At 56.1% G+C, this 125,035-nt stretch overlaps 8 protein-coding genes across 22 annotated transcripts; 4 read left to right on the top strand and 4 right to left on the bottom strand.

Moving 5' to 3' along the window:
• The first annotated feature begins 3,817 nt into the window (after positions 1-3,817).
• RGS14 (regulator of G protein signaling 14) lies at positions 3,818-17,572 on the top strand. The gene is given in 16 exon segments (XM_044228659.1): positions 3,818-4,092; positions 11,022-11,043; positions 11,219-11,397; positions 11,755-11,847; positions 11,931-12,074; positions 12,435-12,578; positions 12,696-12,807; positions 13,123-13,235; positions 13,685-13,888; positions 15,603-15,679; positions 15,926-16,052; positions 16,135-16,216; positions 16,323-16,369; positions 16,449-16,563; positions 16,845-16,957; positions 16,960-17,572. Coding segments are annotated over 16 exon segments (1,794 nt in total). The 5' UTR covers positions 3,818-4,047; the 3' UTR covers positions 17,137-17,572.
• Positions 17,573-28,023: 10,451 nt separating this feature from the next.
• Positions 28,024-40,928, top strand: SLC34A1 (solute carrier family 34 member 1). Of its 6 annotated transcripts, none has more exons than XM_044228603.1 (13): positions 28,026-28,122; positions 29,331-29,451; positions 29,574-29,723; positions 29,813-29,941; positions 30,013-30,156; positions 31,039-31,150; positions 31,274-31,469; positions 31,551-31,646; positions 37,170-37,239; positions 37,519-37,686; positions 38,907-39,023; positions 39,128-39,252; positions 39,905-40,928. In XM_044228603.1, exons 2-13 carry the CDS (start codon positions 29,343-29,345, stop codon positions 40,406-40,408), a joined length of 1,920 nt encoding a protein of 639 aa, XP_044084538.1. In that variant the 5' UTR covers positions 28,026-28,122; positions 29,331-29,342; the 3' UTR covers positions 40,409-40,928. The 6 variants fall into 6 exon arrangements, with proteins under 6 accessions (XP_044084582.1, XP_044084564.1, XP_044084574.1 ...); XM_044228612.1 differs by having other exon boundaries at positions 28,076-28,122; positions 29,286-29,451; XM_044228629.1 differs by lacking the exons at positions 39,128-39,252; positions 39,905-40,928 and having other exon boundaries at positions 28,025-28,122; positions 38,842-38,927.
• A 1,118-nt stretch (positions 40,929-42,046) lies between these two features.
• Positions 42,047-42,460, bottom strand: PFN3 (profilin 3). Its single transcript, XM_044240894.1, has one exon. The coding sequence runs from the start codon at positions 42,458-42,460 to the stop codon at positions 42,047-42,049; it is 414 nt and encodes a 137-aa protein (XP_044096829.1).
• Positions 42,461-43,466: 1,006 nt separating this feature from the next.
• Positions 43,467-51,411, bottom strand: F12 (coagulation factor XII). Its single transcript, XM_044240882.1, has 14 exons — positions 51,295-51,411; positions 50,873-50,930; positions 47,220-47,319; positions 47,010-47,080; positions 46,601-46,711; positions 46,332-46,463; positions 46,078-46,182; positions 45,753-45,918; positions 45,457-45,659; positions 45,138-45,360; positions 44,798-44,934; positions 44,551-44,700; positions 43,877-44,025; positions 43,467-43,780 (listed from the first exon to the last, which is right to left on the bottom strand). Exons 1-14 carry the CDS (start codon positions 51,349-51,351, stop codon positions 43,613-43,615), a joined length of 1,830 nt encoding a protein of 609 aa, XP_044096817.1. The 5' UTR covers positions 51,352-51,411; the 3' UTR covers positions 43,467-43,612.
• Positions 51,412-57,781: 6,370 nt separating this feature from the next.
• Positions 57,782-85,148, top strand: GRK6 (G protein-coupled receptor kinase 6). Of its 3 annotated transcripts, none has more exons than XM_044228568.1 (16): positions 57,782-57,891; positions 61,535-61,630; positions 62,814-62,926; positions 63,046-63,123; positions 63,418-63,518; positions 63,816-63,908; positions 64,014-64,077; positions 64,217-64,357; positions 64,642-64,832; positions 65,553-65,590; positions 65,699-65,788; positions 66,653-66,861; positions 66,958-67,095; positions 70,912-71,049; positions 71,131-71,265; positions 85,073-85,148. In XM_044228568.1, exons 1-16 carry the CDS (start codon positions 57,840-57,842, stop codon positions 85,091-85,093), a joined length of 1,698 nt encoding a protein of 565 aa, XP_044084503.1. In that variant the 5' UTR covers positions 57,782-57,839; the 3' UTR covers positions 85,094-85,148. The 3 variants fall into 3 exon arrangements, with proteins under 3 accessions (XP_044084503.1, XP_044084493.1, XP_044084513.1); XM_044228558.1 differs by lacking the exon at positions 85,073-85,148 and adding an exon at positions 71,937-73,071; XM_044228578.1 differs by lacking the exon at positions 85,073-85,148 and adding an exon at positions 71,458-72,016.
• A 163-nt stretch (positions 85,149-85,311) lies between these two features.
• Positions 85,312-86,470, top strand: PRR7 (proline rich 7, synaptic). Its single transcript, XM_044228592.1, has 2 exons — positions 85,312-85,725; positions 85,930-86,470. Exons 1-2 carry the CDS (start codon positions 85,314-85,316, stop codon positions 86,325-86,327), a joined length of 810 nt encoding a protein of 269 aa, XP_044084527.1. The 5' UTR covers positions 85,312-85,313; the 3' UTR covers positions 86,328-86,470.
• A 305-nt stretch (positions 86,471-86,775) lies between these two features.
• DBN1 (drebrin 1) lies at positions 86,776-101,744 on the bottom strand. 3 transcript variants are annotated; one of them, XM_044228545.1, is made up of 15 exons: positions 101,526-101,743; positions 96,884-96,939; positions 96,161-96,273; positions 95,905-95,979; positions 95,642-95,788; positions 95,419-95,496; positions 95,008-95,159; positions 94,860-94,923; positions 90,933-90,992; positions 90,727-90,850; positions 89,856-89,993; positions 89,352-89,516; positions 88,233-88,909; positions 87,863-87,965; positions 86,776-87,663 (listed from the first exon to the last, which is right to left on the bottom strand). In XM_044228545.1, exons 1-15 carry the CDS (start codon positions 101,609-101,611, stop codon positions 87,593-87,595), a joined length of 2,109 nt encoding a protein of 702 aa, XP_044084480.1. In that variant the 5' UTR covers positions 101,612-101,743; the 3' UTR covers positions 86,776-87,592. The 3 variants fall into 3 exon arrangements, with proteins under 3 accessions (XP_044084480.1, XP_044084485.1, XP_044084487.1); XM_044228550.1 differs by lacking the exon at positions 101,526-101,743 and adding an exon at positions 100,706-100,725; XM_044228552.1 differs by lacking the exon at positions 89,856-89,993 and having other exon boundaries at positions 101,526-101,744.
• A 7,143-nt stretch (positions 101,745-108,887) lies between these two features.
• Positions 108,888-125,026, bottom strand: PDLIM7 (PDZ and LIM domain 7). Of its 6 annotated transcripts, none has more exons than XM_044228505.1 (13): positions 124,960-125,026; positions 123,897-124,003; positions 120,138-120,289; positions 120,027-120,057; positions 119,431-119,549; positions 118,655-118,791; positions 118,457-118,493; positions 117,423-117,493; positions 117,031-117,277; positions 115,878-116,058; positions 109,641-109,761; positions 109,426-109,541; positions 108,888-109,254 (listed from the first exon to the last, which is right to left on the bottom strand). In XM_044228505.1, exons 2-13 carry the CDS (start codon positions 123,990-123,992, stop codon positions 109,168-109,170), a joined length of 1,395 nt encoding a protein of 464 aa, XP_044084440.1. In that variant the 5' UTR covers positions 123,993-124,003; positions 124,960-125,026; the 3' UTR covers positions 108,888-109,167. The 6 variants fall into 6 exon arrangements, with proteins under 6 accessions (XP_044084440.1, XP_044084447.1, XP_044084456.1 ...); XM_044228512.1 differs by having other exon boundaries at positions 117,423-117,484; XM_044228521.1 differs by lacking the exon at positions 119,431-119,549 and adding an exon at positions 119,036-119,052.
• Between the last annotated feature and the right edge of the window lie 9 nt (positions 125,027-125,035).

The following is a 125,035-nucleotide window of genomic DNA, read 5'->3' as shown; positions in this document are numbered from 1 at the left end:
GTGAGCCAATGAGGAACGGAGGGATAGTAGGACTCGGGGCAGCACGAGGGGCGTGTGCTAAGCGAGGCATACTGGAACTTGTAGTTTGGGGGGGTTCGCGCGGGCTGGGCCCAGGAAGAACGAGCTTGGCCACCAACCGGTGATCGCATCTCTGGAGTAACATTTCCCAGTCCTGGGGGGAAAGAACTCAGAATGGAAGGAGGAAGCCTGAATTCCAGCTCCCTCGCCCCCTCGTACTCACTGGGTGGCTCTGGCTACCCAGTCTTAAAGGTTTCTGGCCCCACGTCTCTCCTAGCACCAGGCCTTTGAAGACGTAGAATTCCCAGTTGCGGGCGTCTACTACTTCCGACTCGGGTGGCCCAGTAGGGTTTAAGCCAGAGGAGTGGACCCGGATCCTATCCCGGACTCCTGAGACGGTTGCTACCCACCCGGATCCAAATCATTTTAGTGCCTGCCCGCTGCTGCTGGAAGGGGCCATGAATGGTCCAGAAAAGCCACCTGTGGACCAGAGGTCAAAAACTGCTGGCACACAGCTGGGTAGAGCTCTGTTTTACCTGTTCATGCTGTTTCAATGATTTAAATATCGATTTTATTTTATTTATTTATTTTTAAAATTTTTATTTATTTACCTGACAGACAGAGATCACAAGTAGGCAGAGAGCCAGGGAGAGAGAAAGGAGAAAGCAGGCTCCTTGTGGAGCAGAGAACCTGACGAGGGGCTCCATCCCAGGACCCTGGGATCATGACCCAAGCCGAAGGCAGAGGCTTTAAACCACTGAGCCACCCAGGCACCCATCGGTATTTCTAAATCAACAGACTTAACATCAGAAATCCAAATTTCCGGCTTTTCAGGAAAATCTGGAGATCCAACCACACTACGCCCATGTGGCCTTACAAAGCCCTTCCTCTTCGGAGCTAGCCTTCCCACTGGCCACTAATTTATAACACCTGCCCGGCCCCTCCAGCTATTTGAATTAATAACCCCTGCAATAGCTCACAGGGTCGGGGGTGGAATCATTGGTTGGTTGCTCCTTTATTTTATTTCAAGAATCTGCCCTTTTGAATGAGTGAACTTATTCAAGATTAGTGCTGAGACATCTTTCTGGATCACATACTTTTGATTAGCTTATTAAAGTAATACGCTCATCTATGTAGTACAGACATATAATACAGCAAAAGTCCCCTGCCATTCCCTTCCAGAAATGTATATCTATATCTTCCACTAGACCTCTAAGACAGCTGGGATTTTTGCCCGTTATGCCCGGTATCTAAAACCACAGTTGGCACAAAGGACGTGATTAATAAGTAATTAGTAAAAATGTGAATATTTGTTCTAGAACCTGGAATTGGGCCATGAAGAATGAGTAGGAAAGGCATTCTCAGCAGAGGGAACAGGAGATGCAAAAGCCCAGAGGGATGCCAGAGAGCATAGGGATGAAAGCAGGTCAGAGTGGCTGAGGAGAGGTGGCTGAGAGTATAGCTGAGGCCAGAGCTTGAAGGGCCTTCTATTTCCAGCTAAGGAACATGGCCTTTTTCCAGAAAGCAATGGGATGGTTTTAAGCGTGGGTGTGGCCAACATGGGTTTCTCTGGCTATGGGGAGGAGAAGAAACTAGCGGGGAGCTACTTTCCCCAGGTGGGGAAACAGAATAGAAGGTCATTATGACCAGATGAGAGATAGCAAGGCCTGATCCAGGGAAGTCTACAGAAGGAAGGGGGATTGGATCTCCCACACAAAGACTAGAAATCAGTAATTGATCCCCTGTGGGAGCCAGGGAGAGAAAGAGAAGTTGAAAACAGAGTTCTGAGAGCTGCAGGGAAGAAAACTTGATAAGAACTAAGAGATGGGAAGTCCTAGGGTTGGCTGGGATCCCTGGGGTAAAGATGTGGTCAGAGCTGAAATTGGCATCTGTAGTGGAGAAGTGAGAAGAGGAGAGGATGACCTTGGCAGGGGCCAGAGCCTGTAATGGGGCCTTTTTGGGAAGAAAGATGAACTGTTGACACCTGGCCTAGTAGCAGCCCAGGTGCAGCTCCCAGCATCCAAGCACACATATTCACAACTTAGCAGTATCTAACTTGATCTGCGACCTTGGGCAACTCACTGCTCTCTGAGTCTCAGCTTCCCAATCCGTAAAATGGAAATAATGAGCGCCACTCACAAAAAGTGTATAAGGATCAAATGAAGTCATATGGGGAGAAGACCCTGTAAATGGTAATGCCCTCCATGAAACCGAGGCCCAGAATCAGGACACAGCAGATAGATGGGCAGTTCCCACTGACATCACACACCACATAAACCACCCCAAGCACATTGCCATTGTCGTGCACCTTATTAAGACAATGCTCCAGGCCCAGAAGCAGCCCCCAATACACATACCAAGTCTGACTGAATCCCTCTATCTGGGAACCCTGGAGCAAGGTGTCTGGGAAGGGATAAGTCAGGCCAGGTGAAGAAGGGAACACTAGCTGCTATCACAAACAGACTCGAATGTGTATAACAGCTCAAAGATTATTCCTCACTCATGTAACAGTGCAAAACTAGTGTTCCTGGTTGATGGGTGGGTTCCCTTTGTGCCCTAATACAAAGACGCTGTCTCCTTCCTCCTATGGCCCCACAATCCCTTAATCTCCTTCATCCAACCAGCTAAAGATGAACGAGACCATTGCGGAGGGCACATATTACATAAAAATCTTGGTCCAGAAATAGCACCCATTGTTTCATTCACATTTACTTGGTGGGACTAGTCACAAGACCACACCTGACTGCAAGTGAGCTTGGGAAATTAAAGTTTAACCATGTACCCAGAGGAAGAGGACATGAACTTGTAGTGAAGAGTCAGCCAGTTATACCACCGAAAGGTTCAAGTCACAGCCCTAGAAGGGAAGAGTAGGATAGAGAGTAAAAAACTGAAGAGGGGCCCAGACCAGAGTGGTGGGTGACTTGAGGGTGCTAAGCCCATACACAAGGTAAAATGCAAGCTCTTTTGGTGGGTGCATGTCTGTGTAAACAGAGACCAACTAAGGACTCTGGCTAAGGGCCCAGAGTTCAGCTCGCCTTGGGCAGGGGCTGGGAGGGCAGGGTGTCACTCTTCAGCTGATAGTGCTACACCAAGGTGGGATTTTTGTATGAGTGAGAATGAACACATAGGCATCACACATGGAAGCCACTGACACACGTGTCACCGGGAGGGCTGAGGACTTTTACGTCTATGGGCAGTTGTACCTGTCACATGCCCCTGTCTAGGGGACTAGATGTACATATACAGGGGTTTCTTTTTTTTTTAATACAGGGTTTTTTTTTTATGAAGGGCGAGCCTCTGTGTTTATGACACACATGCCTGAATGGTCTGTGTGTACATGACCGTGCACACAAGGTGTCCATCTGTCTGTACACTTGGGCACATACCTGGGTGGTGCCTGGGGGTAGTCACTCCGCATGAGCACAAGTGCCTGGGGGGACACTGGGTGTGCCCATGCACAGCACACACACAGCAGGTGGGAGCTAAGCGTGTGTTGAGTAAGGTACATGTGTGCATACTCAGTGCGCATGTTCACATGGTGACGTGAGTCCCCGCCAGGGTGCAAAAAGGTCACTAAGAGTGTGAGCACACACTTCTGTGTGCCCAGACATGAACTTGGAGCTCCCTGGACTGGGCCAGACCAGGCCGAGCTCCTTCCTGGGCGCACAGAGGTCTCTGTGATGTGCTGGTAATAGTGTGGGGCACTGCCAAGGGTGCACTGGTGGCATGTGTGTGTGCCTGTGAACGTGTGTGTGCGTGCGTACGTGTGTGTGTGTGTGTGTGTGTGTGTGTAGGAAGAGGCATTCGCTCTCTTAGACCTTGCTTCTTTCTGTGGTTCGGTTTCTATAGAGACACTTCCTGTGGCAGAGAAAAGAGGTAGTGAGCTGGTGTTTCAGGATGTGAGGGCCCGCAGGAGCGGAGCCGGGCTTTCTCTGTTGCCTGCCTGCCACCGTGCAAGCTCTGGCCGGGGCTGCCCACAGTCCCCATGGTGGGCTCTCCTCACAGCAGGGACCCGTGAATAGCGGCGGCATGCCAGGGAAGCCCAAGCACCTGGGTGTCCCCAACGGGCGCATGGTGAGTGTGGGCTCCAGGCCAGGGGGAAGGGGTGGGCACACCCAGGGTGGAGCCCAGGAGGCACGCCAGGCAGGACTGGGCAAGAGCCTGCATGCTGCTCACGGGCGGGAGAAGTTGGGTAAAAACAGGAGCAGGCAATGGGACCTGGGAATCTCATCCTAGGACCTTCTAGAGGGCCCTGCTGGGGATCTGGGGCAACCTTGGAGAGGAGAGCAGAGTACAGTGGGTATAGGCTTCTGATCCCCACTGCTTCCTCTCCGGCCACTTTGGCCCCATCCGGGGCAGGGAGACCTGGCATGTCCTTTGACCCCTGCCTACCCCCATAAGGGCCCAGACCCCCACATCTGACTTAGCCTCATGTCCTGTCCCCTCACCCCATGTCCTAATGTCCAAGGTCAGGTAAGGGGAACCCTCAATGGGTCACTGCCCTTCAGCTGGACCTGCTCCAGAGGCTTCCTGCCAGAACAAGTAGTCTTCGGGCAGCCTGGGATGGCTCAGCCAGCTCGGGCCAGCTTGGTGCAGCTTGTCTTTTCTATCCTGGGCTACCAGGAAGGGTGGGAGTAGCTGGGTGCTCGGATGCCCTGGCTACTGCTGCTGCCCCACCCCCTAAACCCTCTCCCTGGCTGCTTCACCTGTAAATCATAGCTGTGCTCAGACAGTCCAGCTTCTTTATACATTCAGCCGATGGGGCAGACTGTGCTGGGCCTTTCTTCTCTCCCTAGGATACCAGCCCACTTGGCAGAGCCCAGCCCCTCCTCGCAACCCCAGGAAGGTCAGCCAGTGTCTTAACCTCCAACCTAACCCCAGCTTAGGACTATGGAACAAAAGCAATGGGTCTAGAAAGAACCGGGTTCCAGTCTTGGCTCCCTCGTCCCTTACTAGGGGTCCTCTTTGACCCTCAGTTTCTTCACCTGTAAAACAAGGAAATTGGAGCAGTTCTCAAAGGCTTGTTGAGATGATTAAGTGGAATGATGAATATGAGGCCCTTGACCCACTGCGGGGGCTCCATAAATGTCAGCCCAATGCTTTCTTTCACGCTCAGCCCCTCTTCAAGGATCCCCTCCTTCATTCAGAAACTGAGGTTGTACTCACACTCCTACCTCCTAATTACCAAGACCCTACTCCACCTCTCCTTCTTCCAGGGTCTATCGCCCAGCCCCAGGCTAGTTGGGTGGGAAAGAAGCAAACCCCACCAAGCTGGCCCAGTGCCCCACCTCACTGTTTTTACTATCAACCTAACTTTGAAAGTTCAAGAACCTAAGGTCCTTGCACTCCAGCCCCAGAAGCATGATACTCAGGTGTGCTGGCCAAGGAAGATCATGTCCACTCTCACGCCCACCCCAGAGGGCAGCTGGGTTGGTGCTTCTGAGCAGTGGCCAGAACTGGGAGGCGACTGAGGGTAACTGGAGACAGACCCAGCCTCTGCCTCTCCCATGTCAGGCCATGCTTTCTCTACCCCAAAGTCATTCAGAGAAGGGAGGGCGCTCATGTTCTGCTCCCAGCCTTGGCAAGCTCACAGATGCCCTGGTTCCCAGAAGCAAACTTCACACACAGGTTATCTTAGCTCTTCCTGGATCTGTTCTGAACTCTCCATGTCACCTCTTGAAACCCTGAGGGTCACAGCTCAGCTGCTTGTGGGTCATCGGTCAGCTTTCTGAAACCATGCTCAGCTGAGTGGTGAGGGGCGGACAGGCAGGGGTGCACACAGGGGCAGCACACAGAGGCACCCCTGGAGCCGGTGGCGGGATCCTTCTATGGGTTACCCCCAGAGGGAGGCTTAGAGGAGCAAGTGACATGCTGAAGGCAGCCAGCAAGTAGAAGGTCCTGTATCTGAGCTCAGCCTCTCTGACTTAATGCCATTGCTCCCCCACCTCCCAGAACTGCCTGGCTCCGTCCTCCCCCACCTCCCCTTGCCACCACCCCCACCCACGGCTGCCATCATTCCCTGCTGAGGCAGCTTCATTTGTCACCCTCGTCTTTCTGCCATTCAGCTTGTCAGGCAGTTGCAATGAAACCTGTCACTTAGAGAGGCTCCCAGCCCCCTCTCAGGGACATCTCCACCCAAACCCTGCTGCCACTTCATTTGTTCATGCAGTCATTCAGTCAACAGCTCCTCTGTGGGTCTGCTCTGTCCTGGCCCTGTCCCAGGCACTGGAGACCCAAACCCATTGCCCCGGCCCCTCTCCTCAAGCAGCTTCCAGTCTGGCAAGGCACAAAAGGCACGGGGACAAATATCAGAATACTATTCAGATTTGGGTAAGAGCCACGAGCCCAGGGTAGAGAAAGCTTGAGGGGGATCTGGGAAGGGAGACCTGACTTGTCGGAACATTTTGTGCGTTTTGTGCATTTTGTGGGATGAAGTTCTTGAAAGGCTACACTATATGGAAGAGAGGATGGCATGGGGAAGGGTCTGGATGTGGGGAGACACAGGGTGTGTGTGGACGGACGTGGCCTGAGGGGAAGCTGAGCCTCAAGCCTGGAGAGAGGTGGTTATCATATCCTGCCACTCTCAGGAGCCCCCCCTTAGTCTTCCCACCTGGAGAGACCCAGAACTCTGCCTGCTTTCTTGGCATCCAGCTTGGGGCTAGGGGTCAGCTCCTCAGGGTTGGCTCAGGCTGAAGGGGTTCTCTGCGCATATACCCAGAGAGGATCTGGGGACCTCAGTTTCCCCAAACTAGGGTGAAATGAGATAATGGTACAGAGTGTCCAGCACAGAAGATGCTAAGTCAATTGGCCCTCCCTTTGAGGCCTGACCTCTCCAGAGGGCAGAGTTCAAGAGGACCCTGCCGGCCCTTTAGCTCTCATTGACTTTGCTCACCTGTGTCCGAAGAGCTGAGGCTCTGGGCCTCCCAGCTCCCCTTGTACATCTCCTGTCGGCCCAGGGAGGCAGCTTAGTGGAGGGAAAGACCTCAGGCTCCAGCTGAGCACACCTGGCTTTCAACTTCAGCTCAGCCACTTCCCTACTGTGTGACTTCTTTGGGTCTAAGTTTTCTCATCTGTAAAATGGGGCTAATAACACCTGCCGCACAGGATAAAGATCTGAGGAGAGAGCAAGAACAAGGGTGTGTACTGTCAGAGAGAGCCTGTCACTCACCCGGAGCTCAACAGTGCTGGGCCACCCCACTCTAGCCTTGGTATCCTTGGACACCAGTGGCCCTTCAGGGCCTAAGAAAAAAGTATGGCACACTGAGGCCTGACCATGGTCAGGGGAGTCACCTTCCACCACACCCTTCCTCATCCTTTCTTCCCCTTTTCTCCCATTCACTCACCACTTCTCCTCAAGCAAGCCCGGGTGGCGCAAGGCCGGTCCTGCTCAGCACAACTTCCCCAGGCCTGGGAGACTAGGCAGGCGGGAGCCCTGGGCAGAGGCATCAGCATGAGGTCAGCTGTGACGGCATGAGGTCAGCGGAGCCCCTGACGGCTGCGTGCTTGCTGCATGCCCACTCACTCTTCCTCAGAGTCGCAAGAAATTGGGGATGCTGAGCCCTGTTCTACCCAGGGGGGAAACTGAGGCCCAGGGGAGGAAGTTACTTGCCCTCGAATGGTGGAACTGAAATTGGACTCCATCCTTACTCCCTCCCACCTCCGGATCTCTGTCCCTACCCCACCTCAGCCCCAACTCTATGGATCAACTATCAGGGCGGCCAGAGGGACAGGCTGAGGTGAACTGCAGGCCACAGAGATGGGGTGTTCAGAGGAGACGAATCCCTGGGAAGAAGGGTGCCAGGACCTCATGGGAGGGCAGAGGAGGACTGCTGGGACTCTGATGGCTGCTCATTAGCACCAGAGCCAGGAGAGTGCTTCATGGGAGGGAGGGCAGGTTGGGTCCCGGTACAAACCAGGGTTACGCTCTGGGAGCTACCAAACTAGAAGGACAGAAAGGCCTAGACACGGGTGGGCACAAGTATGGTGGGCAGGAGGGTTCAGGGCAACTGGTCTTTGGAGGGGACTAATGTCAATGAGTAGAGATTGGAGAGCAGTAAGTTCAGTGAGGGGAGTGGGAGCAGATACCCCACAAGAAAAATCAGCAAAAGCAGGAAACAGGAGTGTGAAGGGGTGTGGGGAACCTAGAAAAGTTTGATAAAATGTAGGGTGGAGTAAGGGGGAGGGAAATGGGGGAGGATGATGGGGTTCATTAGTCAGGCCCAGGCTGAGCTTCAGCTGTGACCCAGCAACAGCTCCACCCCCCCAGGGCAGGGAGCTTGGCCGCCCCCATGACCTGGGAGCCAGCCTAAAGACACGGACAGTCAAGTCAACATAATGTCAAGAATGAAAGAAAACAGGAGTGTGGGCTGGCTTGGGCCGCAAGCTTCTGTGCCCTGCCAGTGGCTCCAGGCCCGCCCCAGCAGCCATGGGGACTCTGAGCTAAGGAGAGGCTGAGGGCAGGGATACAGGGCAGGTGGGAGAGAGGCCAGTATGGGGTGGGGGGCAGAGGACCAGGACAGAGGCCACCACGGAGGGGGAGGCAGGATGGTTCCCAGAGCCTGGGGCAGAGGATGGTGTCAGCAGCCCTAAGGTTAGCAAAGATGCAGAGCAGGCAAGATAGGCAGGTGTGGCAGGAGCAGAGCTGCCAGGAACAGAAGGAGCAGGCTGGAAGGGACCCTGAGCTTCAATTCTCGTGCATCCCAGGAGTTGGGACTTTCTCTGGCAGCCAGCCACTGGAGCAGACTCGGAAGAAGGAAAGAAGCCATCAGATGGGGGGTGCAGAGGCAGGGGGGCGAGGGTGCCAGTGGTGGGAGTGGGGCACCTGTGGGTGGGCTCCACACCCAGCCACATTCTGTGCAAACTTTCTTTCCTCTTCAACAAACTCTTACCTCCACACTCCCAGTGGGAGACGAGGCTCAAGGAAGAGCCAGAGGTTGTGAAATGGAAAAGGGCAGAGCTGGGATTTGTCTCTGGCTCTGGCAGTCCCCAACACCTGTGTTCTTTCCTCTACAACAGAGCTAGCAAACTCGAAAGTGGAGCAGGGTCAGACCCCAATACTAATGCAGCAACAGCAATGAGAGTGACCTTCATGCCGGATCATGCGGATCATGTTCTGGGTTCCTTATCTATATATTTAACTTATTTAACTTATTTAGTCACAGCAGTCCTTTGAAGTCAGGGGAAGCATTTGCCCTATTTCTATAGAGAAAGAAATTGAGGCACAGAGAGGTATAGTGCCTTGTCCAAGATCACACAGCACAAATGGGGACTCAAGCAGTCTGGGACAGCACATGTTTCCATAAGTAACATAAATGCATCAAACTGGCCCCAGAGACCTCTGAAGAGAACGTGAGCCCCTTCCAGGGAAGCTAGTTGCTGCTCAGGGCCAGCCAAGGTTGTCATGCTGGGAAGAAGCTCCAGCTAGCTGAGGCATCACAGGAGTTTACGTGAAAATCCTGGTTTTTAAATGCGGGAAACATCTTTAAACTTACAATGAAAAAAAAAAAAAGTCTTGGTCCTCTTGGGTGGCTCAGTCAGGTAAGTCCACTTAAAAAAAAATGAGGCCCAAGATATTAATAATGTCCTACATATTTCCAGGCCAGCTCTGACCCACAGATGTGGGACCTCAGGTTCCTAGGGGAGTGTGGGGAGCAAGGAGGGAGATTCTAGCTAGGAGGGCTGGGAGACATGTTTGCAGACCACTTTCCAGCAGGGATGTAACAAAGGGACAGATGGGAGCAATCACCGTGACAGGCTTAGTGAGAATATAGGATTCGAGAGAGGGGAAGGAATTGGGGATGACTGAACCCAGGTAGCGGGAAGAAAGACAGGAAGGATATAAGGAAACTGTTCCATGTCCTGCTTTGGTGGTGGCAGCAGTGGCTCCCTTTGGGACTGGCTGAGTTGGAAGGGCCTGTGGGACATCTGGGCAGAGATGGTAGCAGGAAGTTGGCTATGTGGACTTGGAATTGGAGAGATGTGGGAGGAGGAAAGGGCCCAGGACAGAGTCAGGGAGGGGTAGAGGCCACCTTGCGTGGGTAGGAGATGAAGAGGAAGCTGGAGGAGCTGCTAGGAAGGTAGGAAGACCAAGGGAAACCACTGCAAGAGTCATTTTGAAAAGAGGGTTTTTTTTTTTTTTTTCTATTTCACTAATGGTTGGGATTCCCAGAGAAGCCTGAGCTGTGCGTGGGGGATGGGGAGGATGGAGTTGGTCTCTACAGCAATGCTATTCACAGTGGTCTACGGACTAGCACATCAGCATTGCCTGAGAGCCTGTTAGAGATGGAGAGTTTCCGGACCCATCTGGACCTATTGAATCTGAATCTCTGGACCTGGGCTCCTACAACTCATTTCAATGCACACGAGAGTCTGAGAATGACTGTTCTCAACTATAAAATAGCATCCTGGCACCAGCCTAAGGTGGGGGGGTGGGGCAGGGTCTCTCAGTCTCTCCCTCTCCAAGAGGACATAGTTGCAACAAAGAGATCACTGGCTATAGAGACACCAGCAAACACTGATACAGCACTTACCACATGCTGGCCACTGTTTCAGCTGCTGGAAATGTCTTAAACTGATCTGATCCTCACAATAGTCCTAGGAAGTAAGTTACTATTATTATCATCATCCCCTATTTGCAGAGGAAGACGAACAAATAACGAGTCACACAGCTAGTAAATGGCAGAGACAAGATTCAGAGTCTCTCCTGATAGCACCATGCTGCACACCTGGGCTTAGCCAGCAGGTGCTTCGGGAGGAGGGAACCAGGGGCAAATGGAAAGTAAGCTGGAATACTTCCCAGCCCACAGTGGTCGGCACATGATGGAAGGGGAGCCAGGAAGAGCCTGAGCAAAGTGCAGAGTAAGCAGTGACCAGGCTAGGAATGCCCAGCATGGTCCTCCAGGGAAAGGAGAACACAGCTCTAGTCCTGAGGCCTGAACCCAAAACTGTCCCTTGAGAGTCCACCCTGAGCTGTGTTCTGACTGCCTACCTTGGGTCTCTTGTAGGTTCTGGCTGTCTCAGATGGAGGTAAGTGACAGAGGGTATAGAGGAGGCTTGCCTGGGGTGGGGGAGGGTATGTGGAAACAGGGTGGGGACACCCCTGTCACTTGCTATCTTTCCAGGGAAAATATCTGCAGATGGGGTTGGGTCAGGGGCTGGAAAAGGCCACAGGGTTCACCACCACTTGTCCATCCACCTACAGAGCTGAGCAGCACGGCGGGGCCTCAGGGCCAGGGCGAGGGCCGAGGAAGCTCCCTCAGTATCCACAGCCTCCCTAGTGGCCCCAGCAGCCCCTTCCCCACCGAGGAGCAGCCTGTGGCCAGCTGGGGCCTGTCCTTCGAGCGGCTGCTGCAGGACCCGCTGGGGCTGGCTTATTTCACTGTAAGCCTTGGGTGGGATTGGGAGGGCAGATGGCAGTGGTCACTATAGTGTGTGTGTGGGAGGGGGTTGGGCATGGGAGAGGACAGGGATGGAGCTTCAGACTGGCCAGAGTGGGATTCCTCTGTCAGCTGCCTCCTTGAGCCTTTCTTTGGCACCTTCTTCCTGTTCTCTCAGCAGGGAACTTTCCTTGTCTCTGCCTCTCATTTTCTTTCTGTGCTTTCCAGTCTGGCCTCATCTGTCTGTCTGGCCCTATCTTCCTGACTTGGTCTCTTGGCCCTACCTCTATCCCAGGCTCTTTGACTGCACCCCCTGGCCGGGTCTCTGTGTCCCTAACTTCCTTCTCCTTCTCTGGGCTAGGAGTTCCTGAAAAAGGAGTTCAGCGCTGAGAATGTAACTTTCTGGAAGGCCTGCGAGCGCTTCCAGCAGATCCCAGCCAGCGACACCCAGCAGGTGGGGGAAAGGGGGGCTGGGACAGAGTGGTGGGACCAGAGCCTGGGCCATGTGCCTGAACTTCTCTGTCCCTCCTGCAACAGCTTGCTCAGGAAGCCCGCCATATCTACCAGGAATTCCTGTCCAGCCAGGCGCTGAGCCCAGTGAACATAGACCGGCAGGCCTGGCTAGGCGAGGAGGTGCTGGCAGAACCCCGACCGGACATGTTCCGAGCGCAGCAGCTCCAGGTGAGCTGTTCCATGGGTCTCTTGGGATTAGGGGGCGTGGCCTTGGAAGAAAGTGCAAGAGGCGGAGCCAGATCCAGGGGCGGGGGCCGATTGTAGCGGGTGGGATGTGGGTGGAGTGGGGTACGAAAAAGGGCAAATTTAGATGCCAGCGCCAAAATAAAATGCAGTGTCAGGTCGTGGGTCAGAGGGCGATACCAGAGGCTGCAGCGAACAGGGGCTAGAGGCGGAGCCTAGCTGAGGTCGAGGCGGAGCCAAGGGGGCGGGGCTGGACCAAGGAGTTGGGTGGGAGGGGCTAGGGTCTTGCCAGCCAGGTCCGGGAGCCGCCCTCTCCCGCTCACCGCCCCGGCGCGGGTCCCGCAGATCTTCAACCTGATGAAGTTCGACAGTTACGCGCGCTTCGTCAAGTCTCCGCTATACCGCGAGTGTCTCCTGGCGGAGGCCGAGGGACGCCCCCTGCGGGAACCTGGCTCCTCCAGCCCGGGCAGCCCTGACTCCACGAGGAAGGTGCGGACGGGAGGCTGTGGGCAGCAGGGGGCCGGGTGCCGCTCTGTAGAGGTGTGCCCCTGGTCTGCACGCGGGCTGGAACCCAGCCCGGTGCCAGCGCCTTTCCTGTACCCGCAGAAGCCGAAGCTGAAGCCCGGGAAGTCGCTGCCCCTGGGCGTGGAGGAGTTGGGGCACCTGCCGGCTACTGAGGGCTCTGGGGGTCGCCCCCTCCGCAAGTCTTTCCGCAGGGGTGAGGGTTGGAGGCCCCAGAGAAAAGTCGGGGTGGGAGTTTGGGCAAGCTTTGAGAACCCCCACTTCCTCCTACTTGTCTTCTAGTCTGTAAATCTGTGAAAACCGAAAGAGAGGTCCCGGTGACCACCACGTTTCCCCGCTGATTTGGTTTCTAGATTAGAGCAGAAGTTTGGGAAGCCCCCTCAGTAGCAACACTTCCATGGTCCCAAGACGCGTTAGACCCCGCAGGAGGTCTCCAGCGGGGTCCCCCTGGTTGTGGAGAAGGGGGTGTAGGGAGCAGGGGCTGTTTTGCTCACTGCTCCCTCTCCCCTAGAACTGGCAGGCGGAGCCCCAAACTCAGCCTTACGCAGAGAGTCCCAGGGCTCCCTCAACTCCTCCGCCAGTCTGGACCTTGGTTTCCTTGCCTTTGTCAACAGCAAATCTGAGGTGAGCGGACTTCTGGGGGAGATAAGGCCTGGGCTAAAACCGCTATCATGCACCTTTGGGGGGCCGCCATCACTCATAGTCACAGTCCTTGTCCCCAATTCCATCTCCTGTTGCCAACCCCTCATACTCCTTACTTTCTTCCTGTTCTCACCGCCTTGGACCCCTGTGTGCCATGGGTGTACATTCTCCTCGTGTGTGTGCACGTGTGGGTGCCCAGGTGTCCCCAGCAGGTGTATGTGGGTCAGCGGGAGGACCTGTCTCTAGGCGCCACTACATCTGGGTGAGCATATCTATGTTGTTGTAGGAGGAGTGCCTTTGCCTACCTAGAAGTATGCCCTTAGGCGTGTGCAGGTGTGTGTGTGCCCCAGTGACCTTACCTGTCTGTGTACCTCCCTGCATGTCCCTGAATGTGTATACATGACCTTCCCTCTGCTCCTGCCCGGAAGCAGAGCCACCGGAAGAGCCTTGGGAGCACAGAAGGTGAGAGTGAGAGTCGGCCAGGGAAGTACTGCTGCGTCTACCTGCCTGATGGCACAGCATCCTTGGCCCTGGCACGACCTGGCCTCACCATCCGTGCCATGCTGGCGGGCATCTGTGAGAAACGAGGCCTCTCTCTACCTGACATCAAGGTCTATCTAGTCGGCAATGAGCAGGTGTGAATCTGGTCTGGTCCCCACCTCTCATTCTCTTCCTGATCCTGACCCCAACCCCATTCCTCTCTGTTCAGCTAGGACCTCCACCCCAGTTCTGTTCCTATCCTCACCCCCTTCCTAATACCAGTCCCCAAAACAACCCTGTCCCTCCCCCTATGCCCAACTCCAAAGCAGCCTAGCAGCAACTCCTCAAACTCAGGCCTCCACCCCCATCCTATGAGAGTCCCATCCTTACTCCCCTTCCAGCTTCCAGCTTCACCCATCATCTTCACTGGGGGGAGAAGCATGGCCAGAACTGGGTTTCCCCCCATAACTCCCAGAGTTCCTACTGGCCATCCTTGAAATGGCCATCAGGGGCACCCAAATGCACTGAGCCCATGAAAAACTTTTCTTGAGCTGCAAATGAGCGTTAAGTTTTAAAGAGGAGTCTAAGGAAAAACTCACTTTGGACTAAGCCATCCCATAAGGGGGATCTAAAGAAAGAATGCTGCCTTCCAGAGAGACCCTGCAGGATTTCCTTCACTCAGGCAGGACCTAAGGCACTACCAGGTGGGTAGGCAGAGGGACCCGGGCCTAAGTTCTGTCCTCCAGGTCCACAGGATGGAGGTGAGCCTGGCAGGATGTGATCAGGGAAGAGAAGCTGAAGCTTCAGAAAATTTCTGGGGAAAGGTAGGCTTTTCTGGGTGCTACCAGGAAGCCTTCATGGAAGAGGCAGCTGTTGATGAGGGGAGAATGAGGACGGGGAGGAGTTTGCCTGGTGGAGCTGTCAGGAGAGGATATTCTAGGCAGATGGAGCAGCGCAAGTGAAGTCCTGGATGTGGGTAAGAAGTGCAGGGCAAGTTCCAGGGCCTGGAGAGTGGGACTGGGGCAGCCGTGGGAGGAGCTCTGCCCACTCAGGCCACCCGTGCAGCCTCTGAAGCCCAGATGGGTATTCACGAATGCCAAATATAACTCCCCACCCACACTCCACCTGTCCCTGCAGCATAGCAAGGACCTATCCCTGAAAGAGGCTCCCTCCCTGCCCTGGGCTAGTGCAGACAGTGGGGACTAGAGGGGCAGTAGTCACTACACCTACTGTTTATGTACCTACTGTGTGCCCGGCACTATGCAGACACTATGTCCTTCTGGCCTCACCGCAGTCTTGGGGGAAGAGAGCTTGTTGCAGTGAGGAGACAGGAAGTGTCTTTGGTAGGTGGGGATGGAGAGAAGTAGACAAGTGTCAAAGAGGGGACAAGGCCTGGGTAGCTGATCAGAGGTAGGTGGTGAGGAAGGAAATGCATCCAGCTGGTCTGGCTGGGTTTCACATGCCTGAGAGACAAGGGGGCAGCTCTCCAGGAGGCAGGGCCTGGCCTGGCCTGGCCTGGGAAGAGGCAGCCCCATGATCCAGGACCTAGGCCTGCTCCTTATCCAAGCAGCCTCATTGCCATTCTGTGCTTACCCCACTCCCATGATTCCTGTAACTCCACTTCGTTTCCGAAGCTGTCCAACCTTCTTGTCCCCTTCTCCCTGGCCTTGGCCGTATTAGGCTCCCAATCTGGCCAGGTGGCTTACTCCATCTACATCTCTACACCTCACCAGCCCATTGGCCCTTGCCTCTGACCCTCAGGGGACCCCAGTGGGCGCCATCAGAGGAAGTGAGGTGGTTCCCTCGGACCCTGGGGATGGTTGGGGCTGGGGAGAGAGGGACGCTGAGACCTCCCTCTGGCATCTGCAGAAGGCCCTGATCCTGGACCAGGATTGCTCGGTGCTGGCGGACCAGGAAGTGCGGCTGGAGAACAGGATCACCTTCGAGTGAGTGCCCCTCCCCCCAGGCTTGGGGCCTGGGTCCCAACCCTTGTTTGGGTCCCAATTCAGGTTCTTCCTCTCCTGTCCCAGCCTCGGACTAACTGTGTCTCCCGAACTAAGAGCCCACTCCCAACTTACCCCAACCCCCAGTTCAGGCTCCACCCCCTCTTAGACCGGTTCCTGGTGGGTTGGGGGAGAGGCGGGGCCGCTCTCCGCCCTGCCGCCCTGCCGCAGCGCGAGGGTCCCGTGCAGGGTCGAGTTGGTGGCTCTGGAGCGCGTGGTGCGGATCTCCGCCAAGCCCACCAAGCGGCTGCAGGAGGCGCTGCAGCCCATTCTGGCGAAGCACGGTCTGAGCCCGCAACAGGTGGTGCTGTGCCTGGTGAGCCACGGGACAGCCGGGCGGGTCAGGGGCGGCCGGGAGCGGGCTGCCTGGCTCGAGGGCTGCTGACCTGTCCCCACAGCCAGGCGAGAAGCAGCCGCTGGATCTGGGGAAGCTAGTGAGCTCGGTGGCGGCCCAGAGACTGGTTTTGGACACTCACCCAGGTAGAGAAGCAAGGCTCTGGGGCTTGGTCCCTGGAGATGGCTTGGGCGCAGAAGGAAAGGGGGTCAGGTGGGAGGCAAACACTAACAGTGGTGCTCTCCATCATAGGTGTGAAGATTTCCGGAGCTGGAGACGTAGCCCAGTACTGCAGTCTGGTGAGAGAGGGAAAGGGCTCCCTGCTCTACCCACCGTGCCTCCCCTCCCAGTTGTGGCTCTGACTCCAGGTTCTTACAGGGTGGCCAGCCTAGAGCCCAGAACAAGGCCACCCATCCCCCTCCACTCTCCCTCAACTCGCTGGCCGAGGGGCCCAGTAGTATCCCTGGGAAGCGGCAGACCTGTGACATTGAAGGTACTTTGGGGATGGTGGGAGCTAGGGACTAGAAGCACTGGGACCATCGAAGGTGGGTGGTATCCAAGAGGCTTAAACTGAGGCAGGGACCTGCATGTCTTTAGGACTGGAAGAGTGTCCACTGGGGCTAGGGGAACAGAGTGGCTGAAGGATGGGAGGGGTTTGGGGAGGCTGTGGTCATAGGAAGGGCAGCGGGATGGTGGTGGGCTAGCATAGGCAGGTCTGCAACAATGGGCCTCTTGACTCTATGCGCCACCGCCCCCCAACCCCCACCTGCCCAGGCTTGGTGGAGCTGCTGAATCGAGTGCAGAGCAGTGGGGCCCATGACCAGAGGGGCCTTCTGCGCAAAGAGGACCTGGTGCTTCCAGAATTTCTGCAGCTGCCAACCCAAGGGCCCCATTCCCAGGAGGCCCCACCACAGACTGTATCAGAGGTCCAGCCCAAGGGGGACCCCTCGGACTCCACGGCCCACCCGGCCCTCTGACAGCCGCCCAGCAGTCCAGGCCAGCTGCACGGCACCTGGCGGGCCAAGCATGCTGTGGGCCCGCTCTGCATGCTCTGTCTGTGCCATGAGTGTCCTTGGCCCCTTCCTGCCACGGGCAGGCCCGCAGGAAGAGCTGGAAGGCAGTGGAGAGCGGGCTCAGAGGAGCCACACCCCACAGCTGCCACCACTCGGTCCCTCATCGGTTCACTCCCCCAACCCTTGCTGCCAGGCCACTGAGGGGAGGTGGGGCTAGCCTCCCCAGTACAGGCAGGCCCAGCACAGAGGGGCAGCATTGGAGTGCGAGCCTCCCCACCCTGGGCAGAGCCTCAGCAGGGAGCAGGACGAGGGGCTGGCCCCTCGGCAGGGAGCTGGTATGAATAAGTCCTGGGGGTGCGGGTGGGCAGCCCCTCACTACTCACACAGGCGCTGCTGGACATATGGATTTTGAAGTTGGCCTGGGGCAGCTGGGTTTGTCCTGGATGTATGATATTGTTATTATAATAGTAATTATTATTCTCCCATGAAGTGTGTTCCTTGTGTGCCTGTCTACCCTGGGTACCCCCCCCCCGAAACTGTACTGCCTCCGTCACCAAGGTTAATACCAGGAAGCCCTTGGGGACCTCAGGATGTGCCCCCTGACTTCCTGTTGTCAGAACTTCTCTTCCTGACTGCACAGAGTATTGAGGTGTGAATATGAGAGATAAGACAGAGACAGGAGGGACGGAGGAAAGGGAAGGAGGGGAAGACCCTTCGGGGGAGCCATGCCTGTGTCCCCTGTCACCATGCTGTTCCTCAGTCTCTGGATCTGAGCAGAATACAGCATCTGGATGTCGTCCTCTGCTTCTAGTGGGGCTCAAGTGTCTGCAGACATGGCTGTGGGCTCCTTTGGATGCAGTAAGGGCCTTTTGGAAATACTGGTTGTTGCACTGGGGGCAGGTTTTGTCTCCTGTCTGCTTTGGCTGGGTGGTCATCCCTGTCTTTAGGCAGCCCACACATTGAGGGGGAGCAGGGAGGACCTCCCAGAAGGAGGGCCCAGTGTATGTGCAGAGAAGCCAGACTCTGGCCCGGTGCTGCTGAGCTAGAGGAAACCAGGGGACATGAGGACCTCGAGGGGACACCTGAGGAGTGAGGGGCCCTCCTGACCCTGAGGTGGTCAAGCTCTCTTCCCCATTCCAGTTCTTTGTGCTTGTTGTCCCCTCTGCCAGGAATTGGTGCCCCCCCCCCCATCATGGCACCTCTTCCTTGAAATTCCTGAGACGGATCAGTTGGGTTTGCTGGCCCATCAGGCCTTTCTCCAGAAGTTGAACCCAAGCTTTTCTTGGGGGCTCTCAGCCTTTTGCTCCCTCTACCCATTTTGCTTGGCTGGGTTGACCAGAACCCTTAGCTGCTGGGGGTGGGGGTGGGCTCATAACGCAGGCCTGGCCAATCAGAGTTTGGTGCAGGGACAATTCTCTGACCTCAGTTGTGGTCATCTACCATATCCTGGGGCTTTGAGCAGATTATGCAGGGAGAGAACCTGCATGTCAGTGAAGTCAACACAGGAGAGCTGGACTGAGAGATAGGAGATTCCTGACCAAAGCTACCTGAACACCTAAATTCACCCAGGCTTGAAGTCACCCACCCCTAGACATCCTCATTTAGGCAAGGCAATACATTCTTTCTGCGTGCATGTGCCCGTGGCTCTGAGTAGGTTTTCTCAGACCAGCAACCACAAAAGTCCTACTTCATCTTTCAGCTTGAACACCTCAGCAGAGCCTTCCCCGGTCACAGATGATGTGGTCTAAATACTTGTGTCCACCAACACCCCCCAAATTCACATGTTGAAATCCTAGTCCCAAGGTGATGGTATTAGGAGATGGAGCCTTTGGGATGTGCTTGGTCATGAGGGTGGAGCCCCCGTGAGCGAGGTTAGTGCCCTTATAAAATAGAATCTCTACCCCTTATACCCTGTGAGGACAGAGCAAAAAGTTGGCTGTCTACAACCTGGAAAAGGGCTGTCACAGACAACAGATGTGCTGACACCCTGATCTTGGACTTCCAGCATCTAGAACTGTGAGAAATAAATTTTTGTTGTTTATACATCTCCCGGTCTCTGGTATTTTTGTTATAGCAGTCCAAATGGACAGATACCAGATATGACATTCTCCATAACTTTGTTCTCTACCATGCTGTCTGGTTTCCTTCCTTCACAGTGCTCATCCCACTCTGTAGTGACCTTGTTTACTTTACACTTGTTTGCTGACAACACGATAAACATGCCCTGATGGCAGTGACTTTGTCCATCGTAGTCAGTGCTGTATCCCTTTGGCCTAGTGGGAAATGATTCTTCAGCCTCAGATAGACGCAGTGAAGGACACAGGGACTGCAGGGCAGCGGGGGTCCTGGGTAGGGGACTGCATAGCACCAGGATCATAGTCTGTGGCCAGAAGAGGGTAGAGAGACAAACCCCTGTCCTTTCCCCAATCAGCTGCAGAACCTCCTTATACTTCCTGGGCCCTGGGGGTTCTCCCTTGGGGGCAGAGACACTTTCCACGTGCGAAGATAAAGAGGTGGGGACACCAGGTGAAAGATGGAATCTTCCCAAAGTTGGCAGATCCTGAGGCAAGCGCACCCTTCACCCACCAGTAATAGCAGTGATGCCTACTACTCTAAAGGACCAACAGATGCGACTGCCCCATAACAGAGGAGGTCATGGGTCAGATAAAAGGGCCTCTAGAGATGTGAGCTTCTGCAGGGGGAGGAAAATTCACATCAGCTCAGGCCCCCAAGTTAGGCATGTCCCATCCTTTATCTCATCTTTGTCCTCAAGACAAAATAGCCTGATGGGGATGAAACCAAGGCTACAGGAGGGGAAGTGACGAGTCCAGGATCCTGCAAGGAATTTGTTGCTGGACACAATCAGACAACACATAGGCTGTCTGACTCAGAAGCACACAACAGGGAGCAGGGAGGAAACCCTGATGGGAAGCCAGCACCCTCTCGGATGAGGATACATTGATATGGTTGCTCTGGGGAGCAGCTTGGGAGTTTCTGCTGAAAATTAAAAACACATAGCATGTGATCCCAGAAGTACCACCAGAGAATCACTCACTCCCAGGCACAGGGAGCCCCATCCCTGCTGGGCTGTGTATGACCCAAAAACCGGCAAACAGACAAATGTGGGTGGGGGTGCGGGGTGGGGGAGTGGGATAACAAAAAGGTGGTGGTGTGTCTATGCCCTGCAATACCACACAACAGATGAAGAATTAGGTAGAACATGTTCTGCTGTGGAAAGTTCTCCAAGATGTATTACTGTTCAGTAAAAGAAAGTAGAGCAATGTGCATGACATGATACCTTTATATAAACCACAAACACAGAGACACACTTAAAAGGATACAGAAAGAACAGAGAATGTTCTAGAAGGATACATATCAAACAGACAGGAAAATAGAGAGGGGACCAGGACTGGGGGTAGTAGTCAAAGGACACTTTCACTTTAGCTTTAATGCTTTTTAAATGATGCAATTAAAATAATTATAATAACAAAGAACTTCTCAAGGCCACTTCTTTGTCACTCTGACCCACCATCCCTTTCTCGAGAAGGATAATAAACTCTTCCTTTATGGGGCTTCAGCCCACCGCCCACCTTGGCCCGCTTTGGCTGGCTGCTGTGTCCCTTGTCCTCAATTCCCCAACATGTCCCCTGAAGCTGTCCCAGGCTGAGGGAGACCTAGTTCCCTCCTCCCAGCTCTGCACACTCAGAATCCCTCAAGGTCCAGGACCCTCACTGCAGCGATGGGGGTCCAGGCCCACAGACAGAAGGCACCAGCTGGCCAACCCCCAGGCCCTTTTCAAAGCCACTGCATTGCACAGAGCTGGACTCCTGCGTGGTTGGGAAAAGTCATGAAAGCTGCTTCCCCTCACCCCACCAGATGGGAAGCCTGGAGGGGAGTCAGCCTATCCACCAAGCACCCGGTGTGAAGGAGGGGAGAGGACACATATTTGCTGACAGCTCTGCAGTCCCCAGCAGCCCCATCTTGCGGAGGACACAGGCGGAGAGAGTGGGTGGGACTGCCATGAGGACGGCCATAGGACCCAAGCCTCTGAGAAAGAAACCTGCTGCCTATCTCTGCTCCCCTCACCCCTCTTGACAGTCATGGTGACAGTCAAGCAGATGGCATGGGGTGGCCACAGGGCAAGTGCAGAGCACACAGTGACCTTGGCTCTGGCGACCCCTCCAGGGTGGGGACAGGCAGAGCCCCCAGCTGCTACCTGCCTGACAGGAAGTGCTGACACAGCCATGGACAGATGCTCCCTGGGGCAGCCATCCCTACCCCCAGGAGCGAGCACAAGGTGCACCCTGCAGGGGGCCTGGCCTGGTGGTCAGGTGACTCCAGTGTCTGGGGGATCAGTCGCTGGCACTCAGCTTTCGCAGGGAAAGAATAGCCGGATGGGGGAAACACACATAGTTGGTTATGTTGACTCAGATGCCACCTAGGCCCATTCACAAAAAGCAGGGGGCACCATTCCTGTCCCTGGTGGTCCTGGCAGGTCCAAGAAAAGCTGAAACATGAATACATGTGTGTGTCCTGGGACTCCTGCCTCGACTAGGCAAGGGGTACTCTGTGACCATCTTAGCTCCTCTTTCCAGGAACTGGTCTGGGGGTTGAACAGAGTCAGAAAGCCAAGGAGAAGCACCAAAGAAGCAGCATCCCACTTCCAGGCCAGCCCAGCCCAGGATGCTGGTGGCCAGAATGAAGTCTCAGCCAGCTAAGAGGGGTGGGCACCAATAACCCCACTAGCCAAGTAGGCCAACATCTTCCAGCCTTATTGTTGAGGGGCTGGAGGAACCCAGAAGCCAGACCTAAAACCTGGAGCGTACAGTATGCCGCTGGAACTTAGAGCCTGGAACCCAGACCAGAACCCAGACCAGAACCAAAACTGGACTCTGGGGGTGTCTGGGTGGCTTGGTTTTTAAGCATCGGCATTTGGCTCAGGTCATGATCCCAGGGATCATGGGATCATGGGATCCCTGGGATCGAGCCCTGCATCAGGCTCCCTGCTCAGCAGGGAGCCAGCTTCTCCCTCTCCCACTCCCCCTGTTTGTGTTCCCTCTCCCACTGTGTCTCTATCAAATAAATTAATTAAATCTTTAAAAAAATAAATAATAAAAATAAAAACTGGACTCTGGAGGGGCACCTTTCTGGCTCAGCTGGTAAAGGATGAGACTCTTGATCTCGGGGTTGTAAGTTTGAGCCCCACATGGAGTCTGGGATCTGGGATTAGAGGTTGCAGCCCAGAATCTAGAGCCCAATGCCTAGAAGCAGAGCCCTTACTCGGCTGGACATCAGAAGACTGAAATTGGAACCAGGGACTGGAGCTCAGATCCTGGAGCCCGGAACCCAGGGCTTGCCCCTGAGAATTTACGTATGGGGCCTAGAGCTCCAGGCCCAGAACATGGAGCTCAGGACCTGAAGCCTACAGCCAGAGCTCAGAGCTTCTGGTCTGGAACCTGGAGCATGGGACTGCCATGCTCACCCTTAGGTCTGGTCCCCGAGGCCGGCATGAAGGCAGAGAGCTGGAACCACACTAGGAAGGGAGCTGCAGAGGAAGAGATGATTTCTGAGAAAAGCCCAAAGCAAGCTCAGCTCTTTTGGCCACAGACTTTGGCCTCCTCCATCAATGAGTGACCGATGCCTGGGCTGTCAGGATTAAACATTACTCAGGGCACTTATCCCCCAAACAAGGATGGGGCATCCTCAGGTCAGCAGCCCCTGCCCTGGATCCATGGATCTAACATAGCCTGCAGCACCCAATCTGGAAAACAGGGCTCGGAGGGGAGAACACCATAGACCCAGCCTGCTCTGTGCCAGGCCGCTCAGATGGAAGTCCAGATTGTCCAGGAGAGGACAAAGTCAAGGGGGCCAGGGGAGGAACTGCTCTGGTCCCTAAGGGGAGGTGGGAGGCGGCCCCTGTTATGTCACCCAGCCCATTGTTGAGAATGGCTGCTTCGGCCACAGATAAAGGACGCCCCCATGCGTGTACAATGCACACCCACGTTGCGTCTGTGTACTGGGGTGGAATGGTCACGGCTGTGTCCACCACATGCTGACTCACGGTGGGGCTTATTTGTTGGTTGGAGAAATAAACACATTGTTTCAAGGAGACAGGAGAAGCCCTGTCGTGGGATGACACTGGTCATTAGTCAGTTCTCCCCCCAAAAAATCCAGTTCATGGAGGGACTGTCTGGCATGTTAGTTTTTCTTCCCCTGATGGTCCTCCAACTTTAGGTCCTGCAGAAAACGTACAGGCAGCAAACTGTGTGTATTTAAAGGAGCCGCTGGATCTCAGCCGAGGATTACAGAAACAGCTGGTTGTGCCAGCTTCCCCAGCTCGCTCTGTTCCTGGCCCAAGCTCTCGTTCTCGGGATCGTTCTCTACTCAGCTCAGCAGTCCTGCTGCTCCCGCGGAAACTGTTTTCATTGGCGTGACCAGATTCCCGATCTGTCAGTCTGTCACACTCGCGTTGGCCATGCTGTCTCGGCTCCCACCTCCTGCTCCTTCCCAACAAGCCCTCACAAGCTGCCCCCACCCCCAGGACCGCCCCAGGACAGCTTGCCTGGATCACTAAATCTGCTCTGTCCTCACATTCCCCGACAGCTCTGTGGCATCTGACCTTGCTGATCAGGCTGTCTCTCTCAAGACAGGGGTGAACTTGGCTTCTGCGACATCTGTTTTTCTGCTCTTCCCAATCCTGTCATACCTGTCGGCTTCCTCTCAGGAGTCCCTCTTTTTTTTTTTTCTTTTTTCTTTTTTGCCCTCCCCCAAACATGGGTGCTCCTCCAGGCTCAGCCCCGGGCCTTCTCTCTATTCAATGTGCACATTCTCCCTTGGGAGAGGGGGAGGCATCTTCACAGGCCACACCTGAGGCCTTGAGGCAGGAGGGATGCCAAGTCACTCTGGGCACCAAGGCTGGGACAGGATGCTGGTCTTTCTACTGGCAGGGCCAGGTTTGAAAAGAGAGGGGTGACAGAGTCAGAATTACATTTTGAAAAGCTGGCCGGCTGCTAGTTTGGAGACTGGATCGGGAGGCACAAGGCCAGAAGCAGGGAGAGCCTTCAGTGAGAGATGGTGGACCAGACCCGGGAGGTGGCGAAAGGCTGAGGGAGCTCCCGCTGATGGGAAACGGGGAGGGCTGGGTGACGGAGGAGAGATAAGGAGGTGGGGGAGAAGGACAGTCCAAGGAGTCTGCTCTGTTTCTGGCTCAGATCAGAGGACCACGCACTGCTCCCTGAGGCTGGAAACGTGCGGGAAGCCCCGTCTGGGGTGAGGAGCCCGTAGTGTGCTTCAGACCCACAGAGCCAACTGCTCACACCAGAGGCCCCTCAGACACAGTCTGTCCAGACGGATCTTGGCATCTTCCCTCCCACACTGCTCCTCCTCCCGCGTGTCATTTCTCAGGTGAGATACCGCCAACCCCCAGGCTCCAGGCTGAGAGGTCTAGGGGAAGCTGTGGCCAGAGTGCTGGTGAGCAGACAGGGCAGGAGTCAGTATTCAGGGGACACGCAGAGACTGTCACGGGCTGGGAGGAGGCAGCACGTGAGTGGAAGGAGTTCCGGTGAACCAAGGGGCAGAGATGTGGTCGCCTTCTCCATGCTTGCGGGAGTCCGGAAAACAGCTCCGGTCAGCTCCCTGGGGCTCCAGTGGCCACCCTCCCAAATTCCTTTGGTAGTGGTCACTGCCTGTAGCATTTTATAATGATGTCTCTTGCAGGACCTATGATGGAGAACTGTGTCCTTCCTTAAACCCCGAGCTCCGTGAAACCAGGGAAGGTAGACGGCAAAATTATCAAAGATCCTAACCTTATTAAAAAGAAGCACCCCAGGGGCACCTGGGTGGCTCAGTGGGTTAAAGCCTCTGCCTCCGGTTCAGTTCATGACCCCAGGGTCCTGGGATCGAGCCCCGCCTTGGGCTTTCTGCTCATCGGGGAGCCTGCTTCCCTCTCTCTCTCTCTCTGCCTGCCTCTCTGCCTATTCGTGATCTTTGTCTGTCAAATAAATAAAATCTTAAAAAAAAAAAAAAAAAGAAAGAAGAAGAAGAAGAAGCACCCCAGGGTGCCTGGGTGGCTCAGTGGGTTAAGCCTCTGCCTTCAGCTCGGGTCATGATCTCAGGGTCCTGGGATCGAGTTCCACATCCAGCTCTCTGCTTGGCACGGAGCCTGCTTCCCACTCTCTCCCTGCCTTCCTCTCTGCCTACTTGTGATCTTTCTCTCTTCCTCTCTGTCAAATAAATACATAAACTCTTAAAAAAAAAAAAAAAAAGAAGCACCCCTAAGTTCATAAAGAGCACCTTGGATACAGTGGCTCCTGCTCCGGGTCTGACCAGAGCAGGGCAGGAGAGAGGAACATGGCCTGTGGTCAAGGTCCCTGGACCCAATGGGGATGGGGGTGCCAGGCACCCCTAGATAGCCTCTGAGCCCAATGTGACTTCACCAGCACTTGTGAGCCTGAGGACGATTCTGACACGAGAACTCAGCAATGACTACCTGCCCCTGGCTCAGCAACACCCTTCCCACCCATGCACCCCAATCTTTGCCAAATCACTCTGTCCAGTCTGGAGAGTTTCCGGGACACCCGAGGGATCGCTACATAATTGAGTTTCAGAACAGAACATGATGCAACCATTAAAAACAACATTGGCCCTGAGTGTAAATACACAGGGAAGGTAATATGCAACGGTAGGTGGAAAAGAGCAAGACGCAGTCTTTCATAAACAAAAAAATCCAAATAGGTGAGAGAGGTCCAGAGAAAAGGCTGAGAGGCGGTGTTCTGTGACAACAATGGGTTGAAGAAGCAGGATTGTTTTAATTTTCTTTTTTCTGTGAATGGAGACCTTTCTAGGATGCCCCACGTGGCTGGTTGCCTGCCTCAGTTCTTCAGAATCTTCCAGAACAGGTCATAAGGCTCTATGGCTGATTTTCCAAACCAGGGCATTTTTTAAGTGAAAGGGAACTGTGGGCCAACAGTCATCAGCCAGGACTTAGCCAGGCAAACCAGGACTTATGGTCACTCTACCCAAAACCGATCCAGTTGCCCCTCTGCCCACCCCTCCCTGGTCCCCTGGGGCTTCTGTGGCCTAAACTGACACAGCCACAATGTGGAGGGGCCGGGATCCAAACCCAGGCTGGCCTTGTTGTCTGCTCTTAGCCACTCCGACAGAAACTCCATTATGAGCACTAGCCAGCGGACAACCCCACAGTGTCCTGCAAATTAAGTACAAACTAGTTGACTTTTGTCACGTTAGAGGGGAGCTGTGCAGAAACGTCCATCCACCTTGATGAGAAAGGCTGGATTTGTGTCACCCCAATATATGTGCGATATAACAGGCTGCAGCTCAGGGGGACCCTGAGCAATCAAAGGGCAACCGGTGAGCCCAGGCAAGTTGTTGACCTGAAATAGGGCTGCGAATCTAGAGGAAGTGGAGCCGTTCCCTTGGGGGGGACACTGCAGCCATCCCCGGGACAGTAAGAGGGGCACACAAGCGTGAAGAGAACGCACATGCTGAGGGACTCTTCTAGTCACTGAGATGGGTCAGCTAGCTCATTGAATTCAACCACTGCCAAAGAACTGCTGATTGCCATTTTATTTATTTATTTTTTTAAGATCTATTCATTTGAGAGAGAGAGAATGAATGAGCAGGAGGTGCTGAGGGAAAGAGAATCCCAAGCAGATTCCCCACTAAGTGTAGAACCCGATGTGAGGCTCGATCTCACATCTCACAACCCTGAGATCATGACCTGAGCTGAAATCAAGAGTGAGACACTTAACCAACTGAGCCACCCAGGTGACCCTCTGATTGCCATCTTGTACTCGAAGTGACTTGCCTCAGCACCCCAGGCTAACCCAGGGATTAGACAGGAGAGAGCTGACCTAGCCAATCTTGGCTCAGCACAGAGTAGGACCTCAACTATTGTTCTTGGGAATGGAGGGACAGACACATGACTGGCTGGCTAGGTAGCTGGGGGTGGTGGTGGTGGATGGATGGATGGGTGGTTGGACAGGTTACTCAGGCAGTTGTCCAAGCTAGATTTTGAGTGGAACCCACCCCTGCTGGATCTGTTGAATCTTTCTCCCTCAGAAGGGAATATATCTTCTCATCTCTCTTGTACAGCTGGGCTTCCCAAAGCCTCCCTAAGAGTCCTCTCTGGGTTTCGGGAGTTTTGCAACAGACCCCATACCACCATCATCAGCATCTCAATCCAGAAACCCAACTGTCATATAATTCATCTGTCTGCCATGCTCCCCCTCCCCCGTTCCACTACCCAGGTATCCCTGGGATGGATCTTCTCCTCATCCTTCCTGTTCCACTTGATTCAGACCCCATCATCTCTTCCCTAGACCATCTCATCAGCCTCTTAGCTGGTCCCTATGCGTTCAGACTTGCCCCTTTGGCGGACAACCTCCCGCTAAAGAGACCATTCTAAAATGCAGACCAGGTCCTTCCTGATCTGACCAGGGGTTTCACATTCTCTCAGATGAATCCTGGATCTGTGGTTGCAGGCTAGAGACTCTCCCCGACTCAGCACTATGCAGCCTTTCCGGGTTTCTCTCCTGTTACTTCTTCCATCGCATGCTCCCTCTCCTCTAAATGCCCCCAAGACCCACAGACAGACCCACAGAACAGATGCATGGCGAGGCTATTCCACGGGGAGTCGTGTTAGTCCAAGAATGAGGGGAAGGGGCTGGAGCCGTGAAATTTCCTTGATGACTATGGGAATAAGGTGCCTAAGTAGCATCAGGATCTCTGCTTGGGGGCAGAAGAGGTACCCTAGCTGGGTTTGGGTCTCTGTCAGGCTGAGTTTCTGTGTGGGGAAAGGGAAAGTTTGATCATGGACTCCCCCAGCAGAGCTGACGATTAGTAATTAACTGGGAGGAATCTCAAGGGGGGGAGGTTAATCGGGGAACAGAGGGAGGGCAGCTAGGGTTTTAGGACTTTGCCCTTGACCCAAGGGTATAAAGAAGAGGGTCCCAGCCCTTCCTCAGGCCCCTGGGGCTTCCTTAAGCAGCTGAGCAGGAGCTGAAACACAGAACCCCAAGGTAAGCCCAGGGCTCCCCTCTTCCAAACCCATCCCCAAGTCTTAGTAGGCAAAAGCCTATTGCCCCTGCTTCCTCTCCTCTGCCCTAATTCTGCTTCCCCTTCCTGCTCGGGCCCAGTCTAGTCTGGCTTACCCCCCACCCCAAAGGAAAGAGGACTCATGCTCTTCCAACACTTGGAATTTAGCTCAGCCCCCCCACTCCTCCAAACAGCCAAGGGCCCCTGGGACAATATAGGGGTGTGGGATTATGGGTAGCTGATATAGGCTGGGGTACTCCCAACCCAACAACCAAGAACTCCTGGGACAGTTCAAGGGGCCCTAAAGCAAGCCAACGGCTTCTCAGATTGGAGATAATACAGGGAAACCTCCTTATCTAAACCAGCCTTGGTCTGAAACTCATTCATGGGAGAAAGGCCATCAGTGTTTGTTTATTGCTAGGAGGCAGGGAGGCAAATGGGGAAAGAAATTCAGTTGTGAGGGTAACCCAGGAACTCAGGATTCTGGCCAGTAGACCCTTTCCTGAGTGCATGTCCAGCTGGTCCCAAGAGCCAACAGGTGTCCATGTCTCCTCATGGCTCTCAGAACGGTCAGAACTCCTCCTGCATGTGCAGCCTTGGCCCATATCCGCAAGCTCGGCTAACACACGTTCCCCGGCCCCCGCCGGCTGCAGGGCGCTCCCTGCTCCTTCCCCTCCAGGGGCCCTTGCACCCACGCCCTTGTCCCTTGCCATCCGGCCCCTCCTACTCATGTTCATCTCAGCTTGATCATCTCTCCCCTCCACCCCCTGCCATGAGGCACACTGGTAGCACTTGTATCTGTCATTAGAACCCTTGGCCCTATTGCCACTTTCTATTCAAGGGATTATTTCATTGACATCTGTCTCCCCGTGAGACTTGGAGCTTTCTGGGGGCAGGAGCTGTCCTTGTATTTAGCCATTGCTCTACCCCAGCATCTAGCCCAGTGCCTAGGCTACAGCAGATTCTTCATAAATACTCACTGCCTGATGAGTACAAGCATCTGGCCCAAGTACCTGAGCATCTCTGCTATTAAGGGGTAGAGGGCATACTTCCCTGGGTGTGTGTCTAGGGATCACACACCACGGGTATGTGTGTGTGTGAGTATGTGGGTATGGATGTGGACGGTGGGTGTGTGGGTATGTGTAAGTTTTCAGGACAGTAGCTGCCCCTCAGTGCTGCTGCTACCCCACAGTGTGTGCCCAGGATGATGTCCTATGGAGAGAGGCTGGGGGGCCCGGCTGTCTCCCCACTACCAGTCCGAGGGGGCCACATGATGCATGGGACAGCCTTTGCCTACGTGCCCAGCCCTCAGGGTGAGTGCTCCTCCTATCCGTGGACCCTGAATGCCCACAGTCGCTCACATGCCAGTGAGGTGTCCACCCCTCTGAGCCTATCCCGGGGCTTCTGGGAACTCCTAACCAGCCTCCCTCCCCAGTCCTGCACAGGATCCCAGGGACCTCCGCCTATGCCTTCCCCAGCTTGGGCCCTGTGGCCCTTACCGAGCACAGCTGCCCCTACGGGGAGGTTCTGGAGTGCCATGACCCCTTGCCTTCCAAGCTGGCCCTGGAGGAGGAGCAGAAGCCAGGTAGGCCCGGGCCGGGGGTGGACAGCAGGGGTGGCAACATTCAGTACCCTAGCCCCTGGCCCCAATGCTCATGCCCAGCCCATCTCCAGAGTCTGGGCTGGCCCAGAAGCTGCGCCGGGCTGGCATGACCCTCGTCAAGGTGCCCCTGATGCTCGCCTTTCTCTACCTCTTCGTCTGCTCCCTGGACGTGCTCAGCTCCGCTTTCCAGCTGGCTGGAGGTAGGGCCAGGGGAGGGGATTGGGACAGGGTTCCTGAAGGGCATCACGCAATGCTGGCTCCTGTTCCTCAGGGAAGGTGGCTGGTGATATCTTCAAGGACAACGCCATCCTGTCCAACCCAGTCGCGGGGCTGGTGGTGGGGATCCTGGTGACCGTGCTGGTCCAGAGCTCCAGCACCTCCACGTCCATCGTCGTCAGCATGGTCTCCTCGGGCTGTAAGTAGGCCCGCTGCGGCTAGGGAAAGGGCGTGGGGGGCTGCGTGCCCTGGAGGGGGCTGATGCAGCATGTCAGGGCTGGGGCCAGGGGGAGAAGGGGGCCAGGGAGTTAAGAGCAAAGGGCAGGACTCCAGCTTCTCGCACTCCGTTTTCCAAGCTGTGGCCAGGAATAGTCTCAGCCAGGAGGGGTGTCTGAAGATCTGGAAAGGGTGGCAGATGGGGAGTCCTGCCCCAGGAAGGCTCAGCACCTTATCACCCATAGTCACTTATTCCACTGGCCAGGGAAACAGAACCTCCTGGAGCTATACATATGATTTATTGCAAGGAATTGGTTCACATGATTGTGGGGCTGGCTGAGCAAATCCAAAATCCATAGGGCAGGTTGTTAGGAAGGGTAGGCTGGAACTCTTGGGAGGAAGCCAATGCTGGATGGCCTCCATTTTGCTCTTAAGGCCTTTTATCTCGCTGGATGAGACCCACTGAGATCACCAAGGGTGATCCCCTTCACTTAAAGTCAGCCGGTTGTAGAGGCGAATCACACCTGTGGAATACCTTCCAGCAGCAGCTAGATGAGCATCGGATTGAATGACTGAGTCCTGTAGCCTGGCTAAGCTGACTCATGAAACTAACCACCAAGCTCGTGTACCGTGCACACATGGGCACAGATCTGTCTCCACGTGCAAGACATGGGCCCTCAGATCCACACGTGCACGCACAGTGCATCTGTCCACCATGCTTGTTCACACACATGTCCCTGGGACACCAAGGCTGGGCAGTATCGTGGCAGGACTGCCCAGTGGGGGCTGGGATGTGAGCAGGTGTTTCCGGGGCAGGAGCTGGTGGCCCTCACACAGTCAGTGAAGGGGTCTCCTCTTCTGCTAGTGCTGGAGGTGAGCTCTGCCATCCCCATCATCATGGGCTCCAACATCGGCACATCTGTCACCAACACCATCGTGGCCCTGATGCAGGCAGGGGACAGGACTGACTTCCGGCGGTGAGGGGGTAGAGTGGTGAGGGGCCTGTGTGTATTGGGGGAGGGTGGTCCCCAGGGCCAGGAGCCCCCAGCCGAAGTGCATCCTGACCCCGGCCCGCCCTGTAATGTGGCCTCCCTGCCCAGGGCCTTTGCAGGGGCCACGGTGCACGACTGCTTTAACTGGCTGTCGGTTCTGGTCCTGCTGCCCCTGGAGGCCGCCACCGGGTACCTGCACCATGTCACTCGACTGGTGGTTGCCTCCTTCAACATCCATGGCGGCCGCGATGCCCCCGACCTGCTCAAGATCATCACAGAACCCTTCACCAAGCTCATCATCCAGGTCGGGCAAGGCTGGCGTGGAGGGTGATGTGGGATAGTAAGGACCCCTCTCTCACACCCCCCACCCACATCTTGTGCACAGCTGGACAAATCTGTGATTACCAGCATTGCCACTGGCGACGAGTCCCTGAGAAACCACAGTCTGATCCGGATCTGGTGCCACCCAGACCCCACAGGGGTAAGTCTCAGGTCTGGCCACAAGGAATATTGTACCAATCCCTTCCAGTCCCCCAGCGGCTTTGGGGAGTTATTACCAATCAACTTGAGTTGGCATGTCATTGATCTAGCCCAGTGGTTCTCAAACTGTGGACCAGAGGCACTCGTGCCACCTGGGAACCTATTAAAGCGACAAGATATTCAGCCTTTCCCTAGACCTAAGTAGGTCTAGGGAAAACTATCAGAAAAAACTTGGGGGGATGGGACAGAGCAGCCCATGTTTCAACAAGTCTTCTCAGTCAGCTCTGCGCTCAAGTTTGAGAACCACTAATCTGGCTCTACCTTCTGGCTTCACAGGGAGAGTATAGGTTCTGAGAGGCTGAGACACTTGCCCGAGCCTGTCCTACCATTTCAGGGCCCTGAGGACAGGTCTAGCAGTCTAGGGCTCTCTTCTCCCCGCCAAGATGCTAGGGGTTTGTGACTCAGCTGTGCCACGTTTAGGGGGTGGCGAGGGGGTGAAGGGGTTATGAGGGTGCCTGGGAAAGCCGGACAAACAGGAACAAGACAAGGGGGCCGTGTGGAGACCTCCCTGGAGACACAACAGCGACTAGTACTCTTGTTGGGGCTCTTTCCCCTGGAGACTGCCACAGGCATGCATCCATGTGTCCTTCTGCACCATTTCTACTGCCCAGAATGGAGACCTGTTTGGATCAGTGGGACGCTTGTGCACCTGCCATGACACCAGGCTCACAAGAAAGCAGGCGATCGGCACACTTTCTCACTCAGCCACGGAAAGGGAAGTGCTTCATCAAAACCCTGATCCACGGTATTTGCTTTACCTCAGTTGCCACATCCAAGAAGCGACTCCATTCAGAACAGAGCGAAGGCAACCCGAAGCCCAGGGCTCAGCAGGCCCGGCCCCCTCCTCCTTCCTACTTGCTACTTGATATCACTGGCCCTTGATCCCAGCGTGAACACAGAGCAGCCTTTCAACCCGCCTTCTACAGTGCCTTCCTTCGCATCGGAGCCGTGCACAGCTCTGGTCTGGCACTTCTGAGTGTTTCAGGCAGTCGGACATCAAAAAGCCCATGCGGGCAGCTCTCAGGCTGGCTTTGTGACCCCTCCAACATGGTGCTGCCTTCTCACCTGCCCCCTGGGCACTCTCTGAATTGCCCAAAACCTCTTCACTCCATAGCAGAATGGGGGCGACCCAGACATCACACCGCTGGATCTTCACAGGAAACAAGCCACAGGAGGGAGCTCCTGGGCTGTGGAGTCCCTCCCTGGTGCCTGCCTGCAGCTGTGCCCAGCTGGCCTCCCCCCCTGCAACAGGTGCACCAGACGCTGCCTGCCCCTGCTGGAATCCTCACAATGTAGGGCAAGGTGGACACAGACAATCCATCTTCCGCAGGAGAAACCCGGGCCTGCTTGCGTGAAGTCAGCCACCTGAGTTTACCTGCCCAGAGCACTGTCCCCACTGCTCCCCACATCGCTTCCCTGAGTACTGGTCTCGCAGCCCGCTGTCCCAGAAGAATGGGTCTGCCACAACAGTATCCAGACGGGCTTGAAAAGTAGCAGACAGGTGGCACTCGAGCTCCCTTTGTCATCCTCTCTTGAGGTCAGTCCATGTGGAACATGGCTCTGCAGCCCGGTGCCTGCTCTGGCCATGTGTGCTGGGGGCTCTTCTTGCACCAGACTCTAACTTTTCCTGTGACCACCATGTCTCCCTTCCAACCAGTCCTGGTGGCCTACATTCCCCGCCCCCCAACTGGACCCAACCTCACCCAAGCCAGTCTCCAAGAAACCCAGTCACCAAAATCAGTATTGGGAATCTGAAGGTTTCCAGATGGTGGAAGAAAACCCAGAGGCAATTTTGACGTTCCAACACCTCTTGACACTCCAGGGGCCTAGCCTTGTCCTGGGAATTACCTTCTTATGTACTCACACTATGGACTGCCAACCCTACTTGCCTGGTTTAAACAAGCATTCCTCAAGGACTTGCAGCCAGGGACACGGGATTTATCTCTGGTCCATTTTATAGGCTCAGAGAGGCTTGCCCAAATCCATACCATAGAGATAAGATGAAAATCCTGGTGGAATCTGGAGCCCATGCTTCTGAACCTCCATCTCGCTGCCTCTTCCAGAAGTCAGTCTGGTGTCCTATCATGTGTGTCCATTTGCTACTCTGCCTATTGGGCTTGAACGCCACAGCTGACCACAGCCAGAGACTTCTTTAGCAGCAGTAGGTGCGGCTCTAAGGAGTTCTCCACTTTGCCACCAGATGGCGCAGCTGGCACGGTGATTTCTGCTTCCAGAAAAACAAAGCCACTGAGCTCCCCTTCTGCTTCAGGCTGAACTACATACAGCACATGCTCCCATCCTGTGTGTTTCTCCCAGGGAGAGGATTCTTGGAGCCTCACAGTCTTCTGCGAGCTTAATCGTGTCCTGCACCTCCTACTGGCACTTAAATCCTAACTCTCTTCCAAGAATCCTTAAAACAAGCCCCTGGGAAGCGGTGGGCAGCGTTATAGACCTCATGCTGCAAGGGAAGGAAACTAGGGTCCAGAGAGGTTCATTGTTTGGTCCAGTATCACAGAGCTGGGAGTGGCTCAGATGGAGTTTCAGCTTAGGACTCTTGGGGCTCATTTATTCTGTTCTTCCCACAGAACTCACCCCTCCCACCACATCCCCAGGTCCAAGAAGGATGGGCACACCTAGGGGTATGTCCCAGACCCTGGGCTGCCCAGTTCTTTGTCAGGGCTAGAGCTCCCACCTTCTTGACAAGGAAGCCAAGGAAGCCCTGGGCCTGCTCCCTTCCCTCACTCAGTACCCACTCCCAGCCTGACCATACAGCCTACACACTCTCTGGCAACCCCACTCCTACTCCTCTCTAGCCCTTTACAGTCTCTGCATTCTACCCAACCCCCCACCAGCTCAGCCAGAGCCACATAACCCAAGCCAGAGGCACAAAACCCTGGCAGGAAGGTCAAGGGTCAAAATCCTAGACCTTAGCCCTCAGGTTTGCCCTGCCCACACACAGCCAGCCCTGAGTCAGATGATACCCCCCTCCCATGAAGTTCCTCCCCTAAGAGACCCTGGGCCCAGCCAGGTCAGTGGGGCACAGGCTGGTCAGGTACCCATTTGTCTCAGGGATCATCTGCCCAGGGCTCCAAGCTGGTCCATCACAGTGTTCCCCACCAGGGCCAGAACCCTGAGACACTGTCAGGAGCTATTGATCCCGACCTAGGACATCAATCTCACACAAACACATAAGCACATGCTCTTCCCACCATGTGGTCCTAGATGGGCCCGGCGATGAAGGGGGTCTAATCTTGATTAGGAGGCATGATGTCTTACTGAAGACTTAACATAAGTCTGCAGAGAGCACTTGGCACACATTTCCTCCTGTAACCTTTACAGCAGCTCTCTCTCTCTCTCTCTTTTTTTTTAAGATTTATTTATTTATTTTAGATTTTATTTATTTGACAGAGAGATCACAAGCAGGGAGAGAGGCAGACAGAGAGAGAGGGAGAAGCAGGCTCACTGCTGAGCAGAGAGCCCAATGTGGGGCTCGATCCCAGGACCCTGAGATCACGACCCGAGCCGAAGGCAGTGACTTAACCCACTGAGCCACCCAGGCGCCCCTTTTTTTTTTTTTTAATTTATTTTATTTATTTATTTATTTATTTATTTATTTATTTGAGAGAGAGAGAATAGGCAGGGGGAGCAGCAGGCAGAGTGAGAGGGAGGAGGCTGCCGCTGAGCAAGGAGCCCAATGTGGGGCTCGATCTCAGGGCACCGGGACTATGATCTGAGCCGAAGGCAGATGCTTAACCGACAAGTTACCCAGGCATCCCTTTATAACAGCTCTTATGTCATCTGCTTTAAACACGCTGAGAGGTGGCATGATTTGTCCCAGGTCGTTGGCACAAGAAACAGGACTTGCTCACATCCACTGGACAGCTGACACACGGCTTTCCCCCTTACACCCAGCTCTCGCCCACCACACAGCAGTTACCATGGCCTCCCCAGCCTGCTTTCCCGGCGGAGCCCACCAGAGACTACTCTCTCCTAGTTTCTCAGCTTGCAGCGGCGGCCTGGATTTGAGGGTGTCCCAGGGCCCTTGTCTGGCCAGCTAGAACACATATGAGCATACTGCCTCACTCACAGCAGCTCAGGCCACTAAGAGAAACCAGAGTTCAAGCCAGGTGCCAGAAATAGTTCCCATTTCTAGCATACATTTTATAAATGACATGATTTGGAATAAACCCTAAAGGAGCCATGACATTGAAGGGCCACTACCCCACCTGAGACATGACCCTCAACACAGGAAAGGTCTGGGGCTGTGCTGTGGAGGGCAGAACTTCCTGGGATCAGTGCCCATATCAGCCCCCAGAGGTGGCAGAGGGTGAATAACGAAAAGGCGTAGCTCTGGCTTTTGGCTTGGGGCCCTAGGCGTTCTTGTCCCTTTCTGGGGCTCAGTTCTTCCTTTGGACTGGGATCCTGAGGGCAAGGAAAGGCTCCCCAATTACATTCAAGAAAAAATAATTCCTCAGTCCAATGAGGCGGCAAAGTAGTGGTCCAGACCAATGTGGCCCTCACATAATTGTAAAGAATGGCCCATTCTTGCAGACTTGGGCCATTTGGTCATGCAGGGCTTCATCCCTGGATGGCGGGCGACAGTGGCCTGGAGCTGAGTGGCTGCTGCCCCTATAGGACCAAAACACAGTCCTCCACCTCCTCCACACTCAGCCTGAGCCCCTCAGTTAGGCTACCTGCCTGGCCCTGGGCCCTCTGAATTGGGGGGTCTCTCCCCACTGAGTAGGTGGGTAAGAAGTAGGTGGGGACTGGACTTCTGCCCCCTGGTGGTCCTCCTTCCCCATACCCCAACCTTCCCCATAAGGATTTGAGCAAGAGGACAGTGAGCTTGGACTAATGGTGCCTCTGGCGAGAGGATGGGGGCACAGATGCTGGGGAAGGGGGCAGGGCAACACCAGGAGAGGGCTGGTAATAAAGAATGGGGAAGGGAGAATTTTCATAAGGAGGGCCATGGTCAGAAGCACCCAAGGCCAAGGAGAGGTTGAGGAGAACAAGGACAAGAAGCCACAGGATTGGGGCGTCTGGGTGGCTCAGTTGGTTAAGCAACTGCCTTAGGCTCAGGTCATGATCCAGAAGTCTCGGGATAGAGTCCCACATTGCCTCCCAGCTCAGCAGGGAGTTTGCTTCTCCCTCTGACTCACCCCTCTCTCTTCGTGCTCTCTCTCTCTCAAATAAATAAATAAAATCCCTGTGGGCCCCAGTGAGAGCCAGATGGGTAGATAGGAGAGAATATTCAGAGGGATGACCGTGGCCAGATTCTTGTGTGGCAGGTATTTCCACCCTCAACTCTCCAGCAGAGGAGACAGGCCAACTATCCAAGGGCATGTAGTCAGGAGGACCACCTCCATCCCCCACCCCCACCCCCCGCCTCTCCCTAACCTTCCCCCTTATCTCCAACCCCAGGCTACATTTTCCTAAATTCTAAGTCAATCTCCTCTTAATCCAGGTTCCCACCCCCCTGCCCAGGGCAGAGGCCAATACCAGCTGGACCTTTGGAAATGCCACCATGGAGAAATGTGAGTGCCTGCATCACAGATGTCTGGCATGGCAGGGGCACAGCTGGGCAGAGGAAGGGCTGCACCTACCCCTGCCCCCTGCCACTGCTGCTATCAATCCCAGGAAAACCAGCTATCAACTAGCTCAGGTCCCGGGCTTGGGCTAATCCCTGCTGTTGAGGCTAAAGGAGCCTGGGGTGGGACTTTAGGCTCCAATCCTAAGAAGGCATCAAAAGTGGGGGGCTGGGAACCAGTTGTGGGGGTTCAGCTCTCAACTGCTTGACACATCCCCCCTGCCAGGCAACCACATCTTCGTGGACACAGGGCTGCCTGACTTGGCCGTGGGGCTCATTCTGCTGGCCGGCTCCCTGGTGCTCCTGTGCACCTGCCTCATTCTCCTTGTCAAGATGCTCAACTCTCTGTTGAAGGGCCAGGTGGCTAAGGTCATTCAGAAGGTTATCAACACAGGTGAGTCCCCAAGAACTGCATGTGACGGGCCCCAGGACGGGACCTTTCACATCTTACTAAGTCCCACTGCTGCTTTGCTGTGTGATCTGGGCAAAGCCCTGCCATCTTGAGCCTGTTTGTCCCTGTGAACAAAGAGGGGGTTGAGTCAGGCGATTTCTGAGGCTCCCGAGGTGCTGGCAGCTGGTCATCTGTGGCTGCCCCTGACTGTGGTTCCATTCCAGTAGGTGGCTCGAAACAGATTCTCAGTGGCCACGGACGCATTCAACAAATACTCCCTACACCCTTGGCCCTCCTTACGCTCTGGTGCCGAGGGTCCAGAGCTGAGCCCCAGAGATGGTCCCACCCTCAGGGGATTTCCAACCCAGAGGAGGAGACAGATGTGTAATGAAAAATAAATGATCAAGGGGGGATACATTCATATTGAGGGGTGACTCCCAAGGAGAAAGCAAAAATGACAGAGTATGGAAAAAGTTGCTTTCAGTGGGCAGTCAGCAGCCTATGTGAAGAGGCCAAAATGAGGAATAGCAGTCAGATGTGGCTGAAGAGTGTTCTGCGCAGAGGGAACAGTCAGTGCAAAGGCAAAGAGGCGGGAACAAGCTGGGCAGAAAGATGGCCAGCAGTGTGGGGGGAACTCAGTGATCGAGGTGGGGAGAGGTCAACAAGATCACAGGGAGGGAGCAGACCCTGGGGGCCCCCACAGGCTGTGATCAGAGCCTGGACTTTAGTAAGGGTAACATGGGCCCTTGAAGGGTTGGGGTAGGGGGGTGACATGGTCTGATTTTCATCGGAAGCTTCATTTCAGGCTCTGGGGACGGTGCCCGGCACTGGCAGAGGTTGCGTAATGAATGCTGGAGTCAGGTGCATTCGTGGATCTCTGGGAGCTTAGGGATGGGAGAAACAAAGTCTGCCAGAGGGCCAAAGGTCAGGGAGGGCTTTTCCGCAGCCTTGTATCCACACGAAGCCCTGAGGAGGAACATGAAGTAAGAATGATATTCTGGGCAGAGGGGACAATCAACCAGTAGTCTGATGCAACCAGGCTGAGAAGGGCCTTTAATCCAAGGCCAGGGAGGGCTAGTAGAAGCCCTCCCTGTTGAGCAGGGGACTGGACAGACAAGGCCCCACCTGAAAGCTGGTACCCAATACCTCCTCCCTAAGGTAGGTCCTGGCTCCTCTGCCCATGCCCTCCTCCTGACCCTGCTGGGATGGGGGTGTCCTCGTAGACTTCCCCGCCCCCTTCACCTGGGCCACAGGCTACTTTGCCATGGTAGTGGGCGCCGGCATGACCTTCGTTGTTCAAAGCAGTTCTGTGTTCACCTCGGCCATCACCCCACTCATCGGTGAGTGTCCATGGCATGTGGGGCAGGGGGAGAGGGGCAGGCTGGCAGGGAAAGGGCCGAAGGAGGGGCCTGGGGGTGAACCTAGCCTCTCTGTCTGCCCCCAGGCCTGGGTGTGATCAGCATTGAGCGAGCCTACCCCCTCACGCTGGGCTCCAACATTGGCACTACCACCACGGCCATCCTGGCTGCACTGGCCAGTCCCCGGGAGAAGCTGTCCAGCTCCTTCCAGGTACTCTGGGAGGGTGCCTGCCGGGGGCGAGACAGGGCTGGGACTGAGGTGTGGCACCTGACACAGGGTAGGACACCACATATCAAAGTTTCTGACTGCCTACTAAGGCCCACCCACTATCCCAGGCTCTGTGGAAACCGCACGGGGCAAAGTCGGCCTGGTGCCAGCCCCAAGACCTTAGCATCTACCGGGAAGGATTTACCTAGATAATCAAGCAAACAGCAGCTAGTGGGATCTGCGCTCTGAGGAAGGGGTGCAGCAGGACGGGGCGCTGGGCCATTCTCGGGGACCAAGAACAAGTAGGGGGGCAGATGGCAAAGGGGTTGCTGTCCTAGGAGCAAAGGAGTGAGGATAAGCCTAGGGCTGGGGCCAAGGCTTGGACCAATCAGGAGGCCAGAGCCATGGAGCCAGAAACTAGTATGCATCTCTTTGCTGCCAGGTTCAGGAGGATCTGCTGGGGAATTTGTGAGAGGGGTCAGTGGGAGGAAATGTGTAGTGTTAGGGCAGAAGTGTCTCAGTATTTTCCTAGGAGCACATCAGCCCTGATTTTGCTGCTGCCCAGGCGGGGCCAGGCTCCCATTATCCAGCAGTGCAGGCAGGACAGGGAGCGGGGGCCCACACCTATCTCAGCCCTCTGCCCTCTCCTCTACAGATCGCCCTCTGCCACTTCTTCTTTAACATCTCGGGCATCCTGCTCTGGTACCCGGTGCCGTGCACGCGCCTGCCCATCCGCATGGCCAAGGCACTGGGCAAACGCACGGCCAAGTACCGCTGGTTTGCCGTCCTCTACCTCCTCCTGTGCTTCCTGCTGCTGCCCTCGCTGGTGTTCGGCGTCTCCATGGCTGGCTGGCAGGCCATGGTGGGTGTGGGCGCACCCTTCGGGGCCCTGCTGGCCTTCGTGGTGCTCGTCAGCGTCTTGCAGAACCGCAGCCCTGGACACCTGCCCAAGTGGCTGCAGACGTGGGACTTTCTGCCCCGCTGGATGCACTCGCTGCAGCCCCTGGACCGCCTCATCACCCGCGCCACGCTGTGCTGCACCAGGCCTGAGCCCCGTTCCCCACCGCTGCCCGCCAGGGTCTTCCTGGAGGAGCTGCCCCCTGCCACCCCCTCCCCCCGCCTGGCACAACCTACTCGACACAACGCCACCCGCCTCTAGCCTGAAGTGCTGCCGGGGGGCAGAGAAGGGCCTGCACTGGGTGTCCGCTGTGGACGGGTGGAAGGGTGTTTCCGAGCATACTGGGCATGGGCCTGTCCTTGGGTGGGTCCACAGAGGTCTGGGCTTGTGGGACTGAGAGTCCGTGGCATCCTGCATGTGTGGACTGATGCACCCGTGGGGGGCTGTGAGCAGGCTGCAGGGTACCTGGCTATGACTCTGAGTCCTTGGCCCCCAGGGGGGTCTTGTTTGGAGGCCTGTGCTTGGCTCTCCTGTACACACAAGTCCAACTCGGCAGAGTGGGGAGTAAGGGTGGGTCCGGAACGGGACTTGCAGCTGTTTGCTTGTGCAGAGATGCGGGTGCCTGAGTCACTGGCTGAGTTCTCACCCCTCCCTGTCACTTTCCTCCCTCCATTATACCACCCTCCTCATCCTCACCCCGCTGTTCTGCAGTACCGCCACAACCCCCTTTCCCGATATTGTGTGATGAAAAAGGAATTAAATCCTCATTATGCATTTACAATTCTGTGTGCTCTCCATCTGGGGAGGGAGGGAGACCATGGCTTGGGGTTCAGCAGCACTATTACCTGCAAGCTCAACAGTCCACCTAACCCTGCCTTAATTAGTCCAACTCCTGATTCAGACTTCCTGGGAGTCCTTCCTAGGGGCCAGGGCCACCCTCAAGGCAAGTATAAGGAGGGCATTCTGTGCCGACTCCCTCCCCCTTTCTAGGATAACATTAGTGTTCCAGAAAACAAGTGACAGGTGGGGGCTTGTCAGGAGACATGGGGAGGGGCAGGGAAGGTGAAAATAGGCAAGAGAGGCCATGCCCTGGGCCCTGGAGCATAGTGGACAGGGACCAGCTACCCTCCCTCCCATCTTTGTCCCTTCCCTTTGGGCAATAAACCAAGCCTCACTTAAACCCATCCAAGATTTTCAATTCCTCCTTTTCCACGGGGGCCCTGGAGCTGAGGCCTGCAGAGTGAGGGTCAAGGGGTGGGCAATATCTAAGTTCTTCCTTATAGTCCAGAGTGTCCTCTGGGGTCTTTGGACCCCAAGAGGGAAGGAAGGCCCTAGGGCCCCAGACCTCACTGTGATGGTCTTGGACATGTACTCTCCTTCCGCTCCCTTTGGGGTATGTGGAAGGAGACCCAAGAACCTGAGAGCCCTAGAGGTGCTCTCCAAGCTACCAGCCCTATTCCATCACCCACTCACAACACTTGCAAAGGCTTCCTCCTGCCAAGTGGAGGCGGTGAGAAATGCACCGCCCTCCAGCCTAACTCCTGACTCCCTGACACCCTATAGGGCCAGGCTGGGGTGCACCCGGGGAGGGATGTGGGAGAGGCTCCCTTTATAGTGTGTCTTGCACACAGGTGTGGATAGTTATTTTGGGAAAGGACTCTGGGAAATCAGGCCTGAGGTTTCTACGGGGCACTCATGGGTAGGAGGGCCGGGTCTAGAGTACGGGAGGCTGGGAAGCCTCTGGACTCAGAATCCCAGCCCATCACGTAACCCTGCCTGCAAGAATCTTCCAGGGAAACTGGTCTCCTCATCTGCAACTGCCCTGTGCGCAAATACAGGATGAGCTAGCCACGCCCAGCATTTATTTTGGCCGTGCCGCCCCGCCTCCTAGCTGTCCGGCTAGGTGCCCTGCTTGCGCAGACCCTTGATCAGTTCATGCACCGTCTTATTGAGGATGCCCCCGTGCACGCCGCGCCGGCCCATGAGCACGAGAAGCACGCGCGGGGTGTGGCCGACGCAGACCGCGCGCCCATCCAGCCCCTTGGTGCGCGCGTCCAGAACTCCATCGCCCTCAGACAGCAAGTGGTCGCGGATGACGCAGCAGCGGCGGCCCGCCACGCTGAGGCCCGACTGCAGGAAGGTGCGCCGGTCATGCCCTGTGAGCACACCCACCTCCTGCGGCGATATGGCAGCCAGAAGGCCTCCGGGGCGCGATGCCCACACGCAGCGATTGTCTGAGTGACCCACGATGGCCACGTCGTCAATGCGCTGGTCACGCAACACCGCACTGATATAGCCCTTCCAGTCTCCCATTCCGGCTCAGAGTGCGCCCCCCCGCGTCTGGCCGCACTTTCCCGGGCTATCCGGCTGTTCCCGGTGCCTGGAACCCCAGGCACTGTGACGCTCATGGGGGTGGGGAGGTTGTGACACTGAGGCATCGCGATGTCACAGAGAGGCTGCATGCACTGGAGAATGTATACGTGGAGCAAGGGGAAGGCATGGTGAAGTTGGAAATTTAGCCTAAAAGAGGAAATCGCGTCCCTCCATATAACCCTTGAAAAGCTAACTTAATTGGCTCACCACGCACAACGTACACATGGGTTTAAGAACAAAAAGAGCAAGTCTGGACAACTAGACCTCGCAGCCTGGTAACCATTCAAACCCCAGAATCCCCAGTTTGGTTCAACGTTAAGGAAAATCAGACTCTCCTGGAAATCTGTTAAACAGATTGCTAGGTCCCAACTCAAGAGTTTCTGATTCAGTAGTATGGGAGGCAGCCAGAGAAAAATGCGTTTCTAACAAGTTCCCCATTGATGCTGCGACTGGTGGTCCAGGCACACTTTGAGCCCCACTGCCCTAGTGCAAGTTGGTGGGGGGAAGGGGTATCTTCCACATTGCCAGCTCTGAGTCCACACCCATGTTTTAATGTTAAGCCTTTCTGGCCCTGGTTCTGAGCTTCCACTGCATATGGAATCATCCAGAGAGATATAGAGATACTGATTTAATTGATCCGAGGTAGATCTCAGGCATAGGTTTGAAAAGCTCCCCAGATGATTCCGGTGTACACTAGAGGTTGAGAACCTCTGTTCCAGAAACTTCCATTGTTAATATTAGTTTCAAACAAAGAGTAAATAATATGGAGTCAGCTTGCTCAGGGCTTGGTACACAGTACCGCTTAGTAAAAATCCACTGGACATGAAACTCTAATATCTTGTTTAAGATCTCAATAGATCCTGTTCCCTGAGGAGTGTGGAGAACTGCACGGGTTTACTGTCTTGGCATCTCCCATCCGGGCCCCTGCAGAGCTGTGCCTCTCAAGCATTTTCAAAAGTACTTTATTGAGTGCCTACTCCAGGCCTGGGGCTAAGAGGAATGGAACACAGTCCCTGCCATCCATAATCATGGGCCAGCCACCCTTCCGTTCCAGAATTGCTCAGGAGGGAACGACGAGTTCCTGGACGAGTCTCAGGAGTTGGTGTGCTCCTGGATCCAGGTCAGGTAGCTGGCCACGTCGGTGTACACACCTGGCTTGTAGCGGTCGCCACAACCCGAACCCCAGCTGATGATACCTCGCAGGATGAGCTGGCTCTCTGTGGCATCGTCCTCACACACTAGCGGGCCTCCAGAATCACCCTGGGTCGGGGACACGCGCCTCAGCACCCTTGGTCTGGGGTCTGCACTTGACCGGGTGGAGGAGGGCGCCAAGCCCAAGCCGGCGCATGGACTCACCTGGCAGGCATCGGTGCCGCCCTCGAGGAAGCCAGCGCAGAGCATGCCGGGGGTAAAAGAGGCTCCGTGCACTTCAGGGGCGGAGCAGCGCTCCGAAGGGATGAGCGGCACCTGCGCTTCCTGCAGAAAACTGGAATATTCCCCGGCCCCTGCGAACCAAGAGCGCGTTCCTCACACCCAGTGCGACTCTGCTTGCCGCTCACTAATTGGCCTCTATAGCAGCAAGCTCGTGAAAAAGAGAGTTGCTCTTAACACCATTTTATAGACAAGAAAACTGAGACCTGAGAGGACCCGGGATTTGAATGCGCGGGGCGGAGCAGGACTGCTTTGGAACACCACCCCCACTTCCCCCCCAATGTCTCAGAACAATGCTCGCCAACTAGCGAAACGACTGCCCCAGCGAGGCCGGCATTCTTGGTAGCTCTTGCATCGCAGTGCCCAGAAAGAACCAAGAGAAAGTGTGATTCTCTCTGCACCCCTTAGGAGACGCCCCCACCAAGCAGTGAAGCCCAGACCCTGGCAGGAGGGGAATGACTGCAGAGACAGGGGCCCTGCAAGTCCTCCCAACCCACCAGGTCAGCGCCACCTGTCCCCAGTGGTACCCAAACTGCGGGTTTCTCTCGCCTACCCCAGTGGCCAGAGGTGTCCCTACCAACCCCAGCCGTTCTGCCTACCCTCGAACTGGTGGCCCCAGCCGGCCACCTCGCAGAGCGCGGCCTCGGGCTCGGCTGGGCTGACAGCGCCGCTCGGCAGGCACACCGGCTGAACGAAAGGCGACGGGAGCGCGCAGTGGCCGTCCGCTGTCTCCTGCAGGCGCAGCAGCGCTAACCCAAGCGGGGAGGAGGGTGAGACCGGGACGCCGGGACTCAGAGCCCTCCCCCACCCTTTTCCCCTGGTTGCCGCCGGGACGCCCCCACGCACCCAGGTCGTGCTGGTAGGTGATGGGCGAGAAGGCCTCGTGCAGGCTGTACGCGCGCACGGCCAGCGTCTGGCACTGCTCACAGCTCTGGTTATGGCGGTCCTGGCCGAGCACCACCGTCAGCTCCTCAGGCGCCGGCCTGCAGGCGGAGGGGGTGCGGGGGGTGGGGAGCGTTCTCAGGGCAGGCCATTGACCTTCTGCTCCTGAGCCCTTTGCTGGGTTTCAGCTTCCTTCTGGGGGGTTGGGGACGGGTGCGGGGAGGTAGGGCAAGGGTTGGGGCGGGGGGCGCGCGGAAGCCGGGCACGTAGGAGCCAGGAGCTGAGGGTCCGGGCGGGGACTCGCCGGTTCTGCAGGCAGTGAGCTGCGGTCAGCACCCAGCAGGAAGCGATGAGGCTGCCCGCGCAGAAATTGTGGCGCCAGTACAGCGCGGCGATGTAGGGGTGCGCCCCAGGCAGGGCCACTAGGCCCCCGACGACGCGGCTCAGGGAGGACAGCCGTTTCCGGAGCCGCTGTCCGCAGCCCGAACTGGGCACAGAAATGGGCTGCTCCGGCGTGGCGCCCGAGGCTGTGGGAGCAGCTCAGGCTGAGTGCTGGGAGACCCACCAAGGGCTGGAAGGTAGCTCGCCGTGCACCCTCCGATTTCCCGCCCCTTCCCAACTACCTGGGGTCGGGGGCTGAGGCTTCTGCAGTGCCAAAAGCGAGGGCAAGGGAAGGTCCGGGTGCCCAGAGGGGACCCGGCTTGGAGACAGGTTCTGAGGAGCCGCCAGGTTTGGGGCCCGGCACCGTGCCAGGCGGCAATATTCCCAGCTCAGCCGGTCGCCACTCCACACGAAGCACCACGGGCGGGTGTCATTGTCCGGGTTCCTACAACCGCGGGAGGGGCCGCTGTTAAAGCGCGAGGAGCCGCAGAGGGCCCTGGGGCAGAGGGGGACGCCCTACCCGCCCCATCCAGAGCACCGGCAGAAGGCATGGTTGCCCAATCCCCAGTTAAGCTCTTGCTCTGCAGTCACTTTCTGATAGGTGGCCTCGGAGGCCCACGGTCGACACCGGGCACCCGAGAGCGCAGTCGCGGCTCTACCGCGGTAGTCCTGCCCGCGGCCGTCGTAGCAGTGCGCCTCAGTGTCTGGGGATAGAGGAGGCTCCTTGCAGTCCGGAGGCGGTATGGTTTCCCACCACCCTCTCAGCCCCTTTCCCCACTCACCGGACTCCCGCTCCCGGAGCCCTTCCTACCTGGGGGCGGAGCTTCTGCGTCCCCCAAGATCCCGACTCACCCACGACTCACCCACGTCGCACATGCGTCCAGCGTAGCCAGCGGGGCAACGGCACAGGAGGTGGCCCTCCGCTTCTAAGCAGCTGCCCCCGTTGAGGCACGGGTTGGTGCGGCAGACTGGCAGATGGAGGGCACTGAGCCACCTCTGGGCCCAAAGACCCCACAGAGAATTTCCCTTTCCTTGGACACGCCGCCCCATTTCCTAACAGCTGCTCCTCCCGACCTTCAGCTTTCCTCCCAGGCCAGTTCTCGACCCATCCACTCACCCTGGGTGGCCAGCAGCTTGCAGTGGGCCTCAGGACCCTTGCACTGGCACTTGGCCACACCTGCTGGCTCGAGCCTATGCCATATTTCTTTCTCATGGAAGAACTGAAGAAGCTGAGGCTCAAAACACTTCTCTGGGGACAGAGGAGCGGGAGCAGTGATCTCAGGAGAGGCTGGGATCTTGCCAAGTCCCTGGGGATCCAGAAACCAGTAGGCCCAGGACTGCCCTATTTCCCCAGGATCCTCTCCCCTGACTTCACCATCTCCTTACCTCTCTCGCAGTGCTTCCCAGTGAAGTGTTCTGGACAGATACAGTGTGGGCCATGTGGCATGTTCACACAGGTCCCTCCCTTCTGGCAGGGGCTGTGTTTGCTGCAGTGGTCTGAGAGACGGACACAGTGAAAGGAAGAGTGGAGAGCCTGAGTCAGACAGCCGGGGTCTGGGGGGCCAAGTCCCTACCCAAACCTGCTTGTCTTGTGACCTTGGCACTCCCAACTTTCCATGCTTTAGTTTGCCTACCTGCAAAATGGGGCTACCTTCTCCTAGAACCTTCCCCTCCAGAGGGAGGGACGGGTCTGGATGGGACCAAAATACCAGGTGTATAGGTGCTAATGACACCCAGGAGAGTAACTAGTGGGGAGGAGAGGGCCCCGGGCCACCCCAAAGGCTGTGTGTAGCACCTTGCACTTTCTTGGGCTCCAGGCAGTATCCCCATTGCTGGTCCTGCTCGAAGTTGGGGGTGGTAGCACACCTGTAGAAAGAGATGAAGCTTCCCTCCTCTGCCTTCCCCTGTCAGAGCCCCTCTCTCCAAGCAGGCTTCCGGGGGCAGAAGGATGGGCAGGCTCCATCTTCCACAGGCCCTGGCTCCCACCCCGTCTGGGTAGTCTTACCAGGGCCGGGGGCCGGGCCGGCCCCTGTGGATACATTTATGGTACAGCTGCCGGTTGTACTGGAAGGGGAAGTAGCAGGGTTCCCCAGTGACCGTGAGAACTGCAGAGATAACACAAGCCCTGATGACATTCCCCCTTCCCCACACTGCCCAGGTGCCACCCCTCAGGGTCTGGTTGGAAAACAGGACCCTTGAGAAGATCACTGTGCCTTCAAGACTGCATTGTGCATAAGAGCTTCAGCTCTGCAGTGAGACAGCTGGAGTGGACTCCAATTTCACCACCTACTCGCTGTGTAACCTTGGGCAAGTCTGCAGCCCCAGGTCTAGAAGAGTGCTTGCCACCAAGTAGGCACTTAATAAATACTAGTCGACTGCAGAAGTCGCTTGACTGCTCTGAGCCTTAGTTTCCTCCTGTGTAAAGTGGCAACGATAATAATATAGTTGACCCTTGAAAAACCCAAGTTTGAACCACACAGGTCTGCTTATAAGTGGATTTTTTGCAATAAATACAGTACTACAGATGTGTTCTCCTTATGATTTTCTTAATATTTTCTTTTCTCTAGCTTACTTTATTGCAAGAATACACTTTATAATACATTTAATATACAAACTATGTGTTAATTGACTGTTTACATTATCAGTAAGGCTTCCTGTCGGTAGGCTACAGTAGGCTATTAGTAGTTAAGTTTGGGGGAGTGGAAAGTTCTACATGGATTTTCTACTGCATAGGAGGGAGGGCATCAGCTCTGCTAAGCTTGTGGTTCAAGGGTCAACGATACGGTTGAAGAGCTTCAGTTTTGCAAGATGAAAAAATTTTCTGGAAATGGAGGGTGGTGATGTTTGCAGGCCAATAGAATGTGCTTAATACCACTGAACTGTATACTTAAAAACGATTGTGATGGTAAATTTTATGTAATGCATATTTTATAATAAAAATAACTTTTTTTTTAAAGATTTTATTTATTTATTTGACAGAGAAAGATCACAAGTAGGCAGAGAGGCAGGCAGAGAGAGAGAGAGGAGGAGGAAGCAGGCTCCCTGCTGAGCAGAGAGCCCGATGCGGGACTCGATCCCAGGACCCTGAGATCATGACCTGAGCCGAAGGCAGCGGCTTAACCCACTGAGCCACCCAGGCGCCCAATAAAAATAACTTTTAATGATGCAGATATCCTAGTACAGAAAACATAATTTTAAATGCAGACCAAGTTAAAAACAGCATGTCAAATGTGGACCTATTTTTGTACAAATATATTTACATATGCATTAAAAAGAAATCTGAAAGGACATGCTCCAAAGTTTGTAGGAGTGGTTTTTTAAGAAGATAGTGAATTACAGAGGAATTTTGTCTTCTTTTGCATTTCTGTAATTTCTAAAGTTTTTACAATGAAAATATTGCTATTATTATTTTCTAAAACTGTACCCTCAAACCTCTCTATTTGCCACATTTGCAAACCTGCCTTCTTGCACAAATTTATATGTATTCCCAAAACCAATTCTCAAGATGCTTTTCTGGTCATTCATGGACATGCACAGAACAGTGAACAATGTGAGGTGGCTGAAACACATTCCTAGCTGAGGGGGAAAAAAGGTAACGCTCTGCTTACTGTTTCAGCTCTTCTCCTGTAAAGAAGTGTCCTTTAGGGGGTGCCTGGGTGGCTCAGTGGGTTAAAGCCTCTGCCTTTGTCTCAGGTCATGATCCCAGAGTCCTACGATTGAGCCCTTTATCCCTTCATCTTCATTGCATGGGGCTCTCTGCTCAGCAGGGAGCCTGCTTCCTCCTCTCTCTCTTTCTCTGCCTGCTTCCCTGCCTACTTATGATCTCTGCCTGTCAAGTAAATAAATACAATCTTAAAAAAAAAAAAAAAAGTGTCCTTTGGGACTCCTGGGTGACTCAGTCATTAAGCGTCTGCCTTTGGCTCAAGTCATGATCCCAGGGTCCTGGGATTGAACCCTGCTTCACTCTGGGCTCCCTGCTCAGTGGGGAGCCTGCTTCTCCCTCTCCCACTCTGCCTGCTTATGTTCCCTCTCTCGCTCTGTCTTTCTCTCTCTGTGTCAAATAAATGAATAAAACCTTAAAAACAAAACAAAACAAAAAACCAAAGAAGTGTCCTTTTATGGCCTACTTAGAGCCACATTTCTGAAATCTTGTACTTCTGGTAGATGCTTTTACTGTTGAAAATGGCCCGCAAATATAGTGTTGACTTTCCTAAGTGCAGGCAGGTCATGATAGGTCCTACGGAGAGTGTTTCTGGGTGAGATAAGCTTTGTCCAGGCATGAGTTACAGTGCTGCTGGCCACGGCTTCTGTATCAATGATGTAACAATAGATTAAGGAAAGCGTCTTGAAAGAGAAACACACATAAAACGAGATTTTCTATCGACGACTGGTGAAAATGCCGTGACTGGAGCTCACAGGAACCTCATCTTATGTTTCCTTTAGGAACAGCCATTCAGTATTTGGTAATTCAGTGGTCTTGGTGACTTTACAGAACATGACAACCAGGAATGACAGAACTTGAAGATCTACTTCAGAGAAGGGTTGTGAAGCTTACATGAGATAATATCTATTGAGCACTTAGCACAAGGTCTGGCCCATAGTATGTGTTGAATAAGCATCAGCCGCTATTTTGTTTCTAAAGGCACAGTGGCACCTGCTGAGGGCCAAACCAGGAATAGGAGTAAAGGAGAAAGGAGGAGTTTTAGATGGACCTTTAAGATGCCAATAGGATGGACAGAGAGGAGGAGGACCTCAGGTAGGTGGTTAGGCAAGGGCAGGGCACCTAGGTTGGCTCAGGCAAGAGAGAAGGAAGCAGTTCAGCGGGTTGCAAAGGATGAGGAAAGGAGGCAGAGGCAGGCAGTGTTGGGTGTGGGGGGCCCTAGTGCCACACTGAGGATCTGGGCCTGGCCTCACTACACAAGGGTTACCAGGGCAGGGTCCACAGGATTTCACAATTCTAGGCAAATATTGAGAGCCAGGAAGAATGAAGGCAATGGAGAGTTGTGGCCTGGCTTGAAGGGGAGAGATGCTGACATCCCCCTTTAAAAGAGAGCTTGGTAAGTAAAAGCTAATAGAGTTTAATCATTAACCAGGCCGCAATCTGTGGGCCGAGTGCTTCACATAGATTAACGACTCATTTCTTGTCCACAACCCTAAGAGGTTTTACTATTACCAGCCTTTATGGTTGAGGAAACTGAAGCTTGAAGAGGTCAAGTCACTTGCCCAGAGTCACCCAGCACATAAGGGATGAAGCCAGGATTCAGAGGCATTTAGGTTCCGGAGCCCTGCTCTGATCCTTCCTTGTTCATCAAGCCCCCCAGCCTCTGTGCGGCATGACTAATGCCCATGAAATGTACAGAGGGAAGGGGAGGAAGAGGAGAGGCTAGGGAAATGAAAGACGATGGGAAGGCACTGGACTGGGCACTCAGACACAGCTCAAGGCCTGCCCTCAAGGATCGCACAGTTCACTGGGGGTCCCCAGTGCCCATGGGCACGAGCCCTGGTGCACAGTAGACACACTGGTTTGAATGCCAGCCAAAGTGGAGACAAAGTGAAGAGTGCCGGGATCCCTCCCCTTGCTCCAAGGGCCCAAAACTGTTCCCCAACATGCTCATTCCCACCCAAGAGTCTCTTAGGAAGTGCAGCCAGGGTACTTACCCACTGTGTGCTCATCCTTTCTGTGCTTATGCTCCTTGGGGGCTTTCCAAGGTGGAATCTATAAGGGAGAGAAGAGGGCAGGGAATTTTCCCAGAAAGTCGTAGCCTGCCTCTGATCCCATGCCAGTTCTCAGCTTCCTCTCACATCTCAGAAATGCAGGAATTTCCTCAAAAGACCTGGACCCTTCCTCCTTCCCTTGTCTCCTCAAGGTCCCTTCCCCCAGAAATGAAGTTCATGTCTATATATCCACCAGCTCTGGCTGTCTCTCTCTCTTTCTTCCATCTGGGCCTTATGGGTTATTCTCACCTTTCCAAACAGGCCTGCCAGTCACCTGGACCAAAAGGACATGAGCAGAGGCCAAGGCTATGATAGGAACCCCCAGGGCTATCCCAGCACAATCCTCCTGGTTCCCAAGCCCTCACCAAAAGCGCTGACTCCAGGCTTCCCAGCAGGGACCCCAGAAACAGCAGAGCCCTCATGGTGTCTGTCTGTTAGTCCAGCTGCTTGCCCAGGAGTCCAGGTCAGCAGAATTGGTCAAAGGTTCCTGAGTCCTGGGAAGTGGAGATTGGCCAAGCTGCCCTCCTGGGCCTTGCAGGGCACAGGCTGTTTGTGGAAAGCCAAGCAGAGCAGCTTTCTCACTAGGCTCCCAAGGGCGGAAGAGTTGGGATTTGCAGTGTGTGGATAGAACGATGAGGAGCTGGTCTCCCCATCTATTTCACAGATAGTGGGAAGCAGGAAGAGGGACTTTATGTTTCAGGTCCCCCTGAGGGGAAGTTAAAGAGATCGAGGAGAGGTTTCCCATTTCAGCGATCTTAGAGTCCATGGCAAGTAAATTCATATTCTATTGCTGCCGAAAATTAATAACAAACTTTGCAGCTTAAAACAATACCCATTTAGGGCGCCTGGGTTGCTCAGTGGGTTAATAAGCCTCTGCCTTAGGCTCAGGTCATGATCTCAGGGTCCTGGGATCGAGCCCCACATCGGGCTCTCAGTTCAGCAGGGAGCCTGTTTCCACCCCCCTCTCTCTGCCTGCTTCTCTGCCTACTTGTGATCTCTGTCAAATAAATAAACAAAATCTAAACAAAGCAAAACAAAACAAAAGCCAATACCCATTTGTTCACAAATCTCTAGGTCGAAAGTCTGGCACTGTGTGCCTGGGCTTTCTGCTCAGGGAATCATGAACCTGATCAAGGCCGAGTTCTCTGGGAGGTCTGGGGTAAAATCCACTTCCAAGGTCATTCAGATGATTGGCAGAATTCAGTTCCTTGCATATGTAGGACTGAAATTCCAGTTTCTTTGCTGACTGTAAGCCAGGAGCCAGCCTCCGGTCCTAGAAGCTGCTTGTATTTTTGCCATGTGGCCCCTTCCATCTTCCAAGTTAGCGACAGATAACCTCCACCATGTTGATTCTCTCTCACACTTTGAATCTCCCTTGCCAGTTAGAACTCCATTCCATTTAAGGGCTCGCCTGATTGGGCCAGACCCACCAAGGATAATCTCATTTTAAGGTCAGTTTATTTGGTACCCTAATTACATTTGCAGCATCCTTCTACACAACATCTAGATTTGTGTTGGGTTGAATAACGAGGAGAAGGTATGTATTCACCATGGATCCTCGGGACCATCTTAGAATTCTACCTACCATAGAAAGGGAGCCAAGAAAGTAAATAATCCCATGAGAAAAATGCCAAACCAAGAGCTACTACTAAGAAGTGCAGTTGGAGCTCAAGGGAGGGAGATAGGGTGGCATTATTGTTTCTCCTGCCCAAAAACCATTTACTGTGGTTTAGGAGTGACACCTGAATTTTCCTTTGGGAACCAATCCACCTTAATCCTCAGTTCTAGGGCTGGCCAGTCAGACAGCATGGTAACTCCAGATCACAGCCATTAGTTCAGGGATAAGCATATACATGTTTGGCCAATCAGAGTCTGCCTTGGGACTTTTGCCAGAACTTTTGGGAAAGAGACCCTTTCTTCCCACTGGTGTCACCAGGAATGCAAGCCCAGAGATGTTGTTGGCCATCTTTGTCACTGCTTGGGGAGAGTCTGCCTGATAACGAAGCCTACACACAGGAAAAGTGAAACAAACAGGGAAGGAAGGAGGGAGGGATGCTGTGGAGGTCAGATATTCCCTGTTGAGCCTCACCTCCTGGTATGCATGCTTTGTATAGTCTCTTCCCACACCAAGTCAGAGTCAGAGCTATTCTTTGTGTCCAAGAGAATATGGCGGAAGCCCAGGTCATAAAAAGGATTGCGGTTTCTGCCTTGGTTTCCTGGATTGCTCCCTCTAGGAGAAGCAACTACCGTGTTGTGAGGTCACTCAAGCAAGCCTACAGAGAGGCCCATGTGAAGAGAAAGTAAAATCACCTGCCAACAACCAAAGCCAGTCTGAATGGGCCACTTTGGAAGTAGACACTGCAGCCCCAAATGACATCTGGTCTGCAGCGTCATGGCAGACCTTAAGCCAGAACCATTCAGCTCAGTTGTTCTGACTTCTTCTTTTTTTTTTTTTAAAGGTGTAATTGATTCTTGAACTTCAGAAACAGTGAGAAATGATAATTGGTTGTTGTTTTAAGCCATAAATGTTTGGATGATTTACCCAGCAATTACCCAGCAATTGATAACTAATACAGATGGACTGATTCCTAATGACTCACCCCATCCCTCAGCTGAGGCAGGAGTGGGAATGTGATCCATACCTAGCCAATCAGAACACTGCCTCTCTCTGCCCTCAGTGATTGGCTCAAAATGAGCACCTGACCCAAATCAGACCAGTCAGAGGCAACCCCAGGATTTTTGCTGGAATCTTCAAGGTAAAGGCTTTCTCCTCCCATAGAAGTTGCCTCACTGGGGTGCGTGGGTGGCTCAGTGTTTGGCTCAGGTCATGATCCCAGGGTACTGGGTTGAGCCCCACGTCGGGCTCCCTGCTCAGCAGGAAGCCTGCCTCTCCATCTCCCACTCACCCTGCTTGTGCTCCCTCTCTCGCTGTGTCTCTCTCTGTCAAATAAATAAATAAAATCTGAAAAAAGAAAGTTGCCTCATTCATAAAAATTGAGCATGGGGCTGCTGGCAGCCATCTTTAACATCTTAGAGAGTAAACTTGAGAATAAAGACAATGCAGATTAAAAGCAAAGTCAGAATATGGGAAAGACAAATTTTAAGTGACACTATTTGAGACCTGGGATCCAAAGATACATAAAATCAGAACTACCACCTCTTCTTTTCGGTTACTTGAACCAATAAATTCCCTTTTTTTGCCTAAGCCAGTTTTAGTCATAACCAGAAGTCCTAACTGTTGCAAGACTTCATGTATTGCTACCAGGAAGTTCCTAAAACAAAACAAAACAAAACCTCTCACAATCAATCTGTAAGTCGGTAGTTTTAAGTTGGGAAATAATGACCATAGAAGCAGGGACTGGAAGAAAAAAACCAGCAGTGAACTTGAATCAGAAAACCTTCAGTTCCACCTTGGCCACTGATACCCACCCCACAGTGTGACTGTGGGTCAGGGGCTCAGCTTCTATTAAGCTTTTTCAATTTTTTAAAAAAATTTTTTAAAGATTTTATTTATTTATTTGACAGAGAGAGAGAGAGAGAGAGATCACAAGTAGGCAGAGAGAGAGAGGCAGAGAGAGAGGAGGAAGCAGGCTCCCTGCCTAGCAGAGAGCCCGATGCGGGGCTCAATCCCAGGACCCTGGGATCATGACCTGAGCCGAAGGCAGAGGCTTTAACCCACTGAGCCACCCAGGTGCCCCAAAGCTTTTTTTTTTTTTTAATTTAAAGTTAGTTAACATATAGTATAGTATTGATTTTTGGAGTAGAATTTAGTGATTCATCACTTATGTATAACACCCAGTGCTCATCAGAACAAATGGCCTAAAGTCCATCACTCATTTAGCCCACCACACCACCAACTTTCCCTCCAGCAGCCCTCAATTTATTCTCTATTGGTAGGAGTCTCTTACGGTTAGCCTCCCTCTCTGTTGTTTTTTTTGTTTGTTTGTTTGGTTTTGTTTTTTTAAGATTTTATTTATTTATTTATTTATTTATTTGAGAAGGATACAGAGAGAAAGAGAGAGAGAGAGAGAGAGAGAAAACATGAATGGGGGGAAGGGGCAGAGGCAGGGGGAGAAGCAGAATTCCCGCTGAGCAATGAGCCTCATGTGGGACTCAAACCCAGGACTCCAGAATCCTGACCCGCACCAAAGACAGACCCTCAACCGACTGAGCCACCCAGGCAGTCCTCCCTCTCTGTTTTTATCTTATTTTATTTTTCCTTCCCTTCCCCTATGTTCATCTGTTTTGTTTATTAAATTCCACATATGAGTGAAATCATATGGTATAATCAGATGATATTTGTCTTTCTCTGACTGGTTTATTTTGCTTAGCCCTAATACACTCTAGTTCCAACCATGTTGTTGCAAATGGCAAGATTTCATTATTTTTGATGGCTGAGTAATATTCCTGTGTGTGTATGCGTGCACGCGCACGCGAGGGCATGCACCACACTTTTTTTTGGAGAGGAAGAGAGAGAGAGAAAGAGAGAGAGAGAAAAGGATGGGGGGGGGGTTCAGAAGGAGAGGGAGAGAGACAAACTTAAGCAAACTCCACGCCCAGTGCATAGCTGGATGCAAGGCTCAATCTCACTACCCTGAGATCATGACCTGAGTCAAAATCAAGAGTTGGGGGCTTAACCAACTGAGCGACCTGGGGTTGCCCCCACATCTTCTTCATCCATTCATCAGTCAATGGACATTTGGGCTCTTTCCATAATTTGTCAGCCTCTATGAACCTTAACCACCACACCTCTCTAGGGAGGGAGGGACACTCACTGCCTGGCCAGCTTGTTGAGATGGCTGAATGGGGATGCACTTGAAAGGGCAGAGCCTGGGGCACCTGGGTGCTACAGTCCTTAAGTATCTGATCCTTGTTTCTAGCTCAGGATCCTGATCTCAGCAGAGTCTGCTTAAGACTCTCCCTCTCCTTCTGCCTCCCCCCAACCCTGCCCCTGCAATCTCTCTCTCAAATAAATAAATAATAAGTCAGGAAGAAAGAAAGAAGGAAGGAAGGAAAGAAGGAAGGAAGGAAGAAACAAACAAACAAACAAACTAGCAGAGCAGAGCCTCACATATGGTTAGGACTCAATTTACAGAAATTTGCGAAGAAACTTTCCCATATAGACACACTCCCCCTTCTCAGCAGTTTCTACACATCTGCCCCAGTTCTTCCTGCACATCTGGATGTCTTCCAACAACTTATATTAGAGCAGAAAGGCACCGTTCTCTTGCCCTGGCTTCCATCTTTGTACAGCTGGGGCATGGGTCTATGGGATAAGAAGTCAGAAGCCATCAGGCTCCTGCTCACAGACGTCTGGATACCCACACACAACACCCCACTTCTCTCTCACAGAGACTTGGGGCATAAATTTCAAAAGGTGGCAGAACTGCCTGTTCAAAGATGAGTTTAGGGGATCAGAAAGTACCTCCTCAGTTGGTGGCACCGTTTTTCTCCGTTATTCAGGCTGTCACCACGGAACCTTTGTACAAATGGAAGCCACTCCTTCCTCCAGACTAGTGCTATCTGGCAGAACTTTCTGTGATGATGGAGATATTCTCTGTATTGTCTAACGCGGTAGCCACACGTGTCTATTGGATCTCCTCAAATATCACACCCTAAGACCAATATCCCCTCACACTTTAGTATTTTGTATTTTAGTATTTTGTCTTAATGTCTTAATTGCACTTACCACTCTCTTTGACCATCCTGTTTATTTATAGGACTAACTTTTACCACCCTTCTAGCATGTAAGCAGAGAGCTTGGCTGACACTGCTCTTTTCCCCAGCACTGTATCAATGCCTGGCACAAAGCGAAGGCTCTGAATTTTTGGATGAATGAATGGATAGGGATAGAGAAACCTGGCTGAACTCGGCTCTGCCTTACTCTTACTCGCTCAGTTTAGGCAAGTCCCCGTTTTGTGTTGTGTGAAGTGGGAGTGGAGGGAGTAGGATGTTGGCCTTGTTTTCTTCCAAGCTTCTGGCCTCTAGCCAGCTGCTGGACTTCTGGCACTTCTGTTCACCACCTGTATAATGGGTGTGAGCTCACCCCAACGTCTCGGGGTGGTAGCGCTGCCTTATAAGGCAGCAGAGCCAAGGGCGGGCGAGGCCGTGTGGGTGGAGAGAAATCACAACATCCGGCTGCAGGGGCGGGGCGGGGGCCCGGAGGCCAAGGAGCCGCTGGGGAGGCCAACCACCTCCTCGGGTCCTCTCCCCGCTTCCGATGTGCGCTCTCCAGAAGGGGCCAACTCAAAGGAATACGGCTGAACACATGGCTCAAAACAGTTCGAAGCCGGCCCGCAGGAGGCCCAAGACAGCAAACCTTCGCAAAGCCCAGGCTAGTCACAGGGACCCCGGCCACACCATCTGCCCCAGTTAAAGTGCAGCAAAGAGAGGGACTGACGCCCCTTTTATCCAATTAAACATCCGGCCTCCAGGGCGTGACCCAGAGGCCCCACCTCTGTTGTCCTAGCAGAAGGCTCGGCCCTAATTGGCACTTGGCTGTCCTACCAAGGCCCAGAAATTCGAACCTAGGGGCTGAACCCCACCGCAGACCAACCAGGAAGAGGTGACGTATGAAGTCCCGCCTCCCTGCTCCTTTGGGCGAATCCCTGGCTCGGAAGGCGGGGGTTAATAAAGAGGCTGTCTAATGGGAAGACGGCGCGGGGAGCACCCGCCTGGTTACTGGCCGCGTAAAGTAAACAGAGGGCAGGGCTGGGCGGGCCGGCGCCGGGGTGGCCCCCAGGAGGGGGCGGAGTGTGCGCGGCGGGCGGCGGCGGCCGGGGAGGCCCGGGAGGCCGCGGCGCGGTCACTGCGAGCCGAGCCGAGCCGCGCCGATCGCCCTCCGGCCCCGGCTCCCGCGAGCGATCCCGGCCGGCGGCGCGGCCCGGCGGGCCCGGCGGCGCCGCAGCCCATGGAGCTCGAGAACATCGTAGCGAACACGGTGCTACTCAAGGCCCGGGAAGGTGAGGCGGCCGAGAAGGCGGCCGGGTGCGGGGAACACGGACGCGCGGCCTCCGAGCTCGGCTGGGCGCCCCAGTCTCCAGATCTCGTAGGGCAGCGCGCTCCGCGCCCCGCACCCCGCGCAGAGGCGAGCCCTTCCGGCCGGTTGTCCTCCGCACCTGCCCCGGGGTGCCGCGGCCCAGGAAGGGGCGGGGGTCAGGCCACCGCCCTCGCGGCGCGGGCGGGGGGCGGGGTGCGGTGAGGGAAAGAGAGAGGAAGGAAGAGGGAAGGGTGGGACCTGGGTCCTTGGAGAGCCTCTCTGAGGCCTGCCTCAGGTGATAGGTGAGAAGATGCCCCAAGAAAGGGTAGCCTACCCCACGTGTCTCAGGCCCAGACCCTAGCGCCCAGCCTGGATCCGCACAAAGTTGGTGCAGGATAAAGGTTGGAGAATGAATGAGCGGAGCCACTACGCTACCACAGCCCACCTGGTTTGGGGGTAACTGCTGGTCACATAGGTTGCTTTGTGCTTCAGGACACTGGGGACAGAGGTGAATGGATCATGATTTTTGTCCTCAGGAAGCCCACGGTTTAGTGGGCTAAACGGGCACAGAAGTAAGTGGGAGCTGTGTTTTGAAGGCAGAGAGCATGTGGGGCTGGCAGGACTTAGTGCAAGGCCTGGCAGAGGGAGCAAGTCTGGTGAGTGTGTACCGAGCTTCTCAGGACTTCCGCCCCAAATGTTAGGAGACACCTGCTCTCTGAAGGTCCTGGGGGACACAGAGGACCAGACCTGGTCCTCACTGCCTTCTGGTCAGTCTGGCCCTAACCTGCCATGGTCCACCTCAGTAACATAATCACGGAACACTCATTCTGTGCCCTGTCCCGTCTAGGGTGCTGGGGACCAGCGGTGAACAAGACCCTTCTTTTTTGAACTCTAGGGCAGGGAGGTCATGACATGTCATTTTCCACCCTTTGCTGGGCTTCCAGGCTGAGTCGTCTGCTTCACTTTTCTGCTCCATTTTACAGGTGGGAAACAGGCTCAGACTAGGGACTGGCCCCCAAGTCATACAGTGAGACTGTGGTTGACCCAGGCCTAGGACACAGGATGTCCCCAATATAGTCTGAAGGCAGCCCAGAGGAGCCCTCAGATGGCACAGCATCTGGTACCCTCTGCCTGCCTAGTGTGTGTTGCCCCCTGGGAGGTGCTGCCTGGAAGTAGGCATGGCAGGCTGGGTCCTTAGTGCCCAAAGCCTTCCTTATCTCCTGTCCCTTATCGAGTCTCAGGGCTAGGCCTTCCTCCTAGCCTCTGGGGGCATCTGCCGATTCTGTTCTGCCTCGTCATCTAGCCAGCTAAGGAGGAGGGGTGGGGAGAGCCTGGCCAGGCCTCCCTCCCTAGGGCTGTAGCCAGTTCGGGCCTTAGGCCTGCTGGGAGCACTGCCTTGACCGGCCAGAGACTGTGGCACCTCAGGACAGGCTTCCTCAGGCCGTGGGTGAGGTGTCGTGGGGTATGGCCAGACCTGGAGTGCTGCCTTCCCTGGAGAGCCCATACCCAACCTGGTTCTGCCCCTCCCACCTGCATGGTTCTAGACAAGTCTCTTCTCTCTAAACTTTAGTAACCCTTTTTGGGGAATGGTTGGAGATGGGACATGAAAACTAAAAGAAATCCGTGTTGTCACTGAGCCCTAAACCCTGGCCCACAGACTGGTTGCATTGGAATCCCTTCATCAGCGGGCTGAGAGCTTGGGGCCTGGCCTTTGCCACCTCCCCAAGGGGTCTGAGGCCCTGAGTGGTTTGGGAGCCCTGGGATGGCTGGCGTGGCATGTTTGGGGTGGGGAGGAAGCATGGGTTGTGGTCCTAGGGAGCTGGGTTTGAATTCTGCATCTGGCACCTCCAGGCTTGGTTATCTTGGACAAATTGATTCCTCATTTCAAGGCCTCCGTTTTCTCATGAGGTTGTACCTAGTGTGGCAGCGTTGCTGAGGATGAAGTGGGGAGCACTGGTGGGGGGAAGAGGGGAGCAAGCCCTTGTTTAGAGGGCACCCAGAGGCCCAGGGAGGGGGCCAGCCTAGGCCAGGGAGGAGTCCCACTGACTCTTGGTGGCAGTTCCAGGACAGGATATTTGCATGTGACTCTTGCTGCTGCCTTGATGTGGCTGGGAGGAGGGGGAGGAGGAAGTAACTGGTGGGGGGAGGCCAGCGGATGGAGGGTTGGGTGAGGGACCTGTGGGGGTGGGGGAGGAGTTCCCCTTCTGGGGAGGCCTTGCCCAGGCTTGGGGGTGGGGGTCTGTTGCTCATTCACGGTGGAGCAATGACTGTGGGGTACGCTGTGTGCAGGCTGCTGCAGGGCTGCTAGTGGGTTTCCCAATGGGTGTCCTGCAACATTTCCTCCTCCAGGCGGCTTAGGTCACAGAATCCAGGGAGGCACCCAGCTCTGCCCCATCCCTGGAGCAGCCCCTTCCCCTGTGCCACCTGCCTTCAGTCAGGCCAGATGAAAATAAGGCTGGCCAAACCGAGGGGAAACTGAGGCCAGGAAGGGCAAAGTGGCTGCCTGAGCTTGACATGAGTTGTTGGAGCCGAGGCTCTCCTCTTGCCTCAGCCTTGCAGAGTACTAGACACAGACTGTCCCTGTCACCCTGACAACACCTCTGGAGGCAGCTTTGAATCCAAAGTACCTATGAGGGTATTGAGGTCCATAGAGGGCAAGTGATGGGTCTTAAAGTGTGAATTAGAGATTCAGACCTTTGACTGTGGGGTTCCAAGACTCGGGCCCTTCCATTTTCAACCTCCTGGCCCAGGGGCCACATCTGGCTAGCTTTCTATTAGGTTTAATTCATTTGGCTGCGGTGGGTTTTTACAAAAAATACAAACCAGTATTTCCCATAACAGTCCAGATTCCCAGATTCCCAGCTAGCCACACTGAGCCTGCATTCCTGCCTGGCAGCAACCCAGGCATGCACGGCGCAGTTCACCACACTCCCCACCACTCCCTATTGTCTCCCACCTGGCCCACATCTACTGTCCCATCTGGCTCTGGAGGCACCTGGGCTGCTACTCTGGTCTCAGCAGCTACAGGTAGGGAGTCAGATGGGTAAAATGAGGCAGGTATCAGAGCCAGGGAAACCCTTGTGTACTGAAGTGGGCACCCTGAATGCCAGCCCTCTTGCCACCACATTGTTCGAGTCTCTGATAGTTCTGGTACAGGGCCAGGTAATAGGGGCCTGAAGCCTTCCCAGGGACCCAGGCTGCCCTGTGCCTCTGGCATGTCTCAGGCAAGTCCCACATGTCCTAGAGTATCTTCCGTCTGTGCCTTGACTTACCTAGTTCCCACCACTATTATGTCCTCTACTTTCTTTTCCTGGGAACCTCTTACCTGGTAGGAAGCAGCTAAGGCTTCCTGGAAGCCCCCCCTTCCACACACACCACCCCCATCCCCTAATCCCAGTGGCCTGTCCCTGCTACCCTCTTGGCTCTTCGGCTCAGGAGCCCCCCGAGCAGGAAGGCCCAGGGGACCGTGTGTGTCCCAGAGTCCAGCAAAGGCATGCTGATGCATGTGGGATGAAGACCTGAGGTGCCTCCTAGAGTGGGCTGCCAGAAGGCCTCCGGATGCCCCGCGTGGGAGGGAAGTGGGGTGGTGGTGGGACTGGAGACCCAGTGCCCGTTTGCTCCCACAGGTGGTGGTGGGAATCGCAAAGGCAAAAGCAAGAAATGGCGACAGATGCTGCAGTTTCCCCACATCAGCCAGTGTGAAGAGCTGCGGCTCAGCCTCGGTGAGGCCTGGGTGGAGACTCGGGGGTGCTGAGGGGAGCCTCCCCTGAGACCTCAGCCTGAGGCAGGCAGGGTTGGGGGTTCTGGGGAGCAGGAAGATTGAGGCTGCACCACCCAACCCAGTTTCAGTTCCTGGGCTTGAGATGGGTGGAGAACACGGTGCAAACAGGACAGCAGAGGAGGTTGGGTGGGGGGGGGGAGTAGGGCAGGGTCAGATTTGGGACAGTCTGAGAGAAGCCGAGGAAAGAGGGTCAGGCCTAGGGTTTGAGGGACAGAGGGCACAGCGGAGGCTGGAGCCAGCCCAGAGGGGGACTGTGTGAGGATCCCCAAGCCCATGTTTAGCACAGGCCACCTCAGAGTGGTATGAGTGGCAGGTGTTGGGGAGGGGGCAGCAAAACCTGGACCAGAAGGGCCAGGACCCCTGCTTATCTTGACTGAGGCCCCAGGTCTGCACAGCACCCAAGGTTACCTAGGCCCCTCTGACAGCCCGCACGTGGGCAAGGAGTATACCATGGCTGCTTCCACGGCCTAGGAAGGAGGCCCAGCCTCGAATTCGCCGGAAGCCACAGCTTCCTCCTGCACTTTCGCCAGGCAGGCAGCAGGTTTGGGCCTAGCCTGGGCCTGTCCGGAACCTCACAAACCACACCCAAACCCAGCACTGTGACGTCTGTAGGTGGTGTGAACCAGGAGATAGCAGGTGGAGGTGAGGGCCTAGCTCTGGGGCCATACTCCTGGCTGTGTGACCTTGAGGTAATGACTTGGCTTCTCTGGGCCTCAGAGTCCCAAACTATGATGGAAATAAGAGTAATGTCGGCATACGTGGGTGGTGCAGTTGGTTAAGTGTCTGCCTTTGGCTCAGGTCATGATCCCAGGGTCCTGGGATGGAGTCCCACATCCGGCTCTCTGCTCAGCAGGGAGCCTGCTGCTCCCTCTGCCTGCCACTCCCCCTGCTGTGCTCTCTCTCTCTGGCAAATAAATAAATAAAATCTTAAAAAAAAAAAAAAAAGAAACAAAAAGAGTAATGTCCACCTCAGTGTTGTGGTGAGGGTTCTAAAGAAGATAATGGCTTCCATACTACAGGGCTGGAAGCTGCTACTGGGGCTCAGGGCCTGGTGGTATGGACAGGAGGGCCCCGCCGGCAGGCTCCAGGTCTGGGAACCCAGTAGCTCCTACCCCTGCTTGCAGAGCGTGACTACCATAGTCTGTGCGAGCGGCAGCCCATCGGGCGCCTGCTGTTCCGTGAGTTCTGCGCAACGAGGCCCGAGCTGACCCGCTGCATTGCCTTCCTGGATGGAGTGGTGAGTGCAGCCCAGGCCAGCCCCGAGGGTGGGCAGGGGCCCCGAGGCCAAGTGTGTTCCATCTTCCCACACCTGTTGTTCTGCCCAGACCCCAAGCTTCCCTGCCTCCCACCCTGCAGGCCGAGTATGAAGTGACCCCCGATGAGAAGCGGAAGGCCTGTGGGCGGCGACTAGTGCAGAATTTTCTGAGCCACACGGTGAGTGAGCCGTGATGGAGGGAGGACAGCAGTGGGCAGAGCTCAGTGATGGGGAGAGGAATGACTACAGCCTGGGCAGAGAGTGCTCTGGAGCTAGTCCGGGTTCACCAGGCAGACCTCGGGCAGAGAGCCCAGGAGGGTGGGCCAGGCCGGGCAGTCTGCCAAGGGCTCTGCTTCACCCTGCCTCAAGGGTAGCATGGAACTGAGTCCAGCAACTGGGCAGACTGGCGCAGCACTCGCCTACAGCAGGCCAAGGGAGCCCCCTGCACTGACTGCTTTATTGCCTGTCCCTAGGGTCCTGACCTCATCCCTGAGGTCCCCCGGCAGCTGGTGACTAATTGCTCCCAGCGGCTGGAGCAGGGGCCCTGCAAAGACCTCTTCCAGGAGCTTACCCGGTAAGCCTCTCCCTGCCCACAGGCCTGGAATTGTGTCCTGAGGAGGGGGCTTTTGTGGGCCTGGAAGGCTGTGAACAGCTCAGCAGCTGGGGAGGGAGCTCAGCCTCCCACCCTGGCTTTGCACATGCTGTGTGAGCTTGGACGGGTTGCCTTCCCTCTCTGTGGCATCTTCAGCTTCTGCGGGGTGCATGCTTCCCACCTCATCGGGTTAGCAATGCACATAACAGGGGTTCTGACCCAAAAAGCTGAGAACCTGGGGGTTCAGAGGCTGACCCACGGGCTGGGTCCTCTCAACAGGCTGACCCACGAGTACCTGAGCATGGCTCCTTTTGCCGACTACCTCGACAGCATCTACTTCAACCGTTTCCTACAGTGGAAGTGGCTGGAAAGGTGAGTGCCTTGAAGGCTGGGCCTCGGTAGGCTAAGTTACTGGAACTCTCACAGGCCTTGGGCCCCTGCTTAGCCAGTGTTTGCTCTGAAATCCCTTGCCCACAGGCAGCCAGTGACCAAAAACACCTTCAGGCAGTACCGAGTCCTGGGCAAAGGCGGCTTTGGTGAGGTGAGTGGCCAGGCCAGAGCCCCTGATGGAGAGGGGTGGTGGGGTACAGTGGGCCCTGGACCAGCACCCCTTCTCTGAACTCCTATAGCCCCAGAAAGGGCACAGCTGGTCCCTATTTGCCCATCTACTTTGGCTCCAGGTGTGTGCCTGCCAGGTGCGGGCAACGGGCAAGATGTACGCATGCAAGAAGCTGGAGAAGAAGCGGATCAAGAAGCGGAAAGGGGAGGCCATGGCACTGAATGAGAAGCAGATCCTGGAGAAAGTGAACAGTAGGTTTGTAGTAAGTACAGACAGGAGACCCCTCCCTTGCTCCTGGCCATGCATTTTCCCTGCCCTCCCCACGCCCTGCTAGGTCTCCTGCCCTGCCCCATCCCCTCCAGGCACCACCTTACCACCTTCTGAGATGCCTAGAAAGGGCGGGTTTGGGGTGTCGACGCCAGGCCTGGGGAGCAGGCTGGGTCCCAAGGACTGGCACTGAGAAGGATTTTTTGGGTGGTTGGTGCCCCCCTTTTCACGGGGTGGCCTCTGGCCCCAGCTTGAGGGCTTCGGTTCCCTTGACCACAGGTGAGCTTAGCCTACGCCTACGAGACCAAGGATGCGCTGTGCCTGGTGCTGACACTGATGAACGGAGGCGACCTCAAATTCCACATCTACCACATGGGCCAGGCTGGCTTCCCCGAGGCGCGGGCTGTCTTCTATGCTGCGGAGATCTGCTGTGGCCTGGAGGACCTGCACCGGGAGCACATCGTGTACAGGTGACGGCCCTGGGCCTGCCCTTAGGGGGCGCTGCAGTGGGGGCATGGGCGGAGGCTGCCAAGGCACACAGGAGCCTGTTTGAGCCCTGCCACACTTGCCGATGCCCAATGCACTTGACCACCTCTGGGTCTGGCTCGCTCCCATGAATGCTAGTGTTGTCACCTCTCTCTATGTGACCCTGGGTTAGTCGGCTCCCTCCTCCATATGCTCTTTACTTTTCTGGGAAGCAGAGACTATTAATTCAAGGTGGTTTTAGGGGCCAAATGAGATAACGCGGTAAAGTGCACAAAGCCTGGCATTAGGCGCTTGTCAGCGGACAGCTCTGCCTGTCATTATGGGCAGTGATTTAATTTGAACCTCAAAATAGCCCCATGAAGGGACAGATGAGTAGCCCCATTGGACAGGAAAGGTAGAGTCAGCCACCAGAGTGGTGGGGGAGGGTGGGACTACATCATCACCAGTGGAGAACAAGGCTCCGGCTGCTGTCCCCCCACGTGGGAGCTGCTCTCCACTTGCCTGGAGAATCCCAGGAAGGGTGTCCTGACTGGACAGATCCTGAGGCTGCTCCCTCAAGTTGGGGCTGCTGCGAGGGAGGGCAGGGCCTCCTCTCAGTGCAGCAATAAATGGCTCCCGCACCTTCCTGCACATTCCATCCCAGGAGACAAGTGAGCTAGGAGGTGGTGGTGACAACATCTGACCCTGCCCTTCTCTCCCCACAGGGACCTGAAGCCGGAGAACATCCTACTGGATGACCACGGTGAGTTGGGGGGGGCCTCAGAGGTGGGATGCTGTGGAGTAGGGCAGGGTCTGGCTCACCTGCTTCATGCCCCCCCCCGCCCCGCCCTGCTTCTCTACCCACATTCAGGTCATATCCGAATCTCTGACCTGGGCCTGGCGGTGCACGTGCCAGAGGGCCAGACCATCAAGGGTCGTGTGGGCACTGTGGGCTACATGGGTGAGTCTCCCTCTGCCCTTCCGCCTTGCCTCTGGGGTCCCCTTGCTGTCCTGGCCGGGCCCCACCACTTCTGTTTGGGAGTCTTCTGTGTCTCGGGAGTAGAGAGAGCCGATAGCCCTCTTGTATAAATTAGGCCCGAGACTCAGCCAGGGAGTCCCCCCACACCTGCGGATACATGTTCATTCACCAGATACGGAGCTCCTGCTCTCGGCTGGGCTTGCCGGTGGCTACCAAGAAGGATGAGAAGGGGCTGCATTTAGCGTCCCCATCCTGCCCGCTCCTGAACTGCCCAGGTCCTGAGAGGACGTGCCCATCTGCAGTGCCAAGATAGGCCCCTTATTCCCCTTGGAGACCATGAGACAGGGCAGACAGAGGCCCAGTTGCAGGGCCCCACCTCTTGTTTGTGACGTGTCCTCAGGCCACATCTGCTGCTCCCAGCCCCACTTGGCCCAACTGTGGAGCAGCCATACTGGCTCCCCGAGTGGCCTTGAGGATGCAAAGAGGCAGGAGGGGCAGAGATCCCCGTGTGTCCTGCCCAGCAGGTGTAGGTATGCGGCAGGTGAGTCTCTTCTATACTAAATCCCAAGATTACAAACATAACCACACAGGCCTGATGTGGCCTACATTTGTGTTTAAATCAAAGTGTTTTTAAAACCACTGGAATGGGTTACCAACATATGATAGGCTGGACACCTTCATGTTAAAAATACAGATTTCTGACTTCTCTTGAAAAGTTGCCAAACCTGGCCTTCTGCAGGGCCACATTGGCCCCTTTTGGTGGGGCAGGGGCCACCCCATGTTCTGACGTCCCTCCCAGGCGGTGCCTGCCGTTGGGCCCTCACTCCTGTTTACCCCACTGCCCAGCTCCGGAGGTGGTGAAGAACGAACGGTACACATTCAGCCCAGACTGGTGGGCGCTGGGCTGCCTCCTCTACGAGATGATCGCAGGCCAGTCCCCCTTCCAGCAGAGGAAAAAGAAAATCAAGCGAGAGGAGGTGGAGCGGTTAGTGAAGGAGGTGCCTGAGGAATACTCCGAGCGCTTTTCCCCACAGGCCCGCTCGCTCTGCTCCCAGGTATGGTGGCCATCAGGAAGCAGGCTGGCTAGGCGTGGGGACGGGGATGGGGGGGTGGGGGGGGGCGCCACCTTGACCTCCCCTGCCCCGCTGTAGCTCCTGTGCAAGGACCCTGCTGAGCGCCTGGGGTGTCGTGGAGGTGGTGCCCGCGAAGTGAAGGAACACCCCCTCTTCAAGAAGCTGAACTTCAAGCGGCTAGGAGCTGGCATGCTGGAGCCACCCTTCAAGCCTGACGTTAGTGCTTTCCACTCCTGCTGAGGGCGGGCTGCACTGTGCTGGGGCAGGCGGTGGGGGGCTCGGGGTTCAGGGCTCTCGGAGGCGCGGTCAGGACACCTTCAGTTTAAGTGTCAGGAAACCCAACTCAGATGGCCTGGCCGGCAGGACAGAATTCAGTGGGCTCTCATAGGTGGAAAGCCTCAGGATTGATCTTGCTTTGGGCATGCCCGGACCTGGGGCTCCAGCAGTGTTGCCGGGGATTCCTTCTTCCTCTCCCACACCGCTGGACTGGCCAGCATGCGGTCTTTACTCTCTGGCGGCTCTTCCTAGGGTTTGGCGGTGGTAGACCCAGCATTTCAGGTCCACGTCCTACCAGCTCAGCCAGCCCAGGAGACACAATGTACCTCTTGCCCAGTAATTTCAAAAGAAGTCCTAAAAGCGGGGGAAAAAGTCCTAAATCTAGTGCTTATTGCCACTGATTGTTCGGAAGCCCCTCAGCGGCCACACTTGGATCACTTGCCCACCTGACCCACAGCCAGTGGGGGAGGTTGGGTTCCTGATGGAAAACCAACATGCCCATTGTCAGCAGGGGTCAGGGGCTGAATATTGGCGCCCACCACACCTCGTGGTGCTGATCTCACTCATTTACTGAGTATCTTGGGGGGTTAGGCATCCTATGGGCAGAGACATCCTCGAGTCATTATATCCCAGGTGGCAGAAGCCCAGCTAAAGCTTCTGTCTGGCATGGAGCTCATTCGTTCATTTGGCCAGAAGGTCATAGCGTCGAGCCCACATCAGGGTTTTGAGCAGTGTTGCCAGGACTTGATCCCTCGGCTCTGCTTCATCCTGTGAATTGTCCTCCCACTGAGTTCAGGCTTCTGTGTGTGAAGTCACAGGGAATGTTGTGAGTGGCCAGGATGAAGTTATGATGTGCTTGCCCTCCTCCCATGTGTAAGAGGACTGGGTCCTGGCATTGACGGGTCACTGGCAGGCCAGCTTGATGGCTGTCAGCCACACAGTGACTGTTTATTCATTCAGCAAATGTCTGAGTGCCGGTAAGTGCCAGAGCTTGGAGATAAAGAGGTCAGCAGGACCCAGTCCTGCCTTCCTGTTGTAGAGGGGAGCGTGCGGAAGTAAGCACTAAGAGAAAAAGAATAACAGCTAATGTCAAAAGGATAAATGCGGCTAAGAGAGAGATAAGGAATGATGGGGGTGGGAGTATTTTTAGACAGGGTGGACCTGATGGTTAAGCAGAAGCCTAAAAATGTGAAGGAGAGAGCTGGGCCGAGTTTTGGGGTGAGAGCATTCCAGGGAGAAGGAGAAGCCTCGAGGGAAAGATCAGCGAGGAGGCCAGTGTGGCAGGAGTGAGCGTGGGCCGGAAGAGGCACAGGGTTTTATTCTAAGTGTGACAGGGCCTGGGGGCGGTGGGCGGGGGGTTGAGCAGGCCTGTGAGGGGTTGGGGCAGGGCTAGAGAGGGTGAGTACAAGTGGGAGGCCAGCTAGGAAGAATTGTGCCTTGTTGGCCTCACCAGCATCCTGGGGTGTGGGCCTTGCTGTGAGTGATTGAACTGAGAGCAGCCTGCCTTGGGGCTGACCCCACAATCAGGTTTCCCCCTGCTTCCGGTATCCATCTTCTCATCTAACCTTGAAATCATCCCACACCCCGAGTCTTCAAAGTTAGAAAATCAGTGCTCTGGACTTTAACTTTTTAGACAGAACAGAGAAGAAGCAAGTTTGATACTGATACTATTTTAATAGCTTTGTTGAGATTTAATGCACATACCCTATAATTCACTCGTTTAAAGCGTGTGACTGAATGGCTTTTGGCATATTCAGTGTTGTGCAACCATCACCATAATGATTTTAGAACATTCACATCACCCTTTGCCTCCCACCCAACAAAATGAGTGCCCATTAGCACTCATTCCCCATTTTCCTCTCCCTGTGGCTCTGGCAATCACTCATCTACTTTCTGTCTCTGTATATTTGCCTGTCCTGGACATTTCATGCAAATGGTGTTATACAATACATGGTCCTTTGTGACTGGCTTCTTTCACTTAGTGTAATGTTTTCAAGGTTCATCAGTATTATAGCCTGTACTTTGTTCCCTTTTTTTTTTTTTAAGATTTTATTTATTTGAGAGAGAGAGCACATGAGTGGTGGGGAGGGAGGCGCAGAGGGAGAAGGAGAAGCAGTCACCCCCTGAGCAGGAAGCCTAATGTGGGGCCCGATCCCAGCATCCTGGGATCATGACCTGAGCTGAAGGCAGATGCTTAACTAACTGAGCCACCCAGGCCCCCCAACCCCCTGGCTTTTTAAAAAAACTATTTATTTGAGAGAGAGCAAAGCAGGGGAATAGGCAAAGGGAGAGGGAGAAGCAGACTCCCCACTGAGCAGGGGTTCCCTACATGGGACTCGATCATGACCTGAGCTGAAAGCAGACACTTAACTGACTGAACCACCCAGGTGCCCTACTTTCTTCCTTTTTAATTACCGAATAATACTCCTTTGTTTTAGTATGCCGCATTTTGTTTATCAGTGGATGGACATTGGAGTTGTTCCCACTTTGGGCTTATCATGAATAATTCTTCTACTATGAACACTGGCATGCAAGTGCCGGTGGGGACGTATATTTTCATTTTTCTTGGATATATACCCAGGAGTGGAACTGCTGGCTAATATGGTAACACTGCATTTAACCTTTTGGGGAAATGCCAGATTGTTTTCCAAAGCAGCTGTACCATTTTACATGATGATGTGTTGCTGTTTTTAAAGAATTTATTTATTTATTTGACAGACAGAGATCATTTCATTGGCAGAGAGGCAGGCAGAGGGGTGGGGGAAGCAGGCTCCCTGCCGAGCAGAGAGCCTGATGTGGGGCTCAATCCCAGGACCCTGGGATCATGACCTGAGCCAAAGACAGGGGCTTAACCCACTGAACCACCCAGGTGCCCCTTTGACGATGTTGTTTTAATTGACATCCTTAATAGTAGAATTTAGAAAACAACGCAAGGATAAAAAAGACACTGGCGGGCGCCTGGGTGGCTCAGTGGGTTAAGCCACTGCCTTCGGCTCAGGTCATGATCTCAGGGTCCTGGGATCGAGTCCCGTATCGGGCTCTCTGCTCAGCGGGGAGCCTGCTTCCTCCTCTCTCTCTGCCTGCCTCTCTGACTACTTGTGATCTCTGTCTGTCAAATAAATAAATAAAATCTTAAAAAAAAAAAAAAAAAGGACACTGGCCTTCTGGAGTGAGGTGGGCTCCCAGGAGGGGCCCTGAGGGTGTGGGGAGTTGGGAGGACTGTTCTAATCCTCCGGTTGTGTGTGAAGCTTGAGGGGATAGGGCAGTCCATTGGAACATCCTGGGACAGAGGACCCGTCAGTGCCAGGCCCTGCATGGGGATGCTTAGCTCAGGCAGCTAAGATCCTGCCTGCACTGTACCCCCAGACGGCCATGTGTGGGTAGAGGGGGTGCCTGTCACTGATTCCCTAAGGCACTGCAAGGCTGCTTGGCTGCAGCCAGTCAGCTCCCATTGACAGGGAGAGGTATGGCCTTTATGACGCCTCACCAGTCAGAAGCAATGAGGGTTAATAACCCCACAGTTTGCAGAGTGGAAAAGACCTCAACGAGAAGGGAACGCCGTGCTTAGCAAGTGCATGGGGCACCTAGTTTCTGACTCCCAAATCCAAGAGCTGCAAGGGTTAGGGCACAGCCAGGCCAAGGCTCGGGTGACTTTCAGGGCTGAGTTGCCTGTGTGCATGTAGGTGGGCAAGCATACGCGTGTGCCTGCCTGTGAGTCTCTTGCTTCCATCTGACCGCTGTTTCGGTTCCCACCAGCCCCAGGCCATTTACTGCAAGGATGTTCTGGACATCGAACAGTTTTCCACAGTGAAGGGCGTGGAGCTGGAGCCCACTGACCAGGACTTCTACCAGAAGTTTGCCACGGGCAGTGTGCCCATCCCCTGGCAGAATGAGGTAAGGAGCTGCCTAGCTGGTGGCCTGGGCTCCAGAGCAGAGGCCTGGAGCCGGCTCTCACTGCTGCCTGTGCTTGGGCAGATGGTGGAGACTGAGTGCTTCCAGGAGCTGAATGTCTTTGGGCTTGATGGCTCGGTTCCCCCAGACCTGGACTGGAAGGGTCAGCCCCCTGCGCCCCCCAAGAAGGGACTGCTGCAGAGACTCTTCAGCCGTCAGGTAAGCCCCAGTGGCATCCCGGCCCGGCCCCTCGCCTAGCTCCAGGGGACGGTGGGCGGGAGGCAGAGCTGGTGCCCGCGCGTGCTGGGAGTGGGCCTCTTCCAACCGCGCCATGTGTGCCCAGGGTCTCTGGCCTCGTTCCCGCCTGTCCCCTACCCCTGGCTGGGCTCACGGCCTCTTTTCTCTTTCCAGAGGTGAGCAGTGTGGGCTCCCCGTGGGTTGGCCTTGCTGCCGGGCCTCGGGGAGCCACAGGCAGCCCTTCCATGGCAGAGGCAAGATGTGGGCGAAAGAAGTCTGGTGCCCGCTCCCCCCCTTCCCCCAACTACTTCGTTCCCTGCACCCTGGCTCCTTCAAGCTGCTGGCCTTGCTTAGCCATCTGTCTCCCCATGCTCTGCCTCCACCATCTCTGGAGGAGAGGGTGTGGACAGGGCCTTGCTCTGGCAAAGCCCGAGATCTGCCCGGACCCTCTTACTTCAGCCTGCTGTCAGTATCCTCTGCGCTGATGTCCACACATGTCTGGCCTGAGCTGCTGCTCCAGGCCCCTCGCAGGGAGCCGCCAGCCCAGAGCATGGCTCCAGGCAGCTCCTGGCAGGGCCGGCCTGGATAGTAGCACTGATGGCTAATGGCACTCGCTCTGCCTCTCTCCCTCCGTGTCTTCCCCATCCCTCCAGGATTGCTGTGGGAACTGCAGCGACAGTGAGGAAGAGCTCCCCACCCGCCTCGAGCTCCCCACCCGCCTCTAGCCCCCAGCCTGAGGCCCCCACCGGTGGTTGGCGGTAGCAGCTACTCCGAGCGCTGTTTACAGTTTTGCACAGTGGTCTTCCCCATTGCCCACGCGAGTTGTGGCCTGGGGAACACAGCCGAAGCTGTCCCCAGTGTCCTTTGCCCCTCAGCCCCTGGTCTGGCTGGGTTCGGGCAAGGCCTGGGCTGTCCCTGGGACAAAGGTGCGTCCCTTCAGCTCTTGTCTGTGGAGCTTGGGGCTTTCTGTATTTATGTATTTGTACGAATGTATATAGCAACCAGAGCGTTCTTAAGACCCACCCTGGAGCTGGCAGAGGGGCCACTGCCAAACTCAAGGCTCCTTGGGCCCAGCTTGGACAGGCCGAGACTGGGCCAGACAAGGCTCTTGAGCCCCCAGCACTGTGCTCGCCACCGCCGACCTCCGAGTGAGACTCATGCCTGCCTCTGCCGCCCTGGGCTCAGGCCATCACCTCTGGGGTCCATTGTTGTCCCTTCTCAGCACTTGTCAAAGCTGGATCTTGGGCCTCTGTATCCCCTAGGCCTGTGCCAAAGTGTGACCAGAGATTGGGCCGACCCTGGGACCCATCAGTCCACTGCCCAGGCTGCCCCAGATGGGTCTGCCTCTGCCTTCCAGCTCCCAGGGTGCCTCGTCCCTCATGCTGGGCCCTGTCCTAAAGACACCTCTTGCAGAAACACCCCAGCCCAGGCCATGGGAAGGGGGGAGGAGGTTGTCCCTGGCCAACTCTCAAACATTCCAGACTCCCCTCTTAAAAAAGACACATGTGCCCAGCAATAATCCATCCCTCCCTGTGTGTGTCAGTGGGGTGTGTATGTGAGCGTGTGCGTGTATGTGAAGGGGGTTGGCCAAGGTGTGTGTGTGCCTGCACCCCAGGCCCCGGTTCTGGTCCTTCCCAGATGGTAATGGCCATCCTGGTCCCAGTGTTAGGGTAGCATGGGATTATAGGGCCCTGGTTTTTCCGTATTTAAAGCCAATTTTTATTACTCATTTTGTCCAATGTAAGCTGCCACGTGTCTCTGAGTGAATACAGTCGAGCACAAACCTGGCCAGCCGCCCTGCCTGCCTCTTTCTTGATCCTGGTGTTCCAGGGGTCTTTCTGCTTCCCTTGCCCTGCTGGAAGTGGGAAGGGATCAGAGGTGGGCCTGGTGGGGCTACCCTTCCAACATGCCCTGGACCCCCGCCCCTGAAGCTGATCTTAGACTAGCCTCTCCAGGCGGCCAGGCCTCAGTGGCCTTTGGGCTCACCAGTGAGTTTCTCAGCTTCCTAAATGGGATAAGGCCTAAGGGAAGAAGCCTTGGGTCCCCACTGGGGTGAGTTTGGCTCTACCTGGACTGGGGAGGCCATGGGAGCCATGGCCAGGGTGGTCTGGTGACCAGCTGTGGGCTTGGAGTAGCCTGGGGAGAAAGGTGGAAGCTGCTGTTAGAAACATCCACCATTGCTGTCCTACCCGGACACCTGTTGTATGTGCAGCCCCGGGCCAGTGAACTAGAGCTATCCTTCAGCCCTGGAAGCAGGAAATGTGGCGGGCAGAGGTGAGACAGTGGTGATGCTGGGAGTTAGACTGTGGCAAGTGTGGGTGGGGACCAGCCATGAGGGCATTAGGCAGGGTTCTCTGAAAAGTTGAGCCAGGTCTTACTCATCTGGGGACAGAGGAATTGGGGAACATTCCATAGCATTCCACCTATGCAGGGAAGGAGAGGACAGTCTTGACAAGTCTGCCCCAGACTTCATAGATCTGTTGCCATACCATAGTCTCCCAGTGCTCCCAGCCCTCTAAGGATGCTTTGTAACCACAGTAAGGGTTTGTTCCTTGCCTGTGGGCTGGGACCAGTGCCACAGGTTCACATGCAATCAGACAGTTCTGGGTTCAAGTTAGCCAGGCCACTTTTCAAGCTGGCTTTGCATAGGCCCTTCCCTTGTCTAGAAAAATGGGTGTGATACCCATCCCCTCTCAGGGCAGCTGTGAAATGAGAATCTGTGAAAGCTGCCTGTCACCTTTTGTTCCTGGGTCACTGACAGGACTGTTGCCAATTAGGGGAGTGAGTGCTGGTTGCCAGGCTGACAGCCATCCCAAGAGCATCCAGAAGATTCTAAGCACTGACTTAGTGGAAGGGGCCTCTCTGGTGGTGGTCCACTTCTTGATGGTCTGTGGAGCATGTGCTGCTGCTTCCATTAACTTGAGGGAAACCGGAGAGGGCCATGCCCAAGGTCTTCCAGCTGGTCAGCCATTGTTGCACAGTGGCAAGGAAGCCAGCCGAAGATGAAGTTGGATCCTACTCATGATGTGTGAAGTTGGGGCCTGAGGTGCATTTGCCCTTCTATTTTGGTGGGAGGGCAGTTAGGTTATCAGTTGGCTGAAGCCCAGCCCTGAGCAGGTGTATAAGGGCGAGTGGGTACCAGTTGGACCAGTAGGTCCCTGCACTTTGCAGATGGGTCAAGACCTCCCTCCAAGCTCCCCCCTTGGGCTAGAGAGGCATCCAGGGAACTTGTTGGCTACAGTTCAACTCACCTTAAAGCTCTTGGCACAGTGAGTCCAGCTCTGTGGTGGGAGCTGGGGACCCAGATGGAGACCAGGGCCCCACCAGTTTGGAGCTCAGCCTGGTAGGGAGACAGAAATGGGAACAGTTTAAGATCCAGAGTGATCGGCACTGTGGCAGAGATGGTTATAGAGCTGGCAGGGCTGGGAATGCTAAGTGGCAGGGGCTGGGGGTCAACGCCAAGCAGGGAGGCCTCTTGGAACAAAAGTCTCAGAATGGGTGCCCTCCAGGACACAGAACCAGATGTACCTGGTTGGAGGAGCCATATGGATGGTCTAGGACCTCCAGTGACTTAGGATGGCTTGAGGTGGAGTGGGTGGTTATGGGTGGGTAAAGGAAGCAACTGGAGCCAAAGTCCGTGAGCGCCATGCAGGGCTCTGAATGCCATGTTGAGGATGTGGGGCCTCATCTAGAAGGCAGAGGCAGCCCTAGAGGATTTCAGCTGGTTGTGTTGGGAAGTCTGCCTAGGATGTACAAAAAGCACCCCATATTTACTTTGGGAAACCTCCTGTCTCAGTCCGTGTGGTTTCGATGGGGCTGGGTTTGCACCCCCTGCATACATAGACACCTAGAGTGTGTGACCCAGGTGAGGCTGTTCAAGATCTTTGGTTGCAAGTGACAGAATGGTCCTCCAAGTAACAGAGTGTTAAAAGGATGTGGGGGAACATGAAGAACCAGGACTGGGGCACCCTAGGGTCTTAGTTACAGACCCCATTCTCATCAGGATACAATCCCCAGAAGCAAGATGCAACAGCCATGTCCATGTCTGCATTGTTGAGCTGGACTGCAAACCCAAGGAGTCCAAAAGGCCCAGCAGGAAATCTCACTGTGCACTCAGGGAGAAGTACCCTTGGGTTCAAAGGCCCAGCCTGATGACACCTATGGCATGCAGTCAGTCCCCCTGATGAAATAGGGTGCTTATACCCAACGAAAAGGAAATGGGTACTGGGTGGCTGAACATATATCCTCTCACCTAGGCATGACCAATTGGATTCGTTCACCAATGGACACTAAGCCAAAAAGAGTCTTTTGGAGGGCTTGCTAGAACTATTGGGAAAGAATTGGGGTTCTGGGGTTGGGTGGCAGGATATACACCAAGAACCATGGGGTCATTCTTGCCACCACCTGGGAATTTTCAAGAATGATGCAAACAGAGGAATGCAGAGTGGAGAGAACAGTCACATGTCTGATACCATGGTGGGACACCTTGAACCAATTGTAATCACAGCTAAAATCTGCCTCTGGACTTTTTCAGTTAGATGAGTTAGATGAGTGGAACACCTCTGGGCTCAAACCTATTTGTTTTGGTGTTCTGTCACTTGCAAATCAAAGTGTCCTAGCTGATACGATGGTAGAGGGTGTTTTTGGAAGATCACCGTAAGTGTGACAGAGAAGTTGGACCGGAAACAACCCAATTAAGAGAGACTGATGAACCTCCAGGTTTAGACTCCCCGCTAAACAGTGGAGCCCTTACTAGGCTTCACTGCTATTCCTTGGGGATGAGTGGGGTCCATGAAGACCAGGGCTGTGTTCTTCCTGTGCCACTTTTTAGTAGACGTGTGGTGATGTATGTTCACCGGGGACACACTGGGAGGGGCTGTGAGTTGGGAGGGGACCGTGTATTAGTAAGCTGGAACGACACTGGGGGGCCTGCCTGCTCCAACCCTTGCCCAGCGCATGTGTGCAGTGCCTCTCCGGATGTGGCTGGGGCGTGGACGTGTGTGTGTTTTCCGGGTTGAAGTGTGTGTGTGCGTGCGTGCGTGCGTGTGTGTGTCAGGGTCCTTGACCTCGGCTGTTTGACTTGAGCATCCTGTGTGCTCAGCCAACTGTGTACACCCCGTCTGCCTGCGTGCGCCCGGTTCTGGACAGCCTGTTGCCAGGAGCTGTGCGGCGTGGCGCGTGCTTTCCCTGTGCAGGGTGAGCCCGGCGCCCCGCGTGCGAGTCTCCACGCGGCACGTGGGTGCCAGGTCCTCCGCCTCCGGCTCCCAGGACAGCCTCCTCGGCGGCGAGTGGCTGGGGGTGGGGGCCCTCTGTCGGCTGCCGCGCGCGCGCGCACGCCGGGCTGGTACGCGCCGTGTACGCGCCCGTGCGCGCGCCCCACGGCTCCAGCCCAGCGCTCGCAGCCGCCTTCGTGCCACAGCCAGCTCCCAGGTGCCGCCGCCGCCTCCCCCACGGCCGGGGGCTCTGTCCGCGGGGCCCGCGCCACTTGCCCCGAGCCAGGAGGACGAGCTCGAGGAGGATGCCTGGGCCCGTGAGTACCGCGGCGGCGGCAGGCCGGGCGGGCCCGGAGCGCGGGAGGAAGATGATCCCGGGCTGAGCCCCTTCCCGCGGGCAGCTCCGCGCTCTGGCCCTGGGTCGCCGCCCCGGACCCCCGCCCCGGCCAGCCCCTCCCCCAGCCCACTCCGGAGGTAGGGAGGGAGGGAGGGAGGGAGGGAGAGAGAGGGAGGGCGCCAGTGAGCGAGGAGCCAAAGCCGGGCGCGAGCCGCCACCGGTTCGCTTGGAAACGGTTGCCACAGCAACGGGGTTGCGCTCCCCGGCAACGCTGCTGCGGGGCGGCGACGCCCCCTCCCACCCCTCCCCCACCCCAAACGGGTCCGCAGCCTAGGGGCGCAGGGGAAGAGGGGGTGCGGGGACTACCCTGGAGCGGTGGGGGTAACTTCGCCAGTCTGGGTGTGCCTGCCTCCACAGCTCGTCGAAGATGGGGGTGGGGGGTGAGCGGCCCCGTGGGCACGAGCTGGCTCCCACGTGGCTGCAGTCGTCGCAGCAGGGCTCCTGGGGTGGCTGCAAACGTGGGGGCGGCCCAGCCCCTGGGCCTGCCTCGGGAGGAGGAGGCTTGGAGGCTGGGTCCGGCGTCTGCGCTCCAGCACCCCCACCACCTCTACCACCTCTCGCCTGCGAAATAGCCTGACCCGAGTTGGGTGCCACAGAGGCGATGTTCCTTACCCGGGGAGAAGAAAGAAGCTCACATCCTCCTCCTCATGGCCAGGGCATATGTCAGACCGCGGCTAAGGCCGGTTGTGGGTTTCTGCTCCGTGTTCCAAGTCACCATTCTCCTGGGAGTGGTGGGAGCAGAGTGGGCAGGAGCAGAGGAAAGGACATTGCTGACCCAGGGAAGATGAAGCTCAGGCCAATGGGAGCGCCCCGGCCCATTGTCTGGATCACAAGTGTCTCTTTCTTGTCTGAGCACAAAGCCCAGACTGTACTGGGTGGCATGCAGGTTGGCTGGCAGGCAGGCCAGTGCCACATGGAGATGCTCTGTCCTCCAGGGGAGCTCCTCTGGGAGGAGAATGGCCGCTGAGTCAGAGGAAATGACCTCTGGCTCCTCTCCCAACCTCCCCCAGCCGGCAGTGGCAGAATGCTGGGGAGAGAAATGGTCCTCCTGCCAGCTCTCCCAGACCTGACTCAGCAGACGCCCGCCTCCAATCGTAGACCTTGCACTCAACATCCCAGTGACCACAACCATCCTTGGGTTTCCTCTCCCATCCAGGAAAGTGTCTTGGGCACCAGAGATGACCATCATCCCAGGCATTTAAGGCCTTGGCATAAGATGCCCTTAGATGGGTGGTGCCCTAAGTCAGTCCTGAGTCTCCCTCCTGCAGGCAGGAATGCTTTGGGGATTATTCACTGGCTCCTTTCATTCTGTCCCCGCTCTGTGTGAGACTTGTGTTGAGTGTTCTGCATCTATTATCCCTTAATCCTTTCAACGGTTGTACAAGGTAAGTTTATTATCCCCATTTTAGAGATGTAGACTCCCGAGGCTCAGAGAGGTAAAGTGATTTGCCCAAGGTCACACAATCAGTAAGTCGTGGAGCTAAGTTTTCAGTGAAGGTTTTCTGCTGGCACAGCTGCTCTCTGCCTGCCACACACCATCTCTTGTGACCCAGGCAGAAAAGGACTGGAGGGCCTTCTAGAGGAACAGCCTTAACTTTCTTTCATATTCTTCCAGTGAGGAAATTACCATGTCTTTCCAGCCTTAGCACACCTTTCCTTCTTCCAGCAAAATCAGCTAGATTCTTGCTCACCCAGATGCTCTATGGGACTGTGATGCTGCTGGGCTGGCTCCCTTCCTCCATTTTCTCTCTGGGTGAACCTGAGCAGGGAGGGCTACTTCAGTTATCTGGGAAACCCCAAGGCCCTAGTTCTTGGTTTTGGGGCTCCGTGGCCTAATCAGCTTGCAACCTTGGCTGTGGTCAAATTCAGCAATGATGTGTCTGTGTAGTGCTCGCTGCTGTGGGTGCTCACTCTAGTTCAGGGACTGGAAACCCAAATGCATCTAGGGCCCAGGAAGCAATGGAACCAGGTGGGCCAGGGAGCTACTCAGCTACAGTCTATGTCACTCTGTGAGAATGTGGACTTGGAATGACCAGATAATTTTCAAGATGAACCAAAAATCCAGACTTCTATGTAAAATCTCCTGGGTTTTAAATTTGGCAACTGATCAGAATATTTTAAAAAATTGATTGTGGACCCAAAAAACATGCCCATGATAAGTGTCCAGCCTGAGAGTCACAAGGTGGTGACCTCTGGTCTGTGGAAAGGCAATGGCAGTTTTTACTGGGCCACTCCCAGGCTTGTGTAGATGTAGCACCATGGGCTGGTTTCCATATTTGAGCCTCTTGAGGCTGCAAAGTGCTGGCATTTGGTTTGTCACGTGCAGCTGTGTACACCAGTCTTGAAGGATTTTCACTTCCTTCAGCAGTTTTGCTCCTCCCTTGGCAATGCTAGGCTGATCGCATCATCCCTGTCTTATAGGCAAAGAAACTTCAGCCCAGGAGTGGGAACAACTGGGGTGGGGCCACACAGCCTGATCAAGGCAGAAGCAGGATTTGAGCCCTAGGCTGTCCCTTCAGTGCCCTGCATGTTACATATGCTGCCTTTCAGAAGAGGGCGTCCTCATCTTCCCCCAGCCCCTGAGGTGTGGCTAACTCCCTTGGAAGGACTGATGTGGGTATAGTAGACACTGAGCCACATAGGGCCTCTCTGCCTACAAGCTCTCTGTGATCCCAGTCTCTGTTGTCCTGTTTGCAGTTTCCAACCTCTGGGTTCCAGGCCCAGTGCCAGGGTGGTGTCACAGAGGTGTTACCTATAGGCAAGGGTGCCAAGCCAGTACCTTGGCCAAGCTGGAATGAGGCTCTGGTCAGCTCTATGCCTGGCTGACTGTGGCAGCAGTCCTCTCTCTCTGGCCTCAGTTCACGTGTCGTGGTGTGGGAGGAGTATAAAATTGTCACCAGGCCCTGCCTGAAATGCCCTTCCTGCCCGGACAGGGGGCTTTGCAGTCACCTGGGCGTCACAACCACCTGCCTGTGTGGGCCTGAACTGGCCCCACTTCCTTTTCTGGAGAATTGGGATGGCAGCAGCCACCTCCTGGGTGTCCCTGAGATCACGAATGTGAAGAGGCCAGCAGTGGTCCTGGCGTGTGCTGGGCATGCAGGACAGGTTTGCAGTAACTTTTCCCATCCCATCCTCACTCTGTGCCTCACATTTGCCCTCCCTCTGCTGTCCCCTAGTCTGAGTCCCTGTCCCTTCATTTGACCAACAGCTCTGGCCTTATATCTGGGGAACATTATGACCCAGAGCCCTGCTGTCTGGGATTCCCTCCGTCCACTCCAGAGCCCCTGACATAGGCTTCCAATTTCCTCTTGTTCACATGGATACAGGGATCCTCATCTCATTTGTAAACCGGCTTGCGAGGGCCAAGGGCTGGATGATGGCATCTCTCTCAGTGACTTTCTGGTAAACAGCTGACCTTTCCCAGGAGTGAGTGGGTTGCAGACCCAGCTCCTGAGGTGCTCCCTGTCCTACGGCTAAAAGACCAAACAGGGAACTGGGCACCGGGCATCATCTAGTCACCCCAACAAGTGGTATTGGAGCGGCTACATGCCAGATGACAAGACAGACGCCACCTCTGGAGTTGCACACAGGCAGCTAGAGCACACTGCCCTATCCCTGGGCTTCTCATCTGACCCGGGGAGTGAGGTGGCCTGGAGCTGACTTGTCCAGCAAAGTTACAGTGAGGCCATGAAGGTGAGAAGTGTGGGGGCAAGAGCTTTGAGGCTGTGTCGCAGGCCCCTCGGGGGGGGGGGGAAGAAAGCAGGACTCTGAGCAGCTAGGATGGGAATACGGGCTGGTTGCAGAGGGAAGGGCACTGAGAGGTGAGGCTGCAGATGCCTTGGCAGGAACTCCTCCCAGAAGCCATGATCTAGGTCAGTTCTTAAAGTGTGCTCTCTGGACCACAACATTAGTATCTTTTGGGAATTTGTTAGAAATGCAAACTCTCAGGTCCAACCCTGACCTACTGAACCAAACACTGGGAGCAGAGCCCAACACTCTGTTTTAACGAGCCCTCCCTATGGCTCTCATGCCCATCAAGGTTGAGAGGCACCCACCTAAACTGTCTTAAAGAGCTGGGCTGCCTCCTGAAGTGGTGGGGAGTTGCCAGAGGGCTCAGGCAGGAGAGGGCCTGGGGGAAATGGGCGACATGGAAAGTGGGTAGGCTGGGCAGGGACACAGCATGGAAGTAGAGCAGTGGCAAGCATGGCAACAGGGCCCAGGTGAGAGATGATGGTGGCTTGGCCAAGGCAGTGGCTGGGGGACCAAAGGAAGTAGACAGACAAAGGCACAGTGCACTGAGTGTAAAAGGAACAGGATTTACTTTTTTTTTTTTTAATTTTAGAGAGAGAGAGGGAACATGACCAGGGGGAGGGGTAGAGGGAAAGAGGGACTCTCAAGTAGACTCTGCACTGAGCGCAGAGTCTGATGCAGGGCTCAGTCTCAGACCCTGAGATATGACGTGAACCAAAACTGACAGTTGGATGCCTAACTGACTGAGCCGCCCAGGTGCTCTGCAAAAGACCAGGATTTAGTGGATGGAGTGGATGGTGGGCTGTTTACTGAGATAAAGGATTTAACAGATCTTTGGGGTCTAAGACTGGAGTGGTGGGGTTCTTCATGCAGAGGAACAAGGTGGTAGGTGCCCCCAGCAATGTGTCAGGCCCCAGAATAAGAAATCTGTGTGACCTTGGGTACCACTGAGTCCCTGGGAGCCAAGTGCTCTCATCTGTCAAATGGAATGCTAACTAGTTTGAGGATGCCTGAGAATGATTTGTGATGTCCAGCCTTCAGGCAGAGTGCCATAAGGACATACACATCTCTGTATCCCCAGCCCAGAAGCCGCCATCATTCACATTCATGTTGTTGGGCATCTCCAAATCCTTGGCATGAAGTAGGGCAGTTTTCACCATGGTCACTGACAAGGAGACTAGCATCACAGGGCTTAAGACACTCATCCTCTAGTATCTCATTTTTGTCCTCCCGCTATACTCCCAGTGAGTGTGTGGCCTAAGAAAACCATACAGAGGGGCGCCTGGGTGGCTCAGTCGTTAAGCGTCTGCCTTGGGCTTAGGTCATGATCCCAGGGTCCTGTGATGGAGCCCTGTGTTGGGCTCCCAGCTCAGCGGGAAGCCTCCTTCTCCCTCTTGCTCTGCCCTTGCTTGTGCTCCCTCTCGCTGCCTCGCTCTCTCTGTCAAATAAATAAAATCTTTTAAAAAAGGAAAAAAAAAACATACAAAGCAATACACTCACAAATTCTACAAATAAATCAAGATGGAATCCTAAAAAATATTCAAATAACCTGCAAGAAGGTAAGGAAAGAGAATGAAGAGACCAATCAAAATGGCAGGCTTAAGGATGAGTCCATCAGAAGGCACCACCCCTAGCACACAGTTGGAGCTGGACAAGTGCAGCATTGGCTCTGGACAGTCTGGAGGTGATGGGGAAGTTGTGGCTGTGAGTAAGAGGCTTCAGGTGGGGTCTGCGCAGAAGGGCTCCCTAGACAGGCAGGAGCATGCCCAGAAGCATGGAGGAAGCTTAGAGAAGCCTGGCCTGTCAGGAGGAGCCTCTGGAAAGGTCCAAATGACTCTCCTGATGTTTATGTATTGAGCATAAACTGTGGATTAGATGAGATGTACTGAGCAACTCCTGTGGGCTAGACAAAGGCAGGTGGGAGGCCTCAGGCAGGATTCATGCCCTCTGGGCCTGCCAGAGCACCATAGAGTGAAGTAGCCCAGGAGAGAGTGTTTAGCATCAAACCCCTGACCACTCAAATTGGGTGTTGGTACCAGTGTGACATCAGAGAGCCTTCCTTTCTCCGACCTGCAGTGGCCTAATCTGTAAAATATGGCAGTGGGTCCTGCCTCCTGGCTGATGAGCCATACTGGCACTTAGGGGGTTCTGGATGGGCTTGCAGCCATACACCCTAATGCTCTCACTACCTCAGGGCGGTCTACCCTTTGTTCCCTGTTAACTTTGGAGCTGCCAGCCTGTTTCTCCACCCTATAGCCTTTTCCTACTCTTGAGCTGAGGGCTGGTGGCCAGAAGCACCGGGGTCTTGCTGGGAAGGAACAGGAAGGTGCGTTTTGCCTACAAGTTAGCTGGTTGGCCTAGTGTCTCCATGGCTGCCAAATCTTCACATACCAAGTGCTCACATGCATTGGGCTCTTCATCTACACCCCAGTGGCCACATAAGGGAAGGTATCTTGACAGACTCTGGACTCAGACTCAGGCTAAATCCTAGCTCCTCCCCTTATTAGCTGTGGGACCTGGGGCAGGTTGTTTCTCTGTAAGAGCCTATCTCCTCATCTGTCAAATGGGCCCCCGCTGAGCAGGTGGCATTACATATCACATGAGATTCTGAATGGAAAGGGTCTAGAACAAGGCCTGACATGCAGTAGACAGTTCTTGGCAGGTATTTCTATTTCTAATTCAGCTGAACTCCATCACCTCCAGCTCCAGAAGTACCTTTTCTGACCTGGAGCTGTTCCTGCTGTGCAGGCCAAGGGGCCCTCTAGTCATTGCCAGCTTCCTCAGAGCATTCCTGAAAATTCCTGTGGGCTCAGGAAAAGGAGAACAACAGATTTAATTAACTCCCAGTGACTGGCAGCATCGTGTTTTCATCCGGGCTGCGTCGCCATGGCAGCTTCATGGCAGGGTTGTGGAGGGGGCGGGTGGAGCTATTGTTCTTGTCATTGTCTGTTCTGGAACACAGGCCCAGGAGAAATGGACTGGCACAGGGACCAAGTGGCACATGGCACAAGGCAGCCACAGAATCAGACAGGAGCCATCTGGGGAGAAGTGTGGGGTGGCCCCTGGCCTGGCTCCCCCCTCAGCCTGTTACCAGAACAGTCTGAGATAGCTTGATGTGGAGATCCCTGCTTAGGGCTCAGGCCCACCATGGCCCCCAAAGCTAAATGTGTGTGTGTGTATTGGACATGCTGACGAAGGGAGGGGGGTCCATGGGGCTCTTGGAAGAGGCCCACAGAGTAGCTCAAGCAGCAGTACTCTTCCACCCCTGGTTAGGGTTTTGTGGCCAGGCTCGGATTCAAATTAAGGCACTGCCATCTGCCATTTACACACTTAATTGCTTCCCCCCCTCCCTCATCTGTAAAATATGAAAAACTATAGTTACCCCAAAGGGTTGTATGTGAAAGCCCTGGATAGTTAGAAGGCATTCAAGAAGGGCACACTTCTGTTCTGCAGGGGTGGTGAACAGTCGCCTGCCACCCGTCACTCCGCAGTCAGGGTTCCCTCCTACGTACCTCTTAGGATGCAAGGTTCCCCTCTAAACCCTGGCTGTGGAGAGGAGGAGGCAGAACTAGACGTGCCCATCTGGAGTGATGAGAGACCAGGTGATACAGTAAGCAAATGAACTACTTTTCCTACCCTCTGCAGAAACGGAAAGGGATTGAGGGGAAGCCATACGAAGCACAGGAGATAGGAGGGTAGGTCCAAGTGGGGCTGCGAATTGGTAGGAGGGTGGGGAAACGGAGCTGGGAGCTGGGATGTGACAGGCGGAGGCGCCTAGAGGAAAGGAAAAGAAGGAACGGCCCACGCCAGGCGGTGCAGACGAAGGCAGGCCTGTGACACGCAGTAATATCAGGAACGACCCCGCCTGAGCCCCCTCTACGAGAGCGGCGACAGCCAGGAGCCCGCAGTGCGAACCTGGATGTTCCATGCTCTGGGTGGCCGAGGGTAGGAGCGGGTACAAGGCCTAGAGTGCCAGGGGCTGCAAGGTGTATGCACTGGGCTGAAGCTGGGCGTCAGTGGCGCACTGTGGGGCTGTAGGAGGTGGGCCGCCCGCCGAGACGCCTCCTCTGCGCCCTGGGGGTCTATCCACGGGCCTCTGAAACCTTTTCCGAACTGTGGTACCCTCTGGAGTGGCGAACCTCGCGCGCCCACTAAGGCTGAGTCTGGCTTTCGCACGCCCTCTGCTGGTGCGCCTGGAGTCCCCTAGCGCGGCAGCGGCAGCAGTGGCCGAGTCTCAGATCCGGGAAAACCCTACCGGGGAAACCTCGGTGTGTGATGTCATCCTCCTCGATGACGTCAGCGGCCCCCCGGGGAGTGCGGGGGTTCCCACAGAGGAGGCATCCCCGGAACTGCGCAGGGCACGGGAGCGGGCAGGGAAGTCGTACGGGACTGCAGCGCGCCTTTACCGCGCCCTGTGTCTGTCCTACAGGTCCCGCGTGGCCCTGAGTGAGGCCCGCCCGCGCGCCCACCGGCGCCATGGGAAGGAGCGGGCGCCGCTGCTGCTGTCCCCCGCCGGCGCAAGCACGACTTGAGCCCCGCCGCGGGCAGCCCCCGGCCGCAGGTCCCCGAGTGACGCTGGCGGCGCCTGGGAGCGTGGCGCGGGCCCGGGGCCACGCAGAGGAGCCCAGTGTCCAGTGAAGCAGCCGAGGACCCGCCGCCCCGCCGCCGCCATGGTTATGTCCCAGGGCACTTACACGTTCCTCACGTGCTTCGCCGGTTTCTGGCTCATCTGGGGTCTCATCGTCCTACTCTGCTGCTTCTGCAGCTTTCTGCGCCGCCGCCTCAAACGGCGACAGGAGGAGCGACTACGTGAGCAGAACCTGCGCGCCCTCGAGCTGGAACCCCTGGAGCTCGAGGGCAGCCTGGCTGGAAGCCCCCCAGGCTTGGCGCCGCCGCCACCTCCGCAGCGCGGCCGCCTCGAGGCGCCGGCGCACGCGCATCAGCACGTGCACGTCCACCCTCTGCTGCACCACGGGCCGGCGCAGCCACACGCACACCCGCACGCACACCACCACGCGCTTCCGCACCCGCCGCCGGCGCACCTAGCGGTGCCGCCGAGGCCTTGGAGCTACCCACGCCAAGGTAAGTCCAGACCTCTGCCGGTGGGTGGAGGTGCAACGCGAGCCACTAAGGGTGGGTGGGGTCGCTGCTGACCAGTGAGGCTTCCACTGGACAGCCTCTCTGGGTATCTTGGAGGAAGCGGGCTGGGCCTGGGGTTGGCAACTGGCCAAGGCCTCCGTAGGGGGAGCGGGGGCCTCACCCTTCGGACCACTTCCTACTCTGCAGCGGAATCGGACATGTCCAAGCCACCGTGCTATGAAGAGGCGGTGCTGATGGCCGAGCCGCCGCCGCCCTACAGTGAGGTGCTCACGGACACGCGCGGCCTCTATCGCAAGATCGTCACACCCTTTTTGAGCCGCCGAGATAGCTCGGAGAAACAGGAGCAGCCGCCGCCCAGCTACAAGCCGCTCTTCCTGGACCGGGGTTACACATCGGCACTGCATCTGCCCAGCGCTCCACGGCCCGGGCCGCCCTGCCCTGCGCTCTGTCTGCAAGCCGACCGTGGCCGCCGGGTCTTCCCCAGCTGGACCGACTCCGAGCTCAGCAGCCGCGAGCCGCTGGAGCATGGAGCTTGGCGTCTGCCGGTCTCCATCCCCTTGTTTGGGAGGACTACAGCCGTATAGAAGGGCGCCGGGCGTTCTGGGCCCCACCCGCGCGGACTTGTGGCCTGACTTGCGGGGCTTTTTAAATGCTTCCCTTGGACTGCGGGGGGGTGGGGAGGGAGGGATTTCTTACCCCGTTTGTTACATTTTGAGGAAAATAAAGGTGTGTGATCTGGTTTGGTACAAGCGGAGGGGACACCCACAGCTTGCGCCCAAGGTTCTGGTAGCCAGGCGTGCCTGGGCCTTGGTGGGACAGAACCTGAGGGCACCTTTTGTCTACAAACTGGCCTGAGGGTACGGAACCCAAGTTCATAGGCTGGTTCCCCTGGGAGCCCCAGACTCTACCTTTCCTGCCCATCAGATCAAGGTGAGGGTGGCCCCAGTGACCTTGGAGGTGGGAAGAGTTGGGAATTGGGGTCAGGGCAGGCGGCACACCCAAGATCTGCCCCTGGAGGCCCGGAGCCGCAGGCCCGAAGGGATCTGGATTTCTTTATTAACAGACATGAGCACGACCCGTTACAGAAGTTTGTGCTTTCCAAAAAACAGTTACTGAACGTGAAAAAGGAACCCAAGCAAAGAGGGAGGAGTTGGGGAGGGGCCGTCCAAGCCCCGGGCCCCACTGATAGCCCTGACCTGATCCGCGCCTAGGGCCTCCAGCTTGGGACCTGCCCAGCAGGAGGGGGGCAGGAAAGGGCCTGGAAGCTGATGGGCCCCAGCTGGGCCTACTTCCTTTGGGCCAGGCGGGGAGGGGTCAAGAGATGGGCGGGGAGGGGGTCCCAGGGAGCCAGAGCCCACGAGCCATTTATTGCCATGTTTTAAAATTCGTGCAAAATATCTGAAGCCCTGGACAGAGAATACAAAGTGATATTTTTCCAAGAAACATAAAACTAGGAAAAGAGGTGGGACATTTTCCCACCAGAGCTCCCCCGACGCCAGGCCCCAGGTAGGGTGAGGCCTCCACCCCGGCCAGCTTGAGTGAGCAGGGAGGACTAAGAGCTACAATCTGGACCGGGCGGGGATGGGGTAGAATTTGCAACAGCGTCTCAACTACCAACGGGAGGAAAACCAGTCAACTGTACAAGTCTCCTATCAACTTTAAAAAAAAGAGAAAAGCTGTAAAAGTCAGGCCCTGTGGGTAAGGAAGCGGCCAAGTCCCGGGCCAGGGCCGGAATCCGGAGTGGGTGCCAGGCGGAGCTGCTGCGAGTGCAGGCGCGGCGGGCCGTCTGGCCAGAGGCCAGCACAGGTGGGCGGCCTTGGCAGGGGCAGCCTGAGGGCGGGCGCCACCGCTAATCACCACCCTCGAAGCCCTCCTCCTCTTCTGGTACTGGGTCTGCATCCCAGCAGGTGATGTCGATTTCTGTGATATTGGGAAGGGAGGGGAGTTAAGGCCCGGCAGATCCACGGCTATGTCCCCCAACCCCTGGGAGCCGTGGCTGTGTGTGTGCAAACACTTGAACCCAGCACCGCCAACCGTTGTGTGCATGGACGTGCGTATGTTCACACCGGAACCCAGCCCCCCTACCCGAATTCCTCCCATCTCCCACCCCAGTACTCACCTGGAGGTTTGTTGTAGAACACAGGTGGCGGGGCCTTTGCGCACAGCTCTTCCGATTGGGCGAACTCCTCCTCCTGTGATTGGCTGAAATACCCCTCACTGGCCTGCAGGAGGAAAGCTCCAGGTCACTGGGTCCCACCCAGGAGGACTAGGGCTGACCTACCAGGCCTGAGCTCGTTTCCCCAGCAACCAGTGATTCCATCAGTGGTTTCCAGGGAAACATATGCCTGCCTTCGACAAAAAAGCAAAGCAGGCCCAAGGAGGAAGTACCATATAGAGCTTTCCTCCAGTAATGTGGGTGGCAGAGAAAGGGTGTACCCCCTGCTAGAAGCCCTCCCAGCAACCCTTCCACCAGGCTGTCCCTGCCCCACCTGAGTCCCCTCCTTCTGGGTGGTCTCGCCATTGGTCAGCAGGTGGGGCTCTGGCTCTGGCTCCAGCTCTGGCTCCTGATCCAGCTCCTCTAGAGCCGAGGGCAGAGTTGGGACCTGGGGGGAAGCTAGGGGCTCCCCTTCTATTTCCTCCTCTGGGTCACAGAAGGTAGCTGGCGGCTCAGGCAGCTCATCAAAATTGAGAAGATTGGCACAGCCTTTGCCTGCCAGTGGCAGTGGCTCCTCAGCTCCCTCATCTAGCAGGGGGACCTCTGCCAGAGTGACCTCGGCACCCAAGGGAGGTGTGGGCACCCTAGGCTCAGCCTGGGCTGTGGAGGCCTCTTCCCCATTGCCAGGCCATAGGTCAATGAGGCTGGCCGTGGCGGGGGTGACAGTGTGGGCAACAGTGGTGTCAGCAGTGGCAGTGTCGGTTTCAATGGCATCAGCGGCCGGGGCGTCAGCTGCGGCGGCGTTGGCCACGGCAGGTTCCAGAGGGGCAGCCAGGACAGCCTGCTCTGGAGACATGAACATCAAGTCCTCCATGGGGCTGCGCTGCCCCGGGGGAGGCTCCGGTGCCTGTGGGGGCTCCTCCGTGGGGCCGGCCCAGGACTCAGGGGCTGCTGATCTGGCGTCTTGGCTGGTCTCTTCACTATCCAGGCTGGGCCCAGGCTCCTGGGTCTCTGTCAGAGCACACATGGAGGAGAGGCATGTGGTCAGCATCCTGGGAAAGGACGCAGGCCTGGGGCAGCCACCCTACTCTACTCAGCCCACCCACTGAGGAGTCACCGGCTTCCAGAATTGAAGGCTTCCACTAAGAGCTCCACACAGAGCACCTTCCAGCACACCCCCTGGGCCCTGCAGCCCCCTTTATCTCCTCAGGTCTTCAATCTGCTCAGCAGCGCCAGGAGGAAGGCCGATCCCCGCTGCAGGGAGAACCGCTGAGGTCGAGAGACAGCAGGTTGGACCGCAACACCAGGGCTCCTCCCGGCCACAGCCACCGCGAGACACTCTGGGTGGCGGCGGAGGGCTCAGATCCCTGAGTTGTCACCATGGCCCCATGGGGGTGCCAGCCCAGGGACTGGTGGGAGCCCCAGGGCAGCTAGGGTATAGCCCCTCACTCACCTTGAGGGGGTGGCGGTGGCAGTGGCGGAGGCTGCGAGGATGTGACCTCATCCAGAGCCCGCTCAATCTGTTCGGCAATAGGGGTAGAGGCCGTGCTGGAGTCCGATGGGCTCCGGGTGGGGATGGGGGTAGGGGCCATCCTCCGGTGGCTGTCCAGGTGGCTGCCTGTGAAACAAAGCCCCAGGCTGGTCAGGGAGGGCCAGGGAGCCAGGTGGGACCACGACTGTCCACCTTGGGGTCTGGCCAGCACCTCCTGTGTGGAGTCTGGGTGGGGGCTGGGAGCCCCCCCAGGCCCCTCAGGGGCCAGACCACAGCTCCAGATCCTATAAGCCAGGCCCCTTGGGGCCAGAGCCCCTTCAGGGCCAAGGGAAAGAGGCAGGTAGTACCTGCTCTGGGGACAAACACCAGAGATCAGCGGTCAGGCTAGGGGAGTGAGGGTGGGGGCACTGCTGGGAAGCGGGGCCCTCCTTACCCCTCCCACTGAAGCCTGGGGCTGCTACCTACATGGGAGGGAGGAAGAGAGGTTTGGGGTGCGGTGACAGGTGATATAGGGAAAGGGAGTCCGTGGAGGGGAGGAGGAGGAAGAGGAGGAGGAGGAAGGCCCACTGTCCGATGCCTTTATGAAAGGGCAGTACGGACGACCTGCCAAGAGAGACAGACAGAGAGAGACAGAGGACAAGAGAGGGTCAGTCTCCCCCACCCCCGCCCCAAGGCCTCACCCGCCCCCAGAGCTGGCCCTAGAAGTCCAAAGTGCCTTCAGCTAGGGCACACAATCAGCCACACTAGGCCACAGCCTCAAGCCATCAGATGACTCCCCCCAGCGCCAGGCACACACAGCAATGAGCCTGCCACACCAAGCCAGCCTCTAAGCATCACGGGACAGAGGGCCCCACCCCTGGAACCCCAGCACAGGGCCAAGCACACAGCAGGGGCAAACACGCAGAGCAGCGGATGGAGCGGAAGGGTGCTTTGTGGAGGGAGGTGGAAGCTGCGCTGGGCGCTGGTTCCAGGCTGCTTAAACTCAGGCCTAGGGTCAGAGCCTGCCCCACATGCACCCGCAGCCCTTTAGGCAAGACCTAGTTCAACCCCAGTGGGGCAGCTCCCTGCAGCCAGGGGGGTGCCTCAGCCCATGCCAGAACTGCCCAGACGACCTCCAGCACTGCCCACTGCTCAGCCGAGGCCAACACCGACCCCGGCCTGAGCCCCTCTCGGTCCTGCCACCGTGGAACCGGTGGGTGAAAGCACACTCAGTGAATGGCCTTGCCTTCTCCAAGGGGTCCTTGGGCAAGGCTTCCCTTCCAAGAAAGAGTCGCAGAGAGGCTCAGGCCCCAAACCTGAGAAGTTGGGGTCAGGTGGGGGTGGGACCTGGGACTACCTGGCCGGTGGTTGAAGGGTGAGGGTGCATCGCAGCTGCCTGCAGAGGCCGATGCAACTCGTTCCTGCTGCTTGAAGAATTCCCGCGGGTTGTCAGGCCGCTGGGCAATAATGGCCGCTGCCTCCTAGGGGCATGGAGGAAGGGTGAGGGCAGGCCCAGAGGAGGCGAGCCCCGCCCACCTCACTCGCCCTCTTCCCAGCTCTCACCTCTACCTCCGATTCAGACTTCTTCATCTGGGTTTCTTCCTCCTCATCCCGCTGGTCACCCTGGAAACCAAATGGACAGTGTCCTGGGCACCCCACTCCCCCTGAGCTGTTGGCTGCCTTACAGGCCCCATGTTTTCTCCACAACCTGGCAGGAAGGGGCTTTGTGGTGGCACCTCTGGCTCCCTGCACTAGCGGGTCACATAGCTTCTTCTCTCCACCTGCAAGGCCCCGGGCCACCTCATCTCCAGCTCAGACAGGCCCCTGGGTACCTGGCTCAACTCCTCCTGCTCCTTCACCCCCAGATCCGACCAGGCATCCAGGACCATTCAGGAGCGCTCCCTGCTTTGTACCCAAGTGCTCTTGGGCCTCCTACTCCAGCACCCAGTCAACCACACCCCCATCACTGCTGCCCTGATCCTGGCATCATGACCAAGGGCTTCTCACTAGTCACCTGTCCCTCGCTCTCCTCTCGTACAAGATCTTTCCAAAATCCACATCAGACCAGGATCTTTTCTAGCTCAACATCACCAGTATAGTGAGTACTTGCTCAGTACGGCCCACAGACAGCTTTTGTTTTGCCAGTATGGTATTTTAAAAACATATTAGTTGCTACCATTTAAAACTCAGGAGTTTCATAACAAAATCAGGATCTCTAATTTCTCTTCTAATGCCAGAAGTCCTGGCCACAATGGACACACCCCAAAGCAACACTGGCCAGAGCTGTGCTGCAGGAACCCTGACCCCAGGCACACGCTGTCCCGCTCACTGCAGTCCCCATCATTCCCTATTGCACTGTACCAGCTAACTACACTGCAGTTTTGAGGCTGCTACCCCCACAGTAAATGTAGATGGGGCCCCTTGTTTGTCTTATGTCCCCTTTCCCCTTGTCTGATCTAGCCGGTCACCTCTCTAACACCCGCCTCCTGCCCTGACTCACCCACACACCCTGTAGCATGATGTGGTCTCAGTTCCTGGAACAGGGACACCATTTCCCCCCTCCACGCCTTCGCACAGGAGCTCAAGCTCTCCTGCCCCAAATTCCCATCTCCCACGCCAGGTCCAGCTCTTCCCGCTTCCAGCCTCAGCGTGAACACTGCCTCCTGGGGAAGAGGTCCCTAGCCTATCTGGGTCATTTCTGGGTCTCCACGAGGTGGTCCAGGCACACACTGCAGAGTACACTGTATCCTAACTTCCTTTTTCTGGGATCCTTGCCCCATCCTCCGTGTGTGACAAGGACCGAGCAGTTAGATCTGTGTCTCCGTGGCCAGAGGCATGTGGTGGCACATGTTAGTGGAATGTGCTTGCTCAACCGAACTCACGACAGCCAAGCTTCTGGATCAGTGCTGCTCCTGCCGCGAGTGTGGCAAATGGGGCACGAGGGGCTGAGGCCAAGTGGGAAGAAGCTGCAGGTAGGGTGGGGGAGTCGCAGGGCTTCTTTGTTTTGCGCCCATAACCTAAAACTTAAGCTTTTCTCTCAGGATAATTTAAGACAATGACCCTTCCAAGTACCTGCCTCAAGAGTTGTCCCTCCAACTACAGCTTTGTGTCTTCCAGAACGAGATCTCAAGTCCTCCTCCTACCTAGCTCTCTCCTTCCAATCAAATTTCCCTTGCTCCTCAGCCCACTGGGCTCCAGTCAGGCCCCTTGCCTTCCCATAAATTATATCCCACCAGCCTCTGCTGGTATTCCAGCCCTGCCTGGGGGACCTCACCAGATTCCTCTGCCTCATTCAGAAAAAGGACTGGAGGCAAGCTCACCACAAAACCTGAACTACCAACAAAGAGCAAAACATTGAAACAAATTAGGGCTACAGGGTGGAAAGTGAGATCAGTACACTAATCAGAGGGTCAAAAGCTCTGCAGTGCCCTAGCATTTCCAGATACATGAGAGCTCCCTGGCAGCCCAGGCAAAATGGGAACTCAGACAAGGCAGGCAATTCTTCACAGAGAAAAGAAAGCAGAACAACAGCTTAAGCAACAGGAAAGCATTTTATGGTTCTAAATTCCAAAGTTCTCACATGGGACCTTCTTAAGAGGGCCTGAAGTTGTAGGGTACCACACTGACCTGCTAGAACATCCATTGTCACTGTCATATGAGCCACACTTGAAGGGCTGGATGAGACTAATAATGGCACGAGACTTTAAGACTTTGCCTGAAACTCTGACAACTGCTGAAAAGTGATCACTTCAGGGAGTCACCATACTAGTCTATCAGGCTTTGTGTGCGTGTGTGTGAAATTTTCTGTCAAAATAAGCTTTTTCAAAGTGACCTCACTTTGAATGGATAAACAAAATGTGGGCATACATATAATAGAATATTATTAGCCTTAAAAAGGAAAACATTCTGAGGCGCCTGGGTGGCTCAGTTGGTTAAGCTCTGCCTTCAGTTCGGGTCATGATCCTGGGGTCCTGGGATTGAGTCCCACATCAGGATCCCTGCTCAGTGGAGAGCCTGCTTCTCCCTCTGTCTGCTGCTTCCCCTGCTTGTGTGCACTCTCTCTCTCTCAAATGAAAAAAATCTTTTTTTAAAAAAAAAGGAGGACATTCTGTCATGTGGATGAACCTTAAAAACACTGTACTAAGTGAAATAACCTGGTTACAAAGGAAAAAAAATATCACGATTCCATTCAAATGAGGTACTTAAGAGTAATCAAATTCACAGAAAGCAGAAAGGCAGCTGCCAGGGGCCTGGGGGAGGAGAGAATGAGGATGGAGTGTTTAATGTGGACAGAGTTTCAATATGCGAAGATTGAAAAAAAAAATCTGGAAATAAACAGTGATGACGGTTGTACAAAGTGAATTTGTTGGGAATCTTAATGCCACTGAACCGTACACTTAAAAATAGTCAAGATGGCACTTTTTTTTTTTTTAATTTTTTTTTTTTTAAAGATTTTATTTATTTATCAGAGAGAGAGAGGGAGAGAGCGAGCACAGGCAGACAGAATGGCAGGCAGAGGCAGAGGGAGAAGCAGGCTCCCCGCTGAGCAAGGAGCCCGATGTGGGACTCGATCCCAGGACGCTGGGATCATGACCTGAGCCGAAGGCAGCTGCTTAACCAACTGAGCCACCCAGGCGTCACATTTTACGGACATTTTGGCATGATTTAAAATAAACTTGCTTTATCGGTTACTTTTATGAAAAGTCTTGCCCACCTAATGAACGCTTAAAGTTGGAGCTCACTATCCACTCACCGTCCCCACCACCAGGGCTGGTGTGACTGTAGTGAACTGTGACAGCCACTTCCAGCCAGGGGCTGCAGGGCTCTCTGGCCTCCGCCCTCCCAGTCTCCTGTCTGGTTCCTCATGGCACAACTGGCCAGCGCAGCCCCAGCCAGATAATTGGCCGCCTCCCAGTCGGAACTCTACCATGCTCCCACCTGAATGACCTCAGCTCCGAAATACAAAATTCCATTCAAAGCATGAAGACTCAACTCCAGTGTGACTTTTGGGCCATGCCAAGGTGTGGAGGCCAGACAGTACCCTTCGAACGGCACCCACGTGTGCACAGATGCTCCCAAGGCTGGCCCGAACTCAGTCATGGGGCTCTGCAGCACAACTGCAGTGGGACTCGGGCCTCCAGCCCCCCAAGTGCAGTAAGTGTGTCTACTTCATCCCAAGCCTCTTAGGCTCCAAAGGGGGTGGGGCTGGTCAGTGAGGGTCTGGGTCAGGGTAGATTTTCTCTATCAGTCTACAGAATAAGCTTCTTCAAGGAGGTCTCTTTCCACAGCCAGGGACTAGAGACCTCCATGGTCAGGTGACTGGCCTGATACTCTGGGACACTCTGTGCCCATGCAGAGGTACTCCGAACACCCAGAACTGTCCCCAAGCCACTGATAACCATGCCTCCCAGACCTCCTGCCAAGGCCCAGGCACACAGGGACCGTTCTCACTTTTCACCAGAAGATGGGGAGCCCTGGCCAGAAACTTACAAAGATCGACTGCTCCTTCAACCGCCGCTTGGCCTCCTCGGCTTCTAAAGTCTGCTGTTTCCTCCTGGAATGATAAGCCGGCATGCACACCTTAGGGTGGGTCCGCACGAGGCCTGGCACAGGTGGCGTAAGGTGGGGCAGGGCCAACCTGTGCTCCTCGATCTGCTGTTCCCGCTCTCGGTAGCGCCGTTCCCGCTCCTCCTGCTCCTGCCGTTCCTGCTCCATCCGCTCTTGCTCAAACCTGAGTCTCTCATCCAGGGCCTTCTTCCGCTCCTCCTCCTTCCTCAGCTCTTCCTCCTTCTGCAACCCCCCATGCCAAGGCAGTGCAGGCCCTGAGCTGGGGCCCGCCCCCACCCCTCCAACCCACCCTGACCTAGGAACGGAAGGTTCTGGGAACTACGCCTTATGGGCTAAGCCAAAACGACTCCCTCTTTCAGCTGGGGTAGCGCACAAGGTGGGACACATGAGCAAGGGACTTGGGGACAGAGACCAGATCTGTGCCTTGGGGTGGGATCAGGGAGGGGCAGCTCAGCCTGAAAGCTGGGGCCGGGGTCCACACCTTGGCCTGCTCCCAGAACTGCTCACGGTTAATCCGCTTCATTTCCACAGCTGCATCAGTTTTCTGATAGGTGGTGCCCTGCAGAGTCAAACAGCTTGGCATGAGTGAGGAAAACGGGCTGAGTGCTCTGGGAGCTCCCCTTCACAAAAGGGTGAAGGTGAACAGGCACAGAGGAGGCGGGGGAAGCCCTGGTAGGGCTGGCCTGCCCCAGGCACACACTGACCACCGGCTCGGCGTTCTCATCCTCACGCAGCCGCAGCCGGTGCAGCACAGGGCTGGAGAGCCGCGCCAGCCCGTTGGAGAGCCGCTGCCCGATGGCACCCGCATCTATGTCTTCCACACTGCTGGCATTCACAATCACATCGACACCCTGCAGCAGGAAGGTGTATTCAGGTAGCATGGCTCTATCCCGTGACCCCCCACCAGCAGAGAGACGCTGCCCTGGGGGTCTGGCCCCGCCCCCACAAGTCCTAGCCCCACTCGCACCTGGAAGAACTCAGCCACCTTAGCCACATGGCTGGCACAAGCGCATTTTCGGGCATCAGGCACATCTTCACCAACCTGCAAAGTACCCAACAAAGAGGGGGTTGGGAAAAAAACAAAAGGGGGCACCAGCCTGAGACCCTGGGTTCTCTTCCCCAGGGACTAGTGGGGCTCTCTCTGGTGGCGTCAGTAGGTGAAGTGGGGAGAGGGGCAAGTGTCCTGGGGCCTTCCCTCCCCTCCCCAGCCCACGGCTGCATACCCAGTTGATGAGCACGTATTTGGGCAGAGCAGCCTGGGAATCCTTGACGCTGCAGAAGCCGTACATCACCTTCTGGTTCTCAAAGTGGCCGGAAAGCTCCTGCAGACCCCCATCTGGGGGAATAAGGAGGGTATCAAGCCAGACTCCCCATCTCCTGAACCCTTGCCCTGCAAAGGGCCTAGAACCCAAAGGAAAGACTCCTCTCATGGGCTCTGCAAGCACACCCAGAGATCTGGAGGTCCCACAGCTCTGTGCTGCTGTGAGACAGGGACAACAGGCAGTAGCAAGCTTTGTCTGAATCCCCCAGGGCCCTATTTAGGACCAAGGAAGTGTTTGTTCTTCACACACCCCATGTCTCACTTTTTGCACATCATCACCTCTCACACAGTGCTATGCCCAGTGAGGTAAAATAAAACTCTTGGGCTCTGGAGAAAGTGGATGTGATCTGGGCCATCCTTGCCAGGCCCCTTCCCTCCTAGCTGTGTGACTTTGGGCAAGTCACTCTCGTTTCTGAAGCTCAGTCTTCTCATAATCAAAGAGCAAGCAAGGCTCCCTCCCTCCCTACCCTGGGGATCTTTGGGGTGGCTGGAGGAAGGACACAGGCAGACAAGTGTAGGTCTGCTGGCTGCAGGCAGGGAGCTGGCCCAGAGCCAGGAGGGTGGGAAAGAAAACAACCGGAGGAGGGGGCGGAGAGGAAGGCAGAGGAATGGCTGGAATTCTTACCTCCTGATGCTGCGAGCTTGAGGTCATCTGAGCCATCCTCATATGTGTACAGGGCCCTGGGGAGAGGGAGGGATGGCTCAGAGTACTGACAGGGCCCAGGCCGCCAATTTGGGCGGGGATGGCTCCGGAGAGGAGGCAGGACAGGAGAGGGGTTCTGGTCTAGCGCTGCCATGTCATCATGATAGCAGGGCTAGGCCCCAGTTCTGGCTGAAGCCCCGTGGCAGGGGGCAGCCTGGGTCTTTGTAGAGGGAGGCGAGAGTCAGGTGGGGAATAGGCAAGGGGGCAGAAATCACTGTCTGGTTGCTGGCTTTGAGGGAGCCCATGTGTCCCATTCTCAGAGCTCGGGCCCTGGCAGCCTACAACCCAGTGAGCGGGTGTGAGATGGAGACTCCAAGGCGACGGTTCCTTGGTTACCGTTCCCTGGCTACCAGGATCCTCAGCCCCCATTGGCCAGCGCAGGGAACCTACCTGGCGTGTTCTCAGTACCCACGACCCCTCCCCCCAAGGCAAGGAAGGGGGAGGAGAACCTGGTGCTCTCTTTGCTGGGCATCCCTTGGTAACCATGACAACCTGGCAATTGGCAAATGACGGGCCCACCCTAGACACATTGTCCTGAACACAAAGGACCCTGGGGACATGCCCTTGGCCTCAACCTCTGCCTCTCAGAAATGGGGATGAGGTCACTGCTCTCCTCACTCTTGCCCAGCCTCAGACCCCCGGTGGGAATGTTCTCCTGGCCTCCCAGCCCCAGGCCTCTGCCAGAGCTGAGGAGGCCTTGGCCTCCTGGGAGTGCTGGCTTTTCCTTCTGCCTTAGTTTCACCAGAAAGCTGACCCTAGGAGCCTTCCTCCTTCCTCTTCCTCCCTAGCTTTTTCTGCCCTGGCTCCCCGCCACCCCCCAGCGGCACTGGCATAGCACCCACTTCATGGAAGGGAAGGCAGAGACGTCTCCTCCTGGGAACCCAGTGGAGCAAGGGTGAGGGGCCTTGTCCTGGAGGCTCAGGAGGTATCTAGTCCCTTCCACATGCTTTCCTTTTCTACTTCCAACAGGCAGAGGAGGGTGGGGGTTAGAAGGAGAGATAGGGCGATGGAGAAGAGAATGGGAGGGAGAACCTGGGATAGGGGGACGAAGAAAGAGAAGAGAAAGGAATGAAGTGAAGGGATGAAGAGAAAAATGAAAGAGGGAGGGAGAGAAGGGGGAGGAAGGGAAAGCGGGAAGAGGGAGGAGGGAAGGGGGTGGAGAAGGAGGAGGAGGGAGGAGAGAGGGAGGAGGAAAGGAAAGGAGGGCCTGGCTCAGTTTCATATGAGGTCAGCACAAGTCATTGTCAGGGCCAAATGATCCCCAGCCCCCACCCCACCCCCCTTCTCCGGGAGCCCTCCCTCCGGAAAGGGACACAGGTGGGCTGTGGGGCTGGGAAGCTCCTGGTCCAACTGTTGCCTGGGCCCCAACCCTGGCAGCTGCCTCCCAGCACAGCTGTCCCACCACCTGTCTGGCTACCCTAACCACCACTGGGAACAAAGGGCCCTCAGAGAAGCAGGGGTCTGCCCCTCTCCATTCCACAGACCAGAAACAGAGGCAGAACTCAAAGACCCTGGTTGCCAGACACTGCTCTAGGTAGCACACCCCCGTGGGACAACTTGTCAGCCTCTCTGAGGGCCAGAAACACCAGCCCTGCCAAGGACCCCTTGCAAGCTCAACCCTTGCCTACCCACCCCTGGCCAACTTTTTCTGCTAACTGCTACAGTCCTTGCTTGGCAGAAACAATACCTAAGTTCAAAGCCTTTAGCAGACCTTCAAATCCTGACCTCTGCCCCTGCCCACCTTTCCAACCAGACCTCCAGATCCATACTAAACACTTGGGATTGCTGCATGGTTCCCTAATCACAAACACAAGTGGACAAGTTTCCCACCAGAGAGCCTCTGGCTATGTGGTTCCCTCCAGAGAAGGGCCAGACCTACTTCTCTACCTCAGGGCGCCCCCCCACCCCCCTCTGAAATCCTTCAGGCACCCAATACCAGCTCCCAAGGAGGTCCTGCCCTAAGCTGCCCCTCCCTAGAACACCCACCATACCCCAGCACGGATGGCAAGAAGCCTCTGAGCCCATCGCAGATCTCATTAGATCTGAGCTTCCAAACACATCAGAGGCAGCCCAGGCCTGAATGAGTGGGAACTGGTGAAACCACAAGGTATCAGGATGGGGGGGCCCAGGAATCTACATGTCTCTTCAGCTTCAACCCCTCGAGACAGACAATGCCTCTAACTGTAAGCTGTGTGAAGCAGAGATAGCTGATTCAGACAGTTGACACCTCTCACTCACTGGGTCCCGGGGCCAGCACAAGACAGCCCCTGTAAATATCCACGATATTGACACCAACTCGCAGAAGAAACTGCGCAGGCCAGGGACACTGGGCGAGGGTGAGGTGGGGCTGGAATGTAGCCACTGCATTCAGGGAGATCCTGCATTCAGCTGAGGTGGGGGGACCAAAGGCAGGTGAACCCCTCAGGACAATCCTACTCTCAGCATGTTGGAGTTGGAAGGGCCCTGGGGGTCCCAGATAGGGCAGTCCCATCCCTGCTTTCTCTTTTCAAGAGGACCAGAGAGGAGCAGACCCTTGTGTGTGGTCAACACAGTGAGTAGTTGGAGCAACAGTCCATTTCAAAGCCTCTGCCACCTAGAAGTGAGCTCCCCCTAGGAGGCAAGGTACAGGAGGGCAGTGCCCATGCCCCTGACCAAGATAGCAACTCTACCCAAGATGCTCTCCTCTGGTCTCTGAGTACAGGGTCTGCCCCTGCGTCTTAAGACTCCACTGTACCCCTGGCTCTGTACTGGGCACTGGGAGCACTCATGCCCCACTCTGCAGGATGGGACACTCACACCCTTTTCACAAAATGCTATCCAGGTCCTCGGGATTGACCAAATGTGTGTGTGTGTGTGTGTGTGTGTGTCCCACACACAACCCAGATGGGGGGTGACGCATGCCAGTGATGAATAACTTGCTTTGGCCACATGGATGCTGCTAGGAGGTAGGAGCCCAGGCTCCAGCTAAGCAGGAGATGGCCCAACAGTGGCTGTGTGTCCCTGCACTGGGCTGCCAGAGGTTAGAGGGAAATGGGGTGATGGTAGACAGTAACCACCAGACCAGAGGGCGAGAGAGGGGTGTTAAGGCAAGCTGTGCCTCTCTGCAGGCAAGGCCCCTACCCCAAGCCTAGCTCCTCCACCAGGCCAAGCTGGCCACTTGCCCTGAACTCCTCCCATGATCTCAGCCCCCTTGGGGCAGGGCTGGGACAATGGGTGGGCCGCCTGCCGGCTTAGCCTGTGCTGGCCTCTCCTGTGACTGACCCGCAGGACATGAGAGCTTGTCTCCCGCGTCCATCCCTCCAGGCCTGGCTGTCCGCCAGTGCTGCAGTACCTTGGCATGGACGCCTGGCCATCTTGCCCCGCCTCCAGCCCCCAGGTCAGTGTCCCTACCTAACTGCCCTCCTGGGATAAGGGTGAAGCCAGCCCCAGTGAGGTCCCTCAGACTTATCCTCACTCTGTGCCTCAGTTTCCCGCCTCCCAAGAGAAGATCAGTCCTAGAGAACAGAACGGGCACCTGTCCCAGGACAGAGTATTTGGGGAGAAGAGGGTTCCTGAATGGGGCAGTGTGGGACCCCTTTGCTTCCACCCCCCCACCCTAGGAACTCCAGCCCAAGAGCAGGTGGTCCAATCGCTCCCACAGCTCTGGGGAAGGGGGAGAGGGTAGCTCAGCTTTTCCCCCACCAGGTTGCTGAGAGCCTCTGGCCACTGGGCCACGAGGCTTAGGGGCTCACTGGATCTACTCACTCTCTCATGCCTCTTTCGGAGCTCCCTCCACACTTGTGTGCCTGAGAGCTCTCCTTCAGGGACCCCAGCTGGCCACCCAGCCAGGCAGTTCAGTCCCTGTGGCATCTTTCAGCCCTGCTGTCTAGTCCCCGCAATCCCCTTCGGGGTCGGGGAGAGGAGGACTCATCTCTGCCTCCTCCGCGACCCCTGAGGGGAACAGGAGTCGCTTGGTGGTTGCTATGTGGAAATGAACGTCTTTCCATCACACCCCAACTCGGAGAGGCCCCCCGGTGGGCGGGGCGCCCCGGCCCCCAGCCCGCTCGGCTCCTCCCCCGCCCTAGCTTTCCTTTGTGCTGTGGCCGGGCCGGGCTGGGCCAGGCAGGCTGCGCTGGCTCCGCTGGCTTGGTCCCCGCCTCGTCCCCGCCCGGTCCTCGCCCGCTCAAAGGTGGCGAAGGTGCCCTTGGCCGCCCCGTGCACACCTGTCCCCCGGGCCCAGGGCGGGAGGGCAGAGGGCGGGGGATGGGCTCCCGCAGGGTCATGCGGCCCCGGGCCACACATCTGGAACATGCATCTCTCCGGCAGGCGTCCGGCCACCGCTCCCACCGCGCAACTGGGACCGCCTGTGGGCGCTCGGGGCCCGGCAGTGCCCCGCCTGGCCCGGCCCGGCCCCTCCCCCGGCGCGCACAAAGGCAGCCCCTCCCTGGCCCTCCCGGGCCGCTGCACCATTTCGGGGTCTCCCCCTCCCTCCTTGGCTGCAGGGCGGCGGAGCCGGGTGGAAACAAAGGCGCGGCGGCGGCGGCGCGGGGACAAAGGGGCCGGGGGGCGGGGGCGGGGGGCTCACCAGTCGGCCGCGCTCTCCTCCCGAATCACCTCCTCGTACGCCGCCAGCAGCTCCAGGCGGTGGCCGCTGAAGCTGACGCCGGCCATGCTGCTGGCCGGACCGAGGCCGAACGGACAGACGCACAGACGGACGGACGTCCAGTGGAGGAGGGAAGGAAAGAAGGAGTCGCCGCCGCCGCCGCCTCGAAGCCTCTGCAGCGTTGCGAGCGGAGCGAGCCAGCGGCCGGGGGAGGGGAGCCGGCCGGCGGGGGGCGGGGGGCGCAGGCTCCGCCCGGCTCGCTCCCTCCGCGCGCTCGGTCCTAGCGCCGCCCTGGCCCGGCCCAGGGGGAGGGCCGCCCCCCCTTCCCGGCCTGCCCCGGGGCGCCCCCACGCCCCTCACCCACCGCCCCTGCGCGCCGCGCCCCGCAGCGGATCTGCCCTTCCGCTCCCCTGGCGCGTCTCACCCACGTCCCAAACCCTCGCCTACCGTGTTCCCGACGTGGGCGCTCACCCTCTTCCCCAGCCCCATACCCCGCGGCGACCCCACCTCACCATGATTCCTGTCTGCAGCCACTACCCAGGCCCAGCGTCACCCCTCTTCCTTTCCAGCTGCTGATCCCAGTCCCAAATCCACTTCATTCCAATTGGGCCCAGCCCCACTCCTTGCTTAAGTTTCTCCCCATCCCAGCCTCATCCACCCAAACCAGGTTAAATCCATTTGTGTCCCAACCCCCAACCCCAACCCAACTGGAACAGCCACTATGGCCCATCTGCAGCCCATACCCACCACTTCTAAAAGGTCCACCCCTAGACCATCCCCATGACTATCCACTGTCATCTGTATCTCCAGGCCACATCCAGCCCATTTCTTTCCTAGGCTACTCTCAACCCCATGCACAGGGCGCACCATACGCCTTCTCTAGCAGCACCCTCCTCAGTCCAGCCTACTGATTCCCCTGGGGTTTCCAGTTTCCAACCACACCCCTCCATCCCTGCCTCCTTGATCATGCCCAGCCCCAACCTAGATCAGTACTCCAGCATTCCCAACTTCTTCTCCATCCCTGCCCCACCCCTCTTCTGGGCACCCCTCCCTTACTAGCTGCCCCCAGGGCTGTCTCAGATGGGACCAGCCTAGGAATTCCTTTGCCTTCTCTCCCAAGCCTCAGGCCTCTCAGAGGAATCCCAAGTACAGTTCCAGAAGCAGCATCTAACCCCAGACTCCCAGGCAGGGTTCCTCCAATGACACCACAGGACCAGCCTCCCGCACCTTTATTTCCCAAAGCTCCGAGTATAGAAGTTCCCTATTAGGGAGTGAGCACCACTGCCTTCTGGACACATCTCCACCCCTTGCTGAGGTGGGACCCTGAAACCCTCCCTAGCTCTGTGAAGCCTTTCCACCTCCTACAAAGCCTCCCACCCCCATCTTCTGGGGGAAGGTGACAGAACCAAGCAAGCTTACTTGGTCCAGTCTGGGAGATGGAGGAGGAGGAGGTGATCCCCAGCTGGGCCTCTGAGTTCCGAGCTGGGTAATCAATTACACCAAGAAGAGAAAGAGATCAGTGTAGGTTGATCAGAAGTGAGTCCCAGTGCTTAGAGTAGGAATAACCTCTTCACGTACCCTGTATTTCACAGACACCTACCTGGGGAGCTCTGCACCCACTATGCCCATGGACCCTTAGCCCTGACAGTTTCTCCACAGCCCCCGCTTGAAGCAAGTCCTGGGCAGAGTCAGTGGGATTCTGGGGCAGGAGGAGACCACAGGAGGGCCAAGGGGTGACTGGTAGGGGTAGGTAGAGGGATCTCAGGCCTCATTCCCCTCCTGCTTCCCTTGACGTGTCCCAGCTCAGAACTCCCCACCACCTCCTCCTCCCTAGCCTCCTGCTCACTCAATTTCACATCCAAAAAAGAGAAGTCCAATGAGCATGCTCTCCCTTCCTCAAATTCTTGCTTCCCCTCAGCCACCTACAAACTCTCTCCAGCCACCCCACTCTCACCTCTTTGCCATCTATATTTTTAAATAAACTTTTAATTTTAGAACAGTTTTAAATTTACAGAGAAATTACAAAGATAGTACAGAGTCCTCATATGTCCCATGCCCCGTTTTCTCTATTTTCAGGGGGAGAAAAGAGGGTTCCCTGCTTACAGGTCCAGGAGCCTACTCCTTCTGGTCTTCTTACCCTTCCTCAAATTCCTGAGGAAGCAGGAATTTGAGGAAGAGAGAGCATGCTCATTGGACTTCTCTTTTTTGGATGTGAAATTGAGTGAGCAGGAGGTTAGGGAGGAGGAGGTGGTGGGGAGTTCTGAGCTGGGACAAGTCAAGGGAAGCAGGAGGGGAATGAGGCCTGAGATCCCTCTACCTACCCCTCCACATCATCTCCATCCTATAATTTGTAGATCTGCAATCCATCTCCTTCTGCTCCTGTTGCCCCTGGCACTGCTCCAGCCAAGGGCACTAGGGATCCTTAAGTTGCCAGATTTAGTGGTCCCATAATAGTCTTCAGTTTCCTTTGTCGGTGGGAGGAAGGTGGCCACTGATTGCCCTCTCCTCTGTGAATCTGCCTTTCTTCAGCCACATGCTACCCCTGAAACAAACCCATGTGCTCACCTTTGGAGGACTTGGAGGTCCTCCCACCAGGCTTTCATGTCTCCCACTCCCAGCACTGGTCACCCTTCACATCACTAACTTATTGGGTCTCTCCCATTGCTAGAGCACAAGTCCCCCTCCACACTGGGAGGCTGGTCCAGTGGCTTCTGGAGTACAAAAGTCAAGAAAAAGGGAGGATTCAGACCTAGAAGCTCATCACTTACTGTGTGACTTGGCTAAAAAGCTTCCCCTCTCTGAGTTTTCTCTTTGATGACTTCTAAGGACAAAATGTGACTGGATGGAAGCTTAAAAGATGAGAATTCCCTCCCCTCTTCCTCAAAGCCTGGCTGTCCCCCACATCCCATGCCTGTCTTCCCTTTCTGTGCTTCTCCACAGCTCTCAGGGAAGGTTTTAAGGCTGACATGTTGACCTCAGCAGAGCCTTCTCTGCCCTTGTCCGGTCTCTGCCAAGTTCCAACCAGGCACTCCTTTAAGAGTGCCCATCATTGCTCCAGTGCTCACCGCATTTCCCAGGCATCGGCTCCTGGCATGGGGCCAGCCACCCGACCACGTCAGCTCTGCTCCTGTTAAGTCCATTGCTGTCACGGCACAGGGCACAGACTTTGCCAACTGGGTGACCTTACACTTGTTGCTGGACCTTTCTTGTCTCCCTCCTCTTCAACTTTATATAAAACAGGGATGGTCATGATGGTGCCTATCTTACAGGATCTGTCTGAGGATTTTAAAAAAGGAGCAAGTGCTTAAAATGGCCAGCTGCACATAGTAGGTGCTGCTGACGTTGGCAGCCGTTACTGTTTCCCAGCTGGGAAAACTGAGGCTCAGAGACGGGCAGTGACTTGCCCTGTGGCGTGCAGCTGGTGAGTGACAAAGTCTGGATGGGAACCCAAGCCTGTCCTCTGTCACTTGACGCCACGGGCTCTCCCTGCTTCCCCTCTTACTACTCTCATTTCCAGGGGTTGTGGCCTAACCTAGAGTTTGGTCTGAAGTAGTTCTTCAGGCTACAGCTGTGGAGGCTAGGGATGGGACTCAGGGGGAGTCTCCCGGGCTTGGAGGGGAGGAAGTGTGCCCAGTGCTGGGGATGTCCACGGTTAGGTGTCCCTGTCCCTGTCTTCTGGCTGCTTTTCCATGGCAGGCTTCCGAGGGGAGCACATAGTCCTGTGTCGGTGGCCCGAGGCAGAGATTGCTTCTGGGATCGACATGTCTCCCAAGTCAGTCCCGTGGGCGTCGGCTATGAGACTATTGCTGGAACCATCAAGAAAGGCTCCACTGGAGCTACTGGCCAGGCAAGATTGTGGGCCTGGGGCTGGTTGAGGGCCATCTTTGCCAATAGTGGCGATACCCACCTGAGAATATAGCCAGCACGAAGAAAACAGGGCTGAGAAATAGTGAGCAAGAAAGCAAGCTGAGAGAGACTCCCGCTGTCATTGACCTTTCCAGTTAAATGAGACAAATTATCCCTATTTTTGCTAAAACTAGTTTGAATGGCAGCTAAAAGGGTCCTTCCTAATCTACCTAATCCCCAAGTAGTAGTTACTATTGTCCTTGGCAGGGACATGGGTGAAAGCTGAACTGGCCTTTTAGTGCCCCGCCCTGCCCCAGCCCTGAGAGGGAGGACCTCTGTGGCCACTTTGTGGTGACCTCACCACACAATCTCCCAGGGCTAGACCAGCCTGCTGCACCGCCCCCCCCCCGCGCCAGTTCTTCCCAGACTCCCAGCAAGCTTCTTGCTCCACTGTGGCCCCTGGAGCCCTGGCCCCCACCCCTTCCAGGCCCTGTTAGGGAGGAGCCCTTCCTCACTCACCTGGTTGTTGGAATCCCAACCTAGCGGCTGATCCCTGAGTGCTGTGGGGCTCGGTGCTTCAGCCCACGGCCTCAGCTTCCTTTCCCTAGCAGAGCTGCTTGGAGGGGTCCACAGGACTGTGAATGTTCCAAGGCTACGTGGGACCTGGCACTGAGGAGGCAGCCCCAGAATCATCAGTTCTCTGTACTCTGTACTCCGGTGAAACAGTCCCTCGCCCTGCACCGCATCTCTCCCTGCTGACTTCAAATGAGCTCAAACCGCTCAGAGCGGGCAAAAGCCCCTCCCCTGCCCGCCGCCTCTCCAGTTGCCCACTCGTGCCCCCCGCCGTGGGCTCTGCCCCCTCGGTTGGAAACTGTACTCTCCAAGGGCGCTAATGGCCTCCCTGCCTGGCACAGGGACATTTCCCAGTCCCCATAGCCTCCACCCACACAGCCTCACACCCCACCTTTGGAACACAGTGATCCCTGCAGCTCTTTGTGGGTCGGGGGTGGGGGGGCAGCTGGGAGGTGTGGTGGGGTGCACTGCAGGCTTTGATCGTTGGAGCAGCAGACCCAGGCCATTCTGGCTGAGTGGCTCTAGACAGGTCACTCTCTGAGGCTCTCTCTTAAGTGATATTCTATGATTAAATTATATATGAGGTATTGCTCTGTGGTTCCTAGCAGAGGGTTGGGGCATTCAGAGCGGGTACCCCCACGCTATGTTTATTTCCATCTAGGCTAGCTCCTCTGGCGTTGGGAGCGAGGGGGGGGCAGGGGGGCAGCTCTCTGCTCGTCACCCTCCCCTCCCAGTCCATCCCCTCCCCCAACTTCCCCTTCTTTAACCACCTTCCCTGGGCAGAAGCCTCCCAGCTTCCTCCCTCCACCCGTCTGGGCCACCCAGCTGACCCTGGCTGCTGGTGGTCCAGCTTCCTCCTGGCCCACCACAGCCAAGCCTCTTAAGAGCTGTCTACAGTCTCTCATCTCCTCATTCCACATCTCACCAGCCCTCCTCCTTGTTCCTCTCACCCGTGCTGCTGCCCCAGCTCTGCTAACTGATCTGGCAAGTATTGTCGCTCTGTTGTGAAATGCAATGCTATGGGGACTCCTTGGCCTTATCTGCCTGTATGACACTGTTGGCAACTTCTGGAAACACTCCTGCCCTGCCCCTGCCTCCCTGCTCCCGAGCATTCCAGAGGCTATCATCTGTCTGCTTCCTCTGCCCACTGCTGGGATGTTGCTGCTTCCTGGCCTCTCCTTTCTTCCCTGGCTGTCCTCACACTGGATTTGTTCCACGTTTATTATTATTTTTTAACAGGTTAAAAAAGAATTGAATTTAATTGCCAACATCCAAAAACCAGATTTCACATAAAAGTCTGAATCTCTGGATGCTGTTGGTAAACTGTCAGGTTTGGCACAACTGGGCATTCCTACATGGTGGCCCTTGCTTGGGGCCGAGGGTGGCTGCCCAGAGAAGACTTCCCCCAGACTGCTCCTCGCAGCACTCCCCATCATCCCCTGGGCTCTTGCTCACCTGTATCCATGGAAACCAAGGATGGACTGAGAGGGCTTCACGGTTCAAGAGAAGTGGGAGAGTACATTTCTTGGAAGTGAAAGATACTGTGTTTAATATGCTAAGGATGTCTCAGTTGAAAGGAAACCACATCTTACCTGCTTGACTCCTGCTGTGTGACCTGCCTGGGCCCTGCTCCTCAACTCTGGACATCAGTTACAAGCATCTGTGACCTCCCTGGCCCTGTCCCCAACTCATTCCTGAGTTGAATATGAGGTGAATAAGGACTGGAGTCTTCATCTGCTCTCTGATCACATAAATGTCCCACAGGTACCCCATGCAGTCATTCAGCATTCACTGGGCCTCCACTGTGTGCCAGCACTGTTCTAGGCTCTGGCGAGGTGTGATGAAAATAACACAGGAAGTCCCATCTCCAGGGGTCCTCAAGAGAACGCAACAGAGAGGCCATCTCTTCTGAGAAGGATGGGCCCAGGGACCTGCTGAGAATGCCAGCAACTTCAGACACACTCAGGTGTCCTCATGCCACGTTGTCCTGGCTCTAGTCTGGGCCTCTCCTCAGTCTCTCTCCAGTCCAGGCTTGAGATGGGAGGGAGAGATGACAGTTCTTCTAGGGTGGGGGAGGGCATCAGTGGGAAGCAAGAAGCCCCAGAGAAAGATGGGGCCACTGCCAGAACCTCCAAGTTTCAAGATAGCAGGCAGAAGGGAGTTTCCAAGGGGTACTCGCTGAAGGGTGCCCAGCTTCAGGCCTGTTGTCCAGTCTGCTCATGGTTCAGGAGCCATGAAACCCTCGATCAGGTCTCCTCAATGGAGAAGTCCTCAAATCGGAGCTCTTTTCAGCTCCACAATGAGAGTAGAGCCCTCCCAGGGCAGCTGGAAGGATGGCTGAGCTAGTGTGAGTAATGCCTGGTGTACTCCAGATGCATAGCAGAGTTGCCTTCCCGCCTCTCCTCACCCCTCATCCCTCAGGCCCCCACTCTAGGCTCCCTGGGAGTCCCTGGATCCCATCTCTGCCAAGTCACTTTCTGCTCCTCTCTTTCCACGGCCCCTCCTCCTAGTCCCCCCTCTCTCTGTCCACCTTGCTCACGGATCTTGGAGCTCTTTCACAGGTTGCTTCACTATTTCATACTCTTCTGTGCTCTGACCCCCCCTTGCGATGCAGTCCTAGCTCCTTGGCCAGGCACCTGTGGCCTCCCAGGCCCGGGGGGCTGGGCTCTCCAATCCCACCCTCTGCTGTGGCATTCGGCTGACACCTCTGGGCCTTTGCTCTGGTTGTTTTCCACCTCCCATCTCTGCAGACGTACCTCCAACTCCTCTTCTCTGTCCCTCAAGCCAGTCCCAATCTGGCACCTCCACATTCCCCCTTGACCTTCTCCTGCTGACCTCATAACAAGGATGACCAGGATGGCCAGCCCTGGGAAAACCATCTTAATCTCCACCCTTCCTAGTGCACAGGCAGGAGCACACACCGGACACAGCTGGATATAGGTTTATTGTGGCACTGGGTGTGAACAGGGGCTGGTGTGGCCAGCACCGGTGTGTGATGGTGGTGGAGGGAGTGGGGGGAAATGGAGGGAGTGCGGGGAAATGATGAGGGGAGAGGGCAGGGCCCAGGAAACCCCAGGCTCAGGGCAGGAGTTGGGTGGGGGGGTGAACTCTGCCAGCCCTATCCAGAAGTCTGGGGCGAGCCTCGAGCCTTGGGAAGGAGCTCCCTCTGGCTGGGCTGGAAGAGGCGGCCCTGGGTAGGAGTGGCTCACACGTGGGAGAAGGCGTGGCTCTTGCAGAGGGGCTTGTCCTTCTTGGAGTAGAAAGTCTTCCCTTCCAGGTTGATCTGGCATATCTGAGGACAGCCAGGGTCAAGCCACATGGGGTTGGGGGAGGCAGGAGGGTCCCCTTCCCAGCCTCTCATGAATTCCAGAGGCAGAGAGTGGAAGGGAGGCTGGTGAACAACACCGGGCTGGATTTGGGGGGGGAGGGGGCCAGACCTGAGACCAAGGCCGGGGGCACTCACCGCACACACGAAGCAAGTATCATGCCAGCTGAAGCCCAGCGCCTCCAGGAAACGATCCCCTGCGTCGATCTTGAAGTCACAGCCCCGGCACTTCGTGCCAAACATCTTCTCATAGTCTGAGGATGAAGGCAGAGAGGAAGGGGGACCTGGGTTTTCAACTGCCCCCACCAACCCCTTACCCATGGCCACCCCCCACCCCCGCTGGGGCCCCCTACCTCGCTCGCAGTAAGGGGCACCTTCCTCCATGTAGAAGGCCCTGTTCCGAATGGGTGTCTTGCAGGCTGCACAGGTGAAGCACTGCACGTGCCAGGTCATCTTCAGGGCGTGCATGATCTCCTAGGAGGACGCTACAGTCACCAGGCAGCTTGACCCCTCCTCTCCAGAGCTGGGGACACAGGAAGGCTGGCCATGGGCCCTCTTCCTTCCCATGATAAACGTCACATCTGCACACCCACCCTCCCCACTCTACCTCCAGCCCTGCGGTCTCCCCAAGGTCGGTCGCTGTGTCTTGCCTCTGCACCCCAAACCCGCCTCTCCCCACAGCTGTCCCCAGCTCAGCTGGCAGCGACTCCCTCCTTCATCTGCTCAGCCGAGACGCCCCTTTCTCTCATACACCCCATCAAAGCTGCCAAGAACCCCTATTTCGTTCTCTGTCAAGGTGCATCCAGATCCCTACCACTTCTCATTGCCTTCCTGATGTGGAAGGTGAGCCTCGGGCATCCTGGCCGGGGTGGTGGCCGGAAATGCCCCTCTGAGCTCCTCCTGCCGCCCCTGCAGGCTGAGGTCAAGCTGAGCGAGGCCACATTGCCCTCTGCTGGAATCCCGGCCTGCGCTGCATCCTCTGCTCTCCCCACATTGCCTCTGGCCCTCCGCTGGTGCTTCAGTCTTGGGGCTTCACATGGACTGTCCCCTCCACCTGACTGTCTACCCCACGTATGTCCCAAGTCTCACCCCTTACTGCCTTCCAGTTTCTGCTCATGTCCCCTTCTCCAGAGGCCTGTTCTGACAACACCAGTTAGTACTTCCCATAGGCTCATCCAAAGCTACGTTCCCAAGATCTTTAATTCTGTTCTCTGCATCCCTCGGCAGGTTTTTCTAACACAGGACCCCGTGATGTACTTATTGCTTAGCATTTCCTCTCCTCCCTTTTTCCTGATCAAACGTAAGGTCCAGGAGGGAATGAGGTGTGATACTTCTAGAAGCTGATACGCAGCAACAGTGCCCATCCCTGTGGGTGCTCAAAACCTGCTTAATGGCCTGGGGAGGAAGCCGAGGCTTGGGGAGGATCTGTGATCTCGCTGGGCCCAGGCTGTCAATCTTGGGGGTCCAACCAGACCTTGCTTCTTAGCTGGGCAACTTGGCCCATAGCATTACTTTCTCTTGACACTTGGTTCCTTCCCTTGTGAACGGGGAACCTAATCCCAGCCTTGCAGGTTGTAAGGATGGCCCCACGTTTGAAGCTGGGGCTCCCAGACCCCATGCCTGCTGGGGCCTGGTAGTGTACCCCACAGGGCAAGATGTTCCTGGGGAGTACCTGTTTCTGCCTGTAGGTACAGTGCTGAGCAGTTTGTGCAGAAATGCCTGGAAGGCTTAGGTTGAAATCAGGGTGTTAAAGTGAAATCTGATTTTAAGATACTGCCCATTAATTTAAAATGCAGGTGGGGCGCCTGGGTGGCTCAGTGGGTTGGGCCGCTGCCTTCGGCTCGGGTCATGATCTCAGGGTCCTGGGATCGAGTCCCGCATCGGGCTCTCTGCTCAGCGGGGAGCCTGCTTCCTCCTCTCTCTCTCTGCCTGCCTCTCTGCCTACTTGTAATCTCTCTGTCAAATAAATAAATAAAATCTTTAAAAAAAAATAAAATAAAATGCAGGTGTAGACCAAGCAAGTCACATGGGCAACACCCGGCTCTCCGATGGCCTGTTGATGCCCTCCACCTCTCTGTCACAGCTCACATACACCTCGCAACCACCCTGGCCAGGAAGTGACTGCCACCATGTTGATGAGGCCCAGGGAGAGTGACCCACACCAGGTCACTGAGTCACTAGATCACAGGAATGGGTTTCATGGCCAAGTCCAGCTATCTCCAAAGTAGGCTTTTCCACTGCCTGGTGCTGCCTCTTTTCAAGAAGCAGACAAAGGCTGTGGGGGAAGGAACTCGGCTGCAAGCTGGGAGGGTGGTGGGCTTGGGCAAGAGCGGGGGTAGTCCAGAGCTGGGTCCAGTGTGTGGCAGGAAGGCAGCTTTCTGCTGATATTCAGAGGGACCTGGAAGCCAATTATCAGTATTTATTTTAATGCCCTAGTTTCCTCAATCTGTCTGCCTTTCCCCTCTCCACTGCCCTGAGCCAGGCCCCAGCAGCCTGTTCCCCTCTCCAGCTCAGTCTCCCCTTGCCCAGAGGAAGCTTGCTGTGGCAGAGCTGACCTCATCAGCCCCAGTGCCAAACTCCTAACACGGCCCCCACTCACCTCTTCCGTCTCATCTCACACCCTTCCCAGGTGTTACCTTGTGACACAAGCTATTCCTTCTGCTTGGGGTGTTCTCTCCTGATCCTTCTCCAAGCCAGTTCCTACTCATTTTTAAAGTTCGGCTCAGAGGCTACTTTTATCCAGTCCTTCAAACATTTACTGGTCACCTCCTGAATCTAAAGCACGAAATAAAGCAGACCAGCCGTGGTCCCAGCCCACAGAGTTCACACCTAGGGAAAAGATGGGACAAAGGACTGGGGAGTAGTAAGCAAACTGTGGGGCCTTTGGTCTGGTGGAAAGGGTGGGTATCAGGGAAGGTATTCCTGAGGAAATGAAAGGAGTCCCCGATGAGAAGGAACAAGGTAAAGAGGGTGCTAAAATAGTAATCCTGGTAGAAAGCACAGGCTATGTAAGGGCCCTGTGGTAAGAGAAACAGTACATGGGCAAAATGAAATGGGCCACATGGCTGGAGCACTGGAGAGGGTAAGTTGGTGAGAGGGAACTCTTAAGAGCACAGGGTTTCCGGCGGCCCCCAAACCAGGGTAGGTCTCCTCTAATGTGTCCCTCATGGTGTGCCGCTTCCCACCAGCTCCCCGGAAATAATCTGATTGCCCTTTGTTTCTCTCCCTGTGCTCCACACTGATCTCCCCAGGCAGCCACAGTTCTGAGCTCTGGGCACATATAGGAACGGAGCCCCTGTCAGGTTGGGGAGGTAAGCCTTCCCCGTTCCCCCCCCCCCAACCCAGGGTGAGGTGGGGGCTTCCTAGAGTTTGTCAGACCCTGAGTCCCTGTAAGAGAGAAGCTAAGGGCCCCTGGGCCTCTGTGGAACTTGAGCCTGGGTAGGAGTTCCTGGGGACAGAAGAGGATTTGCCACCCAAGGCTTACTCCAGGATCTGGGAGCCAGCCAGGCCCTATTTGTCTTGGCTCCTCCTCTGTGTCCTGGAATAATAACCCTGTCCACTCAGGACAGGGGTACAGCAGGACAAGAGTACAGGGTAATGCAGACAAAGCAGTCACCGAAGAATGGGGCCTTGATCTGTAGATGCCGAGCTCAAGGAAGGTCCTGGGATCCAGCCCATTCTCTTAGAACAGTCCAGTGGGGCATGGCCCAGCCTGGTGCGAAAAGGACCGTGATCTGGAGCAAAACTCCCTCATCTAGAAGATGGGAATCACCACAGTTACTTCCTACAGTAGGACCGTGAAGTGGAAGCCCCACACACTGTAAGTGCCCCACAACACAAACTGTCACTGTGACCAAGACTGTGGTCATATCCATTCCCCCCTTCCGGTCTACTGATGGAATCTCTGTTTTTGTTGCTGGCCACAAGGCTGCCCCAAACAGACGGTCTCTCCCAACCTCTCTTGCAGCTCAGCATGGTCAGGTGACCAAGGTCTGGCTGACAGGATGCTAAAATGGGGGTTGGGCAGCAGCATCTTCTCAAGATGGCTGCCACGGGCCCCCCATCCCTTCTTCCCCTTCCCACTTCCCTTCTGAAACGTGGCAATTTTGGCCAAGGCTCGAGAGTCATCTCAGACTACCAGTGTTAAGTAAGTGCAGAGAATGGCCAAGAAACAAGACACAGAGGCCTAGATCTGCCCATTAGTCCCAGACTGCCCACCCCTGGACTTTCTTAGGTGGAAAAGAAGCTGCCACAATTTGGAGTCTTCTACTGCTTGTGGTCAAGGTAATCCTTGCTAATGTGAACATCACCACAGAGCTCTCTGGCCACATGTGGCAGCCCTGCCTCGGTATCCAGAAATAAGGAGAAGCAGGAAATGTCAGGAAGAGCACAAGCTGAGAGTTGAGAGCGCCTGGGGCTCTTCCAGCTTAGCCCTCACGCTCTGCAGCCTGAGGCAGCTTCTGCCGCTCTGTGGACTTCAGTTTCCATACAGGTGTGACAGGAACCCCATTAGCTTTTCACCCTGCCTGGTTCTGCCCCCTTTTCCTCTGGCGGTGCCCTTGACCCCTGACACCCTCTGAGTCCTACCCACCTAGTAGGAGCTCCTGGGGGCAGGGCCCAAACCTGTTACTTCATGAGGCGTTCTCGAGCATGGAACACACTACCTGGCACACTGTCCACATTAAATAAAGAGAATGAACGAGTGAAGGTAGATGGCCCATCATACTGTGCCCGTGACACACCAAGCCAGGCTCCAAGCCTGGCTCCTGTTGGGAGCGGGACTGCCCTGCAGAAAACATGGCCAGGCTCTGTTGTGTGTTTAGACTCAGTGGGAAGAATGGGATTTTTGAATCACAGATTTGTGTCTGGGTTTCTGGCTTTGGCACTCCATAGTCCTACACCCTCCAGGCGCAGTAAATTATCCTTCAGAATTTCTGTCCCCTTGTGCACTGGAGGTGGCAGAACTGTGGGTCAGCTTCCTCAAAGCCTGTCACGACCCCCTTCCTTTTTGCCTTCTTCTCATGGAAGATGAAGGCTAAAATACTGGGTTTGCCAACCTCCCCTGCAGCCCAGGTGCTCACAGGATAACAATTCCAAACACTGAGATAAAGATGCAAGTTCCTGGTTTTTCTTCCAGAATCAAAAGCAAAAACCTTGTTAAAATCATGCCATTTGGCCTTGCCCTCTCCTTCCCACCTGCAACAAGAACACAAGGACTGGGGCTTGAGCAGTTCTTGGGGAACTGTGATATGAGAGGCTTGGGGACAAGGGTCTACATGCTACTGATTTCGGAGCCAAAGGCAGGAAAAGTCTAAAGGCATCCTGAAGCTGCTGTTTCAGCCCTGGAATTCTTGTGAGTGGAGTAAATAACCCCTTCTGCTGAAATCTCTGTGGAGAGGTTTGATTATTGCCACTGAACACAACCCCACTGACGTAGTCACTGGGATCCGCGCAGACCTCCCTCTGCAGGTGAGGACATCTTGTTTTACTTCGGGGAAACAATCCTCCCTCAGTCTGTCTGTGGTGCGGGTGGGACCACCCGACCTCTGCTCCCTGGGTCCACCCGACCTCTGCTCCACTGGGTAGCACCCATGCCCGGCGAATCCAAGTCCTGAGGCTCGGGCCAGAGATGTGCCTGTGACACAAGTTAGTCCCACTAGCATCAGCACCAGGACCCCTGATGCATCAGCTGGCACAGGGGCACGCCTATCCTCCCTGCAGCGTGAAACTGGGGTCACCCTGGAGCCACTGTGGCGCCACCTTTGCCACCTTCTAAGGACAAGTATGCAGGGAACAAAGCCAACACAGATGACAGAGGCAAGTGTGGGAAAAGTCCTGACGATCCCAGGTCCTGCCTTCAGCAGGGCTTGAAGCTAGTGCCCCTTGGGCTTTCTGAGTGTTTGAGCCCATATACAGAACATTCTGCTTTTCAGAAGTCAACGTTATACTTCACTTTTATGACAGACCTGCTAACTAAAACACACCCAAAAAAGAATTTTGCTTTCACAAAGAAAGGCATAAAGTGAACGAGTGTTCAGCGTTTGTTTCGTAGTGAGCCATCCCAGAGGCAGCACACAGCCCTCATCTGAGCAAGGGACCCTGCCCAGCTCCTGCCCCGGGAGCCACACTCCGCATCCGGGCACCAGGCCACATTCTGGCACCAGGTCCCCACGGCTCTGAGCTGTGTCTGCAAGCATCTGTGCTTTATCTCAATTTACTTTGTGCATCTGTTAGCAAGATGTGTCCGAAGGTATCAGGAAAGCCTACACGAGGTTATTTTTTAGGCCTGGGAATGCTCACATTTTCTTCCACATAAATTAACAGTACTTGCTTCTTCACTAAGCCATTTCAGCTGTGGAAGTTTTCACAGGCACGCTCTACTTTCAGAGAGCTGGGGAAACCCGTGCCACTCTTGCCCACTTGAGCCCCTCAGAGTAGGACTTTGGTCATCGGGGAAGATCTTGGCTAACACAAAGTGAGGCTAGGAGAGCATCCTGTTTATTAAGATGCTAAGGACCCAAAGGAGTCCTGAGAGGTGAGCCCCCAGGCCCAAGCGCCCTCCCCTCCGCCCAGCCACCAGCCCCACTCACGCCTGTGATCTTCTTCTTGCACTTGGCACAGCTGGGCGCATAGCGCACATCATAGCAGGGTGGGCAGAAGATGGCCCCCTTCTCCTCAAAGAAACCGCCCTCTTCCAGGACCTTCCCACACTGGCTGCACACAAATTCCTCGGGGTGGTATGCGTGGCCCAACGCAACCAGGTAGCGGCCCCTGAGGGGGAGGTGAGGGCAGTGAGAGGGGGTGTATGCCTAGTCTGCAGATGGTTAGTGAATACCTACTCTGAAGCCTGGAAGGGAAATGCATTCTCCCCATCTTCCAGATAAAGGAGAAACAGGTTTGGGAGGTGACCCAAGTGATGACACCACTACTCTGTGACCCAAGTGATGAAGCCACCCTACTCTGATGACAAGAAATGGTGCCCGATGGTGTTGGGATAAAGAGGAGGTTACACTGGGTGGGGGCTGCTGACCCGGGCCCAGTGAGATAAACCAGAGGAACTGGTGCCCTGGGGGCAGGAGGCCCAGAGTGCCCAGCGGCTCTGAAGACCAGTGGGTACCTGAGCCGACCTTGGTGCCCACTCTGGCCCACTTGCCTGGTCCATCTGGTCTGGGGAGGGGCCTGTAGGCCCACATCAATGTCTGAAGAAGGGGGCTCTTCGCAGAGCTGAGAGCTGACAGGAGTGAAGAGCAGTGCAGGACAAGGGCTGAGCACTAGCAAGGTTCTAGGGAGCTAGCATGCCAACTCTGGGCCCCAGGGAACAGGGCAGGGAGGGAGGGGCCTCGGGTCTGTCTGCTCTGAGAGCAGAGGTTTTGGCAGGGATCAAGTGAGCAGGAGGGAGAGCAGAAGGCCTGAGAGGGGCAGGCCCTTCCCTGCCCGGAGAGTGGTCTTTCTAGGGGTGAAGCCTGAGTGTCCTGTGGGCACATCCTCCATTTCAGCAGGACAAATGCTGACAGAGGCTGACATGGGGGTGGGATGGATTGGGGGAAGGGATGCAGGTTGCAGAACCTGAGGACCTAGGCCAGGTCCCTGCCCCCACCGCAACTGGGAACTGCATCCTTATCCTCCCACAGTGATGGCTGAGATGAGTAGGGAGACAGGCGGGGACGCAGAGGTCGGAAACATACCAGGGCCAGGCTTTAGGACGGGAAAGGCCAGAGTAGGAAAAGGAACAGGGCCACCCACCGGATGACCTTGTGGCATTGGTGGCACACAGGAGTCTTGCCATTGTTGCCACTACCGGCTCCTGGGCCCCCTCCAGCGGCTGCCTGCACGATGGATGTGCGGTTCTGCAGAGGCGTGGGTGTGGCTGGCTGGCTGTGCCGGGTCAGCACCGTGCTTGTCTTGTCCGGGGCGTAGCGCTCGGCAAAGGCGGGGTCCACAGCCCAGGGTGGGCGGCTAGTGGGACTGGGGGTGGTAGGGCCTGCCGGGGCTAAGGAAAGTGGCTCCAGGGAGGTGCCCAGGGACCCCAAAGGTCAGGGGCTTGAGCCTGGGGCAGCCTGGACAGCCCCCACCCCCATCCGCATTCCCCTGGAGGCTACCCACCCTTCTCCAGGCCCAAGACCACTCTCTCTCACCAAGCCAGGGTTCCTGGGGTGTAGCTGAGGCTGGGGCTGGGGCTTCTGTCCTGGACACCTGGCTGCAAGATCTGCCATTCAAGGCCTTGTATGGTTGAGGCTCCTGGCATGGCCCTACCCCCCAACCTTGGTCCTGCTGGCCCCACAGGAGAGACGCCTGGGATCATGGGAGCTGCTGGGCTGGATTCCCGGTCCCACAGGGGTAGGTAAGGGCAGGGCAGCTCCTCCTAGCCAGGTTCCAGCTGGCAGGTCTGTCGTACAGGGCTGGGAGGTGGAGCAGGGCACTCTCCCTGCTGATGTAGTTCTTGGGGCTTCCTCAGCCCCCAGATAGAGCTCTGACGGCAGGGCCTCCTTTGCCAGGTACCACCCCCCACTGAGACCCAGACTGGCACGGCCCACACTGGGTCTGAACCATCTAACACCCCCACACCCAGAACACAAACCAAGCCCACGAAGACAGAAGGCAGAGGCAGAGGAAGCAGGGCTGAGAATGTTTATTTCCATGCTCCAGCCAGCACAGACCTGGCAGAGAGTAATAAGATAGGGCAAAGAGGTAAGGCAGTGTCAGACAGAGCCAGGCCCTCCGCTAGGCCAGTAGGAGGCTCAATCCAGGGGCAGGAAAGGAGGGAGTGAGGTAGGCGGAAGCTGCAGCGACCAAGAAGGGGGTGCCCTGGGTAGAAGGAACAGAGAGAGAGAGAGGCAGAGAGGGCAGTCGGCCGGTGAGGGCCGAGCTACGACTGCACGTTGAGCACGTGGGCAGAGCGCTGGTGGTGCCAGTCCCGGAGGCGGGTGTAGCGTGGGCTCTGCAGCTCCAGGACATACTTTTCCCTGGGGGGGCAGAGAGAAAAGGAGGAGGAAGTAGGAGGAAGGAGAGATGGAAGGGAAGCAGGGAGGGAGGATGGAAGGGAGGAAGGCAGGAAAGAAGGAAGGAAAACAGAGAGCCCTGGCTGGGGACCCTCAGGAGCAGACACAGGTGGTGGCTGGAATGGGTGAGGCAGGAGGTGAGAAAGAGGGGCTACTGCACATCCTTTTACCTTGATTTCTTCAGGTGCTCCTCATCCGGGTCTTGCACTGAGAGGGCAGAGGCAGGCATTGACCAAGAGAAGATAGAGGGCCACCCCAGCCCTGAGACCCAGCAGAAGGTCACAGGGCACCAGAGCAAGCTCCAGCGGGGCCGGGGCCCAGGCTGGGGGCCAGCAGGAGAGTCCGCCCTGCCCTGGGCTGCCACTTACTGAACTCGGTGCCCGTGAGGTGGGCAAGGATGCGGAAGGAACGGGACTGGCCTGTCCCGGGCCGAGGCCGCCAGTCCTCTGTGTCCTCCATCAGCCGCTGCTTGCTGGCATCTGGGACCAGCGGCCGGAGCGGCTGTCTGTGGGGAGGGTGTGGCTCAGAACCTCATGCAGGGGGTGGGCCATGGGGGCAGCCCCTCCCAGGATTGGTGCATGTGGCTTATGGTGCTGGGATAGTGGGGGAGCGCAAGGCCAGGGCCCTGCTTGGTGAGGGGGGTAGGGTAGCTAAGTGACAGGAAAGGAGGGCAGCTGGGGTGGGGAGGGGCCACCGCCCAGAATGCCAAAAGGAAGGAAAAAAGGAACAGGCAGAGGGGGCTCACTGACTTGTCAGGGGTCTGCACCTGTGAAGGAAATAGACAGATGGACAGATAAAGGGACAAAGGGACAGACACAAGGAAGAAGAAAAATGGCAAGGGGTCAGAGTAGCCAGGGGCAAGGCTGCACTGAGTGTCTGGGGCTCAGTCGCCCGACACCACACCCCAACCCAGGGCCACCAGCTGGGGGGCGTTGCCTGGCTCCCAGCGCCCAGGAGGGTGCAAGAGCCACACCCCTGGAGGGGCCCCCAGTGCCTACAGCCCCGCCCCGGCCGCCAGGGGTCGCTGCCGCACGGTTCCAGCCAGGCTGGGGCGCAACGCAGACTGAGCAGCAGCAGGGGCGTGGGGCCTCAGACAGAAGGCGTGGGCGGGGGCGAGGGCAGTGGGTGGGCAGGTCCGACATACCCATTCTGTTGCAGGGCGCTGTCAGCGGGCAGGGGCGCCCCGAAGGGCCGGGCCGTCTTGTTGAGGGAGGCGCTGGGTGCAAAGGTGTACCGCGGGGGGTCCGCGGCGGGGGCCAGGGCCTGGGCAGAGACAGAGCCGGGCAGGGCAGGCAGGGGCGGGGATGCTGGACCGGAGGGGGATGCCCCCCCTGGTGTGGAGAGGACAGCGGTTCTCCAGCCCCACACTGACACATCCGGCAGGGAGCATGGGGGCCGGGGTGGGGGGGACGACTCAGTTTTCAAGGGGCCCATGTGGGAGGATGATCTCAGCCCACCTGGGCCAAAGGGCAGATGAGTGCGGCTTGTAGCACAGGCCAGCGAGGAAGGCAGCAGACAGACAGGCAGACATGCGTGGTGCCCAGACCGTGCGGCAGCTCCTGGCCCAACTCCCAGTTTCCCAGACTCTCCCAGCTCTGGCCCCCACCCTCTACTTCCAGCCAGGAATGGGGTTATCAAGGGTATCAAGGCTCCTTGCTGTGGGAGAGGGCTAGTCAGCTCAGCAGTCCAATCCCACCCCTCCCATCACACAGATGTCACCCTAAGATGTCCTAGGCCTACCTTCTGCGGTTTGCTCTGAGGTGGCTGGGCCCTGGAGGAGAAGGGGAAGGGGTAATAGCAGGCCAGGCCTGAGGGTGCCCTCACCCGCCAGGTAGACCAGGGCCCTTGTACCTGCTGAGACCCAGGCTGAGGCGATCCCCACAGGCACGAATCCTGTTCTGGGCTTCAATGTGCGTGAGGCTCCCTGCATTCTCCCCATCGATACTCAGCACCCAGTCACCCACAGCCACACCGGCCTGTGCAGCTTTGCCTCCAGGAGTGAGCTGTGGGGAGATGGAAGGTCACGGCAGCCCAAGGCCTTTGCAGACCAAACTGAGGCCAACATTAGTCAACCCTGTTTAAGCTGTCCCTCTTCTAGAACCCAGGAGCCTCTTCATTCAATGCATTTCTCAGCAGCTGCTGAATACTGGAACCTGGGAGGGTGGGGTTCACATGAACTTCATAAACACCACAATCACCCTATTTATTTAGTCATTTGTTCACCTCCATGACCCCCCTTCCTCATGGTGCAGAACTGCTGTGACAGTCACCAAGCAGCCAGCGGTAGGTGAAGCCCCCAACTTCCCAGCTCCAACCACACCCTTTGAGGCCCCTGCTGGCCTCCTGCCCAGGCTGTCTCACCCAGCCCGTGGCTTGTGCATAACGCCACTTCCTCCAGGACACTAGGTGTCCTGGTGCTCTCACTGACCTCCTACACTCCCAGCACCCTGTCCTGGGGCCATCTGCAGGGATCTGCCAGGACCCTCTGAGAGCCAGGAATAGGCCCAGGTACCCCGTGAAGTGACTGAAGGGGGCCCAAGGTGTCAGCTAGGGCTGTAAATGAGTGTCACCCTGAAGCCTTTGAACGCCACATCACCCTCTCCCCCAGTCCTTCGGGCTCTGCCTTGGGAATCCCTGGTTCCTATGAAAAACAAGGGGTAGTAGGGGGCTGGCAGTAATGGTCACCACCAGCATGAACTGAGACAGTCATGAAGGAAGCAGGACTTGGCCCTGAGGTTAGGAGGGGCCATCAGGCCTTGGAAAGCCCCAGTGGGGTACTTCTCAGGGCCCTGATAGAGGTAACCCTGACAAACCCCACTGGGCGCTTCTAGCCCTCTAGCCCCTCAGAAAGGATGATGCAGCTGTTCGTGGGTCCAGCCCACAGAGCTGCCGGGGCATCTGGCAAGGGACCTAGCATTAAGTACACTTCTACAGGCCAACTGGAAGGCCAATTCACATTTCATAGGTTGGAGGGTAGGACTGAGAGGTACTGGCTGCCTGTGGCCCAGGAGGCTCCTCAGGTGGGCTGATGCACAGACTGAGTTGAGGCAGGGAGAGGGGAGGTAGGAGGTTCTAGAGACATTTCCAGAAGGCAGAGAGACCAGATGCAGCACAGCGGCAAGAGGGGAGAACTGGGTCTATTTCATGCTTGGGAAGTTAGAAGGGAAAGACAGCTGGGTGCCTCCTTCATCTGCTAAATGGTAAGAAGAGCAACTGACATTTATCGAAAACCTAATACTGTCACATGCTAATACTGACACTTCCAACAACCTGTGGAGTAGAGTCAGAGATTATATGCCTTTTACACACGGGAAAAAAGGGAGTTTATGTAACTTGCCTCAAGCCACTCCATTAGTAAGAGGCAAAGCCAGGGCTGACCCTGACCCGAAGGCTTCACTACAATATACTACCTCTGCTGAGTGTTGGGACCCAACTCAGAGGTCAGCCTACCTAGAACAATTCCCTAAACCCCTGGTCGGGTCTGGGGCCTAGATCTTCTTTCTCGCTTTTAGTTCAATCCAACAGCCCGTTATAACAAGCATAGAGAAGTGACAATCTCGAAAGGAAGTGACTTACTCAAGGTCATGATGAGTCAGTAGAAGGGAAACCTGGTCCAGCCACTCCCTACCCACACAAGCTGGCTCCTGGGATGTGTGGGCTAAGCCTGAGGTAGAGGTCTTGGGGGTGAGCAGGAGCAGCTGGCTCCCAGGGAGGGGTGGGGATCTGGGGACTACTTCCTTTCCTGAGTGAGGAGGACAGGAAGCACAAAAGGGATAGAGGAGTGGTCAGAGAAGTGGAGAGGGAAGCAGGAGAAAACCCTGCTGGGTGTGAGGTGGGGGGCTGGAGAGACAAGAAGGCCCGAGTCAAGGAGGGGGAAAGCCAGAGAGCTGGACACTGCAAAGGGTGGGGGTGAGTCAGCCTGAGGGCTCTAATGAGCAGCCCAACCCCCAAGTCTCAGACATTACCTCATCTCCCAGGCCTGGGCCCACAGCCAGCCCTAGCCCCTCCCTCCTCCCTGGGGTCAGGGGAGAGGGAAGGGCTGGCCCAACTCAGAAAAGACCACCCCACCCGCCCACCCACCAGGGCTTAGGTCCAACTCCAGCTTTGGGCTCAGCTTGTGGCCCCACCCACAGCTAGGGCCGCTGACAAGGGAGCTCAGACCCAGAGTGCCCCCAACAGGCCACATCCTAAAGTCCATCCCTCAGGCTATTATGTTGCCCATCCCCTCCAATGAAGAAACTGAGTCTGAGTCCAGCCAAGGCCTACAGCTCCCCAGCCACATGGGCTAGCACTTTCCCAGAGAGGGGGATACAGAATATGTTTTTAGGGCTAGCAAAGCTTGACAATTATGTAGGGTTGGGTTTGTGTAGTCAGGAGACCTAAGCTACCCAGCTGGCAGGGCAGTTTCCAGGGGAATCCCACAGAAAGGTTCCTGGAAAGAACAGTGACCACCCGCCTGCCCTGGCCACCAAGCCCGATTCCCACAGACAGACTTGGCCTTGGGGGCCCTCTCAAGCTGGGCAGTGCCTGGACAACCTTCTGGCCCCCTCCAGGCTGTGCTTGCCTTGGGCTTCCTGCCAACAGCTGCCTGCCCAGTGGGCGCCTGGGTGGGCCTCTCTGGACAGGCGGATGTGGGGGCAGGAAGTCCCCGCCCCCTTCTGACCCCCAGGCCACAGACACCAGTCTAAGGGCTGGCCTCATTCTCTCTGGGCACCCTCTTTGTATCCCACAACTGACCCTACTACAGTTGGAGCCATGTCCTCGTGGTCACCAGCTGAGGGGCCCACCAACGGCATTTAGGGGTTTAGGCCCCAGCCAGCTTTTTTCAGTTCTGTGGACTCTAGTCACCAGCTGGCCTTCCCAGCATGGGGTTGCATTCTTGGGCTTATAAGGCAATCCCCCTGCCACAGGGAGGAGCCAGCCCCAGCTCCACCCCTTCTAGGGCAGGGGCTCAGAAGCTGAAGTTAGAACCCTAGATCCCATACCCCTGATTTGGGTCAGGGGCCACTGCATCTCGCATAGGACCAATGGATGAAGATGGACAAATTTCACAGAGGCTGAAAGTGCCCCCCCCCCAAAAAAAAACCCTGCAGACTATCCCAGTGCCTGAATTCCAAGCCCTTCTTTGCCAAGGAATCACTGTAAAGGCCCCTCTACCTCTCTGAGCCCTGAGTTCCCACATCTGGGAAAAAAGAATGACAACTGCTATACCCTGGGTGGCAATGGCGCTGAAGTGAGATCCTGCAGTCAAGAGTGCCCTGGCTGGGATTTAGCTCCAAGCATTGCTCCTTCAAGCAGCTTAGATACTTCCCAGAGACCTCAGGCTTCCCTCCTGCAGAATGGGCATCTCCCCTGGGGCCTCAGAGGTGGCCCCAGGAGTTCTGTTGAACGGCATCAAGTACTGAGCAGTGCTGGGGAACCATGGATGCTCCTCTCCCAGTACCCACCTAGTTGGGAGCCTTTGTGGCAGGTGTCTGCCACATCTCTGGAGCCAGATACCTCCTGCTCTACTGGACCTGGCTCACTTCTGCTCAGACTCCTTCCATCACCCATCAGAGACCTGAGCACCCAAAGACTCCTGGGGGAGCTTCTCCCCCAACGTTGGCTCACCCTGGAGATGGAGAGGGGCACATTGAAGTCCTTGCCCCCCTGGAGCCGAAAGCCCCAAGGTGCAGGCCCCTCCAGCACCACCTTGAAGGACTCCATGGTGCCTGCTCCTGGGAGAAAAGAAAAGGTGAGTGGACACCATGATGGGGGAGCAGGCAGGCCCAGCTCTGGACACCAGCTGTGGACTGGTGCCAGGAAGGCACGAGCAGCCGAGCAGCCATTGACACAGCCAGGGCCCCTGTAGGCGGGCACCTTGTCAGGTGTGGCTGGGTTTCTGGCTGGCAGACCTCATTCTGGGAAGGCAGGGGCAACTCCCCTCCCCCAGTGACTGAGATGATGAGGGGTTCCCCTTATTCAGCCTTGAGGTTCTTATCATGCACAAATGGGCCGCAGGGCTAATTTGACACGGGCTCCCCCCAAGCCAGCCTTAAGCCTCGGACAGACTGCGGGTGAGTCAGGGGCCGGGCGCTCCTCTCCCCCGCCCCCAGGTCCCAACAGGCAGGCCGCGCTGAAGCCTGCTCGGACTATATAAGGCGTGTAAGCTGACACTGCGGAGCCAGCGGAGGGAGCACACAGGGGCTCGGGACGCGAGGGGGAGGGGTGGAAAGGGAGGCGGCTGGAGCGGGTCCTAGCCATTCCCGGACGGGTCGAGGCTGATGACGACCCCCGGGCGCTGGGAAAGACCGGGCGGGGCCGTGGCCCCTGCGGAAATCGGTGAGGGCTAGGACCCCAAAGCGTGGCCAGATAGGGGACTCATCCTGGAGCCCAGCTGGGGTGGCGCCTCCTACACAGGCCTAGTAGCATCCGGACGTGACTCAGTTTCCCCCGTCCGCCGCCCGGGCCCCATGCATTGGCCGAGTCCCGGGCGCAGGAAGCAGCGCAGGCGCCAATCTGCTCTGCCGCAGCCGGCTTCGCCGCAGGAAGGCGGGGGCGGGGGCGGAGGCAGGGGCCCAAGTTCGCTAGAGGAAGCGCAGCGCTGGCCCGGACCCCATTGCCCTCCGTGGTCCCCAGCAGGCTCTTGCCCTCAGCCTGGCCCAGCCCGAGACGCCCGCGCGGTCGCCAGTACCTGCTCGGCCCCGCCGAGGCGCTGCTCGGTGGCTGGCCCCAAAGTGCCTCGTTGGGATCCACCACCAGTGTTCTGA

Source organism: Neovison vison, chromosome 1 (assembly GCF_020171115.1).
Source record: "Neovison vison isolate M4711 chromosome 1, ASM_NN_V1, whole genome shotgun sequence".
Taxonomy (NCBI): domain Eukaryota; kingdom Metazoa; phylum Chordata; class Mammalia; order Carnivora; family Mustelidae; genus Neogale; species Neogale vison.
This window is presented reverse-complemented; position numbering and strand designations above follow the sequence as displayed.

Coding starts and splice junctions, on each gene's coding strand:
- PRR7 (XM_044228592.1), top strand. CDS start 85,314: ATGGTTATGTCCCAGGGCACTTACACGTTCCTCACGTGCTTCGCCGGT. Junction 85,726..85,929: donor TTGGAGCTACCCACGCCAAG/GTAAGTCCAGAC, acceptor CCTACTCTGCAG/CGGAATCGGACATGTCCAAG.
- SLC34A1 (XM_044228603.1), top strand. CDS start 29,343: ATGATGTCCTATGGAGAGAGGCTGGGGGGCCCGGCTGTCTCCCCACTA. Junction 29,942..30,012: donor CGCTTTCCAGCTGGCTGGAG/GTAGGGCCAGGG, acceptor CCTGTTCCTCAG/GGAAGGTGGCTGGTGATATC. Junction 30,157..31,038: donor CAGCATGGTCTCCTCGGGCT/GTAAGTAGGCCC, acceptor CTCTTCTGCTAG/TGCTGGAGGTGAGCTCTGCC.
- F12 (XM_044240882.1), bottom strand. CDS start 51,351: ATGAGGGCTCTGCTGTTTCTGGGGTCCCTGCTGGGAAGCCTGGAGTCA. Junction 47,081..47,219: donor CGGCCCGGCCCCCGGCCCTG/GTAAGACTACCC, acceptor CTCTTTCTACAG/GTGTGCTACCACCCCCAACT. Junction 46,183..46,331: donor CAAGCTGCTGGCCACCCAGG/GTGAGTGGATGG, acceptor TCCATCTGCCAG/TCTGCCGCACCAACCCGTGC.
- GRK6 (XM_044228558.1), top strand. CDS start 57,840: ATGGAGCTCGAGAACATCGTAGCGAACACGGTGCTACTCAAGGCCCGG. Junction 57,892..61,534: donor GCTACTCAAGGCCCGGGAAG/GTGAGGCGGCCG, acceptor TTGCTCCCACAG/GTGGTGGTGGGAATCGCAAA. Junction 63,909..64,013: donor CAGTGGAAGTGGCTGGAAAG/GTGAGTGCCTTG, acceptor CCTTGCCCACAG/GCAGCCAGTGACCAAAAACA.
- PDLIM7 (XM_044228505.1), bottom strand. CDS start 123,992: ATGGAGTCCTTCAAGGTGGTGCTGGAGGGGCCTGCACCTTGGGGCTTT. Junction 118,792..119,430: donor AGCGCCCTGCAACAGAATGG/GTATGTCGGACC, acceptor CCCTCCCCACAG/ACAGCCGCTCCGGCCGCTGG. Junction 109,255..109,425: donor ATACTTGCTTCGTGTGTGCG/GTGAGTGCCCCC, acceptor GGCTGTCCTCAG/ATATGCCAGATCAACCTGGA.
- PFN3 (XM_044240894.1), bottom strand. CDS start 42,460: ATGGGAGACTGGAAGGGCTATATCAGTGCGGTGTTGCGTGACCAGCGC.
- DBN1 (XM_044228545.1), bottom strand. CDS start 101,611: ATGGCCGGCGTCAGCTTCAGCGGCCACCGCCTGGAGCTGCTGGCGGCG. Junction 95,160..95,418: donor AGTTCTGGGAGCAGGCCAAG/GTGTGGACCCCG, acceptor GGGGGGTTGCAG/AAGGAGGAAGAGCTGAGGAA. Junction 89,517..89,855: donor CCTCTCTTCCTCCCTCCCAT/GTAGGTAGCAGC, acceptor TTTGTTTCACAG/GCAGCCACCTGGACAGCCAC.